The following is a 130829-nucleotide window of genomic DNA, read 5'->3' on the forward strand; positions in this document are numbered from 1 at the left end:
TGGTACATTTTAATTTGAATTTATCCAAACTAAACACAATATTTTCTTTATTTACTTTGCTCTTGTTCTTTTGCAGTACCACATCCTATCAAATGTCCCTGTCGATTATATTCTACATTTAATAACTTACTATTTCAAGTGAGAACCTAAATCATGTGGACCAATGTTTATTATTGCATATCTCTATTCTGAATGTGGCCAGTCATTCATAGGTATTGTTCAATTTTGGCGATTTTCCTCTATAAAATTTAATTGACTTTTTACAGTGGCCTGCTATGGTTAATAGTAACATATTCCAGTCATGAGTGGTATCAAAAGTCTTCTCCACTGTAGCATTTGGCATTCCCAATAATATAACATGATACCTTACTCAAAACACAGCTAATATAGCACAGTTTTCTTAATGCAAACATCGGTAACTCAAAATCAGCAACCACAGTGTTAAGTCTGCAGTTCATACTTATGTGAAGCTAGAGTCTCCTCCTCCAGTCTCTCTTATCCTCCTGCTCCTGAAAAAACAAAACAAAACAAAGCGAAGCATCCACCCTTCTCTTGTCGGCTGGGTGAATTGTTTATGAATTGTTTATTGGCATTTACTAATCCTAAAGTGGGTGCAGTCATTGTCTCAGTATCAAGTCAGTCAAAACTTTTAGTCGTCAGTCCATCACAGTCCATTCACATGCATACCTCCATACACATTCATACCAGATGTTGCTGATAATGGAGTCTCCCGCGCAACCTATTCGAGCCTCCATCACCAGCAAGATGACGTCATCATTTTAAAGGAAAACAATTCCTTGTTGTTTTTTGGGCCGGATTGACTCGGTGCAATCCTTTTAGATCAGTGTTCCCTATAAGTGAATTTCTCCCAAGCCAATTACAATCATGGAGAAGCACACTTTGCAACTGTTTACAGTAATAATATTTTATAGCGCTTTAAATTTCAATCTTTCAGGCCTTGTTTAAAGAGCTGATTGTTAAATCATGAACTCACAAAATATCAACATATCACCACCGGTGGATCACACCTCTCAGATGTTTTTTCTCCAGTGCACTGTAACAAAAACGAAAACAGACATAACCAACAAAATACTACTAAAATAACACAAACTAGGGCCCGTTGCAGACATGTCCAAGCATAAAACTATCCCTCTCTCGCTTACGAGAAAGAACACAAGCCAAAGCTCACTGATAAAATCAAGCTAGCGCTAAACAAAACCAAACAATCAACCAGAAATTCACAGGAACATTTTGCTTCCTGCCGGGACAATATTGTGTGGGAATGAGAACCTCAGGTGCCGTAACACCTTTTGTTCCTCCTTGAATTAAAACTCAATCACAGAAAATGCCGTACTCCGACCTAAAACTTACACTATTAATTCATCATTTTCACTCTGTGCCACTGTTCCTCATCAGGGCTGTGTGAAGCACAGCAAAGAATTCAGTCAAGGCCTTGAGCCATAAACAGACATCACGCACAGACATTGTTTTCATAACCAAACTTTTTTAGACCTTATTCCTAAAATCTACATAAATGCCCTCTGGGTGACATATAACACATTCTAAGTAATCAATGGCTCCTCATAAAAATTATGCATTGGGATGTTTGTGTGCAGCATTTTGCATATCAGCATAAGCAAAGCATTCTTCATTGCATCAGCGTGTATGTGTGTGTGCGTGTGGATCACTCTTCATTGCACAAGCGTGTGCATGTGTATGTGTGTGCATCACTTCTCAGTGAATCAACATTCCCGTGTGTGTGTGTGTGTGTGTGTGTGTGTGTGTGTGTGTGTGTGTGTGTGTGTGTGTGTGTGTGTGTGTGTGTGTGTGTGTACACATTCCTGTTCTGGTGTTCTGGGTAAACCACGGCCTGAAGCGTGCTCTGGGGTCCTGCCCCCCTCCTTTTCAGTTTGTTTGCGACCATTGCTGCTGCTGCTGCTCAAAATTCAGTCCGTCCTGGTTCTGACCCCAATTGGGGCAGTCCTTTCTCCAGTGTCGATGTTCACCGCAGGTGAAACCTGCATCTTCTTCTGTGTTTTTGTCCATTCTGAGGTGCCTTCTGACCTCAGTTACTCCTCCTGTCTCGGTCACGCCCTTTTTCGCCACCCGATCATCCGTGTTGGTCCATCACTGTCCTGCACAGTGTGAATGCAAAGTTATCAAGGTCAGCATTCTTTCGCTCGGCCTTACTTTTCATTCGGGCTTGGCGGGCGTCTCGTCACAGCTCTGTCAGCTGACGCAGTCTGGGAATTTTTCCCCCGTGTAGTGAAACGGGCCTTAGGTTTAGTGCTCTCCGTCTCGGCTGCATGAGATCACATTCCTGCAGGTCTGTTGACATTCTCAGGTCGTTGTTGTGGGTCCAGCTGTTGCAGCATTTGGTCAGTGTCACGTATGGGGGAGAGCAGGAGTCCAGTCAGCCTCGGCTTTCAGGGCCGGCAAAGCAGCCTGTAATTAAATATGTATAGAAAAAACAAAAACAAAACAAAACAAAAACAAACAAAAAACAAAAACAAACGAACAGGAAAATGTTGTTGTGTTGGCTGTGTTATTCAGAGGGGAGACAATGGGGCCAGGCCCTGTGTCAGCCTTCTCTCCCCCTTTTTTGTTTTTTGTCTCCCGATATAATCAACTCCTACCCCACCAAGTTGACAGGACAACACCGGTATATGTTAAAATTCTTAAGATCATGTTTAAAAGCCCAAAAAAGGAACTTTCTTTCATTCAGTAATCACTTTTATTAATCAATCAACAGAAAACATGTCACAATTTGAATCTTTTAACCACTAAATTTGTTGTGTCTTGCCTGGTTGGTTAGACCAGTGTTCCTTTTTTTTTTTTTAGTTAAATTGTTGTCCTGCAACCCAGAGGGTTTCTTTGTCAGTAATGTATAGACTTCATCATTTAAGTATGTTAATTTTTCTTTAACCTTGCTGGAAAATCTTCACGTGTTCATGAGTGTAAGCTGTTTCTTCATTGCGTGTATGTGCATTTGTATAAAAGCAGGTTAATTTTATCTTTTCTCAAACTAGGCGTTACCTTAAAAGGAGCCTTTCTCTCAGATTTCTCTGCTTGTGTGTGTTTTTGTTTCACCTTTTTGTTGTGATGCTCCGGACGCCTTCCCAACCTCCACAAGTCCGTTGGCCCCAATTTTATGTGTTAAAACTTCTCTTAATTTCTCCTCTAATTCTCTCCTCGCTGCTGTCTTTTTCACAGCTGCTGATTCGTGCTGGGTGTGGTTCCCATTACCTATAATTTTGCTTCGGCCGCTGTGCTTGTGGGGGCAGTTGGTCCAGGTCCGCAGCTTCCTGTATTAACACACTAAGAGATTTATTTTAATTTCATTTTCATCACTTTTAAACCGATAAGCAGGCAACACGCCTACCTTGACAGCGTAAACTGTACGCCAGTCTCCCAACACATTCCTCTCTCTACTCCTCCATAATTCTCCACTGCACACCTCTTACTATCTCTCCTTTTTATTTTTATTACACCACAGAGTAATACACCCAATTATGCCCGTCTATCTCCATGTGGCTCCAAATTCCCTCTTTATTTTAATTTCACACTCGTCAGGGGACAGGCACACAACAATTTCAACCACTGAAACGAGGAATTCAACCTTTTTATATTTCTTTACTAATCTAGACTCAACGTTTGTTCGCAAAATGTGTCTTGTTCTAGTCCGGAATAAATGTGAACCCGTGATTACACGGCCGTTCCAGTGTTATTTCCGTAGCTATGCGGGGGCCCTCACCTCCCCAAGTCACCACCTCGGCACCCGGACGCTGCCGGTCCTGCCCGCGCGTCCACGAACAGGAGGGTCGCCACTCCATAGGCAAATGTTCCACAGGTACACTAGGCATCAACCTTTGATCCTAAAATGTGTATTTGCTCTAATGTCCTCCTAATCAAACACATCAACCGTCACTGTCACTGTGTTCACGCTTCACACTCCACACAAAAAACACACTCAGAGCGCGCCTCACTCACACTCTCACTCAGTGCGCGCTTTACCCACAAGACAGCACCCAGAGCGCGCTTCGCAGCTTCACACACACTCTCTCACCCAGAGCGCGCCTTCACACTCACACACAACACTTTTCCTCAGCGGGAATTTTACACAGAAACCTCTGAGCTCAACGATTAGATCTTCTTAAAGCACACTGCACCATAGGCCAAAATACCCCTTTCTCTGCGCTTATGACCGCCACCACGGGGCAAAGTCACATCATAAAAGTGATGCTTGCATCCCCGAAGTTATACCTGACATCATAAACCAGGTGTTGCTATGTACTAAATTTTTACTTTGTATTATGACCGCAGCCCTTTATACTCGACTGACGCCACAAACCACCGTCAAAACCTCTATCCAATGTACTAAAACTAGCACCAACCACTACTGCACTTCACGGCCGCACCACCGGAACACGCCGTATCATAAACCAAACCTACGGACGTGTTTCGCTCTTGCGTTGCCAGCGTTCAACTGCACCGTGAAGCCAGCATCTGCTTTTCCTTAAATCAACTTCTATTTCATAGCCGGCAAAAGCCAGGACGTCACTGACACCATAAACAAAATAAACAAACCTCGACTTCAATGTACTGGACTAATGGCCGCGTCTTCAGAAGAAATTCTAACGTATTATTGCTACAGAAGCCAGTATTAGACAAAATTAAATGTGGAAGGTAAAGTGGCTGCAACTAGTCCAACGTAGTATGTTATTAGTATCTCGGTAGAAGCAGTTTACTGCAACTAGTCCAACGTAGTATGTTATTAGTATCTCGGTAGAAGCAGTTTATTTAACACACTGGAATTCAGCCTCAACTTGTGTTGTTAGTATCTTGCGCCAAAAACCAGACACCGACAAATTTACTGTGAAAATACATGTGACTCAGCGAACAGATTAATTTGGAAAGCCCAATATGCACATTTGGTATTTATAATACAACAGGCTTACCTTTTTATTTTTGGACCGGTCCTCTGTTCACCTCGCCTCACGATCTCACCAAAGGTCAAATCTGCACCTCCTCAGCACACCAAAGATCCGGGTCACGGCACCAAGTTGTTGAATTCTCCCAATTCTTTGAATCTTTGGGCTGAAGGAGGGACAATACTCGGTGTATCAATGCTCAATCAACAATCATTTATTTCCATACAATTCAACAGTCAGAGCATTACAACGTCCGGACGGGAGAGATGCTACCAGAGGGTCAGGCACATGTCTCAAAATGGTGACGGGTTGCTCAGCTTTTTATAGTCTCTAGTGGCCCCCAGCTAGTCGTAAAAGCCAAAACATCACATTTTTTCTCTGTTACAGCGCCTAAGTTATGACCTCGGCAGTTGTTTCTCTGCTTTCTGTAAGGTGGGGGTGTGGAATGTGGTCTGTCTATCTCCCCTGTCTTTAGACACAGAGTCTCCTGCTTACAACCTTCTCTTCATGATTCAACAATTAAGCATGTCAAGAAAACAGTGTAACACATTCCCAGCAGATCAAGGATACAGAGTGATGCACATTTATCTAATGAACTAATATGTGAATATGTTCTGTTAACTCAAAAGTATAATGAGAACTAAACTACATACAGCTCACACACTCTATATTAAAAAGGGTATAATGTGATCTACAGCAGTATTCTAATTCAACTACTTTGATTATATATATATATAAGGTAACATATAATAACAGAATAATCTAATATTGGTAACAATACCCAGGTAGGCTGGGGTGTTTAAATGATGCTGAGTTGGTACCAAAGGCTCCAAATTGTACCCAAAAATATTCCCCACACCATTACAGCACCAGCAGCAGCCTGAACCATTGATACAAGGCAAGATGGATCCTGATACTTTTTATGTTTACACCAAATTCTGCTGTCTAAATGCTGCAGCAGAGACTGAGATGAGGAGGAGTTCTTTCTCACAGATGTGTCATGATTTATATTACCAAAAAATACTGAGACCCTCTGTGGAGGCTCTCCAAATTTTAATCCTCATCCTTTCATACACTGATAAAAACCAGCACAGTCCCATATACAGTTTACAATAAAAGGAGCTGAGTAACCCATTTATGAAAAGCAAAGGCATTGTAGAAAAAAAATCCTCACGATCAGCTCTCACAAGGGACCTCGATGTGGAGTGACAACTCACAAGCTGCTAATCACCCATGCCAAAGCAAAGAAAGAAACAATGCCAAGATCAAAGCTCCGCATATCAGCAGCTCTGTTACATCCTCTTCCATTCTGAAGATTACCTGAGCAGTGCAAGGTTAGCCTCCAGCCCTCCTGCTGATGAAAAAAGAGGTGCAGAAGAGGCAGAAATCCACTGATTCTCCTCGAAGGCGAACCCACACAAGAGCACCATATAAATATTCTCTTTGATCCCGCCAGCCTGGCACAGGTTGACTTGGATCCAAGTAGGCATTAGACGACAAAGGGATCTGAATGAGGACAAGCCACATGCATGCCGAGCTCTGAGGAGGCCAGCTGATTGCACCATCTGGCCTTCTTCAGCAGGTTTGAGCTCCTTAGAAAGAGACTCTACTGATCTGCAAGCGAGATGGGAAACTGCTGCATAACCAGAGATGCTTCTCAGACATGGATACTTAATGTGTTTTCAAAGATTAATCCAGCTGAAGATCAAAATTATAAGATGTGTTATAAGATATGTTTTGGATACTGCTAAGAATTTAAATTTCTTTAATTAAAACTTGTGGGGATAGGTTAATTGGATAATCCAAATTGCCACTAGGTGTGAATGTGCGAGTGAATGTGAGTGCGAATGGTTGTCTGTCCCTATGTGTTAGCCCTGCGACAGACTGGCGACCTGTCCAGGGTGTACCCTGCCTCTCGCCCTATGACAGCTGGGATAGGCTCCAGCGCCCCCCGCGACCCTGAAAAGGATAAGCGGAAGCGAATGGATGGATGGATGGATGGATTAAATTTATGTATCGCAAAACTTGTAATTCTGTTTCATCAAGTTGCAACAATTGCTAGTCTGAAAAGAAGCCTGGTCAGTGGTTGAATCCTCCAAAAAGTCTGGCTTTGGCTAATTCTAATTCTTCTTCCCCCAGGCTATTCGGGCCCTGAACCAGGTGTAGGACTGGACTCTCCCACACACATCACTATAAGACTGGACTCTCACACACATCACATCACCACACGCACCATCACACATTTCCTATAATCCTATAATTTATAATCTTTATAATCTCTTTCTGCTATTTGCACATTTTTTACTGTAAATTCCTAAGTTAATTTGTAAATTTTGTAGTAACCTGTAAATTGCAAATACTGTAAAACTTTTTTTCTGTCATTTAATGGTCGGGCATTGTACAGCATTTCACCCCCATGTCATACTATGTATGGTTGTGTGTGTGTGTGTGTGACAAATAAAATTTGAATTTGAATTCACACAGAGAGACCCATTCATTATTCAGTAGTCATTATAAATAGGATATTTAATCTTTTCAGTCTGAATTTTCCTTTCAGTCTGGAAAACTGTCCGAAAGACTTCCTTTTATAAAGTATGAGAAGCTATAGATTAGGCCTGCAAAAGAAGAAAACAAATACTGAACCAAGCCAAAAAAAACACTAACATGAGGCCAAGAGCCATTACAATACAAAAAAAGGATCATCTTAAATGACAGCCTTTTTTACTTGATATTCTCTTTCTTTGTGCTAAATGTAGCCTTGAGTGAAATGTCCCTCCTGGACTAGATGGCTTGCAGTACCCTTCACGTCCTTATTCCTAATTCATGTGAGCAGTAAAGCAGTGGCTGTGTCCTTCTGCATGCTGCTTTCCCTCTGTGGCTATGGTGTGACAGGTGGTTTTAATGGGCATACATGCAGCTTTTCTGGTCCAGCATCAGAGATCCACGTTGAGAGCCTGCTGTGGCAATCTGAGCTGCTGCACAGTCCATGTTATACAGTAATGTTGCTTTAAGTATTCTTGTGGCAACATGAAAATTACATATAACAAGATGATTACTCTACTATTGAAGATAATTGCTGCCAATGCTGCTCAGTTGGCTTCATTTTCCCGTTCGTCTGCTTTAGTTTATTTTTTTTACTTTTTTTAAGTGCGTTTCTTTATTTTATTTTGTGGATTGCAAATCGACCTTAGCATAGCATGTCTGTGTTAAATGCTGTGCCAGCCTTTCGTGGCGCCGAATTAAATTAAATTGCTCTCCCCCAAGAAGCATTTTGTTGCATAAAGCATCAATTATAGTCGCTTGTGCTGCTGCAGCAATCCAATCAGTGGGAAGTTGGCCCTTTAATCTTGTTTTGGGGTAGTTTTTGCACTTCTTTCTTCTTACACTTTGTCAGGAATAAGTTAATTAACTAATTAATACAAGTTTAAAAAAATAGGCAGAGGTAGAAAACTGCTCTTTAAGAAACATTTAACAAATTTCCAATTTGTAGTTTGCTATCTTGTCATTTCTCCCACAGGGAATCGGTCTTTTAAAGAGTCAGTCCAATTGAAATCTAAGCTAAAGATTTGAATTATGGGGGTCATTTGTGTAACTATACCAAAAAGCCAAAGGTTAATTGCAGACGTGGGACATTCTGAAGTTTGGAATATATGAATGTGGTTGTGTAATCCTTGGACTGAGGATTTCTGGCCAAGATGATATCATAGCTTTTCAGCCAATCTCCTATTTCAGTGGCGATATTAGTCATATATTAGTTGTTTGGATTTTCCTGAGGTAGAGTGAGGTGCAGACTTTCAGCAGGTCAATCTCATTTTAAGAGTTCAGGGTTATTGTGAAGAAGTTCACACTGTGGTTGATAGAGCTGCACTTTGATGGGGATTGATTTATAAAGCGAAACCTCACGACACCTGCTGCTGTTTTACCCTCCTAGATCCTTTCTCTGAGTTTTGTTTAGGTCATTGTGTTTCACATTATCTGAAAAGGAACATGTTATATTCTCCAAAAGGAAACGTAGTCCTCCTCTTTTATTTTATGGTTGTAAGAAAACTGTGCAGCTGACTGTAAGACAGCACATTAGTGCGCATTCCTTGTGTAGTCTTAGTTTTTCCCACATTTGCCACACTTAAATGTTTCAATAATCAAACACATTTCAATGTTAGACAAAGATAACCTGAGTAAACACAACATGCAGTTTTTAAATGATGATTAATTTCTTACGGGAAAAAAGCTATCCGAGTCTACCTCGCCCTGTGTGAGAAAGTAATTACCCTCCAAGCCTAATATTTGGTTGTGCCACCCATGGCAACAAGAACTGCAATCAAGCATTTGTGATAACTGGCAGTGAGTCTATCACATCGCTGTGGAGGATTTTGGCCCGCTCTTCTTTGCAGAATTGTTTTAACTCAGCCACATTGGAGGGTTTTTGAGCATGAACGGCCTGTTTAAGGTCACACCAAAGCATTACAATCTGAGTCCAGACATTGAAAAGGTCACTCAAAAAGCTTCATTATTTCTTTCTTTCTTGAGGCATTCAGAGGTGGACTTGCAGGTGTGCTTCCTGCTCCATAAACCAAACATGCTGGAACATCAGGGAACAGACTAATATTCTCCTGCAGGATTTTTTTGGTAGGGAGCAGAATTCATGCTTTAATCAAATACGGCAAGTTATCCAGCAAACAAGCCCCAGAACATCACACCACTGTGGTTGTTGGAATGATGTTCTTTTTATGAAATGCTGTGTTAGTTAATGAGCCTTTCCTCCTTCCCACTGAAAGTCAGATATGGAGCTGAAATTTCTTTATTCCTGGACGTAACAAAACCATCTTCAATCCATCTCCATCTGGTATTTAAACAAACATAGTGGATTAATACAGGGTTTCTGATTTTGTTACATGTTTAGGATTTTTGTTGCTTTTGTTTTCACTCGTTCAGTTTGATACATTAGCGTGTCCCGTACAGCCTAGCACCATTGCCAGATTCATAATTTTGATACACTGAAACAACCACATCAATCATGGCTGAGATGATTGATGGCTACTGATGGGACAGTTCTAAACACTGCTTTTATTAAAATTAAGGCCAGAAACAAGTCATCTTAAACTTCTTCACTAATTGGGGCAGTGTCACAACTGAAAAAACTAATGACTTTAAGACCCTGTTTATCTATTATGAATGTTGATACTGTTATATGATAAGTACTGGGGTACTAGGGGTATAAACACAATTACTTTTGAGAAAGAAAATGTTGAAATGAATTTAGTTTCATTTATTTATTATTTATAGCTAGTTTAAATAATGCATCACAAGGAAATTTTGGCAGACTGTGGATGTTTGAGCCCAGCTGGATCTCTGTAACGTGAACAACATATATAACATATATAACTTAAAATGCTTGTGCCACAATGATACAGAAGGGACTCTGGAATAAACTCTGTATGTTTGCCATGTAAATGGAAGTGGCAGAACATCTTTGTGAATGAACTTCGGTCGAGAAGAAAGTAGAAACTTTACAAAGAAATTCAGCTCTGATAGATCCTCCCACCTTTAATGGCATTGCTTGTTTCCCTGAGCAAGTGCAGTCCAAGGAACAGCAGTGTTATTATAGAGTTATTTTCTCCTTTTAAATGCTGCATGTGAGCCTTCCAAGTGTGGGTGTCTGCTGGAGGCGGAGTAATCCTCTCTGGTCTCACAATCCAAACAAGCCCAACATAAAAGGAAAGTGCAATTACCCAGCCTGATTCTAGATCAATTGAATGCCACCATCAATAAATGTGGAAATTTTCCTCTTTACTCTCATTTGGTTGTCTCTTCGGTGTGAAAGCTTTTGTTTGTTTCAAGGACACTGTGGGAGGAGCATGCATACATACCAGAAGTGCACTGATTTATTTGATTGGAATTTGTCTCATTCTCCCCTTAAAGCTGGACAGGTGAAGTGAGCATCACAGACATTGAAAAACAAGGTCGAATGACATCCGCATTAAATATAATGCTTCTATTCCTCTTTTTTAAAAATGCAGATACCAAATTACAGTTTAACCTGGATGGGAGACGTGCACTAACAAAATTATTGCCCAGCTTTGCCAGTCCCTCATCTATTACCAGCATTTCTGGGTCTTTCAGCTCAGTGGTTTTAGTTTTTAGGGCCCAAAGCTTTTCAGTGTTTGAGTTCACTCTCATCAGCATTGTTTCCAGCTGCCGGGAGCTGTTTTCAGCAAATGAGGTCTGTACAAATAGCAGATAGTTACAGTTAGCAACTACCCCAAGCATTTAGCTGAGAAAAAAGCTCAGTTTATTATGTATTGGTGATCCGGTTGACTTTGGCTTATTAAGTTGCCATGGGACTGCTGATGATCCAGAGATAAGCACTCTGGTGCTTATCTTTCCATTCCTTTCCCCAGTACCTCCCTTTACTACCATTACTGTGTGTAGTTGCTATTGTGGTAGATATCTGTTTTAATCTATATCTTTTTCTTCTCTTTTTTAAAAATTGTTGCATAAAAGCACACAGCCATGCACATTATACACAATGTATACTCATTTATAAAGTTGATACTAATGGTTATATTTAATACTCGTGTTTTCATGTATTAAATACAATGAAAAATGAAAAATATAAATATAATTTTCATGTATTTCATGTATTGGGGCGATTGTGGCTCAAGAGTTGGCAGTTCGTCTTGTAATCGGAAAGTTTCATTCAGCTCTTTGTAGCATTGCTCTTCTTTGGGGTTGACTAACGGACCAACAACAGAGAAAGAGCAGTCTACACACCATTTGTGGCCCTGCCCCCTGGTGGCAGGAAATAGCTACAACAAATTGGGTTCTGGGTGGGGCCAACGCAAAACCATTTACAAGCCATTAGCTGATGAGCTCGAATTAGAGCTGGTTTCTGTTCGGTGAAGTTACCAAAACAATACAATAATGCAAAAATTCTCCACCATTCACACACTTACTGAGTCCGTCTCAGTGGACATGATATAATGTGAAAGACAGTGGAAGTTGGTTTCATATAATCTCCTCTGATATTCTTTGGTTCGCAGTAGATGTTTGATTTGGCAGATTTTTGTGCCAGATGCTGTTCCTGATTTGACCCCCAAAGGATTTTTATCTCCTCCTGTGATCAAAACAGTAAGTTTTTGCCTGTTAGGTGAAGTGTAAACTAGGGCTGGGCCATATCATACCATTCACGGTAATACCGGTATAATGTTGGGCAATGATAAGAAAATGAAATATGGTGATAGAATATGGGTAAAACACACATACGCAGTGCCTTTGTTTTCATACACACATGGTGGAAAAAGCATGGCGGCGACGGAGAATAAGAAGGGCGAAAGCGGATCGTTGAATGAAACAGATGAACCAAAATTGGTTTGTTAAAATGTTGCAACTTCAGTGGTGTGGAACTGGTTTAGCTTTCGTCCGTCAGATACACAACAAAGCACATTTTTTGGTAGCGCATGATAGCAGGCCGTCGTTATTACTGTGTTTTTTGGAAAATACGGCACACTTAAAATCAATCCTTTGATTTTTCTGAAACTCGACAGTGCCCCTTATAATCCCGTGGGCCTTATGTATGAATTCTGGTTGTGGTTACTGACCTCAAAATGATTTTATGTTGTACATAAAATCACACGACTTTGCTAAGCTACGAAGCCGCACCGCTTGATGGATTGTCGGAGCATTACAGCTATCGTAGGCAGGCGCCTCGCGGAGTGATACGTACTGTGCTTCAACATAATATTACCGTATTGTGTGTGTGTATAACCTCTTTTTAAGTTTTGTGGATATTATACATGGTTATGCTGAGGATGTGTCGGCCAGTTTCCAGTGGAAATGTCTTTTGGTTAAACTGTCAGCAAGGAATTTGCATTTGCACTGTTACATTGTTATATAACTAATGCATATAAAAATTAAAAAAAAACACCTGCTTGTTTAAGTGAAAATACATTGGTTTTTTTTTTTTTTTTTTTTTTTGCACTAATAAAGTTGTGGAGTTATAAAGTATTTTGCCTAGTGTCAATTATATCGCCAGTTATATCGTTATCGCAAATTTTCAAATGTATATCGTGATAAATATTTTTGGTCATATCGTCCTGCTCTAGTGTAAACCACTACACTTTATTGCTTAGTCCCATTACCATTTTAAATTTAAAACCTGTCAGCTTGCCGTGACAGTGATGGCTCATTCATTCTGCGCTGTCACCTTTTTTCTAAATATAGTCCGAATCCCTGCCCCCAAAGCACCAGCCTGACAGGTGATGAAGGCACATCCTCTGCCACTCAATCAAAGAGACATCCGCTGACCGAGCGTCCTTTTATGAGACACACAATACCTGCTGTCCACTAAATTTGTATTTACTTCTTTTAAAGCTACGGAAAACAATAAGGTTGTCTATATCTGCGTGGAATTTAAACTACACCAAGGTCAGCCAGGAATTTCCATAAACAGAAAAAGTGAAGAGTTTATCAGAATTATATATTTGAGATTCGACAACAAGTGGAATCTCAAGTTTTCCACTGCAGAACAAACCCCACTCTGTATTCTTCATTTCTTGCATCTGAATCTTCAAAGACATAATTTGCCTCGATCCTGCTGAGCTGACAAATCATCTCAGTGCGTGGCTTCCTACCATCCTGAGAGACCCTCAAGGCACTGAGCTACTTTCACTCTTGTTCCAGCATCAGACTTATGCTTGAATCCATCTTACTTTTAAACAGTGCTTAAACCAACACTAAATTTGTTCTCCTCGGGGGGAACTGGGATTCAGAGACTTTGGAAAGGGGCCTCGTAATTTTACTGCTGTGGTAGACAAATGAAAATGCAGCTTTTGACAAATGTTATCACACTACAAATACTAAAAAAAAAAACAATGTATTTGATTGCAATGGCATCTGTTTCTAACTGTATATCTAATATTAAATTAGAGTAATGCACAAGGTGTCAGAAGCAGAAGAGTTGGACAGTAACCATCCAGCAGCCATTTTTGACTTTTTGAATGACTGTTTATTTCCTGCCAGCTCATTTTGGCTGATAACGTAAAGAAACATGGAAAGATTATGACTGAAAAATGGCATCTTATACATTTCAATCTGGACTACGTCCAAGTTCAGGCACTCACGGTAGGTTTGGAAAAGTAATAATGAGCTGAAAAAATAAATGTCTGCATTGCCTGGCGATCTGCTCGTGAACTAAGGCTGGATGTTCTTAATAAGAATGTGTAACCTGGAAGCGCTTCGGTACAAAGGTGGTGTCATTCCGATTTGTTCCAGTGTAAGAATACCTGCAGATCACAGTCCCAATCACAATGTTGTCCAGAGTTCATGTGGGAAAATGGCCTGAACGCGTTACCGTTTCGACAGGTACTTGATAGTGCAGCTTTAAATATCAGTGCAAGCGTCAAGGCTTAATTTTCACCTTCACTGCCACAGCTCAAACTCATGAAGTGAAGCATCGATCAGTATAAATCATTTTATTCCCAACAGTTCAACAGCATTGGCATGAGCCATGAAAACAAATATTTTATGTATTCTTAGCCAATTTAAATATTTTAAAATATTTAATTTTTCAAAGCAATGGTGCATCATAACATGCAAGCACGCATGCAAAATTATTATGAAAGCAGAGACTTACTGTGGGAGGAGACAGGCGGAACATCAAAGACATCCATGTGCCAATCCTCCATCTTATGCTAATCATCATGCGGGGTTTTACACTTCCAGCACAAGAGCTGCACGGAAAATCAAAGAATGTATAGGAGAAGATGTGAGCCGAGTCATGTAGAAGTGTGGAAGGTGCAGACAGGTTTATAGGAGGCAAAAAATGTTTTATAAAAATCAACCAACATTACAGATAAAGTGAGGAGAGACCTGGTTTATTTGAAATCTAGTGTGTTAATCTTTGATCAAAGATTAACACTCAAAGATGGTTTTCATGCAGGCGTTGGGCACACGTGGGAGGCGATGCAATGATAATGACTTATTGAAGCTGTTCTATATATTGTTATCGACTTTTTTAGAACACATGAAATCATTGCTCCCAAAGGGTTTTGTCATTTGCTCATCATGGTGAAACAGTGCTCTGTCTCCTTTGGGTAAATAGGATGGATTTGACGTTGGGCTCCATTTTTCTGGTAACTCAGATACAGCGTTCCATTTACCTCAAAAAGGAATCTGTGTTATTATGTTTTGACAGCCTTCATTTTACACATCCCTCTTGTATTTATTTTTCTGCCAACTAATGTTTTAGCGGCATGATAAGAGTAGAGTTCAAAGACAGAGTGACAACAGATGGGGGAGAAACATGAAGAGCCAAACAGCCGAATGGTTCGCATGTGTTCCAGAAGAACCATCTAAAAAATGTTAACCAGTAACCTTTCTAGCACATAGTATTCAGTTTCCACTCAACTTGTATTGTATTGGCTCAGTGCATATTGGAAAATTCTATAGAGTAATTTAGTAGAACTCCTGCTAGATGATAAGCAGGAAGTAATGTTAGTATTTCTTGTTTTATTCTCTAGGAGGTCTTGCACAATACTCCTAAGAAAAGTAAAAGGCTTTCTACTTCACACTGTCTAGGCATGCACAAACATTACTATTAGAGATGGTTTTTTTGGATTTAATATTTGCTTGTGTGAAACACGGTGAAGGATTCAAACAAGGAAAAATAATTTGAATGGTCTTTCAGGGAAAACTACACAATCACAAAAAAGCAGAAAAGCTTTTATTTTAAATCGTTCCCCTCCTCAAAACTAACTGAAAAAGACTAATGACCAACTGTGACTGTGATAAATGCATACAGCTGTGGTCAAAAGTTTCCATCCACTCTCCATGAAAGCATGAACGACATTTCTTTTTTTAATGATTTCTTTAACTGTTCTTTACCAGGACAAAATGATTGTAGACCATGCATCTTTAATGACTGCTACAAAACCAACACCTTCAAGCTCGACTGAAATCCACAGCTGCTCACGGGGACGAGCCAAATGTCGTCTGGACAAAAGTTTTATGGTCAGGTGAGACAACGATTTAGCTGTTTGGCCATAATGACGCACAAAGATGAGTAAACTAAGAAGACTATGCAAACTGTCAAGCACGGTGGTAGCATCATGCTCAGGGGCTGTTTTGCTGCCAGGGGTACTGATAGATTACACAAAGTGGATGTGATAATGACAAATTCCTCAACTTCACCTCAAATCAATACGTGGATGAAACTTGGACACAGCTGGGTGTTCCCAAGACAATGATCCCAAATACAGATCAACATTAAGCTTCTGGAACAGTCTTCACAAAGCCCCGACGATTGGATAACACTATGCAAGTGACCTCACGACAGATGGTAATCACATCCATCTTTAACATACAGTCTGTGGTCAAGCCTCCAAAATCTAAGACATGCACCAAAAAGCAGAAATGAAATTAGAACACAGGTGAGAGAAAACTGAAAGCTGAACTCTTTTTGTGGTCCTGCTAACAGTTTGAATGCTTGTTGTCCATGTTGTGTTGCTGTATATCACATTCGGAGTTGGCTCTAAGTGTCACATTAGATAAATCCGAGCAGTGACCCATTCTGAGGAGACATGGATGAGATAATTACAGTTATACATTATACAAAATTGGTCAAGTGGAAAATCCTTAGTGTGTTTATGTCTACTTCGCTGCCTCAGGAGCTCAGACTCATTCAATCTGAATGCACGAGGTTTGGTGACGATGTGCCAGGATAAACCGTAGCCTACTTTTGAGGGGGGACAAGTTCACATTAACATGTCTCTGCATATTATAGCAGTTTATGTCATCAAGTTGTGATTGAGGGCAAGATGCATTTTGCATCTTGTTACGATTGCCCTGTTTGTAGTCATATATACACACACGCACACACACGCACACACACACACACACACACACACAGCAACACTGGTCTCTCCCTCTTCATAAAAGACAAACAGCGCTCAAAGAATCAGTAATTTACATCTCTGGGAGAATTCCCAGTAGAGTTTGTGATTTAGTTACAAGCTTTTTAAGCTAGCTGATATGTTAGCTTTCTGAGGCTAACAGAAATATCACATGGCAGCAAGTCACCGCATTTAAGCATGCTGAGGTGGTGGAGACAACTTTAAGAGACTTTGAAGAAAGCCACACAAAACATTTGAATGAGTCCCAGTAATTCAAGTCCAGTGAAGAAAACTAAACCCTTTTCCAGACCCTCAAACATTACATCATATCCTGTACATCTCTTTTCCATAGTACGCTTGTTAAAGAATGTTAAATTTAAATTTCATACAAACATCTGCTTTTATATACACTGCATGTCATTTTAAAGTATTTTAGTGTGTTTTTGTGTGCAGGTCAGAGACAGCGGGTTGTAAAATGTGAGTTAAGGGGATTTCTTTCAGAGACAAAACAAGGGACGGGATGAGTTTTGAAATGTTTAAAAAGATGGTAAATTAGTATGTCCAAGGTTGATTCAGTCAGTTGATCACATACTGGAAATTCTCAGCAGCGTGGTTGCACTATCATGTCGATTTCTAATGTTACTTCTGCTTTCCAGCCTTTAAGTGTCCAGTTTGTGGTCCTACTTTTTACTTCCTTCCATCTTAGCGCTCCGAACTCGTTACATAACGTAGACTAAAAGCTTTCCGTGTATAACCAGCGGAATTGTGGGAGTCGTGATGGCTGATTGTAGGCTCACGATGCACGGGTCAACTTGTTTTCCATTTGATTTCAAGTGGTTGCTATGCAACGACACGATTGGTGCCTGAAGACCTATAAAGTAAACAGGCTTTAGTCTGTCTTTGCGATGATAACTCTGAAATGGCATGTGGAGCCAAAAAGCCGATGAAAGCCTCATTCAATACATCAAATGCTGTGTGATCTCCACTTATTTGCTTTGGTAGTCTACAGTAAACATCTCATGATGTCAGGAGAATCAGTTCTCAGCTAAAGGCTCTGAGTCTGTCACAATGTGATGACGCTTTTGGAGTCATCCACTAAACTAATTCCATTCAAAACTCATGAATTCATAACCACTGCTCACATCAAGGTAGAATTTGAAGCAGCACAGTTTTAGAAGGATATTCACACAATGAAAGATGACATTCACATCAGCACTTCACATATCCGAAAACTTATCTGCATATAATTACATTAAAACCTGTGCAGGAGCCGTCTTTCTGCCACTCATATAAATCAAATTGGACGTTTTAATGGAATTTCCCCTTTGAATCTCATCCATCTTTTAACTTTTCTTTTAATCCAAGTGACAAGTTGATGCATAAGCCACCACCTGGCTGCCTTTAGGCAACATTAAAAAAAATCCACAAAAATAAAAATCTACAAAGCTCTACCAACAGTATGTGTGTGGGTGTGACAAATGAAAACCAGTGACACATTGCAGGTGTTGTAATATATACAGCAGTAGCAGGTGCTGCTGAATGCGTTCCATTAATAACATCAGGCAGCTAATTCCTTTGAAGCACCACTATTCACCACCTATTTCCTGTCTGTGTTGTTTTGATGAAACAGCAGAGAGGTTGTTGGATGTGCTCTGAAGCTTTCTTTACATTAGTGATCACTGTGAGGAATGGAGGACACTTCGTTTAAAGATGACTGCTAGTGTCAAAGTTGGAGTTGACAGTAAGAGGAATAAATTGTATACATGTTTTTTGAGCTTATGCTTACTCACTTTGTGGTTTACTGTGAAATTTGGCATGCACTCCTCTTAGTCCTCCTAGTCTGGACATTGTCTTTTGCCTGTTCCTTTCCAGCACTGATCACTCGGATGACTGATCAACTCTTGATGATCTTTAGCTGAGATTAGAGATTTCCTGTGTGCCGCTGTGGTCTTTGTTGCTTCTTCTCACTAAAACAACCATGAACATCCAGGTTTTGTCTCAGATGCCAGCACATTTATTTTGGGAGCACTGCAGAACCATGAAGGAATGTTTTGGATGTTCAAATTTACAGTCATTTTGTGTTTCTGTTTGTTTGTTGGGATACACACACAAATACAAGTTGTAGGTAGTGAACAAAATAATGAAATTGCAGAAATTAGCTTGCTTTGGGGGCTGGCTGGGCTCTCCCTTACAGGTTGGGTGATTTGCTTGGCCATTTGGAAAGGATTTACTTCTCCAGATTGACTAGGGTGACTACTGGATGCCTCTTTGGTGAGACATTTTGGGACAAATGGATGTGTGATTCTTTGGATTGTGGAATGAAACCAGAATACCAAACTTAGAAAATGCAAACTCACAGGACCCCAGCTACCTGAAGGTTCAGATCCAGATCTTTGTTGTTGTGCATGTGCCCAAAAATATAATAATTGTTACTTCTTTTTCTTTTTTTTCAGTGATTTCTGGAAACAAAAGCATTTCTCAGCCCTTCTGCCAGAGGTTTCTGGATCATGCACATAGGTGTTCCTTTGATTGTTGGGGTTTTCCACCAGAATATTTTATAAATACTATCTTTACCTTACAGACCTGAATTGCACTGAAAAAGTTCATAAATATAACTCCACTGAGTGTGACAGCCACCTTTGCTGGTGCTAACGTGCATTTGACATCACAAATGGCACTGCACTAATGATCAGTTGTGTATGGAAACTCACTGATAATTCCCCTAAATGAAAGCATTTGAATTTTACGTTTTATTGGCTATGAATGACTCTTGGTTGCCAGCAACAGGACTCCACTTCTCTCTGCTGCCTCAGAGTAAGAGTATCTGCCAACTGCAAGCTATTTCCTGCCCCTGCGTTAGTACTTTGCACTCTGTCAGCTGTAGCTTCCTGCATTTATCTCACATCTATATGTGGAAAGAAAAGCTGCAGGTCTGCATGTAAATAACATTTTTTAAAAGAGAAAAGGCTTTCCAGGAGATAAGCACTGCTGGGTGATGAGACAATGATGGCACTCACTGTGAAAAAGGAGCTAAGTGAGGGAAACTGTGTGATGGCTGTGATAGCATGTCCATGTAAACTACAAATACAGTAGCTGTGCCAGAGAAATCTGCATACTGATCATCCATCCTTCAAGAAACTGTGACTGAACACTTCAGACTTTTAACTAACCAGTTAAAGGTCAATTGTCTTTAAAGCACAGATATCCCTTACAGCTTTGTACACTAAAAGTCAGCAAGTTATTGAACACTTAACCTCTTTGAAGGCTTTGGAAAACAGCAACAAGCTGTAGACAGATTATGAGATAAAGGGATCTGCATGGAAGAACCAGATTTATTAGAGAAAGAAGCGTTTAGGTGTAGCTGACAGGAAATTCTTAAATAATAGATGCTCCAATCTGAAGTAGCCTATATTATTGTCATATCTGAAAATTACTTTCCATAAAGGAGTGCATGATATCATTCGTAAATTCAAAATGTGCGTACACGTAAAAGAATATTTAAAAAGTGAATATTGCAGAAAGATTGCTGTTTGGGTGGTTGAATTTCATGTCTGATGATTTGGAGGAATATATTGAAATAAATGCACAGCTTTGGCTTTTAATTAACATAAAGCTCTTTCATATTAAAGACTCTCACATATACACATGCAACATCAGGATAGGTGTTTTTGGCTGATTTCCTAGAAGTATAGGGGTTTATACCAAAACCCAGTGCTTGACTATGAGGTGATTCTGGTAGGTGCCACTTAAAACATTTCTTACAGTGGGGCAAAAAAGTATTTAGTCAGCCACCGATTGTGCAAGTTCCCCCACCTAAAATGATGACAGAGGTCAGTAATTTGTACCAGAGGTACACTTCAACTGTGAGAGACAGAATGTGAAAAAAAAAATCCATGAATTCACATGGTAGGATTTGTAAAGAATGTATTCGTAAATGAGGGTGGAAAATAAGTATTTGGTCACCTCAAACAAGGAAAATCTCTGGCTCTCACAGACCTGTAACGTCTTCTGTAAGAAGCTTTTCTGTCCCCCACTCGTTACCTGTATGAATGGCACCTGTTTGAACTCATCATCTGTATAAAAGACACCTGTCCACAGCCTCAAACAGTCAGACTCCAAACTCTGCCATGGCCAAGACCAAAGAGCTTTCGAAGGACACCAGGAAAAGTATTGTAGACCTGCACCAGACTGGGAAGAGTGAATCTACAATAGGCAAGCAGCTTGGTGTGAAAAAATCAACTGTGGGAGCAATCATCAGAAAATGGAAGACATACAAGACCACTGATAATCTCCCTCGATCTGGGGCTCCACGCAAGATCTCATCCCGTGGGGTCAAAATGATCATGAGAACGGTGAGCAAAGATCCCAGAACCACACGGGGGGACCTGGTGAATGACCTGCAGAGAGCTGGGACCAAAGTAACAAAGGTCACCATCAGTAACACACTACAACGGCAGGGAATCAAATCCCGCAGTGCCAGACGTGTTCCGCTGCTGAAGCCAGTGCATGTCCAGGCCCGTCTGAAGTTTGCCAGAGAGCACATGGATGATACAGCAGAGGATTGGGAGAATGTCATGTGGTCAGATGAAACCAAAGTAGAACTTTTTGGTATAAACTCAACTCGTCGTGTTTGGAGGAAGAAGAATACTGAGTTGCATCCCAAGAACACCATACCTACTGTGAAGCATGGGGGTGGAAACATCATGCTACGGGGCTGTTTTTCTGCCAAGGGGACAGGACGACTGATCCGTGTTAAGGACAGAATGAATGGGGCCATGTATCGTGAGATTTTGAGCCAAAACCTCCTTCCATCAGTGAGAACTTTGAAGATGAAACGAGGCTGGGTCTTCCAACATGACAATGATCCAAAACACACCGCCTGGGCAACAAAGGAGTGGCTCCGTAAGAAGCGTTTGAAAGTCCTGGAGTGGCCTAGCCAGTCTCCAGACCTCAACCCCATAGAAAATCTGTGGCGGGAGTTGAAAGTCCGTGTTGCTCGGCGACAGCCCCAAAACATCACTGCTCTCGAGAAGATCTGCATGGAGGAATGGGCCAAAATACCAGCTACTGTGTGTGCAAACCTGGTAAAGACCTATAGTAAACGTTTGACCTCTGTTATTGCCAACAAAGGTTATGTTACAAAGTATTGAGTTGTATTTTTGTTATTGACCAAATACTTATTTTCCACCCTGATTTACGAATAAATTCTTTACAAATCCTACCATGTGGATTCATGGATTTTTTTTTTTTCACATTCTGTCTCTCACAGTTGAAGTGTACCTCTGGTGCAAATTACTGACCTCTGTCATCATTTTAAGTGGGGGAACTTGCACAATCGGTGGCTGACTAAATACTTTTTTGCCCCACTGTAGGTCGTCAAACACTGACACAACTTTTTGTATTATTACAGATTGATCCAATAAAAGCCAGCGTGGGGCTTGTCCTGCGCCTTAGGGGGCATATTAAGAACCACCCCTCATTTTGACAGTTTGAGAACCAGTTATTCAGTCGTGTTAACAGAAGATTGAATTATTTTAATGAGAAGAAAATCAGAAATGACTCATTGGGCTACATCTGTTACATCAGTCGCTGGTGAAATACTTGTGATATCCCTACTAGAAACACTCAGATCACTGGTTCCAACTCTGGGCTCAGCAATGCTGTGGTGAAGTGATGAGGGGTGCAGGCGCCAGCTGTTTGGAACTGGAACCAGGTGTGTTTTTAGTGCAATTACCTGGAACCAGGTGGACTGCATTTGTGCAAAGGGGTTCACAAACTGCCCAAAAGCCCAGACATTCTGTAGGTTTGTATTTCCCTCCACTGGCCCTAAACCTGAGCAGGTTTATGAGACAGGTATGTGAACTGTTGCTAGGAATAAAATTAAAAAAAACACTGATTTTCCACCAGAATAAATCTAGTAGTGCATTCCTTACAGTTTATAAAGAACCCTTAGGATTCAACACAATTATATTTTTTACAATCAAAAGCAGGTCTTCAGTATACCGCCAAAAAGGTGTAGAAACTTCTTTAACATATTTAGGTTTAATGAACCGATAATGGATATTGTGACTTAGACAGAGCCATGCAAATATGAAAAGTATATAAGTATATTTCACTGACTGACAGTATGACGGAACAAACTGAGGCAAAGATTAGCTGTGCGTGAGTCACATTCAGAGTGTTTATCTCATACAAAAGAATTGAGCAAAAGTCAGAAAGTTTGGAGAAAAAACTCAAGCTTAAATGTCAAGCACAGACACGTTTTACACATTTATTGAGAAGATGTTTGTTTTGTCACTTCAAGAGTCCACTGACATTCATAAAAGTGTCACATATGAGAGAATATGCTTTGTGTCTGAGCAAATTCTCAGTAAGTCAGAAGATTGGTGTGGTGGTTTCTGGTTTGACTCTCATTAATCAGTGCTTTGAAAACATCGTCAACTTTTCTTTAATGTCAGGTGTGTTTCCAGAACCACTGAAAACTGCTGTAATTAAACCTATACTGAAGAAGGACAATCTTGACAAGACACAAATGAACAACTACAGGCCGATCTCAAATCTCCCATTTTTAAGTAAGATCATTGAAAAAGCAGTTTCTCAACAGCTCAATTACTTCTTAACACAGAATAACTGCTATGATGCCTTCCAGTCAGGTTTTAGACAGAACCACAGCACTGAAACTGCTCTGACCAAAGTGTTCAATGACATATGTGTGAATACAGACAGTGTTTCCACTTCCTAGCAACAGTTCACTAATGTCAGTCTTAGTTTTTACTGGATCTCAGTGCAGCATTTGATACAGTTGACCACAACATATTACTCAAACGACTAGAGAACTGGGCAGGTCTTTCAGGAACTGTACTAAACTGGTTCAAAACATACTTAGAAAACAGGAAATACTTTGTATCAATAGGTAACTTCACATCCGAGCAGACAAGTATCACATGTGGAGTTCCCCAAGGTTCCATCTTGGGACCCCTTCTGTTTAACATTTACATGCTCCCACTGGCACAGATTATAAAGAACAACAAAATAAACTATCACAGCTATGTAGATGACACACAAGTATATATCACAATGTCACCAGGAGACCGAGGCCCTGTACAGGCTCTTAGTAAATGCATTGAGGAAATTAATGACTGGTTGTGCCACAATTTTCTCCAGCTAAACAAAAACAAAACTGAGGTAATAGTCTTTGGCGCCAAAGAAAAACGATTACAGGTCACCAGAGAACTTCAATCTATACATCTAAAAACCACAAACCAGGCGAGAAATTTGGGTGTAGTGATGGATGCAGACCTAAACTTAGAAAAACACATTAAGACAATAACAAAATCAGCTTACTATCACCTCAAGAATATTTCAAGGATAAAAGATCTGATGTCTCAGCAGGACCTGGAAAAACTAGTCCATGCATTCATCTTTAGTAGGCTTGATTGCTGTAACAGCATCTTTACAGGTCTACCTAAAAAAATCAGTCAGACAACTACAGCTCATTCAGAACTCTGCTGCTCGAGTCCTCACTGAGACCAAAAAAAGTGGACCACATCAGCCCAGCTCTGAGGTCTTTACACTGGCTGCCTGTCCATCAGAGGATAGACTTTAAAGTTCTGATGCTGGTCTATAAAGCTCTGAATGGTTTAGGACCAAAATACATCAGTGACCTCCTGACCCAGTATGAACCTTCCAGATCCCTCAGGTCATCTGGATCCGGTCTTTTATCAGTTCCCAGAGTCAAAACCAGACACGGAAAAGTTGCATTCAGCTTTTATACTCCATATATCTTGAACAAACTCCCAGAAAACCTCAGATCAGCTGAAACACTCAGTTTCTTTGAATCCAGGTTGAAGACTCGCCTGTTCTCAGCTGCATTTGAATAAAACACCAAATCCACACTTTTAAGCTTACATTTCAAAACTTACATTTTAACTACTGATTTTATCTACTGTTCTCCTTTTTTTCTTTTTCATTTTAAATATTGCTTTTTAATTGTTTCTGTTTTTTAATGTCTCTGTAAAGCACTTTGAATCACCTTGCTGTTGAATTGTGCTATATAAATAAACTTACCTTGCCTTTCACCTGTGATCATTAGTCTCATAGACTGCACCTGGGCCCTGCCTGTCAAAGCTCTGCAGTCAGACTCTTCAGCCATGCATCTCTGACACACCACAGTGACGGTTTAAAGTTAGTCTCCAGAGCTTTGTTGTGTTGAAAAAAATAAAACATGCCTCCATGTGAGAATAAATCTGTGAAACAGCATCTGCTTCTGTGTCCAGCGGCATCTGGGCTCTCTCTGGGTTTTACTTTTATATTGTTCTGTCAAACTTTTTCACATCTGTGTCCCAATTTCCAGAGTAATCTCATGAAATTTACCCTAAATATTTGCTTGCAAGTCCAGTTGCATCAAATTCTTTAACATTGCCATACGTGCATCTGATATAAGTGGAGTTGAGAGAAATTCCTGATCGCAAAACAAGTCAAACCTGTGAATACAAGAATCTGCAAATCTTACATAAGGCAAACCGTTATCCATAAAGGCTTTAGTGCTCTGTTTAGGATAATATCACTATGCAGTAGCTTATAGAAGAAAGAAATACATTTACAAATTGCTTGCAGCCAGCAGGACAGAAAAACAGTCATGATGTTTGTCTGGTGAGAGCATTATTGATGTTTCTAATAGTACTGAAAGGAAAGACAGAAAGTTCAGACTGAGTGACTTAGTTTCATAGAGATGTTTCAGTATTGTCAAAGAGAAATGATTGATAATACAGCAAACTAGAGATGTGGTGGAAACAATTTACTCCTGACGTTAACTGGATGAACCGGTTTCTTCATTTTATAGTGCATCTCTGATGTTTGTGACTATATTGATTTATTTGGATTAGATCTCGAGCACATGTCACTAACAGACACTATATGGAAAAAGGTTCACATCTGGGGGTGGGATAACATCAGAGATCAGCTTCGGGGTCCTCCATGTTTATAGTGGTTATGGACAGGATGACAGATGAGGTCCATAGATTATACTGTTTGCAGATGACTTTAAGATCTGTGGTGAGAGTAGAGAGTCTGGAGGGGTGGCGCTAAGGACGGGAGAGAAGAGATGACCTTGCAAGGGACTGAGGTCGTGAAGGTCAAAATACTAAATACTCAGGTAAAGCCATCCAAAGTGGACAGTGCATAATGAAACCAAAGCACTGTTTATGTCTAATATGTGTAATGAGAGTTTGGAGTTCCTTGCGCTGCATATTACCACACGCCACAGGACCACACTCTCAGCTCTCTGAGGCGCCCTGACGTTTTTGTTTTTTTCTGGAGATCCCAACAGGCAGCTTGCTTGACTTCACTCTGCACCTGTGTGATTAAACTGCCACTTAATGGAGCCTCATGTGACACTGATGCAGCGTTTGGCTGTAGCAGACTCGTGCTCCACTCGTTTAAGCAGGGGGAACATTTCCCAGCTCAAAATCACAGCAAGAGCGAGATTTCTTTGTTTTTCCTCTCCACTTCAGATTGTTTGTGCATCTCTGTCTCTCTCAAATTGTAGTGTGGAGAAAATTACTTCAGCTGCTTTCCAAGGAAAGCATTTCATCAAAATCTTGACTCGACATGCCAAAAAGGCCATAGCAGGGAGAATAATCGACCTGCAGAAGCAGCTAGATGCATGAATCCACAAGGATTAGGTGATTTATTTTTTTTTTTTGTGAAATTTTGCCATTTGGCATGCTGAGAGCAATCACTCTTTAGACACTTCATACAGCCAGCCCCCTCCTGCTGCCTGAATTACTCAAAGGAGAAGAGTGTATACAGTTTTAAGACAAATGACATGTTAGGAGAAGGAACAAAGATTCAGTCACGTTTAAGGTACAAAGCATAATGCATTTATACTCTGGCTAAAGCTCTCCAAAGGCAGCAGAGCATTGAAGTAAATGAATCCTGTGTGACAACATTTTAAGCTGGATTTTGGGAATAAAGGTGCTGAACTCAAGCTTTGTTTCAGAATTAGATTTGGCATTAAGGCCAACAAGTTGACTCAGACTTCCTGAGCTCTTGTTTGGATGAAGTCCGTGCAGTTTCCTTGGATTTACCTTGCTCCAACTGAATTCACAGCAGTAAATAAATTATGAGACATTAACAGAATTCTTGTATGTGGGGGGGAAAAAAGCTTAATTTAGTTATCTACTTGTAAAAAAGATTAAAGAAGTAGTGCTGCCTTCTTCTTCTTCTTCTTCTTCTTCTTCTACGTATTATTGGCGGTTGGCAAACAACTGCATGGTGCATTACCGCCACCACTGGTATGGAGTGTGGACAGAAAGTAGTGCTGTCAAAACTGCTCCTGAGCTAAAAACTTTCAAGTTCATGGAGGCGGTGTGCTTTAATTGGTTTAACGCAGAAGTGTGTAAGAGCCAATCAGTTGAAGTCACTGAGAGGTAGGTCGATAAAGATGTTAAGATTACACAGTCAATAAAGCAGAGCCTGATTCTTTGTATTGATGTCTTTGACTTCATGTGAACAACCTGAAGAAGCAGCCTTGGAGGGGATTATGGAGCTGAAAGGTGGTGGTTGTGTTCTTTGATGGGAAATAAGAAGTCTGTCGACTCCCAAGAAAATGTACCCAAAACTCTAAGGGCAACAAAGGTGTTTGTTTTGTTTTTATTATCATCTGTCTTTTTTAGGGTTAAACCTTTAACTCATTATGATAAATTGCCCACTTCAATGCATTTTATGTAGATAAAATAATTGTCATGTAACCATAATGCGTATAATAATGCAAATCTTCATCCCTTCTCTTTTTTCTGTGAACTAAGCTTGCTGTTGACTTCATTATGTCATTTGTTGGCGTTTAATTATTTTTAAATTTGCCATGACTATTACGGAGCAGAATATCTGTGTTTATATGAGCTGCAATTTTGTCAGAGCCTCTCCTGATTTAGTAAACGTGATGTGAGTCATTTGATATTCAGCCAAAAGGTTCTAAATAAACAGGAGTGCCACAGAGTAGCAATGATTACAGGAAGCAAAGTGAGCGATCAGTATTCTTCCACAAACTTCTGAAGCTTGATTGGAGTCAGTTTATATTAAACAGGTGTGTGTGTGTGAGAGAGAGATTACAGATTTTGTGTGTTCTTGCATCTTGTCGAGTCTTCATCTCTGTTGCGCACGTCCCATTTTAGTTGAGTCTCCTTTTGTTTAGTCCTGTTAGTCTTGTCTCTTGTGCTTTGCCATTAGTTTTATTTTCTGTTTTAATTAGTTTCAGCTGGTCCCGTTACGCTGGTGTTTCTCATCTTGCTGATTACTTTGTTTATTAAAAGCATCAGTTAGCCTTACTTTTTTTTTTTTTTTTAAAATGCATCATTCTGGATTTTCTTGTGTGTGCTCTGTAGATCTATTTACCACAATTTTGATTTCCTGTTTGGAGGTTTATTAGCTGTCTTTTGGATTACTGGCTTTCACATCAGAAAAGGTTATTAGTTTTCCTTTTTTATGTATTTACTTTTGCCTAAATCTGTATTTGGGTATGCAGCCTGTATATTATGCTAGTCCAGTCCGAGCCATGCAACATGTAGGCACCAGATGTCTACTTTATATTTGGATTTAGGCATGGGCAGAGAGGGTTAGGGGTCTCGGGGTTTTCTGGTTTTTGTTTCTTTTTACCTATGCAGCAGATCTGACAGAATTGCCTCTCCATGCTGTCTGTGACAACTGGACTTTCTATTATACTTAAAAGGCCAGTTTTTGTTCTTTAAATGCTACCACGATTGTGTCTGTTTGTCTGCAGAAAGGGGTTTTCAATCAATGCATATGAGCTCCTATGCTAATCCACTACCACTGCTAATTTCCCATTACCCTGCAATATAGCAGCTCTGCTACCTTTTTAAGCCGGGCACTTAAGGACAAACCACATTTTGTCTTTTTAATTTGAAGCTAAACAAAAGTTAACACTCCACAACAATAACTCGTGCCCACATCAGAAGTGTATGTTTGGTACATAAGGGCCTCCTTTATTACAGAGGGGGGTTGCATCTTTCAGCTATAAATATCAATCAGCTCTTGGATGATTAGACCCATGACATGTGCTTATTGTAAATCGATGTGTTCTGCAGGACAACAGTATGGATAAAAGCCCAAATTATGAATTTAAGACAAATGAAAATGAAATCAACATGACTGATCCTGTGTTCTTTATACATCTGAAGGCAGTTTGCTCATCAACTTGGACCATATCTGCAGATGGAAAAATTCCCAGCTGTTTTGCCTCCGGATGTTTGTGCAGTATTGGCCAGGATCCCGCACAAGTGCCCACTACCCATGTTTACCATCTGAGCCAGTTCTCACCATACACAACACAAAAAGTTTAATGTTCTGCTATAAAAAGTGTCAAGTATTAAATCTCATAGACTATGTTTTTGTTATAATTGTTGGTGGGCGGATCTGTTACCCTTTGTTCTTTCGAGATGGGATTTATTTCTACAGGTTCTCTGTATAGAAATATTAAACACTTTTATTTATTTAAATTTTTTCTATAGCCTTTGACCTTGAAAAAATGAGACTTTGGGGGTTATTTTTGGCTTTTTAAACAGAACAGGGATGTCCATCTCCCGGCCTCAAAGGCTGGTGTCCTGCAGGTTTTGGGTCAACACACCTGAATCAAATGATTAGTTCATTTCCAGACCAGAAACTTCAAGACATGTTGAGGAGGTAATTTAGCCATTTAAATCAGCTGTGTTGGATCAAGGACACATCTAAAACATCCAGGACACCGGCTTGGAGTTGGACACCCCAGTCTAGAATAAGTTGTTGTTTAATTTCTACATAAAGGACTTTTTTAAGAATATGGTTTTTATCCTCTTAATCGAGTCCTATGAATCAGTGCCTCTCTCGATACTCTCTTACAGCATGCTGTACTAGATAAGGTTACCACTAAAAGGCTCTTAACAAAAAAAACAGCATTTGACACGCTGTGAGTGAGACTGAGGCTAATGTAGATGGGATCAGAGCAGCTCCCATGACTGGCTGCAAAACAGGAAGGTTTAAGCCACTAATAACCTGCAGTGTACACATGCTGTTTTCACTGGCTTAACAAAAGTGATTGTTTTAAAACTGTGATTACATATTATTGTAATATACTACATTGTCACTGTGTTCTGCACAGGTACAGCACACTCAGTCTCACTGCATTGTGGTGAGCAGAGTTAATGAGCCCATTCGTACTAAAGAAAAAGTTTATTCAAATCTCAGGAGGCTGACGGCAGAGAAAGCTGCAGCATGTGGACTTGAGGAGCACACAGGAACGCTGCACTGCAAGTGTGTACGCCATTTAGTTTTTCCTCCTGTCTGCCTCCAGGGGCATCGATAGACTGGAGGTTACTTCGAGACACACGGCAGTTACGAAGGTTAAAGAGTGAAATCCCAGAAGAATTGGAATGAGAAATGGCCTCGCTTCAAAAACTCTCTGCTCACCATGGAGGTTCAGTTTAAGCAGAGCCAGAACTAATGCCAGGTTTGATTATATTCTGCTGGAATATATATGTTCAAGACTAGCAGGAATACACTGTGTGGCAAGCTGCATGCCAGTATCAGTACTTAGAAAAACACATGCTGTGGGTAAGACTATAAAAGCCTTAGAAGAAATTACTTTAGAGAATGAGACGCTCTAACTTCTAGAAGTTTTGGGTTGCTCATAGATTTAGTATCGAATTGGCAAGGAAGTGTTTTTAAGTCTGTTTAAAGTGAGTCTTTCAGAGTCATTAAAGACAAATGAAGCTGGGACAAAAGCCCAAATAAATCAACAAAAAAGGCAGTCTGGGAAAAGTGAAAAGGGAATTTAGTCTGGGATTTTTCACAGTTATTAATTTCTCTTCATTTTTACAGCTCAAAATCTCAATTTTCAAACCAATGAAAACAAAGAATAAACCTCAGAATATTTAGTTGATATTTTTGAGGTTGGTGTGCAGTGGTGCAGCAGTGTATTCCTCGATCAGTTGACGATTGGTTGTGGGTAGTCGTTGGTCAAAGTGCTGCTCCAAAAACCTGCGGTTGCTTCAATCGTTATCAAATTGTTGTCGTTACCTGTAGTTTGCATGGAAGGTGCAAATTTGTCTGCACACTGTTGCAAATTACTTGAGGTGCAATGACTTGGAAAAACTGTGACGCAAACCAAAAACAGGCTTTTCACCTTCAGAGTAAGCTGTACTCTTTGCGCATGTGGTACCAGCTGTGAGGCACAGCTTTTACTTTGAAAGCAAATGCTGTAAAATGTTTGTGAGTAGAAGTAGTTAAACGTGCACGGAATAAAGTGCTGTAAATATTGCTTGCAGTCTGGGTACCACTAAGAGTGCTTTATTCTATGACTGACTCTGGAAGTAGTTTGAGAACAAAAACATTTAAACTAATTTAAAAGTATAAAAGCATAACAACTCTTTCCTAATATAAAGTTCTCACCATGCTGCAGTGTAAGCTAGTATCTGCAGGTGCAGCAAATTCATGCTGTGTTTCGGTCACTCTCTCCTTGCAGTGATTGCTGCCACATGTTGGCTTTAAGATGAGCAAACAGCTCTGCAGTCATGGTGCCCATAAGTAAGCACCGTCTACATCAGTCTGGGGGGAGTTTGTAATGTTTACACCACAGCTTAGCTCCTGTGAACAACTCTGCGATGCTGCTAATTGGCACAGAGATGAATGCGTCCTTCCTGCTTCACGTGTGTGCATGCCTGAAATAACAGCCTTGAATGGCACTGGATTTGTGTGTAAAAGTAAGTCTATATTTGGGGTGGAGGTTGACAGCTGTTGTCATGGGGACAGGGCTTTGGGAGATGCTCCTGAGTATCATTACTCCCAGTTCATTGTGCTGACACCATCTGTAGTCTTATATCCAGCCTACACGGATCAGTGTGCACATTTTGGGTCTGTAATCCTTAAATCATCAGCACACACAAAGCTGTTTCTTTTTCTTTTTTGCTTCTCTGAAACAAGAATAGCTGATTTCCTGAGACAGGAGCCATATGTTGTTCCGCTAATCACTGAAATAGGCTTTTTCTCATGTAGGCATTAAAGAATGCTTAAGGCTTGAACAGTCCTGAAAGTTACTGCAGGTTTGAGTGGAATGAATTTGCATTCCTTCAAATGAAATAAGTTCAAAGCTGCACCCATTTCCAGACTGCATGAAACAAACTTATCTAATAGGTACCAGCGTCCTCATTATGGAAGGCTTTGATTATTTACTTCAAAATAAAAGACTTTATGGATTTGTATTAAATGTGAATTGAATGACTGTTCAGAAATTTGCAGCAGAATAATTGTACAGCACATATTTTCACTTTCAACAAAAAAAACAAGGATTGGATGCACAAATGTATGTATTTATTTGGGATTTATTTTTATTTATTTTGGATTTTGACTAGTTTCTGGCATAATTTTCACAGAATTACTGGAGTTCATTTTAATTAGTTGGTTTCCTGGCAAAGACCGGCTTTTAGGCAGTCCACAAATTTTCAGTAAGGTTAAGGTCGGGGTTTTGGAAAGGCTATTCCAAAAGTTTATGGTTAAGCTGCTTTATCCATTGTTTAACATTCTTTTAACTGTCTAGATGTTGATTTTAAATGAAGTTGGACAACTTTGAGGCCATCCACCATTATTCCACCTACCCCTGTGAGACATATCAGTACCAGCAAAACAACCCCAGAGCATAATGTTACCACCACCACACTTGAAAGTTAGTATGATTTTCTTAGGTTTGAAATCTTCACCTTTTACTCCTCCAAACATACCTTCTGTCCTATTTACACCTATTGTGGCCAAAAAGCTCAGTCTTTGTCTCATCTGACCATGAAACCAGAAGACATTTGGCTCGTCCATGTGGTCAGCTGCAGATCTCAGTCAAGTTTGACGGTGTTGATTTTGGATCAGGGCCTTCTTTCTTGATCGCACTGTCACAGTCTATGGTAAAGGCAGACTTGACCCTTGGTGGTTTCTTAGAAATTTCCTCTCATCTGAGGGTGACAGTTTAAGCCTCCTTCTAGACTTTGGCAAAGGGATGACAATCTGAAAAACATGTACTTATGTACAATTGTTTGAACTGTGTTGTGGAAATTACCAAAGCCTGCAGACACGATGAGTTGTAACAACACCTTTATTTCAGCTATCTCATGCATAAGGAGGGACGTCAGTCAGGGCGCACTGAAAGTTGTCTCTGACAATGAACAATTTAAGTCCTTTTTAAACACAGTCCCAGAACAAAAGGCTTTTACAGTTGCAGTTCACACCTTGGCTCTAAACAGGAAGACTCTGTATCACCTGTGTGAATCTCCCCCACTCTGGGGTCAAGTCTTCCTGTGTGAGCTTCTGTGTCCTGGCTTCCGTCTCCTGGGAGACATTCACCAGTTTCTCACCATCTGTTTTCCGGCGTGAATGAGGTGTGAACCAGACGTACTAAACTAAGTAACATGAAAGCATTTCATCAAGACAATACATTAAAGGACAATACATTAAAGAGAAATCCCACAACAACTGATGAAGAGAAATTGCTCCAAGAGACTTTCCCAACTTTGTAAATCTACAATTCTCCTTCTTTTATTGTATCTGGCCAATTTAACAGGTGAACGGCTTCCTTTTGGAGATGGCTCTTTGTGTTGGTTTTTGGCACTTCCATAAGTTGCCCCTTGATTGATTCTCTTAGATTATTAAGTAGCAGATTGTTAGCATTTGAAGTTAAGTGACTTCTAGCTACTAAAATGGATCGACTGGGGGGATAAAACTGTGTCCTAACATGCTTGATTCTTGGAAATCCTGATTGTGATTCAATCTGCTGACTCCTCGTTGAAGATTATGAAGCAGATGTGGCAGCAGTGGTACAAACACATCTAAACACTGCCAACTGTGAAAGAACTTACTGTTGGCCATCTGAGAGCACCTACTTTAAAAAACCCACAGAAATCGGGATTATTTCCAGTCCTCTAATAGATAAAGAGAATTACATATTAATAACAATAATGTGGCGGACCACCAGGTGGCTCCACTCACACCCAAGTTTAAGGGAAGTGTTGGGGTGGAGATTTTGGCGCTTTCTGTATGTGGAGTTCTGGTGAATCTGTTAATAAAGCTGGAGTGAGACACTGAGACCTCTCCTGTCGTCTTTACATACCTCCACAATAAAACACTTATTGTAGACAGCTTTGGTAGGACAATAAACCACAGTTTGTTTCTTCTGAGTTACCCAGTAAAGCAGTGATACAGCAGTAAGACCCTGCAAAGCTCCTTCCACATCGATCATCAGCAGATGATTATGCTAATTTTCCTGCTGGGATGTGCACTTTTACAGGATTTTGTTTTAAGAATCGCCCCCCAGAGGAAAGGTCTTCAACACTGAGTTATTATGGAGGTTAATTAACAGGCTGGCCACAGCAGAAAAATGAAGGTTATTTCTGGGCAGTAACTGCTCACATTTTGAGCACATTAAAGCAAGCACTGAGTCAAACTAAATAAATATTAGTGTTGCTTAGATTTTCTATTTATGAGAAATATCTCTGCAAAATGCAACATCAGTGCAACATTCAAACATCTCTTCCTCCTCGAGTTCAGATTATTTCTGCGGTGTCAATGTTGCGTATTGGTTGATGAATTATTGACCTTTGCCTTCTCCACCGGTGTCTCTGGCCGTTTCGTCACAGAGCAGTAATAACCCGAAGGAACAATATTGCCAAACCCATAAAGGGGCAGAATTGGAAGAAAATGAAAAGAAATAAATAATAGAAAATGAATTTATAAAAGATGGAAAGATAAAACTCCTATAAGCCTGAGACGTTTTTCATCTTTGAGGTGCAATCATCATATAACCCCAAAGGCTCAGTTTTGTGAGTGAAGATTACAGCGAGAAATCTGACAGCAGCCGGATGAAATGTTCAACATGGTTTTTGTAATTGCAATGACAAAACCTTGTGTGTGCATTCTTTCAAAGAAGAACTCGCACACTGGGAAAGTTGAACATTAAACAGATTCACGGTAGGTGCTGCTGCTAACAGCAGGCTGTGACTTTTTCATCGAGGCCAGAGGGATGGGAGGGCTGCTGTCAAAACTGAGGGGTTGCTTATGCTGTCATTCCAACCATGACTGCCTGGACACATCAAGAGAACTGGCTCACTGGAGCTTAAACAGCTGTGCCGGTCATCGATTCCCTCACTTGCCTCCTGCTAGCATCAAACTAGATCCTCTGAGTTGCTCCGTTTCCCTCATTTGTTGCAAACCCCACAACTTTCAGCATGTTCACAAGAAAATGGTCATTTACGGATCATACCAACAAGGATCACCCTTAAACCGCGAACATGCACGTCTGCAGCTTTATAAGAAGTCTTTCACTTTCATTATTCCACTCACTTGTACTTTGGTTTCAAATATGTACTTAAGGATGCAGTAGACCCCAGTACTGCCTTTGCATCTTTGGCAGGGGGTTCCTATGTTTACACATATGGTTCCTGCAGGAATTTAGCATAAGAAGATCATATTGAACCTCTGGAGAGAATAGAATAGAATTCAACTTTATTGTCATTGCACAGGTACAGGGCAACGAAATGCAGTTTGCATCCATCCAGAAGTGCTTTAGTGATATAGATATATTACAATAAATATAGATATGTAAATATATTACAGAAATGGGTCTATTATGGAATGTTATAATGTACATGGTATGAAGTATGTTGTGAATATTCTATAACTATAAGTATGTACAGGCTGTAGTGAGTACAAGCTATGTACAGGCTATGAACAGGATATAAATATGAAAAACTATACAGAATATGAAATAAATAACTTTACAGAATCTGAGATATACAGCTATACAGAAATGGGAACTGTGCAAGTTGTAAACAGTTGTAGGGTTAAAAATTATCGTATGTACAGAATGATTATTACAGAGCTATACAGTAGAGCAGTTAAGATAAGATAAGTGAGATACGTGGATAATTTCCACAGAGGCTATATAAAGTGCTAGTGGTTGTGAGTGGTGGTTCAGTCCATGTTATTATTGTGTGTTTGAGGGTACAGTTGTCCATTGTGGGTGTGTGTATGTTCAGTCCATGTTTTAACGTGGGTCAGATGTCAGGAGGCAGAGTTCAGGAGTCTGACAGCTGTGGGGAAGAAGCTGTTCCGGTACCTGGTGGTCTTAGTCCGGAGGCTCCTGTGGCACCTCCCAGAGGGCAGGAGGGTGAAGAGTCCATGTGATGGGTGACTGGGGTCTCTGATGATTTTCCCAGCCCTTTTCAGACACCGCTTCCTGTAGATGTCTTTTATGGCAGGAAGTGGTGCTCCGGCGATGCGCTGGGCAGTTTTCACGACCCTCTGCAACGCCTTCCGGTCCGAGGCAGAGCAGTTCCCGTACCAGACTGTTATACAGTTGGTCAGGATGCTCTCGATGGTGCAGCGGTAGAAGTTCACCAGGATGTCTGAGGACAGGTGGTTCTTCCTCAGAGTCCTCAAGAAGAAGAGGCGCTGGTGAGCCTTCTTGACCAGCTTGGAGCAGTTGGTCGTCCAGGTGAGATCCTCGGAGATGTGGACTCCCAGGAACTTGAAGCTGCTCACACGCTTCACAGCCGTCCCCTTAATGTGGATGGGTGGATGTGGGTCAGCATTCCTCCTGTAGTCCACGATGAGCTCCTTGGTCTTCTCGTGTTAAGCAGCAGGTTGTTTGTGTCGCACCACTCAGCCAGACGATCCACCTCCTCCCTGTAGGCGGCCTCATCGTTGTCACTGATGAGGCCAATCACCGTGGTGTCATCTGCAAACTTAATGATGGTGTTGGAACCATCAGCAGGTCTGCAGTCGTGGGTGAAGAGGGAGTAGAGGAAAGGGCTCATCACACAGCCTTGTGGTACACCGGTGTTCATTGTGATGGTAGATGAGCAGTGGTTATCCAGCCGGACATGTTGGGGGCGGTTGGTCAGGAAGTCCAGTAACCAATTGCAGATGGGGGAACTGAGAGGGGGTTAGCAGTAGAAAATGACCTCCCACCCACCCCACCCTTTTTCTTTTTTTTTCTAAAGACGTACGTTGGTGATAGGGTTAAATCTTTTTTTTTTTTTTTTTATACACATTGATGGTGTACTCAGTTTTTCATAGGGCTGCAGAGAGTCCTATGAAAACCTTGTTTTTAACATGACTGTGCACAATATTCGAGTGAAAATCCCAAAGTGGTGTGCAATCTTTTACACAAAGTGACACATCCATAAGTTGAAGCTTAAAAATATAATTAAATATTGATCTCACAGATTCAAAAAGTGCTGAAGCATGACATTGCAGACTATATAAGATATTTGGAAACGTTAGATGGTTTAGTCTGTGGAGACTGCAAGCATCAAAATAACATCTCTGATAACCCCAAATACTTCGAAGTGCATATGGTTATGTATTTAAAACAAACTGGCTTCCCTTGTTTAGTTATGCATCGCACTGCATTTGTGTTTGTAAAGTAAACTTATATGCAAATTCAAATACGCGCAGCTAAAAGTGTTTAATCTATGAAGTCATAACCTTAAAGAGTCAGGATGATGTAATGCGGTGATTTCAGACACCTTTCCGGTGGTTCGTTCTGATTAACAGCTGTGATTTTGACTCCTTTGACTCTCTGTGGTAAAACAACAACCAGCAGTGGAAAACAAAAGGCAGACCCACAGTCTCCACACCACGGAATTGGTTAATGAGTCAATAATGTGGTTTTCCTCTTCTCATTTCACACATCTGAGCACTCCGCCCACACATACCGACTGAAATAGCTGCCATCTAATGGTCCCAAGAAAACAAACAACACAGCGCATCCTCTCGTCTTCGGAGAGCAATTTCTCTTCAAACTGCGTACAGCGACTAACATCATGCCTCTCTATTTGCACCAAATGAAGTCACATTCATCATTTCAAATGGAGAATCAGTGGCCCAGGATTGGAGACACAGCCTGAAATTTAAAAACTTATTATGAGTGAAATTTCTCCACAATTACTAAATGGATTGTCATAAAATTTGATGCAGACATTTATTCTCCCATCGGGGTAACGATGATCCTCTGACTTTCTGGCCCATATTTATTCCCAGGATGTCAAATAGTGGAGTTTTCTCAAAGCCATCGCTGTGCCAGATTTACAAACAAGGTAACTTATTTCAGTTTTATTTATATGGTGCATGAACCCTCCCTCCGCATCCCTTTGAACAAGCACTTTGGTGACAGTGGAAAGGAAAAAATTCCCATTTAACAGAGAAACGTCGATCAGAACCAGGATCAGGGCGGAGCGGCCATCTGCTGTGACTGGTTGGGGTGAGGGGAGGAAAGCTAGTCGAAGACCTGCTGTGGAGCTCTAAGTGTATCTGCATTTAAGCACACCGGGCTCTCCATCTGAAGGGTCATGTTTTAATCCAGCACAATCTTTTCTAAACATTACTATTTTCACGTGCCCAAAAACGAGCAAAAGCAAAAACAACAAAACAAAAAGTGAGCAAACACTAAATTAATCTGCAAATAAACCAAAGCACCAAGATTCAAACCGGAGTCAAACTGTGGTCTTCTGACTGAGAAACCTGTGACTCAATCAACTCTCCTCTGTCAAGCTCCTCATGCTGACAGGACTGTTATGTGTGTTGAACCGCAGCCCCAAAGGGGATCTTGTGCATCAAATCATTGTGAAGATGAGCCTGGTATCCGCTTTAGATTGTGACACTTTGAGTGGGTGTAAAACTAATTATTTGAAGATGTTTTTTGCTACTCCACAAATAAACATATTTACCATTTGGTTCAGTAGCTAATTAGACAGAATATTCTCACAGTTTTATCTTTTGATAGTTTCTGTCGTGTTATTTCAACAAGGGCAGATAAAAAGTTGTGTATTAATGTGAGATTCTTCCCTATTTGTTGTATTTTGCAGATGGCCAATGCAAACACAGCCACCTCCAAGTCAAACGTGATGCATCTGCAGCCATCGTGGCCACCGGCTGAATGACTCTGCAGCTGCGGCGTGAGCAGACGGAAACCTGAGACTCTTCCACAGAGTGTCTGACATTTAACATCTGCCACCTTGCTGTAAGGCAGCTGTTGGCGACGACTGGCCTTTTCATTGATAGTTTTGTGGGTGTTTTTTGGTAATATTTGATTTTTGTATGTTCCACCACTGGATGAAACAGAAATTGTTTATTTTTGGTGGTACTGGCACAACACAAAGCGATATGGTGTAACAAAACAGGAAATCTTACCTAAAGAGTGCTCGCAGGCTGCTTTTTTCTCCCCACGGCTGTCAGGAAAGAGGTTAAAGTTGTGTCTACTTCACTATAGCGTCCCCTGGTTAAACCAGTTGCTTTCTAGCTGCTGTGAAATATCTCCTCAAAGTAATAATGTGAAACAAAAAACTCTGCAGCAGCTTTTGAAGGAAACCTGAAGAATCATATAAAAACGGATGCTCCAAGCATGGATGTGAAAATCCTGAACTAAAGTACAAAGACAAAAGTTCTTGCTCTTATTTTGAATAAGAAGTTGGGGATGGTCTTCTACTCTCCCTGAGAGAGGTCTCTCTATATTTTTTTTAATCTCTAGTTGGCAGAAGGACTAAATAACATGCAGCCACGAACACTGAGCAACGTTCACCTTCATTTAACATTGTGGCATCCTATCACGGTACCACGCTGGAATTCACTGCGCTCTAGAGAATAACCAATTCTGGAAGTGACCTGATTTCAGTGATTTAGAGGAGTGAGTAAATGCTTTTGACCATATAATGTAGCGTTACACAGTTACCCGTTCCACCACATCCATCCATTTGAGTGCAGTAAACTCGATGGCCTTAAGGGGCCCAAAGTGTGCTAAGAAAATATCCCCACACCATGACAGCCTGAACTGTTGATACAAAGCAGGATGGTTGTTTACATTTTGACTCTACTTCCTGAATATTGCAGTAAAACTCGAGACTCGTCAAACCCGGCGGCATTTTTTGAATCTTCTGCTGTGTAATCTTGAAGAATTTACAGAAAGCCCGAACATTAAACTGCCTCCATTTACTGGTGAGTTCGAAAGCATAAATTAGGAATTCAGTGAAGGAGATATCTGGATGTTCACTTTGAAAAGTCATTTTAATATTGTTACATTTTGTTATATTTGTAACATTTGAGATGTTTTGGGTCGCTGCTGTTTTGATCAGGTCTCGCTTGTAAAAGTCATCTCAATGGACTTCCTGGTAACATAACAATAGTACAAATATGCGGCGTCTTCTGCTGCATGTTCACAGATGCCTTGGTTACATTTAACTATATCTTTGAACTAATCCTTCCCTTCAGCTTGAAACATCCTCCTCTGACCTCTAACATCAACAAGGTCTGATATTTTCTTTTTCAGGCCTCTGGATATAGCAGACAGGCTGGTCTGCTGCGATTTTACTGTAGAAGCATCCCTAAGGTTTACAAAACCACTTAAAATATCTACAAGCCTAAATGCATAGCGCTCTTGCCAAGTGACTGGCTGATTAGATGTGTTTGCAGGCAGCTGAAGAGGAGTACCTTAAAAACTGGCAGGTGAGTACAGTTTGATCTAATGGCCTGTGTATTCTAATGTGCATTTAAAATTTTTGTCTACATTAAATAAACAAAATCGATGGCAGCTTTCCAAATCCAAAGAAATCCAATCAACACGGCACCAGAAGCACTTTTAAAGGCATTTATTGATGAAATACACACTTAGGTTTTGACAAAAGCTTCTGTAGTTTTGTATGAAAGAAATTCCAGCCCCAAAACTCCTTGAATTAAATGACAGTGGAGATCAACTCATTACATGTGCAATAAATAACAATAATACAAAAGGAGGCAAGGAAAAGGACACCAGAATAAGAGTCTGTGTTGATCTGAAAGCAAACCAAAACCCAAAAAGAAAAAAACAGTCTGGGGTATTTGTGACAAGAAGAGACTAAAGTAAAATCCAGTCGTTTGAATTTTGGGTGCATTAGTGTATGTTCTGAGATTCCCTGGTCACCCTCAGGACCAGAAGGCATTTAGTGACCTGAGGACCTGACTGGAAAAAGAAAAATCATTTCAAAATTTAAAAAAAAAAAAAAAAAAGGCTGGAACCATCTGGGAACTGTATATTGCACCTTTTCCTTGCCAGTACAATAACCACATTGCCACATTCATACCTTTTTTTTCTTTTCTTTTTTTTAAATAAACTTGACCTAATGAATATGACCCATGTGTTTTGTCACACACTGCGAAGACGACACTTTATTTAATACGAAAGAGGGGGAATGAGTCATTTAAGCCATTTTTCCTGTACGAGTCTGCTCAGTTTCACAAAGAAAAGGGTAAAAAAAACTGCAAAATAATGAGCAAGAGCATAAATGTCAAACACTTAAAAGCTACTGCAGAGGTCACTTTTTGAGCATAAATAAATATTTATACAAAACTGGACAGATCAGGCGATAACATCAGGGGAATGTCATTGTGAGATTTAGTAGATGACGACTGATTCGTTCTGAATTGCTAAAGCCAATAGTTTGGAGTCGTTCGCAACTGCTGCGCCTTTGCAAATGAGACTTTGTTGCCCTGATCGGCAGTGAAAAATCACCCGAAGCAGCAAAACAATCCATAATTTAAGCAGACATTTGCTCTTCAAGCTGAACCACCTGTGTGCTCGAGGGCTGCCGGCTCAAATGCTCTGAAGAGACACCCCAGCCAAACGAATCTATATTTTTTCGACCGTTTCAGTTCACGTGGCTCATGTGGTTCATACGAGTGAGGTCTCAGTCTCTGCTGCACACAAAGCCAGCCTGTGAGATTGCTGCGCCTTGCAGAGAACTCAAACAAGGGAGAAAGAGAGCTAGGTAACAAAGAAAGCTACCAGACTCCCAGAGTGGACGCTTATTACAGCAGAGTAAACACAGGAGAGCCATTTGAAGTTGCCAGAAACAATTCTGCTGCCAACAAGCCTGAAATGAAAGCTGAAATGAATGCGGCTGCCGCTGAGGAGGAAAGTTTCCGAGCTCAGAAAACTGTTCAAAGTGGCCTGAATAAACTGTTTACTCGTCTTGCCGTCATGGCGGTGGAGCAAACTTGCTCTGCTCAGACTCGACGGTCCACGTGAAGCGGCTAAACTTTGGCCGGGCTTCACCGAGATCCCAGCAGGAGCTAACAAACAGGCTGACAGGAGATCAGGGTCAAAGCAGAGATGAGCCAGAGACATTTCAGAGCAGATAGCAACACCATCTGCAGGCCTCCTGGAAGCCTCTCATCCTGCCTGTCAGCATAGCAGCACTGATGTCTCGATGTTAGTCCTAATAAAAAGGCGAACACTGATCTGTTCTGGCGCAAGATGCGGCCAGCATCATCTACACACGGGTGGCGAGAAGGTCGAACCTCCTGAGAGAAACGTGTAGACGAAAACACAACCAGCTGTACACGATTTTAAATTCATGGATGTTCTAGTCTTTCAGAGCCAATTATCTGTTAGAAATTGGAGTGAGACTCAATCGAACTCGGAGGCGCAAACATCTCACCAGTGAAGCCTGTAATAAGTGCGAGTTTCTCTTTGAGGCACGAAATTGCAGCAGGTGCACCCAATTTCTCACCACTTTTATTTGTCACAGCATCAGCCCCGTCACAGTCTATGACTTATTTAAAATTCCCTCTGTTTCCTTTCCAAAGCGAGCCTAGACAAGTAGGGAAACCCAATCTGAAAGTAGGGAGGGGATCGAGCGTCTTCTTTATCAGACGCCCAAGGACTGGAGCACGTACGGCGGCAGGAGAGCGAGAGCTTCGCGACACAGATCCTTTTTGTCTCTGAAGTTTGAAGCGAGTAGTTGTTAGCACCATAGAGAGCACCAGCAGCAGAGACGCAGCCTGACCGTCACTGCGGCGAAGACCTCGCCCTTTCCACCTTTCCATCAGGTCACAGGGCTTTTAGGAGAAAACAAGCACGAGAGGGTAAACAATTCTAATTTTGACTTAAAAGCTGCGCACCAATTTTGCTCTTTGTGTGACAGAAAACGCCTTGGAGTTGTTCTATTTGGGCTCATTAAATTTTATTTTTAGTTTTCATCGACACACAAATGCAACAGATCCAGAAGGTAAACTACTCAAGGCTTTAGAGAGGATTCAGAGTGAAACATTTGGAAAGACTTGATCGTGCCGAACGATGACCAGGATGAGAGCACTAACGATCAAAGCAGGGAAAAAGTGAACGTTTGAAGGCGGATGTGAAACACAAGGGCGTTTCCGGAGCAGTGTCCTGCATTATATCTTTTCCGTTTGTAGTCGTGAGTACAGTAGCACCTTGTCAAGTGTTTTACAGCTCAATCGCTGAATTACAGTAAAGAGATTTAATCAGTGACAACCAAACACGACGAGAACGCCAAACGAGTTGTGACAGCCGAACGGCAGAAAACACGATTACGATTTAGGACTGCAAACCAGAGGACTTAAAACACAGATCTCAGTGTCAGTGATAGCTCCGGGAAGCGTACTCGACACTCGTCCGAGTACTACGAAATAATCAGTATAAGCCTTTAAAACACCAAGTCTGCACTTACAAAGACATAATATCACACAGATATTACATTACGTTTGCAGGGATTAGTACATACACAACACTCTTCCACGAGCTGAGAACATGGCCAGGCTCATTGTTTTTGGTTTTTAATCACTTTCTATGCATGAAAATTTATTGTAGCAAGAGTCGGACCAAGTAAAAAAAAAAAATTAAGAAGAACAAAGAGGAGGAGAAGTAATACCCGGAGAGGTATTTCTGGACAGGCCAATTCAAATTTCACCTTTTTTAAAATAATAATAATAAAATAAAATACTAATTTACATAAAAACCATAAACAATGAGCACCCTACAAAAGGTAGCTGAATTAAGGTCCTTGAAACATAAAGGTCAGCACATGAATGAAGCATGCAGAAGGAGTTTTGGTAGAGCTGGTTTTGTACAGACCTGTAGGCTATAATGCATTTAATACACACGTCATAGGTCCTAACGAGTCCCTACACATTGCTTTGTCGGCCAATTTCAAATCACTCCGCCAGACTTGTGAGATCTGAAGATGCATAGGAACCCCGCACATGAGCGTACAGACAGACTGCTTGTTGTGGGGCGATACAACGCAAAAGCTGAACTGCCGTTTTTAATTACTGATAAGAGAAGTCAGTGAGGTAAGACTACTTGAGGTCTGACACGCTGCTCAGGGATCCAGTTGTGGTCAAAGACAGTTCGGTTCAGGATTTTTAGGGTTAAGACATTTTGCTTTTGACATAACATCAGTTTTCTGCGTCACAAAGTTGAGAACGGCATGCTCCCGCATGAGGAACAATCCTCCTCAAGGTCAGAAACACACATCTATAAGCACCAAATGACCAAACAGCAGTCATTTCATTATCAAAATGTTCAAAAAAAACCTCAGCCTCCTCGCTGAGAAACCTGAATTTGCACGATATTTCTTTCAAAAAGACTCATAAAATCGTCTTGTTAAGTCAACAATATTGAACACTGGCTACTCTGCAAAAAAGGAAGAAAAAAAAAAGAAGGAAAATCCAAGTTTTATACTGATTTTCTTTTGTTTTGTGTGTGATTACAAGCCTAAAAATATTCACTTATCTTTCAGAAATGCTGTCGTATTGATGCGTTTAAAGACTTTGCACCTTTGCTCTCCAGCTGGCAGTGAGAACTAACCAAAGTATAACCCAGAAATGGAAAATAGCGATATCGCTAACCTGCACTCATGTTTGCAGAACTGGCACATCTGTGACGTTTGAATCCATCTGAAGAGACGAGCTTGAAGTTTATAATAAATGTCACTTCCCTTCCATGTTCACCATAAAAAAGAAACTAGGATAAGACCGTCTCTGAGGCTGTTAAGATGAGGGAGTTGTCTGTATCTCTACATTTCTACCTTGCAGCTTCGGTAGCTCTGCAGTAAAAATGGAGCTGAAGGAAATGTCTGGAAGGATGGAGGGTGCCAAAAAACATCTACAGCTAGCAGCTCAAACCAAAAGCTGTAAACATGTGGGTGGTATGGGCATACACCTGCCTGGTGCTGCTGCCACTGAAAGACTGCAGAAACACAGGGACGGATATTAAAAGACTGCACGGTGGGTACCGAAAACAATGTTTAAAAAATGAAACATCTTCCGGGCATCTACGGACATGAGTGTTTTGTGTAATGTTAAAATGTGTTAATATAACTAAAATTAACAATAAATGTGTTCTACTGAAGGAAGGTGAGATGGGAAGGATGAGGTTGGGGTGAAGCTTTCTCCTCATCGGCCCCCTAAAAGTTCATCTATCGGGGCAAAGGAACACATTTAGACCCCACATACACATAAATGGCAGAGGATTTGATATAGCTGTTTTGTGTCTTTCTCAGACAACATAAAAATGCATTTATATAATTTGATACTGATAGTGAGTCTGTCTTTAAAAATCCTAATTTATCACCTCTGGACATTTATTGCCCAACATATAGATAGCACTTCTGGGATCCACTCTCTTTTAACAGTCTAAAGTCTCTCTTCAATCTCTTTCTCTCTCTGTAATGACATTTTATGTACAATATTGGTATATAGAACATAAATAACTACACAAAAAATTAACCTATTCACAATTGACAATTGAGAACCCAATAGCAAATTAGACAAAGCCAACAGAATGAAATTTAAACCAAAAAAAAAAAAATCAGGGAAATCAGAGACTTGATAAACAGCTTAAATTTGATGCCTGTTATATAAATTTTTCCATATACTTTCTGTGCTCCCAAGACGTGTCGAGTGCGGTGTGAAAAGAACAAAACACCTTTTTATATTAAAAAAAAAAATAATCCTGTCCTCCGCTCAGTCATCATCTCAGGAGGATGAAGTCTGCATGGAGCTGGAAAAGACGGTCACACGATTCCCGACATCTTGTTTGCGTGTAAACAGAGCACCAGTAGTGTCTTGGTTCCGTGTGTCTCTTCTGTACAAAAGTATAAATATATGCTTTTTCTCCATATTTTTTATTTTTTCGTTCACATATGTAGGATGTAGCAGACCAGGGAAAAAAATGGTTGTTTTAGTTTCTAAAAACACACGCCAGTGTTGCAGTGTCTGTGCTGGAGAGGCGGCCAGTTTGTGTCAGTTTGTCCCACTTTCCCTCCCCGTTAGATGGACGTTTGCTGGCTTGTGTTGACTTTTACCGTCGGGCGTTTGCTTGGTGTTGGTTGATCGTCTTTGCATAAATTAAAAAGGTTTCGGCACAGTCCGCGGCCACTGGGCCAGAAAGAAAAATAAAAAACAACCACTGTGTCCGTTGTAGCTACAGCAGATCCATCTTGGGTCTGTAATGGAGCAGGAGGGGGGATTTCTGCAAGGAACAAGCAAAACACAAGCTCGAGCAAAAGGCCTTAAACCATTCACAATTAGCTTATTAACTGCACTGAAGCATGGATTGGCTTAGAAAATATGATGCTAATGTTTAAGTGCTATAGTTTAGGTTCTTCTACGAGAAATAACAGATTTATGACAGACTAAATGGGTTTCCACCTACAGCAGAGACCTAGTTGTACATTAACTGTTACAGGTGGAGACGTGATGTATCAACACATGTCTGTGTTTACGCCACTGTTAACTGGAACACAAGTCCTTGAATTTGGGGAAATCGCTTTAAGAACATAATTTGTCCTCATTTTCAAGAAGCCAGATGTTACACTCGATTAATTAAAAGAAGTCTTGAGTACAAAAAGGTGAACTTATTACTTCATTATTTTTAATTTTAAACCAGTTTTTGACAGATTTTTACAGTCTGTGTGTTTTTGTTTTTATAATAGGTGATCTAATAAACTTACATACTCTATAACTTCCAAAGAAGCTTGAAAAGCATTTGGGAAGACGTCCTTCTAGGAAGTTTTTTGTGACCTACGCTGCACAACTGAAATTTCACTGGGTACTCATGAAGGCAGGTATATGGTATAGACTCTAGACGAGAAGATTACATCAGCCAGAGAAACCAAAGGACTGCTTCACTGCTGCAGCAAACACTGTAGATATGTTGGCCAAACTCTGTGTTCAAATTCAGTTTTTCTTACAAATCTAAGCACCATCTGTGTAAATGCTATTATTGTAGGGTCTACCTTACAGTATAAAGCGCCTTGAGGTGACTGCTGTTGTAGTTTGGTGCTATATAAGTAAAACTGAATTTAATTAAATATGATATGCAGAAGGAATAACAGCAGCTTTGATAACTAGCTTTATCTAATGAGATGCTAACTGTTACTCATGTCGCTTGTGCTAGTTAACCAAATGGAGCTATGGCATGTGGTGAAAGCATGCTTGCCTGATGGCTGTTCAGTAAAAATATAACCTGGAAATGCATCAGACTATTGGAGTTTACTTCTGGGGAAAAGTCGCCAATATTAACTGATTATATCAATACATGAACAGTCTGTAGTCAGCTGATTAGTTTTCAGTTGATAAGTGTCCACATAGCAAAAACATTTCAGTGAAATCAATTCAACTGGATATTACTGGTAATACCAGTCTCAAACTCACAACTCATTTGTCTTTTACCTTAAATCTCCATCTTGTAACAACAACAAATTTCAAAGTGTGGTCCTTCCCCAAGATTTCCTCGTTGCATAAAATGTCCAGCTGAGAAAAGAAGCACAGAAACAAATTACTGAACGATATCTGACCCGATTTGTGCAAGAGTAGTTAACAACATGACGTTAATATGAGCGGCGTATGCTGGAGGTCTCTGCTGGTTAGTGCGAGGACAAAGTGAAACTCTACTATTTTCCCCTCTTTCTTTCTATTCTAACATCAGTGTTTCCTGGAGATGTAGCTGGGTGGGTGGATGGGTGAGTGGGGGGCTCATTTTGACATCGAGTGGCCCCTGGCACCCGCACAGAGAATCCAAAAGTTCGATACTGAACACGATGCCGGCTCGCCAAATCTACCGCTCCCCCGTGAAGCCGGCATTGATATTCTTCTGAGCAGCTCCTCGCATCTGCATCTGCCAATCAATACTGAGAGGCACGCAGGGAGGGAGAGAAAGTGAAGGCCGGGGAGGGACACTGCCACAGCGCCACCTGCTGGCTCTCAGAGAGAGCACATTTTAAGGCTGATTGGAGGATGCAATTCAGGGGCAGAATTTCATTCTCCAATCAGGTTTTCTGTCCGACAAAACAAAACCATAAATCTAAAATTGAATTGTACAGCTGAGATGCTTTTTACCCTTAAACCCTGAAGAAACTTATTAAATCATCATTATCTAAACAGAGATGCTCACAATGAAAATCAGAAAAATGAGATGCTGAATGAAAAAAATAAATAAAAGCAATCTAAGAAGGAAACCAGAATCTGGCACACCAAAACCAATCAAAGCATAACTGTGATCTTCTGAATTTTGTTCTATGAGATTTTAAACTAAATGAATCATTTGTAGTGATGCTGGGAAACTTGTCCATTCATTTGCTACTTAAAGGGCTGAATTGTTGTAATTCCTTATGAGGTTGCTCTAAAAGCTTCCTGACAAGCGAGGTTTCCCTGAAATGTCACAGAGTATTAACAGGAACGAGTAAGAGAGTCATCCCGTCCATATTAGTTTCTCTTCATTGCCTTCCTGTTAAAACCACAATTTAATTTAAAATTCTTGAATAATCAGTCCCATCATAACTTAAAGACCCCCAATAGAGCACTCATCCCTCTCAGAGCCCCTGGCTTGTGTTTCCCGGAGCTCCTTAAAGTAGAGCGGGAGGCAGAGCCTTCATCTTTCAGGCTCCCATGTTCCTGTGGAACCAGTTTCCCACGTTGGTAAAATGGTAAATGGCCTGTATTTATATAGCGCTTTACTAGTCCCTAAGGACCCCAAAGCGCTTTACATATCCAGTCATCCACCCATTCACACACACATTCGCACACTGGTGATGGCAAGCTACATTGTAGCCACAGCCACCCTGGGGCGCACTGACAGAGGCGAGGCTGCCGGACACTGGCGCCACCGGGCCCTCTGACCACCACCAGTAGGCAACAGGTGAAGTGTCTTGCCCACGTTGGATTTGGGACTTTTAAAATTAAGTTTGGCTTTTCACAAAGCTTATAGTTACAGCATGGATCAGTGATTGATTGCTGCCTGGGCCTAAGCCTGGCTGGACGTCTCTTCCTGTTTAAAGGGAGTTCTTCGTCTCCACAGCTGCCAAGTGCTTGGTTCATTTTCTGTTATTAAATTTACAGTTCAAAGCATTTTGAGGCGACTGCTGTTGTGAACTAGTTTCCACAGCTATAGAACTGAGTGTGTAAAAAAAAAAAGAATTAATGGATTTTTTAAACATGCATCTCCTATATGTGAAACTTTGAGATTGGAAGATTAGCTTTTTCCAAGATAGTCTTTTAAATGCCAAAAATGTGCTTATTCTTGTAGCACATTTATAATGTAAGAACAACAATAAGAACAACATCTTTATTGTCTTTATATGGTCATCAAAGAAGACCTAAGAAAATCTATTTGATTCCAGGAATCGATCCCTGATTTTCCTCCATTTTGGGCATTCCTTTTATCCTAGTTTCATCTGACGGAAACACTTCCTGCAGAGACATTCAGATGGCTGACGTGGCCACAACGATGGGTTTACAAACATGATCAATGAGTAACTGGTGTACTGCTCCCCGACAATGCTCTGCGCTCGGCTCTGCATTGAAAGCCGAAATCGTTTCAAACAACATCTTTTGATAGTCAGTAGATAGGACAACAATGGCTGGCTGGGAGAGCATCCGCCTCGCCAAAGCTGTGTTATGGAGGCCGACGATATGATGGAGCCTTCCCACTCATCTCTGTGACAGCCAGTTTAAAAAAAAAAAAAAAAGGACACGGAGAAAACAGAAAAATAGACGACAAGGAGGCGACTGATGATTCAATCGAAAAATCCATCTGTCAAATTATCGCCTACTCCCCTCCACCCTCCCATCCCCCGCTGCTTATAACAGGGTGGTAACGATAATTAATAGAAAAATTAGATCTCATATGGGCTTGTTTCCTGCTAAATATAACAAACACAAAAGGCATTGTATGAGTCAGTACAGAAGAATTACAATAAAGTGACCTTTTATGCAATTTCTTGCAATTAACTAAAACTTTCTGATACGCGGGGCCCACACGGGACAGCTGGTGCTCCGAAAACTTAAAACAAGCGCCAAGAATTAAGAGATTTGTTCCAATTTGCTACAAATCCATTTCTGGAAAAAGAAACAATGTTTTTGTAAGAACAGGAATTAAAATGACTAAAAGCAGTAATCTGCAATCTCAATGTTTAATCACAAACTACTATAGGAATTATTGTAAAACTTCCTGGAAGGAAAGCCTGTAAGTGTCATGGTCGTGAGGTTTTGTGGAGTTTTTCAGGTTTGGATTTATAATGTTTGAAATGATGGTGTCAGGGTGCGGGTCACGCCTCTAGCTGCTGGTCAGGCTGCTTGTGATTCTCAGCTTCTAGCAGCTTTTTAGCTTTAACCCACTACTGATTCTGAACAATGTCAAAGATATTCCTAATATGACTGGGCACAGAAGCCCCACCCACTTGCTGTTCAAACTTTCTGTTTACAAGGGGCAGCTAATGACAATATAGTTGGTTTAAAGGGAGGGGAGTAGCAAAAACAGCTCCTTTCAGACCGAGAATGGCCTTAAGGGTCTCACTGAGGCTCAGCATCAGATAAAATGAGGATTAATTTAAACTCCAAGAACAAACATATGAAGCCATTTCTGTTCCTTTGTAATTAAGGCTAGTAGAAAGCTTCAAATGTACAGGTTAAGTCTAGCTTTGAGCAATAAAAGGATCAGAGTGATGCAGACTCTCAAGGTTATCAACATGGAGATAACAAGCGCTGAGGGGGGAAGTGTTTCCTCTTAAACTGCTTCCTTTACAGCTTTAATTTTACACTAAAACTACATTTAGTTCGTGACAGACTCATTTCCCTGTCATCATTGTTTCCCGGGCTGGTGGAGCGTGATATTATCTGTACCTCATTAAATGATGTCAGGTTAAGCTTTTTGGCAATGAACTTCTTGAGGTGGAGGACCGTGGCTTGTGCTGAACAGCGGATCCACTTGCGCTTCAGACCGCGAAGCTTGCTGCTGTTGCACTCCAAGCAGATGCTGACCTGTTAGGAGACAGAAGATGAGGATTTAAATCCTGCGTCCACTGAAGTGTGGGTACATGATCTTATCATTTTATAAGGCCATTAAGAACTGTTTCATGTTAAAGTGCTACATTTTTTTTTAAATATAAGCCACGAGGGATCGCAAGGTTCCTTTTAAAGAGCAAGTAGTAGGGCAGTGCTAGAGCTAGCATCAGTGACAATGTGGAGTGTGTCCACTGCAGAGCCCTGTTCTGAATGTCAACGTAAATCTAGTGTTACATGATTGACAGAGCCTATAACTCTGCCTCAAGCTGTTTCAAATGCTGCTGTTTCACAGTCAAACTGTAGTCATGTGTGTAAAGTTAAATATAAATAAATATATAAACACTTTGGTTTAGGAAAGTTCAGAACAACTTAGACGTCTGCAGTCTTCATAAGAACCACCTTCTTACTTTGAGAAGCCCAGAAAGTTTCACCTGGCAGCACCTAAAGGTCAAAATTCCCACCTCCGCAAAGGTCAAAAACCTCATGGCAGAATTCACAAGTCCTGCAGCTGTGAACTTTTCACCCAGCAGAGCTGAATGTGAGAAAATTATCCAACTCAGCTGAAGTAGACATTAAAAAGCTTGATACAAAGCTGAGGTTTCGTTGATTGTGCTTATAAACATATAAGGCAGGTAACCGTCCAGTGAAGACAGAGATGGCTGACAATCACCAAACCTGATTTATACCAACATTGTGAAAACTGCTTCAATCTTCAATGCTGCTTTTAAAGAATGACAGAAATGCTTTCAGTCTGGATAACTAAACAGCCTTTAAGCCCCATTTGTCAGTTTTTGTTGTCGCTGAGGCTGTGAACAACCACAATATTTGGTTTGCCTTCCATTTATAATCCATTCAACAATTTAGTTTTGGCTGTGTAACCAGAACTGTAGCCTGCCCACATCGACAAACATATTTCCACCTTTCTACAGCATCTCTTTTGCAAAGACATGAAACCAAGAAGCCCGGCCGCAGGGATCGATTCAGCTCACACGGTATGTGTGGATTTGTAGCTCGTTTCACCCACCTTCTCATAAAAACTCAACCTGACGCTGGTGTTGATTTCCTCCTCTGCTTCCTCACAACATCTCACTGAACCTCTGCTGCTGTTTTTTGGGGTTTTTTGTTTATTGGCTTCTTTCACGCGACCGACACTTAATGCCATTGGCCCATTCATTTGTCTCCCCACCCCCCCGAGGTAACATGGTAGGTGGTTTTTGGCAGTGGATGGTAGCGGGAGTCAGAATGCATTACTGCTACTGGGCTCCAGCGGCACATATCAAGAGACAAAGGCAGAAGCGTTGGATTTATTCATTTGTGGGTGTTCCTCTTCCTCTTTTCATCTTTCTCTTTTGAGACGGAGAGAGCTAACATTACCCTGGTTTCTGTTTAAACTTGGAAATCATCTCTGCTCTCAAGTAAACACTGGCAGCGCTTCAGTGAGCAGCCTGCCCTTCAATAAGCAAAACCCAGATTCATAATATATCTGCTTTCCAGTGGTGTTGGCAATGAGGGAGGCTCATAATGTGAAATAAAACCCTTAGCAGTGATCTGGACTCCACGGCAGCTTGATAGCAGGCCGCAAGGCAGTTTCATTACATTAAAATAGATTAGTGACGTGCTCACAGAGCCGAGGACTCCCGCTTCAGCTAAACACACAGACGTGATGATGCAAGGGAGAGGCGTATCAAGAAAATATCGCACGAGCCTTCAGGAGTCATGAAGCGAAAGCTTTACACCATGTTGCCGAGTCCCGAATGCTTGCAGAGCGCTGATGCAACATTTCTATCTGCACCTTCTTCTGTGTGGAGTAAAAGTTTGTCTGTGTGGGTTTTGAATTTGGATCTCTGATAAATTACATTTGGAGACATCAATAAATAATTCAGAGCGAAGCTGCTCTTGCAAATGTCTCCAAAGTAGACTCTTTAAACCCAAAATAGCTGTAGTTTATTAAATTTACACAATCTGTTCTGACTCTATTAAAATTTGATATGAGCCTGAAGGTGACCCCATCTGGAGACTTTATACCTCGTCTAGAAACATTAACCTCAGAAACGAGCTTCATGCTTTGCTGCAAAAGTAGGCTGCTCTGATTAATTGCAGCTTTTATCAGGAATTTAGTTTCTCCCTTTTTAGATGAGCTTGTTGCAAGTTTCTTTCTCGCCTAGCAACACCCCAAGGTTATACTCTAAAAGGTCGTCCAGAAGACAGCGGGGGAGCGTTCTGGAAGTCTTCCATGCATGCTCACAACGCCTGCTGGTTGTTACATCTCAGTGATGAAGGGGCGATCAATTTCTGGGAGAAAATTGCTCTTCATCTTCATTCCCCCCAACTGAAACTGCTGTTTTCACTTCCATCTGCTCAGAGATGCAACATCCCGTTTTGCAGAGCCATGCCATCAAATTACTTCAACGAGAATAATATGTATATATATGACCAAAAACCCCAATAAAGCTTCTTTTAGCTGCTCCTTTATCCCGAGGGTCTCAACCACAACAGCTAGCTCTGCATATTTGAGTTTTACTCTCTCCGTGCTGTCCAGAAAATCCAAACAAAAGGTAAAATTGTTTGCAAATACGGTACTGCACTGATTTACATCTTATACATCATCTCAGCATTTTTGGAACTTGGTTTGTCAATCAAAGTACATGATATTACACGAAGGCAGCCTAAATATGAAGTCCTGGATACAGCAGGCACCTCCACAAACATCACCTCTATATATAGAATAAGTAGCAAACTGCAGTATTTGACAGCAGGAGTAGCCCTTTTTCACACAAAGTATAAATGACTGTAAAGGTGACTTCAGAAAAACACCACTCCAGTGATAATGTGATATGCCAGCAGCGTGTGCTTGCATTTATCCGACTGGTCAATGTATGCAGGATGACACTCTGTATTATGATTTCCTGCCACATCACATCTGTGTCAGCGGCCGTTCTCATCAATGCAGCAGCCTTCCTGAAATCAAGGTTGTATTTTTGTGTGAAAGGGCTTTTCCCCCCCTTTTCTTCTTTTCACTCCCTGGTGGTCTAAAAGCTCCCTACTTTTAAGAGTGTGCACCATCATCATCCTCTTATTTCAGCCATTTCCTTTCTGCATGTTCTGATGAGGCTCACTTTTCCATCATCTCACATTAGACTTCCCTCCGACATAAAACCCAGAGAATCGTATTTATGATCACCTCACCCCCTGCATGGTGACCTGACATCACCTCTCTCTCCTACACTTTGTCTCTTTTCCATCTCTCATCTTATTTTCCCTTCCCACCCTTCTGAGGCTGAGTTACATCTGACATCACTGCATTCAGCTCACGCAGCCCACTGTATTAGCTATTCCGAGTGCATTCTGCACTGCTGCCGCGTATCCAAAGGGCAAGATCTTCACCCTCATCAGGGCGGCCTGTTTTCCCCACATGGCAGCAAAGAAGTGGTTGTTTTGTTTTTTTAAATATAAATCCAATTCTTTAGAAAAGCAACAGCTAAAACGTGAACAAGATTAATTTTTCAGCCTGTACAACAAACGGCGAGCCATTATTTCCACATGGCGTCTGTCCGGCAACAATAGAAACTCCACTCTCGCTGCATTATTAATGACATTTTTCAGGGCTTAAGAACACGCCGGAATACAAATGGAATCAAGAAAAGGCCCATTTTCATTTTAAATATGTTCAGTGGGTAGCAGTGGTGTGTCTGTGGTGTCTGTGTGGCTCCGTGCAAATCAAACAGCCGAAAGACAAAAGAACCCAGTAATTGTGAAACAGCCTGGTAAACCACAAGGGGGCCACTTTTATAAAGGCAATAATTGATGTTCAGGCTTTTAAGGCAATTGTACAAACAATTATCACAAACAGTATTTTTATTCCTTGGTGCTTTTGTTCCTGACACAATGCTTTGTAACCCATAATTATTTTACCCGATTCACTTCCAGTATCTGCTCAAAGGAAAAAAATATATACTTCCATGCCTTGTGGACTTTTGTGCAAAATATAAAACATAATTAGACTGAAAACAACTCAAGTGCTGTGGTATCTAACAAAGCAGATATCTCCTTAGATCCGTTTCTGTACTAATAAAGCAAAGGATAGGATTATGTTTGGGTTTTCTGTTTTTCCCGGTGCCGTGGACACCATAATGTCCCCGATGGCTTGAATTATCCTCAGACTTTGCTGTCAACAGTTTTCACAAAGACTTTCTCTTCAGCAAAAAGTATCTGGAATTAAAAAAACAGTTGACAGCGAGGTCCGAGGATTAAGATTGTGCCAGAACAGAGGCCGATATCTCAAAGCAAGGGGGGGGGGATGTGCCTTTCTGAAATGCAACAAAGTAGAAGAGAGGCTGCCACTTGAGAAGGCCCCGGAGGCAGGAAACAAGGAGCAAATGTTGTCATCCGTCAGGCTTACCTGCTCGTCACTACGGTGATAGTCGTTGTCCTCCTCTGGTTTCTCCTCTCCTGCCTCCTTATTGGCCGTGTCTTCTGATTTGGCATCACCTGTTTAAAAGACAAACAAACAAACAAGCAAAGAGTTAGAAAAAAAAAAAAAGATGCTGTTTGTAGGACTCAATCCAGATTCTCTCTTTATGTTTAGCAAGTTAAGAGATTTGAGGGTTACTGATGTCCACTGTGGCTGTGTTAAAAACAGATTTGTCAGGGAAACAGGTAGGTTTGTCTCCCTGCAGTATTTAAAACAGACTGTGCCTGTTGGAGCGTGAAAACACCTCCTGCAGAAGCCCATTTATAAACCAACTACATCTTTGAGGGTGTTAAAGCATCCTTTGTATGACTTATCGTCTGTGCAGGCACGTCTCTAGCACAGGTGAACTTCTAATCAATAAAAAGCGTTCGCTTATTCTGGTCTGCATGAGGAGTGACTTCAGCTCTGAACTTAACCCTGTCTGAGTTTGCCCTTTGTTCCTTTTCTCAGATATGCTGGTTTTCAGAGAGAGCAGCACAGTCTAGTGAACATTAAGGTAAAATAGGAAGAAAAAGGCATTTCTCACAGGCTGCACTGCTGAAGGATAATGTGTTCAGAGTGTTACAAAGCAGGTAAGGTACTGTTTAATAATGCATCACACAGAGCTTTTGGTCTGGCTCTGGGAGAAGTCTGAAGACCCTGGGTCAGCTATATTTGGAGTTCACACACGCACGCGCTACAGGTGAGATTTTTTTTTTTGTAACTTAATTCTAGTAGAAAACAAGGTTACCTGCATCAATATACGAATTTCACTTGCTTTACATACAGTTCGTTACCAGAAGTAGGCAGGAAGAGATCTAACAATTACTTCAAATTTCTAAAACCAAATAAGCCAGACAAGCTACAGCAAATTTCAAATGTAGCCAAATTGGACATCAAGTTGTCTTCAACCTGCCAGCTTCCTAGTGTAAACTCTGCATGATGCCCGATTGAACGCATAGTGTTCACAGCGAGCAAGTAAATGCCTCATTTCCTGCCTCCCCCGTGTTCTATGGAGACAGCACCCTCGCCTAAAGCAAACCATATTTCTGAAGGTGAGAATGCATTTGACCCAGGCTGGCTCCTGCTGTGTTCTACACATGACAAGGGGCAATTTCAGACAACATCCTGAACTGATTGCCAACGTCTGTCCTGAGATAATGTTGGCGAACTGCTTTGAAAGAATACACGCTAAACTCAAGGGATGCTTATGCTATGATGCACCATTTCTGCAGCTTTTCTGAAAACACAGGTCTGCATCACAAGTCATGTAAACGGCAGGTTTGTCATCTTATTCCAGTGTGGCAATTTTGCTTTTACATCTGGATAACATAAAATGTATGCGTGATGCACTGATCTGCACCCATTTTCATTCTGTTAAAGTTAACTACCTCCATTCACTAGTATATTAACTGAAATTTATTAAGACAAACAAATAACTCTGAACACATCTGCATTAACACATGGATTGTCATCAATCCAGCAGCCCACTGCGCTCATGATGTCAGAGCTTTGCTATTCTAACATCCATCAATCATGTGCTGCTGGGCAACAGTTTTAAGCCCAGACGTCCCTCCCCTGGGTTACTTCCCGCAACTTATCTAAGGGAATACCAAGGAAATGGTGATATAATATCTCCAGCACATCCTGGATTTGCCCTTGACCCTCCTCCTGGTAGGACTTGCCTAGAACACCTAACCTTTACTTGTGAACATGTGTGCATCACCCTCAACAATCACCTCCCTTCAAAGAGTGCAAAATACACAGCAATGAAACCCAAAAACCAAACACTCAAGCAGGAACAGAGAAACAAGCAGAAACAACAACAGACGGTGTGATGGTTCACACTGTGACAACACCCAAACTCCCATCAGGGCCACCTGAATCTCCAGAGCCTGAACACCAACACACACAGTGGTTGCGAGAATCCACACGAGCCCAGAAAACTAAAGTGGTCAAGACAAATAGTGAAGACAGCAGTGTGCCGAACCAGAAACATACAGGAAGGTTACACCAGTGCTCAGAGCACCTCCCCTAGGACAAGACCAGAAGGCATCGTAGAAAGATGCCCAAACCACCTCAGCTGTTCCTTATGGTGTGAAGGAGTAATGGCTCTACTCTGACCCCCATCCAAATGACTCCGCTTCTCCACCGCTCTCTAATGGACAGTCTAGACACCCTATTTTTGGAAGGAAGCCTATTTTTGTAGTCACCAAACATTGCCTGTCGAAGCCAAGGGAACCATATCATCTGCCTAAAGCAGAGATAGGATCCTGAGATCTCGGAATCTGACGCCATTCATCCTTTGACTCCTTTAGAAATTCTGTCCATGAAAATTAAGAAAAGAAGCGCTAAAAAAGGACAGCCTCGGTGGAGTCCAAAACCCGAACCCCGCTCCTGACCCTAAACCTAAGTGAATCGCCAGTGACCTGGTGGATGTTAAAAGGTTAAACATTTACAGGTGTGAGGCAGAATTATGATGTTCATTTGACTTTAGGTACATCTAAAAATGAAGTCTCATTCGAAGTATTTGATTTTCAAAAATGACATGCTGTCTCACTGTAGAGACTTTTAGATATATATCTAAATCTAACACACTTCCCGATAATTTCAAACCTCACACTGTGAAACAGATGCTCCACAGTTGTCCGGGACAGCTGAGGTTTATATATTTCTCTAGGGATTTTCTTGTTGGCTGTGATATTGTAGTAGTATTGAATTTTTAGATATGAAACTTGGTTATCATAGTCAAAATTGCATTGCAGTGACAAAATTGCCACATGGGCAAGTATTGCTTTTCTGTAACCTTTAAAAAACAAAGAAATTCGGTCTGTTCTTCCTGGATTCAGTGGATGTAATAACGTGTGTGTGTGTGTGTGTGTGTGTGTGTGTGTGTGTGTGTGTGTGTGTGTGTGTGTGTGTGTGTGTGCGTGCGTGCGTGCGTGCGGACAGTTTAGTCCTACTCAGACAGATGCTATTGGGAGCACCCCTCTGTGACCATTTTCTGTCTGGGCTAACTGTCACCAATTCCACCAAGTATTATTGAGCTGCTCTGGTGTCTCTGTGGTGATTGTCTCCAGAGTGTGCCTCACTGATTGCTTATCACCAGGGTCTTGCTCTTATTGTTGTGCCTCACCTTCAAACAACTCCTGAGCATCTGAGTGACTCAAACATGAAGTCCTGGCTTTTGTTCGAGGTGATGGCATCGTGTAATGGGTTGATTGCTTGGGTCTGGGGATTAGAAAGACTGAGCAGTCTGTCTCTTCCAAAATTTCTTTTTGTTTCAGAAAAATCATCTACTCTGACAGGTTTATGATTTGTGGGAACTCTTATAAACAGTCGAATCCCAAAGGCATGTACTACAACGTTTTCGAGTGATTCTGCTGTGTAATGGCAGTGAGATGGAGTAAACTGTGTGTTAGTGAGTGGGCGTTTATATTGTCATGAAGTAGAAAAGGGCACTCGACAGACTCATCATCGCCCCATGTCTCCCTATTTTCTTGTGTAAAGTGCTCAGAAAAGAAGGTCATTTAGAGAAATGAGTTTGCTGTATACTAGAGGAGGCCAGATTTTTAACAGTGTTTGGAAAAAACTCAGCTTATGCACTTAAAAGCACAGCTAACACGGCTTAGATCTACTGTGCAAAGGCTTAAATCGTGCAGTATTATAGCTTAATGGCAGTGTTATCAGTGGTTAAAATATTGGGCCTGTTGCACATGCCACGTTTGTCTTAATGTAAGTAAACCTTCAGTTGGGAATAAAACACACACAAGAAAGTCCACAGAAACATCTCTAATATTGCTTTGCATGTTTAGTATATTCCAATCAATCAGCATATTACTGACAGATAACTCTATATTGCAGTTTCTGTGAGAGACTGTGAGACTGAATGCAGAGCTTGGAGGTACTCTGTTAAGTCGCCTTGGAAAGTGTTTGGAACATATTGATAAGAGAGCTGGATTATGCACTGTCAAGGAACAAGCTGCAAATATGTCATACTTAGAGCCAACACTTAAGGAAGAAAATGGGCAAATTATGAACTGCCACTGGTCCCCTGTAATCAATAAAATGTGATTTTTGTTCTGTAATTGTTCATCTCTTTAGGGTATTAATGCACTGAGGGAGCATTTGGATTAAGGTCCCAACATGACTCACAATGTCCCTGATTCAGATCCACATGCAGGTCTGTACTACATGTGCTCTGTTTAATTAACAGACATTGCGTCATTTATTTCCTGAAAACACACTCTTTCTTCCAAATATTACAACCTCTGGTTGTGACTTCTGTGCTCATGGATTAGAAAGTGTCGATCCGTCTTCTATAAAGCGGAAGAGGTTAACTTTATTCAGCTGATTAGAAGGACCTAAAAAAAAAGTTCCTAATTTTGAGATTCTGGGTAAATGAGCCTTTAATTAAGTGTAAAACTGCTCAGCTCTGGCAGGAGAAACATTTACAGAGCGCCCACTGTCACCTGTTGTTAGTGCAGTGTGATCTCTGCGATACCATCTGTTAACTTTGGTTTGCTATTCTTAGATAGGAACCTAATGAGGAGCGTCCATTTTCTCAGGTGGGAGAGAAAGATTTCAAGTAAACAAACCAGCCTGCTCGCGGTGATGCTGGATAAACAAATTCTGACTATGACTTAATATTTTTCACCGTTTTGGGAAATCTACCCAGCTTTAAGAGCTACAAAACAGAAGAAAATAGAAATACAGTAGAGCTTCTAGAGGCCAGCAGCTGCACAATTTAAAACTAGATTTGTATTGTCTATTTTAAAATAGAGTACAAAGTAGTTTTTTGTTGAGTAGTTTAAAACCAGAAAACCTCATTATTATTATTTTTCCAGTTGGGGCGAAGAATTGTTGGCATTGACCCCCGTGTCCTGGAGTGGGACGTGGGGCATGACTCAGATGAGCCATCGCTGCAACCGAACACCGCCTGCCTACATAAAATCACTGCCTACTACTTTAAAGCTTTTATACCACATGTATTCAAGTCAATGCAAACAGAATCTCTGTAACTTTAATGAAAGTCCTGACAGGTCTTCAAAGAATCTGGATGCAATGTCAAATCGCTGAGTCCAGATTAAAGATGGATGCAGATAATTTACAACCTGTAAAACAAGTCAACCACAACCAGATGACTAACACATACCCAGGATGCACTTTATCGCTTCTGAGCAATGTGCGTTTTTATTTACAGTGCCTCATACTGCATTAGCTTGTATGTATAGACAGATGATGGTAATATTACATACTCAGCCTAGTAGGATTTTTGCTGCTAAACCACCCCTTAAGCACCACTTTGTGATCAATCTAACCTATGTGTAATATTGTGACACTCCTCGGCTTTCTTGTCTCTCTCAAACATTTGCTGGCGTTGTCGAAACTTTTTTATGCAATCTAAACCATGACTGGGGAACTGTGGCTGTATTTTTAGCTCAATTTGTGGCACTTGCAAAACTATCTAACACTAATGGTGTTGTACAACCATGGTGAGTCTTTTCAAGAGTGGCTATTTGAAAAGACCACTCACCGTGGATGCATTACGGAGAACTGCACACAAGATGGTGTGCCATTAGCCGGCTACCTGACACATGGATGTTATGCACGATGCCTTTTTCTATTCAGACTTCCATTTGGCTCAACACACATGCACGAATGGATTAAATAATATAAAGTTATAACAGCTCAATAGTCTAAGATCTTTTTCTTACATTGTTGAAACAGATGGATGAAATGAAAAGAGAAATTTTGTTGTGCAGTGTGACATTTTCTTTGTTGTGTTTTCAGTGATTGTATATAGAGACGAGCTTTGAGGGAGACCAGATGGTAAACCAATTATCTGAAATTCACTGGAGTTAAAAGGAAGCTTTCAATTCCTTAAAAGGCTGGTAGCTTTAAAATCTTCAGAAACGCACGAAAGAGAGTGAATTTCTATTTCCATAACATGCATTTGGTTTTCTATAGTTTCCTCAAGTCAAGATTATTTTTATCACTGCTCAAAGCTAGAGACACATTTGTTTGTTCAATGGTGAAATGGAGCCCAGGAGTTGCTTTGTTTCTTTTTCTGTTGGCGTCTGTGCAAATGGTCCTTAAAATGTGTTTGGGTATGAACATTTAGAGGTGTGTGTGTGTATATTCTATAGCTAAACCTGACTTCCAGCGACAAAGCTCGAGAATCCAGAGAGCAGTTCCACTTCCATTTGAACCTTAATTACCAAAATCAGAGAGGGGGATTAAGCTAGCGATTAGGCCTGCCAGCATGACAGCCCTCTGGGTACACATCTACACCAACCCTTGGAAGCGAGCAGGTTTGGAAAAGCCATTGTGCACAAAGAGCAGGCCAGAGGCTCGTTGTGATTGGCTAAATTGTCTTTATCTGTACTGTTTAATGGCTTCTGCTCTTACTCTTGGTTGTGCTTCTAATGTTTCTCATTACTGGCCAGAGACTTCATTCTTTACACATTATCAGCACGACATCCACACTGCAGAGGTGAAGTCTCATTTATAACAACATGACGTTAGCATAGAATAGTTTAGAATGAAACATGATAAGCAGGCTGTTCTTTAGGGATCTGTGACCGGCAGGTTTCTCAGTAAGGTTTCTACCCTTCACTTGTCACATTCATTTAAAAAAAGCAAAACAATCAAAATGCCACACTCTTAAAGACTTGGGAACAAACAAACAAACCCATCTACATCCATCACAGCTCGTCTTTTGTCCCGTCTCCATCCAGTCACTTCTAACCGGTCTACAGCAGATGTTTGCCCCTCCCTGAGCCTGATTCTTGCAGAGGTTTCTTCCTGTTAAAATTCAGTTTTTCCTTCCTACTGTTGCTGAGTTCGTGCTAATAGGGGTTCGTCTAATTGTTGGGGTTTTCTCTGCATTACTGTAGGATATTTGTCTAACAATATAAATAGTTTTGAGATGGTATGAGAAGATATGAAAAAAACATAACTGACTTGAATTGAAAATTGAATTCTACTAACATACTGAGTGCAAGTATGTAAATACAATATCTGCACGTTACCATGCATAATTTAAGTATAATATGTGAATGCATATTGTGCATGTGTCTTAGATTGTTTAGGTTGCCAACAGGTAAAATCCGCCCGGACAATCAATACAACATTATTTACACCATTTTTCAAAGAGGCTGCAGGAAATATTTGTTTTCATGCCTGCAGTACTTTTTTCAGCCAGGTTGAGCCCTGGTGCTATTTGGAGGACCTTCAACTCACAGCAGCATCACGTGACAAAGCCAAACAACATCCTCTCGTATGCTGCATTCACTGAGACTGTTATGTGCCACCGTTAAGGCTGTGTTGACTAAAGGTCAAATCCTTCACGTCAAACAAATAAGAGACCCGTCACAGGTGCATGTTAAGTGTTGGTTTAATGCAGAGCCAGCTCCAAACTAGATGAAGCAATAAGAAAGATTTTCTGTGGTTCTGAAAACAGCGCGAGTCTGCGAGGCTAACGTACCGTTGCGTTGATCTAGATGAGTCTTCATGTTGCAAAGTTCTCCTTTAATGTCTCCGGGCACCTCCATCCCCAACTTCTGATAGAATTCCCTTTGTTTCTTTATCTCCGCTGCACAAGAGCCAAAGGAAGAAAAAAAAGAGTTAAAAACAGAAGTCCTTTTTGCCAAGGCTGATGCTGTCATCTTTTTAACATTTAGAGAAGCATGTGTGCACTACAGGGAGCTTGTTCCTTAGGAGTTCTGAGGTTCACGTACAACAGCGAGGAAAAACAATATTAAAATGATGTATTTTTCAGTCAGTTTACCAAAGCATGCATGCAAGGGAAAGCTAAAAAGTTACGTTTTAAGGAAGGATCTCTTGTAGGTTGCATCCCAGGAAATAAATACACAATACTTACCCTCTTGTAGTCCCGGTACCAACTTATAGACAATGTCTTGCATTGTTCTGTCATGGCTATAAGGGACAAGAAAATAATTAGTTACTTTAACACGCAGTGAAAATTAACATTATAAAAAGGGAAAAGCAACTGAGTTTCAAACCCAGAGATTCAAAAACTCACAGCGAACAAGGTAAAGATGCACTTGTACAATTTCATAACACATTTGCATGTTTTTGTAACTCACAGCAGTGGATCCCTACCTTCAAGTCTGGACTGGAATCCACAAAAAAACCCCAAAAAAACTCAGTCTGAAGTCATGAGATCATCAACATGATAGGAGAGAACGTGGGAAACAATATTCTGCTGTTTCTTTTCTTATCAAAATTCCCCTTGATTTTTTTCCTTTTCTTGTATGTAATGCTGCATAATCAGTCCAGCCTCTGCACGCAGCAGTCTGAGAGGGTGGAATAACATTTGGTTGAACTATTGAGAACCTGTAGATTTTGCGCATCCTGTTATGACATGCTGCAAATGCCCCGAGGTAAAACTATAAGTTCTTGCCACCCTGCACTGTAAAACACTATCCTGTTAAATGACTGAAAATCTCAAGGTGACGTGCAAGAAAATAATCTCACAAAGCCCCAACTGACACCCTCAAAGGCTGATGTTCAGCATGCGCTCTGTCAGAGTGTTAAATGGTTAAATGGCCGCTTCCCCCGTGCTGGTGACATGGTGCACAGTGGGTACGCGTTATGTGTGATGGTGTGTTTTGACACCCAGTGCTGACAGCCAGCTAACAGACAAAGTGTGCTGTTTGTTGCAAGGTTATGGAGGAGAAAAATGAATAAATAAAAATGTGACATGTTTGTCTCCCCTGCTGTCCACTGAGGAGGAGTTATATCAGGGACCGAAATTAGCCACCTAATGCTGAGGATTGATCCCCTGCAAAAAAGCAGGGAAACACTGACCCCTGCTGGACAAAACTGATTATAGCCCTGAGATCTGTTACTGGCGTTAAAAATGTCCACGTTGTGAGAAATGTAGACAAAAATCACAAATACTTTGTGTGTTTCTGTGTTTTTATTTCCTGATCCCGCCTGGAAGTTTCTGAATCATGAGACTTTAAAAGGTCAAATAAATATCCCATTTAAAAAAAATAAATAAATAAAAAAAAAAAAAAAAAAAAAAAAAAAGGACAATGAGTGTGTTCATCATCCAGCCCTGTGCAAATCACCTGAGTTATCACTGATAAAGAAGCAAATAAGAGCATAAAGAACCCAACAATTAAAATGTGATTGTGCCAACTAAAACGACTGCAGTCTCACACACCCACATCTGCTGCTCTGATTGGGTCTTATGAGCCACTGCATGTCTTTCCCTCCCCCATGCCACCATGTCCTTATCACATGAGCTCCTTCCTGAAGAAGAGATAAGCCTTGGCTACCAGTGGCCAACTCCACATGGACACTGAGTTACAGGCATTGTTCTCCTCCTTCTATGGACTCGGTTTTAAAAGCCTATGAAAACATTAGAGTGACGTGCACATTAACTCTAAATAAAATGATCCAGCAGCCCTGAACTGTCTCTAAATGTTAACACACATAGAAACCAAAATGTAAATGTAACAAATATATCATTTAAAAAAAAAGTAGTGGCATGAATCAACACCATGTTTTGAAGTAACTAAATGAGACCAAGTGGCAACAATATGTGCACATTTCCTTCCCAGAGCTATTGATTCCCAAGCTGTTTGCACGCATGTAACTGCAACAATTTAAAGTATGTGAAAACAAAATGGATTAAAACAATCAAAGAAAGCCACATTTGGCGGGCGGAGCGGCAGGATTTGTTCTGCCCAGCTGATTCTCTGAAGAGACATCTGACTGTGATTTTTAAGCCTAAATCTCAAACATCAACTTTGATCAATCTTCCCAATGAGCAGATGGGGTTTTGCTTGTCATCTGCTGGGCGTTTTGCCTTCAAATCACTTGTGATGTTTTCCATCAGCTCCAATTTCCTGCAAACAATGAAGGGAGGAAGAAAAAAAACCCAAACAGCTGCGCAGAGAGCTAATGCGTTTGAAATGGAGCATTTCCTGCAAAACAATGAGTCTGCAGAAAGCGCAGTTTACACAGTAATGACTAAATTGCTGGTGCACATTAGGTTTGTGTGCCACATTTATCAGATGTTAATGCGTGAGCGCTCAGAGGGGCAGACACCACACGATGCTTCGCAGAGCAGGATTTAACCAGCCGGAGACGGCTTCCAAAAGCAATAAGATATTTACAAAAGTCAACGCACTTATCGCTACTCAATTAACAGACTTGAAGTACAACTTTCCTTTTTCATATTTAGTTATCAAGAAACAGTGGGGAACGCCGAGCTGCGATGCCACTTTGATGCAAAATCCCAGCAGCGGTTTATGATCATAGCTGCAGGATCATCTACTGTATATCTACTTTATAGCAACTGAGCCGCGCTTTATAATGCACACAGACATGTTTGTTCTTTTGAAGAGTTTTGAGCGTATGCAAATAAAACATAAAAATAAGACAATGAGCATCTTTGGATCTCAGTGGGCTACAGCTGTTTTTTTACATTTTAAATGTGCAATGTGGATAAAGGGATCTCTTTGCTTTGGTTAAAGAGAAAAATATAATTTAGCTCGTGTATTTTACTAGTCTTTAATAAGAGTAGAGGGAAACTCCACAGATCCCAAAGTTGGGTTTTTTTTTTAACGGGTGTTCGAAAGTATTACTGCACATCCAAAAAAGGAGAAAAACATGGGAAATAAAAATGTAACCGCCGTCCTTCCTGGTCTGATAACATTTCAGGTGAGCAATGCAGGCAAAAATAAATAAATTATTGTAAAAATCATAGTAATAATTGCATCACTAACAGTAACAACCTTCTGCACCGATGTTATCGTGTAAGGCAGACGGGGAGAGCTGTTATCGTTCCAGCCACAGATTACAGGCAAACCTAATCAATGAAATCACACCGACTTGTGTGATTAATGTGAGAAGCTGCTCACGCTCAGCCCTCCATGTTTAAATGGTCAAAGTTTAATAATACATTGATTGTACTAACTGTACAATGAGCATGTATTTTCTAGACTCTTGTGCAGAAAACAGAGCTGTGAATGGGTGTGGGCTTTAAGTGTTTTTGTGCGAGGTGCAAATCTACAAAAGAAAGCAGCCGGACCACCCCGAGAGGCTTTTTGTTTCCTGCAGAAGAGCAGAAATCAAATGGAAAAGGATCGCCGGCTCTTTGGTCCTCGGCAGTTTGTTTACTGGCAGAGCACAGCTGATGGCACTCAAAGTGTGAATGAGTGAGTGAGTGTGTGCGTTTGTGTGTGTGCACTTTGCGGTGGTTCCTCACTCACCCGATATACTGCAGTGGATGGCTCTGATGAATAACAATCCTACACGTGGGGCACGTGTTGTTTTCCTCCAGATACTTCACAAGGCAGCTTCTGCAGACTGGAGACGCACAGCAGAAATGTACGGTTACTCTTCATCGTGGGCGCACACACACGCACACAGAGCATCTTTCATTCAAGGTCTTTATTTGTAGAGAAAAGAATCTGCCACACATTTTTAGATTTCCCTGCTTAATACATGAAAAGCAAACCGTTTTCCTCGGCTTTTTAACACTCGAGTTTGCATTCGTTGATCTCTGTGCAGCGCTGTTGTACTTGCTGTGTAGCTTTATTTTCTTTCTTTCTTCATGTAAATCTACGAATGACCTTAAAGTTCAAACACACTTGGCCAATTTGATCTTTTGGTCAACCATTACACCCCGCATCAGTTGGATTCTTTAAAATGCAACTAAAACTCTCACCACCAGGAGGCAGAGTTTTTACCAACGGGTGTTTTTGGATGTGTGTTAGTATTCTTAAACTTTTTAATGTCTTTTTAGTCCGATCCCCATTTCTTCAACAGGCTTTGCTTTTCCAGGCCATAAAGGAGAATAAAGCAAATAAAGGAGAATGTGTCCTTAATGGTTACACTGTACTGGTTCACCAGCCTGACCCCAGTTCAACTCCAGTTGAGAACTCTTAAACACAATATAGCAAGATTTCAAAGGTAGTACTGATTGCTAACAGCTTTAGTTTTATTTTTTGAAGGTGATTAAAGTCAGTCTGTCTGCAAAGTTCAGGGGCAAGCTGGCAAACTTAACTAAGGTGAATTTTACCATCTCCAGCTGATATTTAATGGTCAAAGTGACATCAGCTTATGTAAGCAGGCGTTCGGTGACAAGATGATGTAGTTCAGAAATGATAAGCATCAGTGCTCTCTGCTAGACTACATAGGCATTAAAGACAGCCTCTCTCTTTAATCTCAAATATAGCATACATTTATTTTTCCCCACTGTAAAGTCTCCTCAAATCTTACGGGTTTTTATGGATCTTCTCAATTTAAAAAATAATAACAACAACTTTAAAGTCATTATAGAAGCCGATTCCCTAGCTGCACTCACTGTTGAACGATAAGAGCATTCGCTCAAACAACAACCTGCAAATGTTTCCATTAATAATCTCGTCTCCTTTTCCCAGCCAGACAGGCTGCGCCCTTATTTCCTGACCCGGCTCATTCACATTGAGTTCTTATTAAATGGTTGTAAATAAAAGCATCACCCAAGGAAACATTGAAATATTTCTGCTCATTAAAACGGTTGATTTGAGTAAAAGGTGGCTCAGGTGGCACAGCGGGTCATCTCACTAATCACAAGTGCATGTGAAAGAGTCTTAGCTCCAAAAAAAAGCAAACATCACCGACTGTGTGTATAGCTGTAAATAAATACAGGCCACTTACCATTTAATACACGAGACAGTGAGATAATCAAGTAATCCAAGGATGCACTAATTAAAAAAAAAAAAAGACATACTGGATCACAAACTGCGTCTAATGAATCTCATACTGCCAACAATGCCTGTGCTTAAAGCAACTGACCCCTCACCTATGGATCCCTTCATGTGTACAGCACATGTTGTGTACAACCCAGCACTGTAATTTGCAGCACGTGGTTCACCACTTTACCCATCTCAGCCACACTTTTTTTCCCCTCCCGTTTCTGTGACAATAGAGCTCGATCTGTCAGAACAGCTGCAGTGGTGACGTGATGTGAATCTCTTTGTCTCCACTCTCCAATGGTGGAGCCTTTCTCCAAGTGAGAGGGAGAGTCAAAGCGTCACGTCTGGACTCAGACGCCTTAAGTGGGCAGAGGGGCTTCCATCTGTGAGTGAAGAGCTCCCTCTGGTGGGTATGAGAGGTACTAAAATGTCTGTGGTTATCTTAACATATATTCCAGCACATGTCTGATACAGGGTTATGTTTATTTTCACTGTTCTGCTCTAATCAGTGTCCAATTTATCAAATCATTTTTTAATCTCCCCAAATGCTGAGTGTGTTGTTCCTGAAATAAATGTGTCAAGTTCAATTAAGCTGCTCCACAGGGGGTGAGAGCGCCCCCCAGCTCATAATGCTTGGACACTTTTTATTATCCTGCATCAGAAAATTGTGATTTCACAAAAACAGCCATCTTAATCTGCCAACATGAGCAGCTTGGTGTGGTTAGCTAGGCAATCTAAAGACTCTCATGTGAGCATTAGAGGGCACTTAAGGTTGTGGGGGGGAGACAGGCCAAGACCTCGACAACTCGGAGACCCCTGTGGGGATTACGAAATGTCAAGTTCAAGGTTGAGGGGAAAAAAAGCAATAAAATGCTAAACAATGTGCAGCCATTCAGCACGTGATGACTTGATTTAAAAGTGAGACTGCAGGATAAACCAGGCCTCACTCAGTATTCAGGAAGTGTTTGGTGACATGTTGGAGGAGGTGAAGCCAGACGCCCTCAAGAGGTTTAAAACCTACTGAGAACTTTATTTTAAAAAAATAAAAATAAAACAAAATACCCCATCGGGTGCCTAGTTATTCAAACTCAACCATCTCATTTGCTGAAAATATGAAGTCTGCACTGTTTCATTCTCTTTCAGCTTTGATTGTGGAAAAACTGACATAATGGCAGTGATGCAGGTTTTAACCCTGTAAAGACGCAGCCACCTGGCTTTACATGTCTGGTTTGCATTTTGTATGCTCGAGTTATCTTTGACTAATATTAAACTTTGTGTGATCAGATCTGTGACAAATCAGCAAAAAAAAAAAAAAAAAAAAAAAATCAAAGAAATTCAGCAGCAGAGTAAACATGATTTCTTGTAAAGTTATAAAAAACACATAAAAAACAAAAACAACATTTCCTTCGCCTTTGAGGTTTCAGCGCCTGATGTCGTCAAGCCTTTTATTTCCTCTTTGTTCTTGGTTTTTTGTCGTTTTCATTTCTTCTGCAAAGCTCCTTCTACATTAAAAACATCAACTTCTTACTTATTGCTGCCAATACACGGAGCAACTCTCAGTTACTCGCCCACTAATCAAATCCGCGATCAAATTGGCTGCTGACCAAACTTTCAAACTCCATTAAAAAGGCCTTTAATCTGTAAATTACCTCAAATGCTCCAAATGAAAGCCATTCAGTTTCATCTTGTAAGACCAGAAAACATTTTAATTTCGGAAGCGCTGCAACTGAAGCTGCACTTTAGCTTCTCTTGGCCTTTGAGGAGTCCTGGATTACTTTGTTTGTTTACTTTTCAAAAGCACAATCAGCTCATACGCAGTAGTTATTATGAACTCTGCAGCCGTTACGATCAGACGCCGGTGAACACACAGAATCAGACTTTCTGCATGAGCGCCGTCTGGTTTCACGCACTAGAAAGCACAAACCAACAACAACCAGTGCAACGTATCTGACTCTTTTCCTCTAAAGCAGCTCTGCCAGACGTTGCTTCTGTTTTTACATGCCGATCATGCCATTTTATTAAATACACCAGCAAAATACATTAAAATAGGCTCTACCTTTATGCAACTCAGTTTTCCGTGTCTAAACAGACGACTTGAAAAGGTTTAGAAGTTCCAAGAAATTTTTAAAAAAGTTTTTGATATCAGTTTTTGAATCTGATTTAACCAAAACCATTTTCAGTTGCATTTTTCCGACACGTACCTTGCATACACATGTTCTCCAATATGAACCAGTCCTCTGCAAAGACTTCTCTTTTTGGTTCCTTCTTTTAAGAAATGGCTCTTTATGTTATGCAATGTCATGACTAAGACCCCAAGTATCTTAAGATTTGATGTATTTACCCAATAACAAAAACCTTACAGTCATCATCACAGGTGAACTCTGTTACCTGATTGATTTTTTTTTGTGCACTAATGAAGTGGTCACTCTGTATTTCAGCAACAGACTGTCTAAAACCAATCCTATTATCACCAAAACTGTACTAACCAGCAGGTGGTGTAAGTGTGGCCCTTATATCTGGAGCTCATGTTAAAAACAAAAAAAAAAACAAAATTAACATTAATTAAGGTTAAGACTTGCTAATATTAAAAAAAAAATAAAAAGGTAAGAAAGTGTAGCCACGAGGAGCCTCTTCATGAGACAAACAAAATGTGAGCAGTCAAACTTAACGCCTTTATAATCAGTCCTTCAGACACTGGTTAAAGAGTCTTTTTAAGTCCAGGAAACTTTAGGAGTTAAAGGCAGGATCAGAATGTGTGTGTTTGGGGGGAAAAGAGGGATTAAAGTTTTGTGTTTGTGGAAAACAAGACCAATGCATGGATAAAGAACCTAAAAGTGACTTTTTGCACATTTCTATTGCACTATTGTGTTTGTGTCTGGTGTTGCAGTCTTTGTTTTTTTGGTTTGCTATTTTTTGTATTTTTTGTATATTTTTTGTATATTGCACTTTATGTAGTCCTGTGTTGATTGTCTGTTATATTGTTTGTTGTACGTCATATTTAGCACCATGGTCTTGGAGGAATACTGTCTCATTTCATTTTGCACTGTACCGCTGCACATGGTTGGAATGACAATAAAACCACTTGACTAATTTTCAGTTTCAGATAGGATGGGAAATATCCACAGTCCTCACAGTGATGAAAAAAAAAAAAAATCCTGAATGCAGATCCAGATCAAACGTCGACCCAATCATCACCTCTGGCACAATTTTCATTGTGCCAAAACTGAACTTTTTACAAAACCTCTTTGGCTGAGTTAACATCAGTGACAGCTGCACTGACTTCGCACAGCCTGCCTTCACAAACATGTAAACGCCTTTAATTACACTGTATGAGTTGAGCTTAAACCTGCGTCCCATTGCTGCATCCTGGAAGCAGTGGGCTGCTCACGCATCGATTTGAAGCTGGTGGCCGATCGCTTGCAACATTTCAGGCTCCAGCTAATTAGGCGATCCTCTAATGTATATACCACCAGGCCACATGTCGACTAATAGTGTTCTTCACTCTTATTGGTCTCTTCAGTTGCTCGCCTGGAAACTGAGAAAAGTTTCTCTCGGGCCCCGCCCACTTTCTGTCACCAGCGGTTATCACTATGGTCACAGCTTTGATTAAGAGAGGGTTTTTCATCATTTTTACTGAAGACGCTGACTAAACTCTGTTTTTAAGGTTACGTCCTAAAAAAACTACTTATTTTCATAGAATTTGTAAGAGAACTCTAAAGATGCTCATGGATCCAGATGAGTCTTTGTGTCTGGGTTAAGGCATTGGATCAGACAAGATAAGACCTCTACCTGCAGCATGAACCAGGTGTTATCACGGCGCTTTATTGAAAACACCCAGCTGATGCATAAGAGGTGACTTAGTTTGATATTTTTATGAGACTAATAAATGTGCAGAATATCTGGTCTGCCCTCTTGTGAGTCTTTGTACGCGCATCTACTTCATATTCAAAGCCATTTGTTGGAAAACACCAGCACAAATAAAGATTGTTTTGAGATTATGCTCTGCAGAAACAGTAAAGGAAGAAGCAACAGTCAACCTGACCAACAGAAACAGCAACAAGCGGCGCTGCACAGATATCAGAAGCATCGCTCAGCCTCCAGGATTTTTTTCCCCGAACGGCAAAGAGCCAAGAAAAATCCTGGGAGACAAAAACAGCCTGTGTGTGTGTGTGTGTGTGTGTGTGTGTGTGTGTGTGTGTGTGTGTGTGTGTGTGTGTGTGTGTGTGTGTGAGAGACACACAACAGAAAACTTAAAAACAGAAGCGAGCAGATGAGAAAGAAGAAGCGAGAGTACTTGAAATCACAGAGTGAGGGGTGGGGAGGACCTACAGGTGTGTAAGCACTCTGTGACGGTGGTGGCGTCAATCAGGTAGCCCTCACACAGACGACATGTGATGTGGGCGTTGATGTGACACAGCTTTATCTTCCTCGTCAGCATGTCGGGGTTCTGGAGGAGGAGACAAATTTAGCAGTTAGCCATCTTTCACGCTTTCGTCAGAACAGGGTTTTTAATCTTTTGATGCCTTTGAAGAAAAAGTTTTATAGCCTACTGCAGCTATTTAAGCCCTGCTGTTCCCTTCAATTTACCTCCTACCTGAGACAATCCAGGTGAATCACCAAATGCTGGCAGTAATGACTTCGAACTAACGACGAAATCGGCCGAGCCTTTAGCTGAGCGTAGCGGCGCTCTCAGACAGGCTGGCAGAACAGGCTGCGGGGGGAGCTGCTCATCTGGTGATTCATGCTTTAACAGAGCTGCACGGGAGCTATGTTGAAAGCAGTGATTTGCTAAACAGGAGCTGAGTTTGCGTTGAGTAACAGCATGACTAACTGTGGTTTCACTCTGCGAGGGGCATCTTTAGGGAGTCGACCGTTCTCACAGAAACTCTGCTCGGGTGTTAACGGTCAACTCACCTGTCAGACCAGAAACTTCACTTAGTGGCTGCTAAAAATGTGACTTTAAATCCTTTTAGATCTGTTTAGATTAGTACAAATAAAATTACAAACAAGACAGATCTTACTGGAAAGTTGAAAATTATGTACTAAATAACTAGAGTTTCATCTTTTTTTAATAAATGCTTAAAATTAGGCTAGAAAATCTCAACTGTTCCTACTCCAGTTTAAATGTGTGTCCTCTGTTAAACTACTGTAATCTCCTACAGTTCAGAGCTCCTACAGTCGTCACATGCATAAAGCCTCAAACAGCTGTGTGCTACATGCACACTGCCCCCGCTCTCTCTCTCTCTCACACACACACACACACACACACACACACACACACACACAGGTTCGTTTGCTTTGGGTGGAAACCTTAAGTTTACAGTTGACAGAGTGTCGCCTTGATAAACAGAACTGAGGCTCAATCAAAGATAAGGCGACAGGCAAAAATGGCTTTTATCTTTCCTTCTGATTTAATTTTTTTTTTTAAACTTAACTTCAGCCTATTTTGATTACATCAAGCAACACTGGTGACCCCATCTGATCAACTCCACCTGATAATCTTTTATGTAGCATTTGTGTGTCTGTCTGTAAATAGTATAGCTTGAAAGGTTTAGAATGAATTCTGATTACACTTAGGTAGGTGTAGGTGTGTCGAATGGGGTCAATAAAATTTGGCTTACGTCCATTGTGGTCCTTAATGTCAACTTAATCATTTATTTATAAGAAAAAAAAAAGGAAAAAAAAGACAAAAAGCCTTAAACTACAAAAAGAGAAGCACTCAGAGAGCTCGAATCTTTTCTAAATATTCATTTTGAGATTGAAGAGATTGAGATTTTAAGTCTTTATATGGTACTATCTATATGTTGACAAAACACCACACTTGTATAGGTCACTTTCATAGTTATAAGGCTTTTTGTGAATTTCTGATAAATAAATCATTAAGTTGACCTTGAATTTCATTTAGCTCTGTCTTGGTTTTGCTGCCTCCACGTGCAAACAATGAGCAAAAGGCATATTCAAAATCCATTTTTATATTCTGGTGGTTCCGACACTGTGTGGCCTTCCTCCACGCCCTGCTTTAGTCAGTCTCATTCAGATCGAGACGGATGTACTGACTTAGTTACAACTGAATTACAGTGGGGAAAACTACCTGGAAAACTACCTGAAAAGCTTTATTTTTGTTTTTTAAAACTTGCTCTGATCTCCACTGTCACAGATCGTTTTTAGAAGAGGATGTCTGAGTGGCATCTTTCTCTTTTATGTGACTGGATCTAGCCCTTCAGCCTTGAAGAGTCACCCTGAGGAGACCCAACACTCTATACATGTTTTTATGGTTTAGTAAATTTACCATAAGGATCAAATGTAATTAATATGCAAAAGTTGCAATATTTCCTTCCTGACAGATAAATCAGAGACATAAAGGTTGACAACAGCAGACTGACTGCTGAGGCCAAATGATCAGATGTGCAACAACCAGTAAGGATACCTCAGATAATGGCCAGCTGCACTCAGTGAAGGAGACAGTGAGACAGCCAACATTCATTATTTAGAGGCTCAAAGCTGCTCAGAAATCCTTCCTGAGTGTCAGACCGATTCAAGAGTCTCCACACCAGGATGGAAAACAATCAAAAATGTTCCTCAAAACATCAGGTTTTCACACAAGTTTAGAGACATTTAAAGAGTTCGTAATGAACAGCACTTACTAATGATAGAAGAAGTTTGTGGTAAGATAATAAATAAAATATTTTTGATCAAAGGTAAATACTGAATAAAATTTTTCTAAATTTGAAACTTTATATTTTAGCTAGCATAATATTAAACTGAACATCTGTTATTTATAATTACTTCTGGGGGGGGGGGGGAAATAAATAAGTAATAAACCAATTTTTCAGGCAGAAAAGCAGTTTGATGCAGAATCAAATGTTTAAGTTCATTACTAAATAATAAATATGATGCTAATTTATCCATTCAACTCTTTAGCTGCCTCCCAAAATGTGAACTTTTCAAGTAAAGCACTGAAAAAACACCACCGGAGTGAAACCTTTTCAGTTTCTTATTAGGCCGGAGGTTTCCAAATGTTGTGCAGTAGTTTGAACTACAGTTTTTCACAGGACTGGATAGTCAGATGAAGGCACATTTCTAGAGCTAACTGTAAATCTACTAAATAAACACCTGATTCAGGAGCTTGTTGAACCACTTTTAGCAGCAATACATTGAATTAATCATTTTCTTTATGATTTTATCAGTTTAACACATCACTGTGGAGGAATTTTGGCTCAATCGTTTTTCCAGTGTTGCTTCATTTCAGTGAGGTTTGCATTCATGCGCAGCTCTCTGAATGTCCAACTACAGCAGCTCAGTCAGGCTGAGGTCTGTTCTGTTGTAGATCTGCTGCTGTGCTTGGGATCATTGTTCTGTTATACGACCCATTTTGGGCTAAGCCTTAGCCTTCAAGCAAATGGAAGATGAGCTCACATTTGACTCTAGAATACTTTGGTACACACAGGAGTTCAAAGTTGACTCAATAACTGCAAGGTGCCCAAATCCTCAGCCCTCTCATCGTGCAGACGACTGGTGTGTCTTTGTGCTGATATGCTGTCTTTGGTTTTGTGCATCATGGACAAACGTCTCCACTTTGGTCCAGAAGTCTTGTAGTTTGTTCAAATTCAGCTTTGCAAACCTAAGCCGTACTGTCATTTTCTTTTTAGAGAGAAGAGGCTTTCCTTTCAGACCTTCAATACTTGTTCAGACTTTTTCCAATCGTACCGTCATCTGCTTCAACCTTTAGGAGGATACCAAGGCCTGTACAGTCTGAGATGTAGCTCTCCATTTTTTTCCTAGTTTCTCTGAGCAATGCACAGTCAGACCGTGGGGGGAAATTTGCTGGGACATCCGCTCATGGGAAGAATTTTGCGAGTTAATTTAACATGTGCTTTTGTTAAAGTAAATGGTAAATGGACTGGTTCTTATATAGCTCTCTATCTGAACGCTCAAAGCGCTTTACACAACTCGTTCATTCCCATTCACACAAGCACTTTTCTGCGTTTTTAGTGCTGTCTAACTAACATTCATACACACATTCACACTCTGATGGATGCATCGGAGAGCAACCTGGGGTTAGAGGTCACACTCGCTGACGATGAGTTAATCAAACTTATGTGTCTGCTGCTTGCCTATTAGCAGTAAAGCTGTACATTTTTTTAAACCATACTGCTGTATATAGCTCAAAGAAGAAATTATGATATTTTAATCAAATGAAGGCTATTTTCTGTAAACATGTCAATAAGCGTCCCTTGAAATTTTGGCTCATTCTTCGGTCTCCCTTGGACATAAAATGTTTGAAAACCACTCAAATGCTCAACAATTATTTCACCATTGTTATGAATCATAACACCAAAACAGAACGTTTTTAGAGGACAGTTAATATCACAGGTTATACATAAACAGAAACTGAAAAGATGAAAGGAAAAGATGCTTCCTGTTATTGTGAAAACATTTTAACTTCTTCAAGCACCGATAAACCTCACAGAGCGATTCTTACCCCTAATACCGCCATGCGTCAACTGTGGGTGGTGCAGCAGCCACGTCTCTTCCTGTGGTTGTGCGGCAGTCAGTGTTAGCTGCTCATCCTGAAGAGCCTCTTATCAAAGCCTACAAACACAGAAAGAAGCAGATTTAATATTGTAAATAATAAGTAATTATAGCAACAGGGCCTTGCTTTAATATCTGTGAATCAATTCACCTGATTTTGATGGCTTAAAAGATCATCAGTGTTTTATATATGAAAAAACTGTGAATAAAATATCAACCATCTACCAGCACGGCTGTGGTTCCTACAGGTCTCTAAATCTGCTGTCAGATTTTAAGCATCCGTCCTTCTGTTAACTTGAGCTGCTCTGCATAATCATAGAGCCAGAGTACCAGATATTTAGCCTAATAATTATTTAGATTTTTAATTATTAAAATAACAGCTTTATATTTGGTTGTGGTTTACTGAAAAACCAAAGAAAGAAAGCCACCCACAGTCAAAACACTCTGGAAAACTACACATCTCAGTACCACCCACACGCCACAACGACTGCTCGGCCAGAGGGAACACACACACACACACACACACACACACACACACACACACACACACACACACACACACACACACACACACAAAAAGCAGGATTGACTGAAACCCCGCTTTAGTTTAACATTGCACAGCGTTCGTGAACGTCACCGTCGTCCTCCACACAGGGAAAGCGGCCATGCTGCAGTGACTGGCTCTGCCGCCGCTGTGTGATTCATCACCTAATTGTAGGAGTCCAACCACACCAGTCACGATGGGCGAACACACACCACCCCTAACGCTCCTTCAAACACACACATACACACTCACAGCTTCAAAAGAAACTGCCTTCAACGGTGAGTCTGCCAGCCTTCCTCTGTCTGCTCATCAGACCATGAAATTAGCCCAGTTAGTCGACAGAGATGACATGCGGCGACGGTTGCTGAGGACACACACACACACACACACACACACACACACACACACACACACACACACACACTGTATGGTGGCCTGTTACAGATCGGCAGCACGTCGATGAGATTCACACACATGTTACAGTCACATGACATCCAGCAACCTTTCTGTGATGTAATCTTTGATATTTCTTCAGACGTTGGGTTGAGTTTAGAGATGGACCGATCCGATATTACGTATCGGTATCGGTCCGATACTGACCTAAATTACTGGATCGGATATCGGAGAAAAATAAAAAATGTAATCCGATCCATTAAATATCACGAAAGCACCTCACAAAACTTGCAACACGCCGTAACTCACCTCAGAACGTATGCATCACGTGATAGAGCAGCTGTGGCATGCAGGACCTGTTGGTGGTCTGGATAGCATGTGGAGCTTCGCTAGCAACCTGGCATTTCATCTCCGACAAAGTTATCCCCGAGAGAAGTAAAGCAAGTGTGTAAGTCCATCTCTGAATGTTTGTAAAGCATTCCCACGTTAAGCTTAACAAGCGACTGCCTCTCGCTCTCCGGCTGCTACTTCAATCGTGAAACTGCTTAAATCAGCTGATCGGCTTTTCTGTCGCGAGTCTGTCTCTCGTTTGTTTTTGGTCCACTTTGCGCCAGAAAGAGGAAACCAGCGGCTGAACAACAGCAGCACGTTTAAGCTTGATAAGCTGTTGTTAGAATTTATTTAATATTACTTTCTACACCAGGATCTTTTTCTACGTAGCTGACGGCTGGTAACTGTGCAGGGGCGGATCTAGCAAAGTTTAGCCAGGGGGGCCGATAGGGCATTAACAGGGAAAAGGGGGCACAAAGACATACTTTTCTTTCTTATTCTCATTTAAAATGTCTAGCTTTTAATAAATAATTATCTGACACCCAAAGTTTTAATTTGATGTAAAATGAATAGAAGTCAATTACTGTACATAGTGACTATTAAGTCTAATATATATACCCTAGTAAGCTATAGTACTTTTTACTTTGGGAAGGTACCATCTGTGCAGTCTGCAATTTTGTTGAAGAAAGATGTTGAATCTATTTAATATTTCTTGAAAAATAATTGATTTCTGTGCATTTTTTTTCACACTGCATCAAATTAAGGTTGATTACGTCGATTAAGCATCATGAGGTGGAGCGTGAGGGGTGGTTCCCTATTTTTTATTTATTTAATTTTGTTGTTGCTGGGAGTTGGAACCCTATTAGTTAGGTTGCTTAATATTTACGCTAAGTACTCTTTAAAATACCAGAATAGGGAGGATGGTGTAGGTCTAAGTTTATTAGATTGATCAGTATTGCTGAACTATGAAATATTTTTTTTGTATACAGGTATAACAGAATAGCTTTAGTGTAGTTGTTGTTTTAAACTTGAGTATGAACTTGCAGACTTGCAAAATGCAGCAAGATATTTTAAAAAACAGTTTTGTTGATTAAAAAACACTATATCGGATTCATATCGGTATCGGCAGATATCCAAATTTATGATATCGGTATCGGTATCGGACATAAAAAAGTGGTATCGTGCCATCTCTAGTTGAGTTCAGAGTTTCCAAAGCCTGAGATGACCCCCACCGGGAACACACATAAAAATAGCTTTAAAAAATAAAAAATACAAATAAAAATAGAAATGAGCTTAAAAAGGAACCAGCATGAAACATCATTTTACCCTAGCCTCATCATTTGGCACAATATGTGGATGACTTTTAAATGTAAAAATCCACCAGCGCCTTGTGTATCTACTCCTGTGGTGGATGCTCAGACTTAATAGTTAGGTCAGTAGAGGTACCGATAAACTCTGTGAGCCAAAAGCTTAAACTTAAGACTGCTGTAAACACCATGTTCATGACATTTTGTTCTTCTTCTTTGTTCGTCTATTACGTCAGAGTGAAGATATCCTTTATATGGTTTTCTCAGAAAAATTGCTGCAGCTTCAAGTTCAAGGGCAGCCAATTAGGAGAATGATGGCTTAAAGGCAGGTGTGGGTTATAGTTATATTGGGACTCAACTATACTCTGTTGCAGACCCGAGGGCCTAGTAGTCCTTCCTGTAATACTATACATGCCTATAGAGACAGGCATGCAAACATCTGACGATGAAATTTGCATCCCACAGTCCCTACTGCTCCGTGGATACGGAAATTATAATCCTGGCCTTGCCGGCACCAATTTATGAAGAGATATATATTAAGCAGAATTGAGTTCAGATTATTGGTGGAGCCCTAGTCCTAGTTTCTCATGCAGCCTCTGGGAAAATTAATTGCCCAACGCTGATTTAAAGGGATGCAGTAGGGAGCTAAAACAAATTGTTCAGCAGAAAGACTGACTGAGTGTCTCCATCATGCAACGTTATCAGATAAATGAGGCTCATTTGTCCCATTTTGAGTCCAATAATAAACACATAGGAATAAAACTCTCCTTGAGGCATGTCAGCTGCTTTGAAATACACATTTGTACACCTGAACTTTACATTTCAACATAAGAGACTCTCACTTTAATGTAATGTTATATAACATTACAGGCTTCCTGCCAGTTTTGAACCATCATGTTCCCAGAGGTGTTGGATGTAGTGTTGGTCATTTCTTCCACACAAGCCCGATAAAAACTGCTTCTTTGTAGCCGAATGCGCACTGCCGACACTTTCTAAAATTTGTCATTTCTTGCTTTACCTTAAGTGACTAATTAGGTATTTAAAACTTAACAATTATTGGCCCATAGCAGCTCTAGTATGCTGAAGCATCAAGACATAACTGATTAAAAACAGAAGAGGAAGTGTCCACAAACTTCTGGCACTGCAGCGTGCATGTGAGATTAGTTTGCAACCTCTAAACAAAACAATTACAAACCTGTAGCAAAGTCAGTCTTCCACATCGTATTGGAAGAACACGCATCTGTATTCTTTATGAACACGCTGTTCTGAGATCACGTCTTTATTTGGACAGCATAGGGGAAAAAATACCTTCAGGCTGTCAGAGCTTTGCTTTGAAATCATATTTGACCATCTATGTCTGTCTGTGGGATGGAATAGAGATGAAATATACAGTATATATAAAGCGTACCACAAAACAAACCACAACTGAGCTCAGCTCAGTTCAGTGCCAACTTGAGGCCGCTGCATTCAGGGTCATTTAAGGATACCAGCTATTTAAAAGCTGCAGAAAGCAGCACAAAAGGCACAGCACTTCTAGCATTATATTAGAGACACTTCCACCATTGTCAACTATCAGATAAAAGCAGCATCCTGGAGGACAAGTGGGTAAGACACACAGCTTTTAATTGCAACTACCATTATCAAATTCATGAAAGGTCTCTGATGCATTTCAGTCTCCTCTGTGTCTCAGCTCATTTCCTGCCCGTCTCACCTGTCAGCAGCAGAGGTGGGAATCACAGTGACTTACAATCTGATACCATCATTTCACATTGCCCGCTGAATTATGCATTTATTCACCGCGTCATTGTTTCAGTGTGTGCACCAGTGGTGTTCGGTTTGAACGAAGCATCAGCTTTATTAATTAGTGCCACACTACAGGCATCTGGCAACACAGTAACAATCTGATACCAGGGGTAATTTGGTGAGCTGTAGGTCACATTGGGCGATACACATATGTTACACCCTGGACAGGTCGCCAGTCCATTTAGTACTCAGAGCAACAACTGCTCACCCCTGAAGCCAATTTAAAGTCACCAGTTAGGCTAATGTCTTGGACTTGGGAGGAGGCCAGAGTACCTGGAGAGAACCCACACAGGCACAAGGAGAATATGCAAAGAAATAGAAAGGTTCTACCCAGCCAGCAGGTATAATGTGATTCTCCTAAATTATTTGCAATATAGTTTCATTTCAGCTTTCCTGCATCTCAGTTTCACTCCAATGTGTCCTCACACATAAATCTCACGTGGAGTGAATCTGACTGGTGAAGTGAAATAATCAAAAAAATCAAGCTGACATTACCACATTAAGATTACTGCAAGCACAATACAGCATTGTGCTTGCAATGCTTCCCGACAAGGGTTATGAGCAAATCTGCTGGGCTCCACGGGGTCTTAGTGACAAAAATGTTGTCATCAGGTAGTGAAAGTAGGATTCTGTGCATGCCTGCCAGGTTTTACTGACCGCTACAGCGTACCAACCATGGCAGTCCTCAAAGAAGTATAGCAGGAATAACTGGTCTGAGTCCACAACAAACTATAGGCCCTGTTTTACAACAACCCTAAAGTGAGAGCAAGAAACACCAACACAGAAAGACTCACTATGACCACAGTTTGTGTTTAAATTTAATGAATAAATAAATATACTGCAAACATACCAAGAAAAGCTGTTGGTATCAGAGGTGTGAAATGCCTCCTAATTGCCAACTCTTTGCTGTTGGCTTCCTTCATCACTATACTCCTTTTAGCTTTATTTAGGCATAAACAGGTGGATATGAGCCAAATATCTGCGGTGTATCCCTAAATGATGCTCTGAAAGCTTTTCCTGACTGCTTGACATTCAACCCTTAACCTGTATTGAAAAAGAACAAACTTCACTTAGTTTTTCTTCACCGTCATTATTCTGAAGTCATGAAGTAGTGATTCAGAGAGGTAATCTGTTCATGGTGTAGAAAGTCTGCTTCAACACATTCACAGTAGATATAAACACAAATAATAACAGCTTCCTTTTTGCCAGGAGAAAAGTAAATAACTTTTTCTGTCCGTCATATTGAAAGGCTTATGTGCACATTATATTTGCTAGAATCACAAAGAGCCATACGATATCCCACTTTTAGGTAAAACAATACAGCAACAGAGGCTAACCAGGGGGAAATTGTTCCTTTGGCAGCATTTTATCTACAAACTTCATTTCCTGAAGTCTGTAATTGTTCTTGTGATTTGCCACATCAAAGTTCCTGCTGCCTTTTCACAAAGAGATGTGAAAATAACTTCCAATATTGCACTTTTTGCTCTTACCCACTTTTATTTTCTCCTGCTGTCAGTCAAACGACCCCACATGCAATTTGCAAGAGGCTGCGGTGCACAGATGTCTCAGCCCAGCAACAAAAAGTGCTTCACCAGACAAGACTAGGTACACCGTTTAAGACTTCAAATGTTTTGGCACTTTAAATTTAACACATCAGGGCTCAAAAAGTTGTCTATTTTATAAATGTACTGGCTCATACAGCATCTCAGAATACTAAAAATGAAATCTCTTACACCAATCGCCCAATCTGGTTCTGCCTGAGGTTTCTTCCTCTCAAAAGGGAATTTTTCCTTCCCGCTATTACTAAAGTGCTTGCTCATAGGGGTCATATAATTGTTGGGTTTTTCCTCTCTATGTATTATTGTAGGGTCTACCTTACAATATAAAGAACCTTGAGGCAACTGTTTTTGTGATTTGGCGCTGTATAAATAAAACTGAATAGAATAGATCCATTAGAATTCAGTACCACGTGATGCACGCCCCATGACGTCATTTGTATGGGACACAAACAAAACACAACAATGGAGGTGGTATAGCTGCTGCTCGGTGCACGGCTTTTTGTCAGACTCGGCGACCATAATGTTGGCGCCGAGTATGGCAGCCTCGTCGCGAGCTCCCCCATACTCACTCTACACCTACGACTGCACAGCCACTAACAGCTCCAACATCATTGTGAAGTTTGCGGACGACACTACAGTGGTGGGTCTTATCACCAACGGTGATGAGACGGCTTACAGGGAGGAGGTCAGCGCCCTGACCCACTGGTGTCAAGACAACCATCTCACCCTCAACGTCGCAAAGACAAAGGAGTTGATAGTGGACTTCCGGAGGTGCAGAGAAGTACACACCCCCATCACCATCAACGGCGCTGCTGTGGAGAGAGTGAGCAGCTTCCGGTTCCTTGGCGTACACCTGGCTGAGGATCTTACGTGGTCAGTACACACAAACAAAACAGTGAAGAAGGCCCAGCAGCGCCTCTTCTTTCTCAGGAGACTGAAAAGATTCGGCATGAGCCCCCGCATCCTCAGGACCTTCTATCACTGTGCCATTGAGAGCATCCTCACTGGATGCATCACCACCTGGTATGGCAACAGCACCGCCTACAACTGCAAAGCTCTCCAGCGAGTAGTGCGGTGCTCTGAACGGATAATTGGAGGTGAGCTTCCCTCCCTCCAAGACATCTACAGGAAGCGGTGCCTGAGGAAAGCGGGGAGGATCATCAAGGACTCCAGTCACCCCAGCCATAAACTGTTCAGACTGCTTCCATCAGGAAGGAGGTTCTGCAGCATCCGGTCCCGTACCAGCAGACTGAGAGACAGCTTTTTCCATCAGGCCATCAGACTGCTGAACACGTCATAGACACCTCAGCTTCACTACTGGAACTTCAACATTATGCACTCCATACTGTATATAAATGCCACTTGTTTTGCACATATTCAACTCTGTATATTTTATATATTTTATTATTATTATTATTATTATTTTATTTTATTTTTTTACTATTTAATTTGTAAAAATGTGTATACACACACACACACACACACACACACACACACACACACACACACACACACAGGAAAATATTTAGTATACACATCCAGAAATGCATACACTATTATATATTGTACATATATTTATTAGTTTCAGGTTGGCCATTCTTGTATTTTGCTCGTTTGTGTTGTTGTGTTTGCACATCTCTGTTGCTTGTGGGGCTCGCACACAAGAATTTCACTCGCATGTGCTGTGCCAGTGTGCCTGCACATGTGATGTGACAATAAAAAGTGATTTGATTTGATTTGATTTGATTTGTTGGTTTTTGTGGAACTGGCCAAATTCAAATATGACAGTATTGATTTTTCATGAAGGAGTCGCCCTTATGACTCATCAATTGGTGGCATGCAATCTGCTGGTGTCACTTTTTCAGATCACCTCAGATTGCTTGGAACCCCGTCTGAGTAGGTATTAAAAAGTACCCGGTACCAGGTGCTACCACCTGATGGAAAACCCTAAAACTAAAAGTACTCGTGGAAAAGGCCTGTTTGTCTAATTTATTTTAAAAACAGTTAAAAAACATCAATCAAAGAAACATCAATCACATCTGAGAAAGTTCATCTTTAAAAAACAAAAAAATGACTGAAACAACTAAAATGACAGATGATAGTTAGTCTAAATCTTTCTTTATGTAGAAATCACTTCTGTTACTTAAAGAAACTCTGATACTGAGTAAGAACGTGAGATGAAAGTAAAAGTAGCAAATTATGTGGCTCCGTTCCCACTCTTATTTTCTTTTTGGAGTGATTCAAGGTGAGACCATCAACATCATCACAGCCTCCCACTCAAACCTGTCCAACAGAAACTTTTTGCCACAAGAAACTCACATTCACGCCAACGGCGCTCTCCTGAAACCAGTCGCTCTGGTTTTTCATTAGCCACAGAAACGACCACATGAGGCTGATCACAGCACTGTTTCTCCCCCTTGAAAACAGACGTCAAGGCAACAGTTTTAATTTGTGCTGGCGATATTCATCTATAGCTTAAATAAAAAGGTATTGTTGCGATGAAGGCATCTTCGTATGTTCACTTCCAGTCTTTATCAGAGATCAATTTTAAATGATCTCTGATGATAAATCTCAAACATGTAAGAACATCTCCTGTGAGGAGGCGCCACAAACAAAGATTTATTCAAAGAAAGACCACACTCCCAGAGGTCTTTACACTGCAAGGTAAACCTACCCTGAGGGACAGCGAAGCTGAAGGGGAGGCAAGGAGAGCGTTATGAGACAAAGGAGAAAAATGAGGTGAAAGACTTTGAGCCTGTCTGAAAAGCATGTTTAGCTCACCACAGAGACATTACTGTCAAAATATAGTTTCATCGCCTATAATTCATGTCAAAACATATTTTTTAAAGCTCCTTAAATTTAAATTTGTTCCTCTAGGCAAAATACAGTCAATTCAAAACATTTCAGGGAGTCATTTCATATCTTTGGAGCTGTTGTGTAACAGCTTGTAAGCAAAGCCAGCTGCCTCAAAGGGGCAGAAATAGCAATGCAGGTGAAATTTCAGTGTGCCGACTTTCGGTGAAGGTCAGAGGTTTTTTTTTTGACCCTCTTGACCCTTGAGAGAAACAAACTGAGCCGACCAAATGACATTTCACTGCAGCAGGTTACTTGTTACAGTCTGCCAAGTGCCACCTTTATGTCATGTGGTGAATGAATAATTTGAGCAGAGTCAGGAGGAAGACGACCATCATAAATGATCCAAACTAAACATGTTTTTAGAACGATTTCAAAAATATACACAGATATATGGAACGGTTTTCTTGTTTGCATTCATTCACTTTAGTGATATTACTGTTGTCAGGCATTATAAATCATGTGCAACTCTTTCCTAAAAACCCAGACTCACTCACACTATTCAAAAAGATGCAAGTAGATTAAGTCAGGCTCTTAAAGGTTGCCTGGAGCTTTTGTTTCTAGATCACCTGCCTGCTTTAGCTTTTGTTTGGCTTCAGCTCTCCATCCTTCTCCCTGTGGAGAAGCACTCATGTCGCTCGGGTTGCACCATGAGACATCTCGCAGTGGACTTGTGCCCTTGTGAGATGGGTTTTGCAGTCAAAAACACCCACTAGTCAATTCCTAAGGTAATAAAAGCAAGTTCCAAGATTTTAACCTTACATCTAAACCTGAGCAGAAACCACTGCAGACGCTTAAAGGGGGGGGGGGGGTGATAAGAGAAAGTTTGAGAGTTAAAAATCTTCCATTTTGGACAAATTGAAGGCGATTACTTGATGCTCTAGACAGACAAGAAAATAGTGCATTACAATAACTTAAGTGGGAAGAGATGAAGACATGATGGGCATCGCCAGTTCACTCTTTGAGACAACTGTCTGCAATTTTGCAATTGCAATTTTTATTTATTTATTTTTTTTAAATTGTAAAAAATGAGAGCAGGTCAGATTTAATGTGAGCATCAATGATAATCAGGCACACTGCTATTTACTATCTAACCATTAACTAACCATTATCCAGTTTGGGTTTACAGAACGGTACAGCAGAATGTCATCGACATACAGATCATAAGAAATGGTTTTAAAACTCATAGTGTGACCTACTGGGAGACTATTCAATAAAATAATAAGTAAAATTAATAAATAAGTAACAAGGCACTTAAACCACATCTTTGTGGAAACCTGCATAGCGATACAGCCAACATCTGGCCAAAAACTACCCAAAAGCCAGGAATTAAGCGAACCACTCCAAACACACCAGAACAACAGGACAGATAGGTCGGTCAACTGGTTGCTAGGCCCATTAAGGCCTTGATGATTTCAGTGGCTGCATGAAAATAATGTGAAGAGGGGATTAGCAGTGAAAATAGAACTTTTAGCAAAGAAAGGGGTATTTCTTTCCTTTGACAGCATTATTTTGGACATTAAAATGTGTTTACTACCAGCAAATCTTCAATTCTTACTCAGTAAAAGTAACAAATCAGATCTGACCATCAAATTAAAAGAGTCAAAGGTTGAGAAATATTTTTCCTGCTACTTTTGAACAACCTCTAGACCACAGAGAAAAGCTGTGTTATGACACAGCATTTCAAATTCGAGTGGCGTTGGTTGTGACCACAATGACAATGGGTGATCCTCAGTCTACTGCTGCATCGCTGTTTCCAAAAGCTTAGTGTAATATCTGCAGAGGGTTTCAGAAACAACACACCAACTGCTCATGTGGAACCAGGTAATAAGGGGAACAATTTTCTTTCAGAATGCAAACCATGACTCTAAATACTTCGATGAATTTTCTGAGTGGGACAAAGACAATTCCCAAACACTACAGCAAATGGTCGGGGGGGAAAGATAAGCTAGGTTTTCTAAGGCAAGTAAAGAAACAAAACAAACAAAACAAAGCTCATCTAAATAAAAAAAAGAAAGAAAAAGAAAGAAAGAGAGAAAGAAAAAAGAGAGATCTAGGCACCAGTGAAGTGTGGGGCTGTCTGCATGGCAACTATTGGACAAGTTACAGAAAGCCACAGAAAGCCCAACAACCAACAGTCCCCAAGTGAAAAACCCAAAAGACTCAGAGAGATCATGCAGCGGGCATGCAGTAAAATCTACGAAAAATCTCATGATTTTACTTCCTCCAGATATTTCTTGTCCAACAAAAGCTCTTTTTATGTCATCCTGGATTCAACTGAACTAAGCAGCAAGTTAGTTTGAGCTTCAGGAAGGTCTTCTAGGGAAAGGGGTGCACTTGATCCGAGTAGTAATAAAAAGTTAAAAGGATAATCATTTCATCCCGATTATTTTGTTTTCAAGATTACTGGAAGCGAAAAATCATAACTGAAAATAAAATCTGATTAATCACCCAGCCCAGCTGATGAGTATTAGTGGATGCAGTTTTAAAACCAGTTGCTCTGGACAGATGGGATAAACTAGTTGCTTCAATAAGGTAATTAATAATCATCGCTGCAAACTTGATGAATCTATTTGACTTTAATGGCTTTCCTTAACAAAGTCACTAGTAAAAAATGTAATTTTATCCCCTCTTTGGGATAAATCATTGTTTTCTTATCTACACACACGGATTTTTTTTTGTTGTCGTTGTTTTAAATTGCAACAAGACATTTCTTCCTCCCCACAGCAGCTTTACAGCTTCCAGCGCACTCATTGATTTTGAGCCACTATTATAATGCAATTCACACTCAGCAATGCAGCCAAGACTTAAGATTAACAACGTTTGCAGTCAATCATGAGCCGAACAACTGGCTCAGTAGCTGATAAGTACACAGAGAGACACACACACTCTCTCACACACACTCTGGCATCACAAAGAGCCCCTGTTGGCCTGCCTGTGGGTATTGGAGTGTTTGGCCTCGGTATAAATTGGCCGCCAGCTGGAGCGACGGACACTGAAGGCCTGCATCAGTGGACGGAGCCAGGAGGAGAGGCCTCTGCTTGTTGTGGAAGCTCGGGCCTCATTTCAATACACACACATAGACACAAACACATACACAGAGACTAAAATCCACACAAACTACACAAAAATGGAAAAGCACTCTTGCCTGAGTATTCACACACTTGCACACACATCCACCGTCACACACACACTTATTGTCTCCTCTTAATTCTGTTTGATGGCCCTCAATCCTCCAGCCAGTACTCAGTGCCTGGGGAAATCAGTCAGACAATAGACGGGATCCAAAGAGAAGCAGACTGCAGCAGGCCAGGAGGCTGTATGGGCTGCCAGGAAGCAGCAACACTTGAATAATTGAGCTCTGAGTTGAGGTTGTGAGGGCCAGCGGTGGAGTTATTGAAGCTAATATGCAATTTGCCCCACAGGTCAGACACAAAACAGAACAGATCCTAAGAACAGAAATAGCTGGAGCTCGAGTAATCCAAAACAGTTACTGAAAGTTTTAGAAATTTTACGTTTATGCTTTTAAAGATGCGGTTGTTCTGAATTTCCTAAGCACAGAGAAGATCCTTCCTTTTTACTTCAGACTGGAAAGAGCGAGGAGTGAGATGTGGGGGGCTGAGTACACTAAGTCTTTCCCAGAGGCAACGTGGAAAAGAAACCGATATTCACATGTCTGATCGCGGTTACAGCATCCCACTTCTTTTAAGCAGGTCTGGCACAATCATTCACTTTGCCATGGAGAGAATATTTCTCACCTTGCTTTCTAAAATGTTCCTGGACACTACCTACACACCAACTTGAATTAACTTATATCTAATGAATATTGATCAAACTGGCGATTATCTCATGAGTAAAAAAAACAAAAACAAAAACAAAAAACTAACAGAAAGATACTTAGTATGGGTTTTACTGCAACATTACACATTTCTACTTTCCTTTTTAACACTGGAAAAGCTAATAGTGGAGTAACTTCAAAAGAATCTCCTTTATAAATGACATAAACAATTCACATTATTAAAAGAGCTGCAAATTATTACGCAGCCCTACTGATCCAGATCTCCTAGTTGCAGCTGTAGAAATTATTAACTACCATAACTAAAACAGCTCTGTTAGCCTTTCACATGCAGATCAGTTCTGCTCAACTGAAAACAAGTCAGCATTTTGTGAAATCTGGCAACCTTTTACCGAGATTAATTTAATGAAAACATTAAAACGAGACTAATTACTAAATTAATTGTTTTTGGGAAACAAAATTCATAACTTGTGCTAAAAAAAAAGCCCTTTTGTCGTATGGTTTACAAATTGTGTGGGGTTCTACATGAAGCCATCTTCAAAATAAACATTTCAATCTGATCTTTTTTTCTGGGCCATCTTTGACTTTAGAAACCAGTTTTTAACCAAAGTTGGGGTGTCTGTCTGGGAAACCAATGAACTGTATATAAACGATGGACTTTCCAGGTCTGAAAAACAAAACCAATTTAAAAGTATGTTAAATTTGCATGCTCTTTATTGACCAGCAGGGGGTAACTACTCGGGAAGCAAAAATAGGTCTGACAGGATTGAAGTATGTGGGAAAATCAGCTCCGTTTTCTGTGGCCTCTGTAAATACTGGTGAGTTTGTCCTAGTTTGTCGTTAGTCTTACTGAATAAACCATGTTCTTTTAAAAATAAAAAAATAAAAAAATAAAAAATTGTGATCTTCAATCGATAGCTAACCGAGACAATAGCTAGCCGAGGCGATAGCAGCAAACTCCCCGCACATCGTTTTCACCCCACCCCAACCCCCGTGGTCTTTCGCTACTCAGGTTAAACATCATATATAAGTCACTTAGATAATTTAATGTTATTGTTTGGCTTTTTTCAGTGTTTTACTTGTTCGTGAGTAAATCTGTTTGGCTGAGATTAAAGTTATAGTTTTCACACAGCCGAATAAACGCCAAACAGAGAACTGATTAAACAGAAGTGTGAGATGATCGGGAATTTATGTCCTGTTATATTTTAGATAGAAAGGAGCAGACAGCTGAGTTTATTAAACTCCACTGAGACAGCGGTGATGCAAAACTGAAGGCTAGACTGTCCAATTTCACAGCTGCTCACTTCCAGCCTACCCGACCTTTGGAGGACCTGGCCCACGTAGACCGCGAAGGCCGGGTCTTCAGGAGGATGCAGCCTATGAATTTGTACACCCCTATTCTTGTTCTTGTTAGGTTTCTGCAATGATGCAAAACATCCTTTTCTTGTTTTTTTCTTAAAAAACAAAGCAAAACAAAAATCTCCTTTGCTTGAGGAACTGTCTGAGAAGGTCAGGGTGATACAGCTATTGATCGTAGGACCTGATGCTTTCAGCTGAGAGGGCAAGCGAAACAATCGGTAAGCCAAACATAGAGCTCCTCTGTACTTACACGAAGGACCTCACATGGTTTCTGCAAAATTCAATATCAGGGAGAGACAAACCACCCAAAAAATCTGTGTCAGGGCATGCTTTGGAAAAGATTTAGATGGAGTAGTTTCATGTGTGGAGATAAACAACTATTTCTTGTGTGGACTCACAGTATTTTAATGGCATGCAACAGTTATAATTGGGATCCTAGAATGAGAAATAAGTAGATTACAGTAGCAGCATTAACTGGACTGGTGGTTGGGTTTTTTTATGACTCTAGCTCCATTGGAAGAAGAAAGACCAATGACTAAGGGTTTGCACAAACCAAAGTATACTAATGCCCCTGCAGGGAGCTTCTGAAGAATGTTTAAACGATTTAACTTTGCCAAATGGGTTCATTATCTAGCTTCTTGAAGTAATCAAACACACGCGCTACTGAGGAGCATGCAGTGATCCCGCTGTGCAGACAGAGACACAGACACTGGCCTACATAAGGAGACTATTTCAAAGAGTAAACAGTCTTAATATCCAGAGGCTGAGGACACACAGGCCACCCCGGCGGCACCGAGACAAAACAGATAAGCTTCAAGTGAGGCTTTAGAAATCATGCTTTCCACTCCCTGCTTCTCTCTGTCCCATTTGCTTAGAAAAAAAAATATAGTTCTTGTGTTTACATCATCTTACATCAGCTAATGTCAAGAGAATTACCTGTTCAGTTGGGTTATTTAAGATGCTGACTTTAATTATGGATGTTCCTGGCACATAATTTACTATGCGTTTAAAGAGGTGGGGGGGCGATGTGATTATCAAGTAATCTAAAAGTCAAAATGAAACAGAATTTAGTCTATAAGGACGACGTTAAACACTGTGCAAACCTAGCACCTGACCTTTAAGCGCATTCTTTAAAATCATATTTTAAATTACGCCAAAATGTGCAGCCACGCATATTTACCGACATAATGCGCACAGCGACTAATATTAGCAGTCCTAGCAGCAGGTTCAGATCCACAGCAGTGATCTGCCAGTGCACTCTCTCAGAATCATCATGCACTCGCATGTATTTATGCTTTTTCCCCAAAAAGTCTTAAGTTTGCAAACTGTTGCTCTCTTTATCTCTCTGAGTTTCTGTACTGGATTATCATGAAATATCATTAAAATTGTCGAAAATTGTCGCGCACACGATCGTGCGTTGGTGTGATTTTGCTTATGCATCAAAAAAACAGTGGTACACACTGTAGGATATGATATCCAACTCTGCGCATGGTGAGCATAAAAACACCATAAAACTCGATGTAGACTTCTGCTGGAAATCTAGATCCTAACTGGCATAGTAACTGGAAATTCATCCCTACACTGCAACCTTCCACGTCATTCGAGTTGTTGTGGTATGTGTCGACGAGATGTGTTGCTACATTACTCCAGAGGTGGAACGGATGGGTTGCTTATTTGCACGGCTGTCTCCTTCCTTGTTTGAATCTTCCTGTCAGGGGCAGCCATCGTCTTTCAGCAGCTAGCTGCTGGTCTGGTGTTACAGTGGCTTGCAAAGATTTTTCTTTGCAAGATCTTATTGGAATTCCACGTGAAAAACCAACACAAAGTGGTGTACACGTGAGAAGTGGAACGAAAATCAGACATGATTCCAAACATTTTTTACAAATAAATAACAGCAAAGTGGAGTGTGCGTAATTATTCAGCCCCCTGAGTCAATACTTTGTAGAACCACCTTTTGCTGCAATTACAGCTGCCAGTCTTTTAGGGTTTGTCTCTACCAGCTTTGCACATCTAGAGACTGAAATTCTTGCCCATTCTTTGCAAAACAGCTCCAGCTCAGTCAGATTAGATGGACAGCGTTTGTGAACAGCAGTTTTCAGATCTTGCCACAGATTCTCGATTGGATTTAGATCTGGACTTTGACTGGGCCAGTCTAACACATGGATATGTTTTGTTTTAAACCGTTCCATTGTTGCCCTGGCTTTATGTTTAGGGTCGTTGTCCTGCTGGAAGGTGAACCTCTGCCCCAGTCTCAAGTCTTTTGCAGACTCCAAGAGGTTTTCTTCCAAGATTGCCCTGTATTTGGCTCCATCCATCTTCCCATCTACTCTGACCAGCTTCCCTGTCCCTGCTGAAGAGAAGCACCCCCAGAGCCTGATGCTGCCACCACCATATTTGACAGTGGGGATGGTGTGTTCAGAGTGATGTGCAGTGTTAGTTTTCCACCACACATAGCGTTTTGCATTTTGGCCAAAAAGTTCCATTTTGGTCTCATCTGACCAGAGCACCTTCTTCCACATGTTTGCTGTGTCCCCCACATGGCTTATGGCAAACTGTAAATGGGACTTCTTATGGTTTTCTGTTAACAATGGCTTTCTTCTTGCCACTCTTCCATAAAGGCCAACTTTGTGCAGTGCACGACTAATAGTTGTCCTATGGACAGATTCCCCCACCTGAGCTGTAGATCTCTGCAGCTCGTCCAGAGTCACCATGGGCCTCTTGGCTGCATTTCTGATCAGCGCTCTCCTTGTTCGGCCTGTGAGTTTAGGTGGACGGCCTTGTCTTGGTAGGTTTACAGTTGTGCCATACTCCTTCCATTTCTGAATGATCGCTTGAGCAGTGCTATGTGGGATGTTCAAGGCTTGGGAAATCTTTTTGTAGCCTAAGCCTGCTTTAAATGTCTCAATAACTTTATCCCTGACCTGTCTGGTGTGTTCTTTGGACTTCATGGTGTTGTTGCTCCCAATATTCTCTTAGACAACCTCTGAGGCCGTCACAGAGCAGCTGTATTTGTACTGACATTAGATTACACACAGGTGCATGCTATTTAGTCATTAGCACTCTATGGGTAACTGACTGCCACACTCTTTGTGGCTGTAATGTGACAAAATGTGGGAAAGTTCAAGAGGGCCGAATACTTTTGCAAGCCACTGTATAAACATCACAGAACCAAAGCAGCAAGAACTGATAGGGACTAGCTGACAATTATTTGTACCTTTAATATAACCAAATCTCTGGAGACCACTGATTTTAGATGCAATGCACACGTTACACACCGAATAAAGAAATATCACATGACTGAGGTTCCTTAACATGCACAGCTACAATATTGGCAAATAGTTTGTGCGCACTGTTGACACAGACCAAAGCAGATCAAAAGCATTGCAGTTACATTCATCAGATGGTCAGAAACATGACTATAAATGACTGTTTTTTTCTAGCTTAATAATCTAATTCATTAAAAGTCAGGCGTGCCTCGAGGCTATATCAATAAAAATATGCATTTCTTTTCATGTGCACATGTAAGATAATTAAGACTTTCTCCAGTGGTTCACAATAGCAAACTGTTGCTCATTAGACTTCACCACACTGTTAAGCCCTAGATAACAGCAGAGCTCTGCATCAACCACACCTTTTGGCTGAAACCATTCTTGGCTGCAAACACTGATAACCTCTGCTGAACTTCTGCACTGTGGTTTGAGACTGAAGACAGAGGTCTAAGTTTCTGGCTGTGAGAAACTTTTACTCCAAGAAATCCTGAAGGTCAACAAAGTCATAAATACAACTAATGAGGTAAATCAAAGGACAGCAGCTAGAGCAGCTGTTTAAAAAAAAAAAAGTACATAAATATTTTCTATTCATATAAAGTATTCAATAAAAAGCGCTCAGTGCAGCTCAATTTTCCTCAAGTACAAGAGCATAACAGGCTTAATGAACTCAGATGTCAGATAACATTGTACTTGTCTTGTGATGAATTGTAGCAAAAATATGAAAATCCGATATGCAGCAATATCTTCCAAAAAGCCGGAAAACATCAATGACTTTAAGACAAAAATCCATAATTGTCCTCTTGACAGCCAATTGTGAGGAGTGGATTAATTAGAAAGGTTATTAGGAGAATGAGTGTGCATGAGAAATACACACTGGTATAACAGTGCGACCTTAGCTACATGCTGTGAAGTAGCTCGTCTCTCTCTCAGATACTCATCCTGAGGACTGCCAGCAGCCAACTAAACATTTTGGGGTTTGTGGGGGGTTGGCAAAAAAAATATGACCAAATATACAGCTGCAAGGATTCAGCTCTCTTGCATTTAAGATGAACATCTCTGAATTTTATGTTTCGATAAAATGTACAAAACGATTCTGTTTGCCTGTCTTCGCTTGACTTTTCTGAATAAAAATAACTTATATCCATCCATGTTCTGCATCTGGCACACTCAAACCTCCCTTGCAAATTCTTTGTTGGGATAGAGAGAGAGGTTTCCAAAGTAGCTGAGATATATAATCTTTCTAGTGTGACCCGGGGCCCCTGAAGGGCTAAACATGCCCTAATCAACTCACAAAAGAGGCATCCTATTCAAATGCCTGAACCACCTCAGTAGGTCATTCTGTTGCAGGAGAACAGCAGCTCTACTCTGAGTCATTCCTGGATGGCTGGGCACAGACACCCTTCACAGGAAGCTCGTTTCCATTGCTTGTATCCACAATTTTCTTTTTCACCTTCTGCACTGTTCCACCTGTCAATCTTCCTTGACTCATGAAAAATGAAGCGGTGCTTGAACTTTTCTACTTGACCCAAAAACTCATCCCAAACCCAGAGCAGGCAATTCAGCCTTTTCTAGCTGACAGCTATGACCTCAGAATTGGAAGTGCCAATTCTCACAGCTTTTTAACTGTAAATAACATATAATTATAAGTTACGTATGGTTATCGTACGCAAGAAAATTACGTCCACATTAAGATGCTAATTGCACACTTAACGCTGGGTGGCTTAGACTGCCTCTAATGTACGAAAAGGAGTAGGTTCTGCTAATTGCAGCAGCTCCGACTCGAGCCGTGCAGACAAAGAGAGGAAGCACTTATAGCTGGAGCCTCTTACAGACAAGTTTGAGGCAGGAGATGATCATTTTCAATGCATGACAAGAAGCTGGGAGAAGGAAAGAAGTGATATCACACACCAGTCAGTTCTGACTGCACATTTCCCATTTGTCAGTTAACTTCTGCTTCCTTTTTGCTGCTTAGGAAATATGCGAAAGTCCCTTTATGAAATACGGAGGTCTTAAACCCTGACAACAACCTATCCATCACAGTTATCATATTAAAGACCTTACATTGGTTAACAGGGACCCACTACCTAATTTCAAGCTCCCCATTTTCCATTCTAGGTCTAAATAGAGCTGCTTTGTCTTATCTTATACTGTGGCTCAATACATCCACTGTCTTTAACTTTTTTCTGATTGTCTTCCCCTAAAACCAAAAGGTTTAAATACCAGGTCCACATGATCACAGCTGTGTGTCCGATATGCCCGTATTAGTTACATCCTCTCTTTTTGACATTGTACAGAGGCAATACTAGAAGAAAAACTGTCCAAAACAAAACATTTAGGGCAGGCAAAGTCTGAGCTTTTGGCTCATATGGATTACTTGTAGATAAAAGGTACATGGGCTGGTTCTTATGTGGTACTTTTCTACTCTACTTGAGCACTCAAACCATTTTAATTAACGTGTCTCATTCACAAAAACATACAAGCACTTTTTTGTCTACATTAAAGTGCTTTCTAGCCAACATTCACACTCTAATGAATCCACCGGGAGCAACTCAGCATTCAACATCTTGCCCACGATACTTTTTGCCACAGAGTCTGGAGAAGCCAGGAATCGAAACTGCTTTACCGCTTGGACCACAGCCACATAATGAGCATCCACTGTAAGACTGTATATGAATAAATAACATAAAAGGTCTTCTTTAAGCTCTAAAACCTTAATTAGCTGCTACCTCTTCTAACCCCAATGAAATTACATTTGCATGCTCACAAGTCTGCATCGATTCCACGGCTTTTGTATAGTGTGGTGTAATTTTCCACTCTAAAATAATCCGGCTGTATTAGAGATGTTGACCTTTGATAAGGAGTTTTCAAACTGTAAATCTTGAACACAAATACAGACAAGGAACTACGCACAATTTGCCCCATTTAGGTTATTAAGTTATTAACATTATTTACATTCTTTACGCTGCTTATTTTTACTCTGTTCAGCCTGAACTTTTGGAATGTTTACGAGGTCTATACTAACACGAGTGGACAATTACATTTATCTTTAGTGATTTGTGTGACATATTATAACTAAGACCAAATAGGCTTAGCATTTCAACTACTGAGTGAGGGGTTTTTTAATGAGACAAAAATCAGGATCTTTCCGAGGTAGCACAGCAGAAAATAAAGTTATTAATCAGAACAATGTCATAGAACAGTTGTGCTGTTAGAAAAAGTAGAGATAAACAACCCAGTTGCTTAGTTTGATCATCACCAGCTGCTCCTGAGAGGCAGAAGAAGAAGTTGGCAGATTACAGTACAGGATCAACATGGCATCACATTAAATAAAGATTTTGTTTATGATAATGGCTGCAAAAATACCAAAACACTATTAACCCAGACTGTATTAGCAGGGTGCCTTCAGACTGCCGGTTGCTGGGTAAACATTTACTGCTACATAAACATGCTCACTTAAATTAACTGCCTGCCACAAGTTTGAGTTTTACATGGCACCCTCGTTCTGTGAGAGTCCTTGGCTCTGAGCACCCACCGCCCTCTGCCCCGCTCAAAATAATCTGTATGAAAGCACAATTAGGACCGAAACAGGCATTCGTCTGGTAGATAAGATCAAAGGATTAGCTTTCATCGCATAAAACTGAGTTCAGATGCAGTTTCAACAAAGAGCAAAAGCCACACACGTTTCACTTAAGACTGAATAATATCATAACGCTATTACACCACAGAGGTGAGTGTGATTCTTTTTGTAGCACCAAAAAGACAGCAGATGTAATTTATTAATAGCAGCAAGTGCATGGTCAGCACTAAACTGCAGCTGAATTTACTCACAGCAGGGACTGTCAATCTTTTTTCCCTCTTAAATAAATATATTTAAATCAGCTGATTTAGCTCTTTCTGCCCTCTCTACTCTGTGGTCTAGAGCCATGACCTTCCAGAAGAACTACCTGATTGCTGATGAACTTTTACTCCTGATGAGTAACCAATCAGCAAGAACAGAAAGGCACATTTACACACTACTCAAATACTCAATTACCCAAAAGTAAGGCATCCGATATCACTGTGGCTGAAATAAACATCATCAACCTTTTCGCTTAAGTTATTAGCTAGCATAGTTCCAGTGCCGAATAATGTGCTTTGTTACACAGACATCATCGTCATCATCATTAGGGCTGGGCCATATCATATCATTCACAGTAATACCGGTATAATGTTGGGCAACGATAAGGAAATGAAATGTCGCGATAGAATATGGGTAAACCGCGCATGCGCAGTGCCTTTGTTTTCATACGCACATGGCGGAAAAAGCATGGCGGCGGCGGAGAATGAGAAGGGCGAAAGTGGATCTTTGAATGAAACGGATGAACCAGAATTGGTTTGTAAAAATGCTGCAACTTCAGTGGTGTGGAACTGGTTTAGCTTTCGTACGTCAGATATAGGGCTGGGTATCGTCACTGATTTCTAGAATCGATTCAATTCCGATTCACAAGGTCCCGAATCGATTCGATCCACGATTCGATTTAATTCGATTCGATTCGATTTAAATCTGGGAAATTTTGACAGTCAGAAGTATAATTCAGATCAGTACATTTACATATTTTTGTATCTATAAAAAGGAAGCTGACACTCGCAAGACTTTATCCAAGGTGTGAGCATCACAGCAGATGCCTTTGTGTCAAAGTAGCTGAGGATAAAAAACAGAAAAACATGAAGGTTTTCCTGGCCTGGGATTTTATAAAAATATTCTGCAGTACATCAAAAACGAAAGAAAACCATTAATTAATGAACATTACCTCTGACGTTACAGCGGTTTTATTAGACACACGGCTAAGCATTTTGCATTTTGAATAATATTAAAAAGTTTAAATTTGTTCAGTATTGAACAGCAGAAATGAGGTTTTCTTTTCGGAAGAATGTAAAAGGGAAAAAAACAGCGGCCGACAGCGCTGTAAACAACAGTAGACTTGTGCGTAACAAGCAAGCGAATAATGAAGAAAGCAAAACTGTTCGAGAGAGAGGGGGGGGGAGGGAGAGAGGGGGAGGGAGAGAGGGAGAGAGAGAGAGCTGCGCATCGCAATGGAAGCAAAACAGTAAAAGAGTGAATTCATGACGATGTTTATGTGAAGCGTTTGGATCTTCTTTTGCTGCTGGTTCGGTCAATATTGTTTGGAGAGAGATCAAACTAACAGCTTTAGAATCAGCGCATAAAGGGCGTGAACACAAAGCGCGGACCCGGATCAGCGAGCTGTCGGCTTTCAGCCCCGACTGTGAGAAAGGCGACATCTAACGGATTCTGATCCGCGGGTTGCGCTGTGTGTTTAAGTCTATGTGCAGAATCCCTGTACCTGCTCTCATTTACTGTTTGATGGTTCTTGAAATTTTGTGAGATGTCACCAGAGATTCTGGCATTTCGGACAAAATAAATTTATATTAAAAAATCGATTCAGGATTTTAATGAATCGATTTTACGTTATCCAAGCCAGAATCGATTTTAATCGATGAATCGATTATAAAAACCCACCCCTAGTCAGATACACAACAAAGCCCTATTTTGGTAGCGCATGCTAGCGGGCCATCGTTATTACCGTGTTTTTGGAAAATACAGCACACTTAATATCAATCATTTGATTTTTCTGAAAATCGACAGTGCCCCTTATAATACCGTGTGCCTTATGTATGAATTCTGGTTGTGGTTACTGACCTCAAAACGATTTTATGTGGTACACAGCGCTCGAAAATCTGTCAAATGTTTTAGTACGACTTTGCTAAGCTACGAACCTGCACCGCTTGATGGATTGTCGGAGCATTACGGCTACTGTAGGCAGGAGCCTCGCGGAGTGATACGTACTGTGCTTCAACATAATATTACCGTACTGCGTGTGTAGAACCTCGTTTTAAGTTTTGTGGATATTATACATGGTTATGCTGAGGATGTGTCGGCCAATTTCCACTGGAAATGTCTTTTGGTTAAACTGTCAGCAAGGAATTTGCATTTGCACTGTAAAATTTTTATATAACTTTAAATCACATAAAAAAACAACTGCTTGTTAAAGTGAAAATACATCAATATTTTTGGGGGTTTTTGCACTAATAAAGTTGTGGAGTTGTAAAGTATTTTTGTCTAGTGCCGTTATCGCATATTTTCAAATGTATATCGTGCTAAATATTTTTGGTCATATGGCCCTGCTCTAATCATCATCATCATCATTTATTTGTATAGCACTTTAAAAACACACCAGGCAGACCAAAGTGCTGAACAACATAGATCAAAACAACTAACAAAATTAAAAATACAATAAAATTATTAATGAACAGGTTAATGAACAGGTCTGTTTTCATACATGAGGCGCACCGGATTATAAGCTGCATTAAGCGAAACAAAACAGTCAGATAAGTCAAACTTTACTCAAGTCATTCATTCTTCTTGCTTCCTCCACTTCCGTACCATTGATTCATTAATGCTGAATTCTCTTGCAGCTGCTCTATTCCCATGTTGTTCCAGTATAGTAATGACTAACGATTAATGACAGAGCTGTACATTTTAACTTTTTCAATAATCTCTCAGTCAGAACATGGTTTCATGTTTAGGTAAAAACTAGCGAGCTAACTTCCTGCTAACGTCCAACTCTGTTTAATTTAATAAATTCTGTTTTCATGGATGTCTCGATGTTAAACTTAATTGTTACACCTGGTAAAGCAGCAACGCTGATCATTTTGTTAAAGATGAAAGAATTTAGTCAGTTTTTAACTCTTAGTGATGCTGCAGTGTTCGTTTGACTTTGGGACCTGAAGCAGATGGAGTTTTGGACCCAGATTACAGATTTTTGAGCGCCATGTACCACATAAAATTTGGTTCGAGGTCTGTAAGCACAACCAGAATTCATACATAAGGCGTACTGTTGATTTTTGATCAAATTAAAGGATTTTAAAGATACCTTATAATGCGGAAAATACAGTGTATAGTGCAAAATCACAAACAACAGTTGCCTCAAGGTGCTTTATATTACAAGTTAAAGAACCTACAATAGTTTCATCTACAATCCCTGACACAGTAAGGGTTTATGTAAAAAAAGAGGAAAAAACTGATAACCACAGAAAAACAGAATACCACAACAATGCATGCATCTAAAAACAGTAAAGAAAGCACCCAAAAGCACATTTACATGGACAAATAATCCAGATTACGACAGTATGAACACATTATAAAAAAATACATTTTAGGAATTGAGTAACATCATTTGAAGCAGAGCTTTCTTCCCATAACTTGGTGTTTTAGTCAAAATTTTGACTTCAACGTTTTATTCTTTTGCTGGAAATCAGTTCCAAGTGTCAGTTATGCGTCTCCTTCATTACTAATAACCACTGTTGGTCAAGTTACTTGAAAAAAGTAATCAGTAACTAATTACTGATTACTTTCCCAAAAAAGTAATCCCGTTACTTTACTGATTACTTATTTTCAAAAGTAATTAGCTACTTAATTACTTTTTAAAAACATGATTTACAACCTGAATAGGTGACAAAGCGATAGATCTTTCAGCCCAATTCTACTTTCTGCCTAATCCATCATATAAAGTGTAATCAAATAGAAAAGTCTCTTTAAAATGTGTTTTATTAGTTTTAATCTTTTAACTTTATGCATCTAGCAAAAATTAAATTATATGCAACATTGTCTGACTGGAAGACATTTGTTTAACATTTAAACCTATTTTCTGCATATTCCGGCATATAAAATAAAATGTTTTTTGTGTTTACACTCAGTCTTTCAAATAGATGCAAGTAAAACACAGCAGAAAATAAATAAAATCAAAGACTAGCGGTCCTGTTGCTCTATTTTCAACTGTATAGCACGAGTGGGGCAGGCAGATGTTTGCCCTGGTGCAGGTGTGCCGCAGCGCTCAGTGGAAGAATCCGCCAGTTTGTCTGTGAATTGCCCATTCCCTGGTAGCGCACTCGGTGCTTCCTCGGAAGTTAAGGGATTTTTTTCGCTGTAAAAAGAAGTTTTCTTCCCATGCAGTGGACAGCGGACGCAAATGTTTTTGTCACTTTTTACAGAATCAAACTCAAAGTGAGGTCAGTACTTCCATGCTTTAAACGCTGTACGCTCATACTCTCTCCCGCACTCGATATATTATCCATTCTTGATCTGCACACAGCTGTTGCCATGAACGTCGCACTCGCTTACGTCACTGTCACAAAAGAATCACGGTTTTAGTAACGCAGTAACGCAGCGTGCTTACGGGAAAGTAACGGTAATCTAATTCCCTTTTTTGCAATAGTAATCGCCCATCTCTGCTAATAACTGGTACTGGCCATCAAAAGATAATTGATATACAGACATGATATATCTCCAAGTTTAATGCTGTGAGAATTAAACCTGTGATATATATTCTCCCAGTTAGCCAGCTTATTTGTCTTTGGATAAAATAAAACAATTAGCTCTTAAGTGTTGTAATTACCTTACACCAGTCTCTTTTCTAAAGGACTCAAGTGTCAAAATTCACTTAACTCACTCCGTCCGTCTTCAGGCCCCCATCAGAAATGCCACTGCTCTAACAAGCCGACACAGTGCAGGAGTCCTCCACCTACCACTTATCCTGACAATGCCTCAGTGATATACTGCATTTTAAACCTTTATTTACCCAGGGAGGGTTTGCTGAACATGTATTTTCTTTCTTCATAATTTTGCTTCATATTTTCAGTTACACCCAGTTAAGCCACAGTCACCTGCAATTTGCAACTTAACAGCACCAGTGGTGTGACTGGGAGTGGCCTACTTTGCTTAAGGCCACATTAACAGCAGCACTGCTTGTCCATGTCTCCGCTTCCATTCTTACACCAGGAATTATAAACGCGTCTTACAGCTTGAATCGATAACCCTGAGCACTTTAAGCCATTTCCTCTGCTTGCTGAGTTTTATGCTCTTCAAATTACGAATGCATTTCTTCCGGTAGTAAGGAAGATGGGGGCCTTCTTAATCTGCCGTTTTACAGCAGTAGAAATTGAATGTAACGGCCCCCATCATACTGAGAAACTGCAACCGTTCAATAAGACTACTGAGATGGAATAAAGTGAAATAGAGCTACAACCAAGGGTTATTTTTATTATCAATTTACCTTTTGATTATTTCTTAAGAAAGCCTAGAACCATCAATATTTAATTTGCTGTCATAAATAAAAAACTTGCATTTTATACGCCAAATAATGAGACATTGAGCTTCATACAGGTTTTCTCATCATTGACTAAAAAAAAAAAATTTGATCTTTTCGGGTCTAAACTAAACCGACTGCTGTTACGAGCTGCAAATCAAACCGTCACAGATCCAACTGCTCCAAATTATCTCCAACAAACTGCCAGTTTTGGTTGAGTTAGGCCCAAAGAAGTGGAGTGCATCTGTATGTTAAAACTGCATTTATGTAGTAAATACTAAATCAACAGTGACATGATTACAGCTGATTTCCTGTAAGCCTCTGTGTAACTTTGCACATCCGTCTGTCAGTGAAGCCTCATAACCACAACAGGACGAGGGTCACCATCAAACGCTCTGTGTAGCTGAAAAACTGGACGGTGAAACAGCCACAATAAATGTAAAACCTTGACCCAGCAAAAGAAAAGAGAAGGTACAGAAGGTGAAAGGAGAGACTGGCAGAAACTGAAAGCCCAGTCGACCGTTTACGCCATAGAGAAATAACGATTTGGGTTATTTACATTACCTTAAAGCAACAAATTTGTTTACTTACTAGTGTAATGCAACCAGGAGATGCAAACAGGTTAAAATGGAACCAATCTTTGCAACAGAGGCACAGAGGAGAGACAGGAGTCTACTGCCACTTTAAATTTTTTAAATCATTGAGGAAAATGCCCCTCAAAGTCAATCTGAGTGGTTTTGGGTTTCTTATTTAATCCAAGCAACAATCCAAAACCAATAGAAAAAGAGTCCAAAAACCAGAGTTTGCATGAAAAATGACAGAAACTATGGGGAATTTTATATACATATTAGAGATGGCACGATACCACTTTTTTATGTCCGATACCGATACCGATATCATAAATTTGGATATCTGCCGATACCGATATGAATCCGATATAGTGTTTTTTAATCAACAAAACTGTTTTTTAAAATATCTTGCTGCATTTTGCAAGTCTGCAAGTTCATACTCAAGTTTAAAACAACAACTACACTAAAGCTATTCTGTTATACCTGTATACAAAAAAAATATTTCATAGTTCAGCAATACTAATCAATCTAATAAACTTAAACCTACACCATCCTCACTATTCTGGTATTTTAAAGAGTACTTAGCGTAAATATTAAGCAACCTAACTAATAGGGTTCCAACTCCCAGCAACAACAAAAATAAATAAATAAAAAATAGGGAACCACCCCTCACGCTCCACCTCATGATGCTTAATCGACGTAATCAACCTTAATTTGATGAAGTGTGAAAAAAATGCACAGAAATCAATTATTTTTCAAGAAATATTAAATAGATTCAACATCTTTCTTCAACAAAATTGCAGACTGCACAGATGGTACCTTCCCAAAGGAAAAAGTACTATAGCTTACTAGGGTATATATATATTAGACTTAATAGTCACTATATACAGTAATTGACTTCTATTCATTTTACATCAAATTAAAACTTTGGGTGTCAGATAATTATTTATTAAAAGCTCGACATTTTAAATGAGAATAAGAAAGAAAAGTATGTCTTTGTGCCCTCTTTTCCCTGTTAATGCCCTATCGGCCCCCCTGGCTAAACTTTGCTAGATCCGCCCCTGCACAGTTACCAGCGTCAGCTACGTAGAAAAAGATCCTGGAGTAGAAAGTAATATTAAATAAATTCTAACAACAGCTTATCAAGCTTAAACGTGCTGCTGTTGTTCAGCCGCTGGTTTCCTCTTTCTGGTGCAAAGTGGGCCAAAAACAAACAAGACAGACGGACTCGCGACAGAAAAGCCGATCAGCTGATCGTTAGCAGTTTCACGATTGAAGTAGCAGCAGGAGAGCGAGAGGCAGTCGCTTGTTAAGCTTAACGCAGGAATGCTTTACAAACATTCAGAGATGGACTTACACACTTGCTTTACTTCTCTCGGGGATAACTTTGTCGGAGATGAAATGCCAGGTCGCTAGCGAAGCTCCAAATGCTATCCAGACCACCGACAGGTCCCGCATGCCACAGCCGCTCTATCACGTGATGCATACTGCTCCGACGTGCTAACGTTCTGAGGCGAGTTACGGCGTGTTGCAAGTTTTGTGAGGTGCTTTCGTGATATTTAATGGATCGGATTACATTTTTTATTTTTCTCCGATATCCGATCCAGTAATTTAGGTCAGTATCGGACCGATACCGATACGTAATATCGGATCGGTCCATCTCTAATACATATTAGAGATGGCACGATACCACTTTTTTATGTCCGATACCGATATCATAAATTTGGATATCGGCCGATACCGATATGAATCCGATATAGTGTGTTTTTTAATCAATAAAACTGTTTTTTAATATCTTGCTGCATTTTGTATAAGTTCATACTCAAGTTTAAAAACAAACAAACACTGAAGCTATTCTGTTATACCTGTATGCAAAAAATACACTGCACCCAAAATATTTCATAGTTCAGCAATACTGATCAATCTAATAAACTTAAACCTACTCCATCCTCCCTATTCTGGTATTTTAAAGAGTATTTAGCAGAAATATTAAGCAACCTAACTAATAGGGTTGCAAACTCCCAGCAAAAAAAAAAAAAAAAAAGTACTAGCTTACTATATTAGACTTAACAGTTACTATATACAGTAATGGACTTCTATACATTTTACATCAGATTAAAACTTTGGGTGTAAGATTCAGATAATTATTTATTAAAAGCTAGATATTTTAAATGAGAATAAGAAAGAAAAGTATGTCTTTGTGCCCCCTTTTCCCTGTTCATGCCCTATCGGCCCCCCTGGCTAAACTTTGCTAGATCCGCCCCTGCACAGTTACCAGCGTCAGCTACGTAGAAAAAGATCCTCGAGTAGAAAGTAATATTAAATAAATTCTAACAACAGCTGATCAAGCTTAAACGTGCTGCTGTTGTTCAGCCGCTGGTTTCCTCTTTCTGGCGTGAAGTGGGTGATAAACAAACAAGAGAGACGGACTCTTGACAGAAAAGCCGATCAGCTGATCATTGATCAGTTTCACGATTGAAGTAGCAGCAGGAGAGGGAGAGAGAGGCAGTCGCTCCATATATCGGTTGTTGAGCCTAACGCTGGAATGCTTTACAAACATTCAGAGATGAACTTACACACTTGCTTTACTTCTCTCTGGGATAACTTTCTCGGAGATGAAATGGCGGTTTGGTAGCCAGGCTCCAAATACACAACCAGACCGCTGACAGGTCTCGCACGCCACAGCCACTCTATCACGTGATGCATACTGCTCCAACGTGCTACTGTTATGAGCAGAGTTACGCCAGGTCGCAAGTTTTGTGAGGTGCTTTTTTGATATTTAATGGATCGGATTACATTTTTTATTTCTCTCCGATATCCGATCCAGTAATTTAGGTCAGTATCGGACCGATACCAATATGTAATATCGGATCGGTCCATCTCTAATACATATCTTCCTAAAGCTCTAACCTTGATGGTTTCACAGCCTATTAACCCTTATCACCAATTAACAAGACCTAAAACTGTAATTTCTGTCTTATACTTTTACACCTGAAAATAAACATCCACACCCTACTGAGAAAAAGGTCTCCAGGTCAAAGAGGTGCCTCTTCTGATGGTGTTAGGGGAAGGAGACAACCAACCTTTACTGAGACATCGGCCACTTCACTTTAAATAGTTGAAGGCAAGGTATAGGGATGGGTACTGGTGTCCGGTGCGTTCTGACATAAACGGTAGTAACCAGACCGAAAAGCAGCACACATTTCGGTGCTTTATTTCGGTGCTTTTTTTCCTGAGCTGTGATACACTTCTAGCCAATCATTTTACGTTTCCGAGGATAGTAGGCGGGGCCAGGTACGTACGTTCTGTTAGAGCAGAGCTACAGATTAAAAATGCCCAAGGCGAAGCGGTCAAAAGTCTGGCTGTACTTCACAGCAAAATATGCAAACTCAGCAGCCTGCAACAAGTGCTTTAAGCTGATACTGTCAAAGGAGGTAACACCAAGAATCCGATTAAACAGCTGGCGACGCATAGAGTTTTTTTTTTTTTAAAGCCGAGAAATGCGCCGTATTTGATAGCCTGCTGCGAGACCTCACACCGTGCACGTCGGGTGGGTTGCCAGTTATCGGACCCGGAGCAACATCCCCCAAAAACCCGAGGAATAGAGTCCTGGCCCCTAGCCCTGCCAGTGTAGCAGAAATGATGAGGATGATGATGCAGCAGCAGCCGTTCTTCTCTGCGTGAGTAGCTTAATGTTGTTAGTGTGTAATTTACGTTGAGTAGGCTAACCACGTTATTACATTAATGCAGGTAAGGTGAACTAGCAAACATCATCATAGCTACATGCGGCTGTCTTCTTGTTTGATGGCAGATACTCCCTTCACCCTGGCCAAAAAGGCTAAAATGACCAAAGAAAAAGTGGAAAACAGTTAAACATGAGAGGTTTTTGGACAAAGTTTGTGTTTTTTCCATTGATTAAGCACTGCTTCCAGCCAAGAGTGATACCATATATGCCCCATAGCTGCAGAAAAGGCACACATTGTTATCTTTTTACAAAAAAAAACCAGCTGAACATGAGAGGTTTTTGGACAAAGTTTGTGTTCTCCATTCTTTAAGCACCGGTTCGAGCACCGTTTAAGCACCGGCACCGTTTCAAAAGTACCGATTTGGCACCGGTATCGGATAAAACCTAAACGATACCCATCCCTAGCAAGGTATGAGTGGCAAAACAAAATTATTTTGAAGTCTAGAGCTTTTACAGCTGACTGACAGCAAGATAAATAAAGTCGATTCAGGAGAACTGTGTCTGAACGTTTTCTATCCAGTCATGGCTGTCGTTAGCACTTTAACCTAAAAAAGTCCAGCTGACTTAAGACTAAAAAGAGTGCTACTACTTTTAATCTCTACTTTTAATAAAGGGAATAAAGGAAAACTGAAGGACTTTAACCAAAGACTAGCATCAATGCAATAGACATATGTTTGTGTAGTTTGACGTGATTGGTGACGGACTGTGAAGTCACAACTTCACAAAGCACAAATTTATATCTTTAAAGTCCTTACATTTGTCAAACAGTTCAAACAATACAAAGCAACAAGACGAAGCAAAATGAAAGCAACCCATGTAAGGCACAAACTATAAACTACAACGTACTTACACATAAAACCCTCCACCGACACCATTAAAGCATATTTAAACCCAAAAAATATGCCCGCTTGTTGGCACGCTGCAGTCTTTACAGGAAGGATGGAGAATCACAGCTTCACACTGTTAATTTTTACACCCATATACTTAAAACTTCCTGTTTTAGTTTCATAAATTATAATATTCAAATGCACCAGTCAGTGTGTGGTGGAGAAGAAGCTTGCTGCAACAGGAAGAATGCAATGAGCCATTACGTGGGTTTGCTGGTTAACAGGCTGGCAGAATTGTAGTCCCGTCTTGCTTTTCTCAGTTTTAACCACAAACTGTGGGCTAGCGGCCGCGGGAAAAAGACAGGGCGCGTCACACACAGATCCTGAGATGAGAGTTATTATCAGAGCTCTGTACGAGCTGGGCCAAAGTACAAGGCAAGCAAGTAATTAATACCTCACAGGGCTCTAGACTAACTTTTTGACATGGGCGCACCGGTACGCCTAACTTTAAAAATTTAGGCGTACCGGCACAAAAGTTAGGCGCACTCAAATTTTTCAACCGCATCGCAGTTTTACATGTGCACTTTCTTTGGGGGGGGAAGTCCATACAGACAATATTAATTTCTAAATTATTAACTAACAAACTTGTGCTTAAAGTGCTTTGTCAATATTGTAGAAAATGTTAAAAACTTAATCATCATCTTGGCCTCCTCTGACGACCTGTTTGCTGCTGTCTGCTGCTGAAAGGCCGTGGGGAGAGGGGACACTTGGGCAGTGCATTTACTGCAGCATATAATGTGTTTTCTGGATACACTGTGCTTTTTCAGCATTCAAATATTGATGGCACCGTGTCAGAGCACTGGCTATGAATTTCAGACAGATCAGGCCTTAACTTAACAAAAAAGTTATCAATAGTTCTTTTCATCTTTTCTTATTACCCACAGCTACAGTACATCCACTTCTCTCAGGCCTAGGCTGCTCACTAGGGCTGAGTATCATCACTGATTTCTATAATCCATTCAATTCCGGTTCTCAAAGTCCTGATTTGATTCAATTTAGCCTCAGACAGTCAGAAATATTATAATTCTGATCATTTATCAGTACTGATACACATGAGACTTCATCAGAATTGTGAAAATCACAGCAGATGCCTTTGTGTGAAAGTAACTGAGAATAAAACACAGGAAAACATGAAGGAGATTTTCCTGGTCTGGCTTTTTATAGCAGATAACCTTAAAAATATTCTGCAATTTTGCATAATTTTAAGAAATTTAAATTTCTTCAGTATTGAACAGCAGAAATTAGGCTTTCTTGTCCGAGGTCATTTAAGTGAAAAAAGAAAAAGCGCTGTAAACAACGGTAGACTGGTGGGTAATAAGCGAATGAATAATGCAGAAAACAGATTTGAGACGGGAAACTGTTCCTGAAGTACAGAGAGAGAGAGAGCTGTGCAGGAAGTGTGATTTTTATCGTGGTGGAAGCAAAACAGCAAAAGTCAGAGGGAATTCATGACGACATTGATCAAATGTGAAGCGCAGTTTGCTGCTTCTTTTGCTGCAGGCTCGGTGAATTTTGGTCGGAGAGAGGCAAAACCTGCAGCTCAGAATCAGCGCAAAAAGACGTAAACACAGCGCGGACCCGAAGAATCGCTAAGCTCCGACAGCGTGTCCGTGTTCAGGCCGTCGGGTGAGAAAGCCGAGAAAGACGAAGCTGATTCTGATGTGTTGGGTCCGCTCCGTGTTTAGGTCTTTGTGTGGAATCCGTTAATGAATTGATATCGCTTTATTCAAGCTACTCACCTCTCTCTTCCACCTGCACTTTCAACTGGACCACGGCCAATCAGAGAGGTCCCGCCCCTGACTATCTCTGATTGGTTTAGTCCACGATAGGGGCATAATGTGTGTCTGTTGTTGACCACACGGAGAGTTACAGAGATTTTTTTTTTGTTACCGGAACAGTTGGTTGCACCTGTGCAACCAAATATTTATTTTTAGTCGCACCACTGAAAAATTTGGTCGCATTTGCGACCAAATTGGTCGCACTCTAGAGCCCTGCCTCATTTGGCGTGTCGACGTTCACTTAGAAAAGGCTTTCTGGGCTTGTTAAAAGGACAGAGATGCTAAACAGTAATGTCACTTGTGCCACGCTTCTTTTTGGACTTCAGGGAGAAGTCAGACCTTGGCTGACCCTTGACCGCATTTTATCAAACAGCTGACAACTAAATAAAAGCTGACCTGTTAGATTGTATGTCTGCAGCTTAGTTTGAGGGGAGAAAATCAAAACAGGCAAGACAACAGTGGTGATTCGATGTGGTCACAACCTTTTTCAAACACGTCCTTGAGTAACTTTATGCATCATAACTTTATGGATCCTTCGACTGAAAGCTGGGCGGCAAGTCTAAAAAAAAAACAAAACACAAAACTAACTGAAAGTTTTGTTCATTTGTTACTTTCAAACTCATGTGGTCTATGACGAGCTAACAAGTCACATGTTCAGCACTGGATTAACCGCCTTTGTCCTTAGGGCATGGCGATAGGTTGCTACATAAAAGACTGCAATACAACTTACAGCTTGGGAAGTTACATAATTGAATTTTGGTGATTTTACAGCCTTTGCAGTTAAATCACAAACTTGGCATCACTGAGAGCTGCGGGTTAATAAAATCTGCTCTCCCACAGAACACACATAAAAACAGCACATTGTTGTGAATGTGGATTCAGCTGTTTAGCAGCATTAGACTTTTTATTTTGGCTGACAGCGTATAAGAGACAATATCTTTGACTAGAAACTGCTATTAAAAATTTAAAAAACACTTGTGCTCAATTGCCAAAACGGGGATTAAGACTAGTGGTTCGGTGAAGGTCTTAATCTTTCGGTCTGGAACTGGGCTTATGCTGCATTCCAGATTACGTCAGAAGCCTGCGTGCTAATGTGGGACGCCCGTTCAGCTCGTACTACTTCGAAAGTCAGAGCAGCCCAACCAAGTTAGCAATCTAAGATGGTGGTGGTGAACATAAAGAGTAGAAAAACTGGAAAATTTTTTAATCAGTGCTGTCACTGGTGTTTGCTTGAGACTTGCCAAATAAGCTACACGCAGAGCACTGACGAGACTCTTTTCATGAATGTGCTTGGATTTTGTATATTTCAGCTGCATTTTGCTCAAAATTATTGCTTTGTGGGTCCTGGTTTAGCTCAGTGGGTGAGCAGGCGACCATATGCCGAATGGCCAGAGAGCAGTCGGCCCCAATTCGAGTCTGACCCACGACCCTTTGCTGCATGTCTTCTCCTCTCTCTCCCCACTTTCCTGTCCATCTACACCAGCGGTGTAAAACTCAGTCCTCAAGGGCCACCATCCTGCTAGTTTTTGAGATAGCCCTGCCATGCCTGCTGCTGATTACCTGAATCGGGTGTGCTTTGCCAATAAGAAGCTACAAGGTCAGGTTAGTTGGAAAACAAGCAGGACAGCGGCCCTCAAGGCCTGGAGTTCGACACCTGTGATCTACACCAGCGGTCTCCAACCTTTTTTGCGCCACGGACCGGTTTATGCCCGACAATATTTTCACAGACCGGCCTTTAAGGTGTTGCGGATAAATACAACAAAATAAAACTAGTACCGGTACCGAAAAAAAGAAGATTTATTCATAACACACGTGAAAAGACCCAGGGACACCGAGTTAACGATAAAAACGATAACAAAATAACACTGAAAACCGATAAAAACCATACATTTCACACCTGAGCCTCAACTCTCGCTGCCCGGTACCAAACAACTCACGGACCGGTACCAGTCTGAGGCCCGGGGGTTGGGGTCCGCTGATCTACACCATCTCAATCCAATAAAGGCTAAAAGGCCAAAAAATAAATAAATTATAGCTTCACCTTTGAGGATGGGGAAACTTTTGAGTGCATGTAGTCAGTGTTTCCAATGTGTCTGTTAAAGAAGCTGTGGTTTTTGCAGTTAACTGTCATCCTTGTACCTTTATTTTAGCATCGCTTGATAACATCTGTAACGTTAGTGTTAGAAAGTCTCATCAAGCTTGCCGACCACACAAAACGTTACCAAGTCCCACCACTGGCCGCCAGGGCATACTTTGAGAACCTGTATTTTATCTATACAGATATCGCTGCTCTGAAATTTTGGTGTATATTAAGAAATATCTGTGTTCAAGGTTACTTGGCAAAACCACTGATTGCATTTTTCCCGATCATAACTTTATGGCATACAGCTACGAGGAGTTTAAATAATGAGCCTCTGGACTCCAGAGGATAATGACCATAATGATTTACAGCTGCACCTTTAGATAAAAGTTGGGTTTGTGAACCAGAAAGCTGCATCGCCATTAGGGCTGCCACAAACGATTATTTTGATAGTCGACTAGTCACCGATTATTTTTGCGATTAGTCGACTAATCAGATCATCATCCATTGGACGTACAGCTTATTGCACCAGCAGCATCTGGTCTTATATAACTATCATTAGCTTACAGCTTGAAGTGTTTGTGCTAACTAAAAATAAAGACAAGATGGTAGTTTATTAATTTTTAATGAAATTTGCAGATTGTTTCGGTGAAGTTTAATAAACTCCTTGCTTTCTAAAATATAACAGGACACCGGAGTATATTCTCCAGCGTCTCACACTTCTGATAATCAGCTGTCTGCTTGACAGTTTTAGCTGTGCAAAACTATAACTTTAATCTCAGCCAAACCGATTTACTCAGGAACAAATAAAATACTAAAGAAAGCCAAACAATAACATTTTTAAGTTATCTAAGTGACTTATATATATATGTTTAACCTGACTAGCGAAAGACGGCGGTGGGTTTGAAAACGATTTGCCGTGAGTCCGGTGTTCTCACGGCTCTAGTTAGCCTTGCCCCCGGCTAGCTAACGAGCTAGTGGGTAACAGACGTCTCCGAAAACGTCGGAGCGCTTTTGAAAATATGTGGTGTCTTGATAAACTGAGCAGATATTTGAGGTTTACACAGCTACATTCTCGCCTGAAAATATGTTAAACGTTTATTTTGTGACCCAGAAAGAATAATAAGAGTAATATTAAAACTAACTAGCTGCCGCCATTGTTGACAACTGAGCTGGGCCGCGCTATGAATTCTGGGACACAGCTTCTTCTTCTTCGGGGTTTAACGGCAGCTGGCATCCTTGTACATGCAGTGCTGCCATCTTCTGTTTCAGTCCATTATTACACTCTTAAATCCTACTACTCATTCCTGCGTCCTTTGTGATCTTACAAAGCTTCAAACGATGCGTCGACTATTAAATTAGTCGTCGACGATTTTAATAGTCGACATAATCGTGACTAGTCGACTAATCGTGGCAGCCCTAATCGCCATCTTTATATTTTAACAATAAAGTCCTGTTCGGTGTGTAGCAAGCATCTCAAATATTGATCTTGGTTGGATATAATGTTTAGCATTTTTTTGGCTGCCTAACCTTGCAAACCACTTGCTAGTTACTCCTAACTTTGAGCCACAAGCCCGTATCCAAAAGGAACTCGATCTCAATACAAAGTCTGCACTCTCAGAGTGCTAAAATATCATTTACAAGTGAAAACAAGTGCAGCAGATTTACCAAATATTCTGCAAATCAGTCAGCTGCAGCTGGAGAGCTGCAGTATGGCTGCCAGAGGGAAGGTGACATCAACTGAAAGCACAGAAAGAGAAACCTTTCCAGAGCAGCTCTGTGCATCCGAGCTGTTAACGTACACCGTCTTCCTGTCTTCATTAAACTGGCTGAACTAACAAGTGAGTCTGGAAGCCGCGCTGTGCTTGTTTATTACCCTGTCACTATGCTACATGCATCCTGAAATACTACAAACGACTTAACCAATTATTCTAACACAAACAAACTTGCGGTCGTGTCATCTACATTTAAGCAGATAACTAAAGACAAAAAGGAGAATGAGGACGTGAAACACAGGCGCCCCGTCTTTTGTTTGCCGTTTCATCCACCTGAATGCAGCACTTAGCATGTCAGGGAATGTTTTTAATGTCAACACAAAGGCAAAGCAAACCATTTAAATTCACACCACCTGTTGACAACCAGCTATTTGAGATGTTGACATAGAACAGATAGGATCTGCGAAAGCCTGAGCACAGCCATGAATCTTATCAGCAGAGCCAGCGCAGACCGAGCTGCTTCAAAAACATTCACTGCAAGTCTGTACCGATTTTAAGTGTCTCCTTCTGTCCTCTGGCCTTATGGCTGCTTCAGATAACCCACTGTGTTTATGCAATAAATGAAAAAGTCTGCCAGAAAGTCTGAGATTTTTTATGTGCCCTTATGTAAATAACAACACAGGAAAACAAACTACTTTCTAAATTGTGTTGCAAAATAGATAATTCCACCTGGTTCCACCCTGGGTTTGTTGGAAATGTTAAATTTTCTTCAAAGAATCTGGCTGCTGTTTGCATTAGCTAACGTTATCTATGGAGAATAACATGGGAATGTCAGACGCTGCGTCCCATTCTGTTGCTACAATAAAACTGCTTTCAGACTTGAAATCTGGACAAGGTCAGGAGAACATAGCCAGGTTATTGGTCACAGCTGACTTTCTCACTACTATAAAGCTCATTAGGTTTACTTGAGGCTTCTGCTGGGTAGAGTATCCAGGAGACAAGACATGTGGATTCAAAACTACTATTCTCATTCCTCATCATGTCCAATTTTCAGCAGGAACTGTGCATCGTACCCTGATGTGCACCTCCCAAGAAGCCCACAGCAATTATGATTGGCCTGTTCAGCACCATCAATTCCTCGTGTTGATTTCGCGTTACATTTTTGTCTCAGCTTTTTAGTTTATTAGCGAAAGAATAACAATGATCGCCTCAGTATAAGGAGTAAAAAAAAAAAAAAATCATAGCATTAATATAAGTACTGACAAATATCAGCAGATTCCTGGCAGGAGATTGTTGATGTGTGTGATGTGTGTGCCTCCTCTTCATGTGTGAAAGCAGCTTGTAATCACTCTAAGATCTGATCACACTAGAAAAAGATGCTGTTAGTGATTAAGTGACAACAACAGCTCCTGTTGTGTGAAACGACCTATGCAAGACTTTTTAAAAAGCAATAAAAGAAGAGAAAAATAAAACCCTTAGTTGAAGAATATAAAGCAGTTGAAGCACAAACACACCCTCAACTTTCATCTTGAGTTTCGATCTCATTTGGTTTCATTTTTTGTGTCTAGACACTGGTTTTGACTTGTGGTCAAAGAAATCCTGGTTTAAAGCTAAATGTACTGTTTTTCAATATTAAACAGAAACTAGAAAACTAAATTTTCTGGAGCCATTTGCACACATGCGCTGCAGCCCTGAGTCTTTCCAGGAATTAATGACTGGAGTGGTTGTGAAAGCGCAGATGTTCGGTGCAGTCGGGTTGGACATTAGCTGGTATCTCACCTGCCAGCATCCTTCTACATAGTCCATATTGGGATGAGTCAGTGTACAAAAAGCACAGCTAATAGACCGGCACATTCACCACTAGCAAGTGGGTGAAAAGTAAGCAGTCGCCTGCATGCTCCATCCAGGCTCCTCCCCTCACCTAAACCACATGGAGCATGGCTGAAGTGGATTATTTCCTGCTGCGTACTACATGTGATACTGGGAAAAGCATCCCAACCTGATTCCTGGAAAAAAGCCCAAAGCTGATGAGTGAAAACTGCTCAGGTTAGACCTGTCCCAAATTCCACTCTACTACAAGGAGGCAGCACTACTTTAAAAAAATAATTATAGGCCATAATAACAACCTCAAGTTTACATTTGGCTGCCCTTGCTAGTAGGCACCAAAAATACCAGTCAGTTAAATAATTGATTCTTGTTTCATTAATGTACAACACCAGTTAGACAGCTGCACCGGAAAATGACAGTGCCACATTAATGAGCTGCCAGAAACATCCTGAGCCAACAGGTCAACCAGCTCGTTCTGCACCTTTCCCTAAAGAGCAAAATCGCCAGTTGGTACTACAATCAAGAAGACTTCAGTGTGGCTCCAATGTGCATTTAACCACAGCAGAATGTGACAAATTCATAAGGATTTCATGGACTATATCAGCGTTCTCTCAACTTAAAAATTAGGAAGTTATTTTGCAGGTTTAAATGGTGACATGACCGCGCTTTCAGGCCACATCAGACTGACAACTGCTGCATTATAAAAAGACAGCTCCCCTCCCAGCGATCATTAATTTCAATGACACCTCTTCCTTGACACAGAGGCATCCATGAAGCACACAGCTGCAGCTAAAAAGGAGGTGCTGTCCTGTAAAGAATGTAAGCCTCCCTCAACTTCTGCTACTTCAAAAATCACCAACTAATCACACAATCCTGCTTTGCACCCATCTGATACCTCTAATTTAATTTTTCCTGAAATTCCAACAGTATCACATCATCTTATCAGTATCTGTAGAACCTTGCACACACACACACACACACACACTATTAGGACTGCTGCCGGTATATGACCTGTAAAGATGGGCAAGGACTGAACCAAAGGGGTGATACTGTGTCCATTTCCCATTACTGAATGTTCAAAGAAACCGTGTGAAGGAGGAAAAAGCGAAAGTAGCGCTGAAGCGGGTGAGATCAGCCTCGCTGAGCTGCAGCATGATTTGCAGGCGAGGGATTCTCCACGGTCGTTCAGCAGCTCATTTAGAGAGCTGCCCGAGATCATTTCCTGTCCAAGGAAAGAGACAAATGCTATATCTACCGGAGCTTCACTTACTATTGAGTTTTCTCATTATCAAGAAGCGCTATGCTTTAAGAGGTCGTATACTGCTCGCCTGTCCTGCAGGGCGGACAGTTTTATCAGACTGCCCAGTGGGACCATTAACATTGTTAAAACAGTGCAGAGATGCATGTTTCGGGGTAAAGAGGTCAAGCTTCGTGTTCTTTTGGCCATTTGTATCCATTAACCACTGATGAAAATGCAGAAATTTCACTGTAACGTTAGAAAACCTCGTTAGGTGTCATTGAATCCAGGTCAGAGGTCGGCGCTAAAGAAAAGCTGCAGGTAATTTAGGGTTCCCCTGCAAAGTCAGCAGAAACCCGATATGAAAGTAGACACTAAGAGGATATGTGGAGTGCTATGAAGCAACTATACCATGTGGTAAATGCAAGCACAGTTTGAGAGGCTCAGTGAAGTTAATTTAAAGTGAATCAAAGTGTTTTACAACCTAAATTAAAAGCTGGAGCTGTGACAGACAATAACAGCAACTCACTTTAAACTGAAGTGCAGAAGAAAACAAAAAGAGTGAGTGAAAGCCCCATCAAGGAGAACCTGGCCTTGCCAAATGCTGCATCTCTTCCCTCTGTGATGATGTAAAGCATCAGAAAGCAGCTCAGCTGTTTAAACACAAGCACACTGGCTGCAGGTTAGAAGAGACATCTCAGGCGAATCAAAGCTATCAAGACTCCGAAAAGCAGCGAAATTATTCACCCATCCAACATCAGGCAACGTTTTGAATCAAATGGCGTCAGTGAGGTTATGGAGGTCAACTTTCTGTTGCTGTAAGGTGCAGCTTGAATTCATCACTGGCATGATGAGCACCCTGGTTTCCGTGCAACAAAAGTCTGCTCAGTCTGACGGCCTGTGGTTTACAGTCAGCATGAGCATTGATTTGGTAACCTGCAGATCAAAAGATGTCTAGACGTCGATGCAAGAGGGAGGCTGAATTTGTTTTTTTGGCTTTTGTTTGTTTAGCGATTTTAAAAATGTGCCGCTGTGTGTAACAGTGGTTTCTGTGATGACCTTATTCCACTGTGAGACAGCAACGTCACACTTAAACGTTAAACTACAAAACTCTCCGTCTGACTGCTGTACAGGATTGTTTACACCATTTACAGAAATGAACAAATATTCAGTCTTTCATAACTTCTGTTTTAAAAAGAAGTTAAATGACCTTCTCAGAATTTAATATAAACAATTTCTCCCATTCTAGACTTTATACACTACATTACACTTAGCCATAGGATGCATATTGGACCAAGACAGCCTTCATCTGTTCTTAAAGAGGCAAAATCCTGCTTTTCAATTCAGATTTAAAGTAAGAAAGGACAAAGTTTCCCCTCCAGCAGATGAAGACGGCAACAGGCTTGTGCACATAAAGCTCTTAGTGCGAACAGCAAGTGAGGAGTGGGTTTTTTGACAGTAGGGTGGCTCCAATGCAGACAAAACGAAGGCATGATTTCACAGACTTTTGAACCTTTTTTTTTACCCTTATCTAAACTGTGAATACTGGAATGTGCACGTGCATTTCTGCTCAAACATCCGAACCATGAGCAGATTTCTCAAAATGAATTTGCCTGTCAGTGCGCCCCAGGGTGGCTGTGGCTACAATGTAGCTTGCCATCACCAGTGTGTGAATGTGTGTGTGAATGGGTGGATGACTGGATGTGTAAAGCGCTTTGGGGTCCTTAGGGATTAGTAAGGCGCTATACAAATACAGGCCATTTACCATTCTTTTTAAATACTAACCAAACTTTTAACTGTAACTAAATATGGCATATGTATGTAAGAAAACGTGATCAGGCTTTTTGATTTTTCAACCAAATTCTGACAACAGGCATGTGCACATAAATCTCACTGCTAGCATCCAATTTAAGAGCACATTTTCTGACAATAAGATGGTTGGTTACACTTAAAAACGGCTTGATTTGACAGGTTTTGACACAAAAACTTTGTCTGTGACCGTGCATATTAATTCCTAAGAAAACTGGACCCACTTCTCACCTAGACACAACCTGCAATCACCCACAGCATGCTTCCCAGGCTGCAGATTCTCCTCGTGGTGTAAAGTTAAGGGAAACCCTCGCATCTAAACCTGGATTCAGTCCAACTGACTCCACCATACTAAAAGGCTTGTGTAAAGCTGATCCTTATCCGCATCTCCCCCTACACACACATACACATATGTACGTACAAATAAAAGCGCTGCACAGACTTGTTGGCTGCACGCCTTCCCCCTCACAATGTCACCCAGGGTTTGCTGCAGCAGGAGCAGGAGGAGCAGGGTTGTGAGGGGCGACATCCACCCAGAGGGAAAAGAAAAGGCATCAACTTTGTGTCTCCATTTAATCCGAACCTCACACACAGATCCTCCTCTGAACTTTGGACAGCAACAACAGCAGGAGGAGAAGGAGAGGGAGGAGGTGTTGGAGGTGGTGAGCCTAATGGTGGACCATGAGCTGTTTCCTTCAAGAACATTCCAGTTCACTGGGAAGCAAAAACTGGTGTTTGGTTTAGAAGAACAACAGCATTTAAACATGACGAGACAGGCAGACAGGCTGCTGCCAGAGCCTCCTCTCCGGGACGGCTAACCGTGTGCATCCCGGATAGCATTAAAGCCACCTTTACGGCAGACTTTACCTCCTCAAAAATAACCCCCATCCCCGGTCTACAACTGCAGGGCCCGGTCATACACCACCACCACCACTACCACACACACACGCACACACAGGCACATAACACAACACGTATAGCGTGCCCCGTAGCACCAAGCGGAAAGAGACAAGCAAAAAATGTAGAGGAGGGGGTGCAAACCGGGACCGTAAACCGGCCACACACCCGCCGAGCACGGACATATGAGGAGGAGAAGTGCAGGTAGACGAACTAACCTGTTTGGGAGCAGCACGGTCCGTTGGATGTTAGGTTGAATCCGAGTTAAATCCACTATCAGTAAAACAAAGAGGCGAAAATGACCGAGCGGTCGCGGAACAGGCCGAAACTGTTCTCTCGAAGCGGCAGAACGCATGCGCAGAGCGGCCAAGCGACCGAGCCGGAGGCGGTAGAGTCGGGGGAGGGGGAGGGGGGGAAGAGGGGCGCGAGTTGAACGAGGGCGGCAAATTTCGGAAAATCGATCCGCTGATTCTGTTATTGATTATCGAGTTGGCACCATTTTCTTTATTATGGGTTTATAAGCTGTAAATACTTTATTTATTTGAATTCTTTCATATTAATCAATAAAAATTTATAGCAACACCAGGTTGCACTTCATAGGTGTCAAACATAAGGACCAGGGGCCAGAATCGGTCCGTGAAAGACTACAAGCGGGTCAGTGGAAGGCTTTTGAAAATGTAAAGGAGTGCATGGATTTTGGACTTCTAAGTGTATTTTCATAAGTTTTATGGCATTTATTATTATGTTTTACACTACCTGCTTTAGAAATTTCGGTTTAAAAAACAGGAACATTTCCTTTGAATTACCTAACTTCATGGTTTATAAATACAAGATAGTCTGGTCAATGAGCTACCAGAACGTTTTCTGTAACTGACACATTTATCATGTAGAAAAACTGAGACCTGCTGTTGAAACACTTCTTTTTTTCTTATCATAAGAAATCACGGGGATTAAATGTATAGTTTAATGTCTTTACATTGACAGAACGCAGAGTTTCAGTCCATTTCGCTTAAAAAATAATAAAAGTGATAAAAGATAAAAGTGGAATTAGTTTTGAATTTTGTATATGTTCACTTTGTTTTATTTATTCTTTTTAATGTTATTTTTATTTAAGAAGTCAGCAGTGCAGTAAAAACAAGTGCAAAGTCCAAGCTTTTGTTATCTGACGTGCTGAAATCCAGTGTGTGAATGTGTGTGTGAATGGGTGAATGACTGACTGTAGTGTGAAGCGCTTTGGGGTCCTTAGGGACTAGAAAAGCACTATACAAATGCAGGCCATTTACCATTTACCATTTAATATACTTTAAATTATTTATGTTGTAGCACATACATCGCTTTCATTTAATTATTTTGTAATGACTATCAAGTGACAAAAGTCTTTAGGTCACAGTTTTGGGTATTTTCTAAAACTTTCCACTCATTCAGGAAAATTATGCGTGTATTAAAAATGTTATGTATTTAAACAATTATAACCTGTTACTGTAATGTAAATAATAAATTATAATAAAATAACATCATCCTCATATAGCATTTTCTGTTGTCAGCACAAACAAGGTCAGTGAGAAAGATAAATAGCTCCATGTAGCATTATTATCATCATTATCACTTTGACCATCAGGTGAATTCTTGACCTTTAAGGAGAGGTCAGAAGTCATGTGATATTTTAAATCTTTTTATATGTATTTCTATGTATTGTTGATGCACATTGTGCTTCTAAGACTCATAGTTTATAAGTTATAAGAGGTTTTTGACCAATAAATCATTAAGTGGAATTTGAAGATTTTGTTTGCCTCCAGCTCTTTTGGAAGGACACCAGGACATTAACTAAACCAGCTGAAAGACATATTCTCTCCAGCGTATCCTGGTTCTGCTTGGGGGCCTCCTCCTGCTAGGATATGCCCAAATCAGCTCACCATGTAGGCATCATCAGCAAACTGAAAAATGGTTCCTTTTGGGGCGTAGATTGTCACCTTATTGCATCAGAGGGGTTTGTGATACTTGACAGCTCCCATGAGCTGTGTTGTCAAAAGCAATTTGTCTCTGGTAGGCTCTCCTAAGGGAAACTCCACCAGGACTTCACATGGCCTTAAGTGAAGCACAGGAGCCCATCTTTATGGGGGCCCTCTTCCCACAGAAGGCTAGGTGCTATGTGGATCAGGCAGTGGCCCTTATCCTGTGTTGTCCAGGATCCAAAACTGGTTCCAGGGCAGCAAACCATCAACTTTTCCAATTGTTCTTGGTCAAATTACTTTTGAAGCTTCCTTTATTTTGGGTTCTATATAAAATAGTCTAATCAGTTCTCAGTAGAAAATCTGTTGGGGTTGTAAAATTGTGCTTTAATTTCTCTATGTAAACAAATAAACCTCCATCATATTATAATTTATTAGACAATTCTTTAAAATATTGTATGGTTTTAATTTTTTTTCTGTCTGTTGATTAATGTAGGGTCGTCTTCTTCTTGCACAGAAATGATGAAGCTGGAAGCCAAAAGGGACCCTGCACATTTCTCTAAAAAGAGGCTAATCCAGCCATGGAAATAAGCCAGTAATAAGAATAAGTTTTGGGGATGCCAAATTGTGGAAAATCCTTCTTCTTTACAGCCCTTTTGTTTTTAAATTCATAAGTGAGACCACCTGCAGTGCTCTCTTAAACACCTACCAGAAATCTGGATCAAAATCTGTTTGTCAAATCGCTTGAGATTTACAACAGCAGACTTCAACGATGATCTGTACAAGATCATAAATGGCTGTTTATTATTTATAAAAAACACATATTATTGGTTCACCAACATTTTTAACTGCATTTCATTTTAGTCATGATAACAGCTGATCAAAACTGTCCCTGAACTTACAAATGTCTTCAGGTTAATGGATAACATAACACGTCTGCAATTTACACCAGGTGAAATAAATGAAAGCAGAACTGATCTGATTTCTCACTTTCTTTCCACGCGACTTTCCTGTGAATCAGAGCTGCAGAACTGCCACACTGAGTCACAGAGGGTTAAAGAGAGGGCGGAGCTGTGGTCATGTGCCGTCAATAAGGACAAAAGAGTGAAGAGTTCTCACTCTGCTCCTGCTAAAAGAAAAAAAGTTTGCAGTAGTGCAATGGTGAGTCACGTCGACTGATTCGCTGACGCAAAGACATTCCTGGGCACACAAACTTGTTACAGCACAGCACATTTATTTTGTGCATGCAAAAAAAACCCCGAAATTACAAATTTACCTTCATATAAAACTGCTTTACACCTTCATTTAGACACGTAAATGGCAAAGTCTCCAAGACAACCATACATTTTACAACACTTTTGATTAGTTTGATTAGTCTAATTCGCTTCATCAACATACAAAAGACAATAACTTGTATCTCAAGACTGAGTTAAATACATTATAATTTCAGTGCTATGATTTAAAAACATGTTTTCAGTGAATGGAAGTCTTTTCACTGTGTGTTGTTTGATTTTTACATCAGTTTTTTTTTTAGAATAAATAGCTAAAAAAGACAGTCTTTGTCACTTTGAATAACAAATTGGGGTACTACATTTTAGTTCTGCATTCATTCTTTTCTGTCATGTTAGTCATATTTCTGATTACTCATAAATAAAATAATAAAATAACATAATCTGCATGTCAGCGCTGCTTTTTGATGGCAAGTGTTACACATTCCGCAGGTGCAATGTGAACGACACTTGAAGCCTGAAGAAGTGACCTTTGCCAGTTTATGCTGTGGTGCAATATGTGGAATCGTTGTGTGCATGCTCATTTTTTAATCTTGTTGACACAAATTTAACTGTCACCACTTAATAGTCCCCCCCGGCTACAAACTTAGTGTGGTTCATGTAGACTGGTCACATCTGCCAAGCTGATCAAGTCCATGGGTGAGACCAGCAAAACCATTGCATGCACATGTATGCTAAAATGTATGGATTACAGAGGATGGAGAAAATCCCTCAAAACCCTCAACAGTAACGAACAACATCATTACTTCCTTATGATTCAACCTTAGATCTGGAAATATCTTAAATTTACATATATTTTAACACCGATGCAGGGTGCAGTTTAGCACTGTTTCATCACAGCAAAAACAACTTCCTGGTTTAAACCACCTGGCCATTTGGGGCCTTTCGGAGTTAGTTTGCATGCTCTCCTTGTGGCTGCACGCGTTTTCTACAGTTTCCTTATACTGTCCAAACATGCATGCAGATTAACTGTCTCTAGTTGGGTTTTTGAGAGTGTATAATTATCTGTCTCTCTGTATTAGCCCTGTGATGAACTGCTTACCTGCCCAAGGTGCACCCCACCTTTTGCCCTATGTCATCTAGAACAGGCTCCTCCTGCAACCCCCCACAAGTATTTAAGAAGGGTGGGTGGATGGATGGATGTGGAATGCTTGTACACCCCACAGCAAAAGTAACACTGCATTGAGGTATTAATGACTTCTCTGCAATTTGGAAATTTTGCAAAGCCACCTGGTGAGCTGGGTTGGCCGCTTTGGCAGGCCGATCTTGGCCTTTGACACCCTTGGTTTAGTCTATTACACCAGTACACATTAACGTTTAATTTATCTGTGTTTATCCTTTATGAAATGATAAACGCAGTCCAAAGTTTTGCTTAATTGAATCTTTTAGATTTTTTCTAGACTTGAAATGTATTGAGAAAAAAACACACAGATCAGTGTTTCGGAAATTATTAGAAGTGATTTATTATTTATTTATCGTTTATGAAGGCAAGACTCATTCAGTTTGAAGAACCCTTTTTTAAGTTCTGCATGCTGACAGCGCTTTTCTTCAGGGCGGAGTGGCTCATCCTCTCAGTCGAAGATCTTTGTAGCTCCCTGATTAATGTTCAGAGGATTGCTGACTTTTTCCAGGCTTCAAACTGAGTTACCGGCTTCTGTGTGAGACACAAAATGTCCTTACAGTCTGTCGGGAGACAGCAGGATGGATTTATATCTTGTTTACTTTAGTAGACATACACCATTTCTCAGGTTTCTGGGATTTTTTGACCAAAAGCGACCGAAACTTCGGTGCTTGTTCAACTTCTGGGAGCTAAGCAGCTGTTTGGCTTAACCGGTTAACTTGTCATAATACTAGTAATAATAATAATAATAATAATGGATAATAGCGGCGAAGTCTCCAACGACATTCGGACTGTTTACGCTGCTGTTTCCAGAGAACCAAACTCTGACCTGAAGAATGGACAGCTTTTCAAACTTTACAAGAGGAGGTGGTTTGTGCTGCTGGTGTTGTGTCTCCTAAACTGCTCCAACGCAACGGTGAGTCTGTGAAAGGTGAAACCAGGTGTGTTTATGAATACAGGTAGACACGGGACATGTGGTGTTCCCCCTATATGTTTGTTTGACTTGGTATAACTCCCCGGTGGTGATGTTAGTGTTAAGCAGGGTGTGCTGAGCTCCTCCCGCAATCGTTCTCCTACTTCCTGCTTCCACGGGACTCCTCTTCGCTATGGGAGCTATTGTTCCGAGGAACAGGTGTCCCCACTTCCCGTTTAAGGCCCTCAGGCCATAGAGAGTCATTCCGTGGCTGATAAATAAGGCTGATAAGCAAACAAGATGTAAATCTGTGCAACAGGGCTGACAAGTACAGTGTGCCAGAGGCGGAGCTAAAAGGGACACATGGGGTGGCGCTTACATCCTTTTGTACCCCCACCCCAACCACACGTCAATGCAACCATGGATAAAGGACTAATCAGATGCTCAAAACACTTCAACGGCTTCATTTAGTCTTGCATGGTAATTAAAGGGGAGTTTGAAAATGTTAATCATGTTTTCAGTAATTAAATGTTGCATAACGCCCTTTTTCCTTTAATTTAAGCATCCACATATCTGTGCAGAGTGTACACCTGAAACTTATGTTACAGACCCTGACCAGTGCATTTATATGTGTTAGAAAAATGTTTGCTCCCATGTTTCTATTTTCATTATATCATGTTTTCCCTATATGATGACAGTGGAGATGAGAATTGATGATATGTTATGGTATCTATAGAAAATCTGATAAAATGAAACTAGGAATCCTAATACTCCCTAACATTATTTATTTCATTTTCTTAACTTTATTAATTAATTATTGTCCCTAATAAGACAAATAATAAAGAAAAGAACAGCAACAAACTAGAGAAGGAGCCTGTGAGTCAAGGTGCAGGGTGCGATATCACAGTTTGTTTTTAAAGTAGGGAAGATGGAAAATCTGTAATTGCATTAAGAATTAATTTTACAACCTTGTCTGGTGTTTTATTCCACGACATAACAACAGCTGTGACTCAGACTACCTTAGTGGGTTTATTGTGGGAAGTGAGTTTTTACTCAGCGTGTCAGCGAAGTTTCCACAGTGACAGAAAAGTGAAAGCAGTTAGCGGTTGTTGTCTTCCTGCAGTCATTCATAAAGTGTGCACATAAGCTGTGGCTTCTCTAAAGCAGGTACTGAAAGAGAAGTGATCTGTAAGCCTGACGGAGCTGCTGTTGGAGTCTTTACAGAGTTAACAGGTGAACATTTCTGCCCACGGTGTCATGACAAAGAATAGAGTTTGTTGCTTAAGAGCTTACTAGAATGATCAAATATCAACGTGCTGGGCCTGCAAAGTAAGTCCCTCTTAAGTTAAAGTTCAAATTATATTAATAATAATACTTAGAAAACAGAAGGTCATAAACCAGTTCTTCTAATGCAGTTTATTTCTGTTTGTTAGTTTATTCTAACAGACCTTAAAAGGTGCTACAAACATGGAAAAACATAATCCCAAGTCATGAATAATCACAAATCTTTTTTTTTTAATTTATATTTGAATAATCACAAATCTAAGCAATTTTATTTTATCATCTAACAGTTTTTACAAATTGCAGATAAAAAATTTGTTAACATATTTAAATTAAAACATTTTAAATATTGAAATTAAAGTTTCACTTGTGACAAGATTGCATTAACTGTAATCTCTGCAGATAATTTAGGATTTTTCATTTTTAGCGTGTTAGCATCGCATGTTGCCTAGAGGTAGGAATCACCATACATCCCACGATACGATATTATCACAATACTTAACGCACGATATGATATTATTGCAATTTTTTAAAAATATTTTGCGATATTCAGATTCTGTACATAAAGGTAAACGTTATCAATATTCATTTTATCTAATATCAAAGTCTGCACTCAGTCTTTCTCTCATTTCAGTCAGTTTTATTGTTGACAAACTGAACGGTTTGTATTACAGTCTAGTCCAACTTAACTGAATGCAACCATCTGGTACAATTATAGCTATTCTGAACTATGCAATTTATGAAAACTATGCAGCCCCTTCAGCAACTGAAGAATTTGAAAGTAAATTAAAACAAAATATAATTTTACATTAAATAAAAAAGTTTTAAACTTAATTAAAATAAAACATGTCTTAAATTAAAATAAGTAAACTGTCATGTTTATTGCTGCCAAAAAAAAGTTAAACACATTTGGACAGTGAAGGAATGTCAGGATTCTTGCTGAGAAAAAGGATCAACATGCTCTGAAGTCAGAGCACAAAAACTTTTTTGTAACAAAATATCGATTTCTCCTGTCCCTGTATCGATACATTATTAGCAAACAAAATATCACGATACTACACAGTATCGATTTTTTTCCCCCACCCCTAATGTTGCCTACAGTTATTGTGCACGCCTTGATGCTTTTTAGGTGTCTGAGTCTGCATGAAATCTAATTTTAGCACAGTTTGAAACATGGACGCGTGTGGGATTGAGAGGAAGCGATACTCTGATCTGATACGACCTGTGAAATAACAAAACAGGGGCATGTGTGAAAACCGTTTCTAGAAGCATTCCTCCCTGCTGGGGACAAGACTAGCATTGTGTGTTCAAATCAGCTGACCAGCTCCCGCCAGCTCGGCATGAATTAGGATTTGTTCACCGTCCACACAATAGAGGACAGGACTGGTACTGCCTTTGTGGTCTCGGTGTAGAGTTTACAGGTCAAATTCATTCAGTTTGTTTGTGCATCAGGCCAAAAATACACACATACACATGTGCTGCCTGTTTCCAGGTGAATTATAGGTTATATGTGTAGTAAAAAAAAAAAAAAATCATGGATACGTTCCTTTTTAAACATGTTTAAATAAGAGTGACATTGGATTCTGTCTGAAAAGGTGTTACACACACGGATAATTTAAACCTTTTAAGCAATAGAAGTATAAACATGTCCTGGTTTGTCCTGAGAAGCTACAATTATTAAGTATTTTATATGTTTGTCATGAAAATACAAATTCAGGTTAGATTCGAGATATTTCAGCTATTTTTAGTGCACTTTTTAGTTGCTCTACACGAAAATCATCAGTTACAGTGACAACATGGTGATGTTTATCAGGTACAATTCTTGTCATGTAACACGGTGTCTGGCAAAATCTCAGCGGGAGTGTGGGTAGCTCCTACTGCTTAGTACGTGTGCACATTAAAGTTTCAGCTTCTTCTTCTTCTGCAGATAAATTCACATTCAAGACTTTTCACAGTAAAGCCCTACTTTAAAAAAAAGTCTGGAGGAGTTTATTAGCAGAGAAATGCAATCGCAGCAGCAATTTTAAATAATCAAAGATGTCATTATTATGTGAATACATAAAGCTCCTACATTTACAATGAGTTTATTTATTACATTGGTTTACTATCTAGCAGGAGAGCAGCTGTTGTTTCCTTTTTGTCAGCACAGCATGTGGTTTTAGTCGTAGCTTATAACCGGCTTACACAACCGCAGCTCTTTTTTTTTTTTTTTTTTTGAAGTATTTTTCATCCATGAGGATTTTCCCACTCATGTCTCTGCTTTTGATCGACAGCAAAACTGCAAAGACTAATATAATTTACCTACTTTGCATTCAACTAGAAGTTACAAACCTCAGGTCTTCACTCAGTTCCTTGGACTTTCCCATTGTTCTGAGTGTTGGTCAATCCCATAAGTGTTGTCAAAAAAGTAGAGAAAATAGAAACTACCAGTTGAAGTCAATTGTTAAGTTCAAGTTAAACGAAATTGTAAAACCTTCAGCACCACTTATTAAAAGATTTGAGTGAGTATAAGTGTATATGTGAGCCTGTGTAGATTAGAGAAAATCCAAAATAAATTCAAACTTGTGCACCAAGTTCATAATTTTTTAAAGCCATCAAATATGCTGTAGAATCATTTCATCCTGGAAAAAGAACAGTTCAGAGAAATCACTGACAGCCCAAAATGAACATGACATGCATGCCCATGATGGGTGCATATGTAACCTTCTCACCACAAATGTAAGTGCTTCAACATTGTTCTTGAATAAATGTTGTAGGCCTCTATTGATAAACTCACTCTTATTCATCCACAATCAAGGTGAAATATGAGAGAATTTTCTAAAGGCTGAAGTCTTTTTGTTGAACATGTCTTTTCACCAGCTCAGCACAGCATTGTAGCTTTGTCCAGCTTGTAGAGTATGATGAAAGTGTCCTATTATTTCCTGTCTCATGCATGCTAAGTGGTGTCATGTGAGGGCAGACACATGACACTAGGAACATAAACAACAGAAATCATCTCCTTCTCATGTGAGATGAGCATGTCTTGTCACTTCCTTTCTTTTTCTAAAGTTGTGTCCAGATCACAAGACTAAAACAGGCTCCAGGAATCTGATCACTAAAGTGCACCTGCTTTAGGAGGAGTGACCACTAAGATGATGTACTGAAATAGGGATGCTTTGTATATGTCATGTAATCGATGATGTCTAACAGAGTGGTTGTTAAATATCCACCTAAATGATTTGTACCTGACTGGCACTGTGATAAAGCACTTTAGTGTAATTATTCTCCACCTGCACAAAACTAAGCTGACAGCACTGAATGGAAAGCAGCTTCTGAAATATCCATGTTGGCACGCTGCTGAAGTAAACCTTCGGTTTTACCTTTTTTGACAGAGCTGACATTTTAAATTGCTGGCTAGAGTCACTGCAAACCTTTACACAATGCAGATTTACAAAAGGTCGTTCAGGCTTTGCCCCGTCTGCTGTGGTTTTTCTACGGTGGATCTAAACACGCAGCCTGGTCTCATATGCCATACTTATCATATATCAATATATAGAAATGCACTGATCATATTTATATCAGGAATACAGCCAGATCTATCAGGTCTAATGTATTATCAGTTATATTTACTCCTTAATTTCTTTAAGTATATATGTATTTTTATACACTTCTTTTATTTAAGTGATTTTGTATTGCTGTCCTCATATAAAAAAATAAAATTATTATTTGATTTCCCTGAAATGTTGCCCTGCCACATTTAGTTTGTACACTTTGTATAAACGTCAGCCATTATTGTGCATTTTTTTTGTCCTTTTAATATTTTGTACAAAATCTGAATGCATTGGACCTCCCGCACTCTCACTATATATGTATGTATGTGTGTGTGTATGTATGTGTGTGTGTGTGTATGTATGTATGTATGTGTGTATGTGTGTGTAGCTTTCCATACTTAAAAAAAAAAAAAAAAAAAAATCTTGGTGTCTCCTCAGATATGGCTTACCTTTGCACCAGTGGCGAACCAGTCTGCCCAGTACCTGAAAGTTACTCTGGACGAGATCAACTGGCTATCACTGGTCTACATGGTGGTGGCCATACCGCTCAGCTTTGCAACCACTTGGATGCTGGATACTCTTGGACTGAGGATAACGGTACCAACTGCTTGGTTTTTTTTGTTAATATTATATGTTTTAGTATGAGATGGTAAACCTCAGAGCACAGTGTGAGGTTTATTCTAAACTCTAGAACACAAAGTTTTAAGTGAGTAGTGAATGATTTTAGAAGAGAGAAGAAACCTTCCAGGGGAGGATTTTAATGGTTTAGAGCTAGTGCTGTATGCGTGCATATAAACATAGGCTTGATGGAAATGGGTACAAGTTAAAAATGAATGAAGCCTGAGATATGGCCATTATATGCTCCTTTCATCCTGGAGTCATCTCCCAGGAAAAATGCTGTACAGGAAATTGTCCTGCAAATTTGATTTGTTTAAAGTAAACAGAAGATGAAGTGAACTGATAAACGCAGCAGTCAGACCGGATTCAGCTTCCCAATAACCAGTTCAACCAGCCATAGGAGAGGGAGAGGAGGCGGATGACCTCTGAGTCAGGAAAAATGGATCGCTACCTCCAATAAGCACGCAGGCCATTGGCAGCGGTAATGTTTGTTAGCATGTCTGATAACGAGATTATGCAGAAACTGCAGGAAACTTTGGAGATGAGGTGTTCATGAAGGA

The 130829-nt window shown here is 40.5% G+C and overlaps 2 protein-coding genes across 3 annotated transcripts in view; one reads left to right on the forward strand and one right to left on the reverse strand.

The window, feature by feature from the left end:
- Positions 1–40476: 40476 nt before the first annotated feature.
- pcgf3 (polycomb group ring finger 3) lies at positions 40477–119898 on the reverse strand. 2 transcript variants are annotated; one of them, XM_086258729.1, is made up of 10 exons: positions 119788–119898; positions 76620–76729; positions 72467–72584; positions 66668–66764; positions 63301–63356; positions 62905–63012; positions 55365–55453; positions 50804–50941; positions 47357–47437; positions 40477–46154 (listed from the first exon to the last, which is right to left on the reverse strand). In XM_086258729.1, exons 2-10 carry the CDS (start codon positions 76632–76634, stop codon positions 46107–46109), a joined length of 750 nt encoding a protein of 249 aa, XP_086114855.1. In that variant the 5' UTR covers positions 76635–76729; positions 119788–119898; the 3' UTR covers positions 40477–46106. The 2 variants fall into 2 exon arrangements, with proteins under 2 accessions (XP_086114855.1, XP_086114863.1); XM_086258737.1 differs by lacking the exons at positions 76620–76729; positions 119788–119898 and adding an exon at positions 72732–72831.
- A 4506-nt stretch (positions 119899–124404) lies between these two features.
- slc49a3 (solute carrier family 49 member 3) overlaps positions 124405–130829 on the forward strand; it is a 17706-nt gene continuing 11281 nt past the window's right edge. Inside the window, exons 1-2 of the mRNA XM_086258756.1 lie at positions 124405–124843; positions 130090–130248. Coding sequence (XP_086114882.1) covers positions 124682–124843; positions 130090–130248 — 321 coding nt within the window. The 5' untranslated portion in view covers positions 124405–124681. The remainder of the gene's footprint in view (positions 124844–130089; positions 130249–130829) is intronic.

Source organism: Aulonocara sp. 'chitande type north' Nkhata Bay, linkage group LG2, assembly GCF_057382095.1.
Source record: "Aulonocara sp. 'chitande type north' Nkhata Bay isolate Kocher_YH1m ecotype deep benthic linkage group LG2, A_spYH_male_GT1.1, whole genome shotgun sequence".
In the NCBI taxonomy this organism is placed as follows: Eukaryota; Metazoa; Chordata; class Actinopteri; order Cichliformes; family Cichlidae; genus Aulonocara; species Aulonocara sp. 'chitande type north' Nkhata Bay.

What these genes read in the sequence shown, in the direction of transcription:
- pcgf3 (XM_086258729.1), bottom strand. An exon ending in CATCCACTGCAGTATATCGG is followed by an intron (nt 63,357 to 66,667) that starts GTGAGTGAGGAA and finishes TGTCCCTTATAG; the next exon opens with CCATGACAGAACAATGCAAG. An exon ending in GGTACCGGGACTACAAGAGG is followed by an intron (nt 63,013 to 63,300) that starts GTAAGTATTGTG and finishes GCTCTTGTGCAG; the next exon opens with CGGAGATAAAGAAACAAAGG.